The sequence below is a fragment of the Chanodichthys erythropterus genome, chromosome 2 (assembly GCF_024489055.1).
Source record: "Chanodichthys erythropterus isolate Z2021 chromosome 2, ASM2448905v1, whole genome shotgun sequence".
In the NCBI taxonomy this organism is placed as follows: domain Eukaryota; kingdom Metazoa; phylum Chordata; class Actinopteri; order Cypriniformes; family Xenocyprididae; genus Chanodichthys; species Chanodichthys erythropterus.
This window is the reverse complement of record NC_090222.1, coordinates 36,069,938-36,214,116: the sequence shown is the minus strand read 5'-3', so window position 1 is coordinate 36,214,116 and position 144,179 is coordinate 36,069,938. Positions and strand designations below refer to the sequence as shown.

General features: G+C 35.8%; 7 protein-coding genes across 10 annotated transcripts in view; 6 read left to right on the top strand and 1 right to left on the bottom strand.

The window, feature by feature from the left end:
* LOC137028414 (sialic acid-binding Ig-like lectin 13) overlaps window positions 1–5,176 on the top strand; it is a 9,159-nt gene extending 3,983 nt beyond the window's left edge. The window contains exons 5-8 of the mRNA XM_067397172.1: window positions 1,414–1,683; window positions 2,281–2,383; window positions 2,479–2,650; window positions 4,243–5,176. Coding sequence (XP_067253273.1) covers window positions 1,414–1,683; window positions 2,281–2,383; window positions 2,479–2,650; window positions 4,243–4,350 — 653 coding nt within the window. The 3' untranslated portion in view covers window positions 4,351–5,176. The remainder of the gene's footprint in view (window positions 1–1,413; window positions 1,684–2,280; window positions 2,384–2,478; window positions 2,651–4,242) is intronic.
* Window positions 5,177–8,220: 3,044 nt separating this feature from the next.
* Window positions 8,221–32,278, top strand: xrcc1 (X-ray repair complementing defective repair in Chinese hamster cells 1). Of its 2 annotated transcripts, none has more exons than XM_067411123.1 (18): window positions 8,221–8,344; window positions 9,283–9,363; window positions 9,607–9,699; window positions 9,892–9,999; window positions 12,296–12,454; window positions 12,559–12,636; window positions 12,725–12,848; window positions 14,565–14,662; window positions 16,005–16,161; window positions 18,341–18,569; window positions 18,676–18,792; window positions 23,007–23,085; window positions 23,344–23,437; window positions 26,029–26,071; window positions 28,544–28,683; window positions 28,776–28,866; window positions 29,023–29,098; window positions 31,285–32,278. In XM_067411123.1, the coding sequence occupies exons 2-18, from the start codon at window positions 9,313–9,315 to the stop codon at window positions 31,390–31,392; spliced, it is 1,845 nt and encodes a 614-aa protein (XP_067267224.1). In that variant the 5' UTR covers window positions 8,221–8,344; window positions 9,283–9,312; the 3' UTR covers window positions 31,393–32,278. The 2 variants fall into 2 exon arrangements, with proteins under 2 accessions (XP_067267224.1, XP_067267215.1); XM_067411114.1 differs by having other exon boundaries at window positions 8,280–8,383.
* An 11,638-nt stretch (window positions 32,279–43,916) lies between these two features.
* On the top strand, window positions 43,917–63,391 carry drd2l (dopamine receptor D2 like). The gene is made up of 7 exons (XM_067399305.1): window positions 43,917–44,267; window positions 47,932–48,041; window positions 50,204–50,340; window positions 57,973–58,178; window positions 58,308–58,391; window positions 58,494–58,821; window positions 63,195–63,391. The coding sequence occupies exons 1-7, from the start codon at window positions 43,917–43,919 to the stop codon at window positions 63,389–63,391; spliced, it is 1,413 nt and encodes a 470-aa protein (XP_067255406.1).
* Window positions 63,392–81,971: 18,580 nt separating this feature from the next.
* ethe1 (ETHE1 persulfide dioxygenase) lies at window positions 81,972–89,003 on the top strand. The gene is made up of 7 exons (XM_067397164.1): window positions 81,972–82,435; window positions 83,892–84,036; window positions 84,960–85,108; window positions 85,499–85,628; window positions 86,391–86,480; window positions 86,722–86,838; window positions 88,540–89,003. The coding sequence occupies exons 1-7, from the start codon at window positions 82,262–82,264 to the stop codon at window positions 88,584–88,586; spliced, it is 852 nt and encodes a 283-aa protein (XP_067253265.1). The 5' UTR covers window positions 81,972–82,261; the 3' UTR covers window positions 88,587–89,003.
* A 4,135-nt stretch (window positions 89,004–93,138) lies between these two features.
* Window positions 93,139–121,980, top strand: LOC137037248 (pleckstrin homology-like domain family B member 3). Of its 3 annotated transcripts, none has more exons than XM_067411094.1 (16): window positions 93,139–93,330; window positions 97,850–97,915; window positions 101,366–101,514; window positions 102,162–102,272; window positions 102,350–102,487; window positions 102,577–102,705; window positions 103,422–103,589; window positions 106,042–106,152; window positions 109,778–109,879; window positions 109,983–110,064; window positions 112,376–112,547; window positions 115,526–115,610; window positions 116,707–116,847; window positions 118,449–118,656; window positions 121,215–121,300; window positions 121,491–121,980. In XM_067411094.1, exons 3-16 carry the CDS (start codon window positions 101,368–101,370, stop codon window positions 121,623–121,625), a joined length of 1,815 nt encoding a protein of 604 aa, XP_067267195.1. In that variant the 5' UTR covers window positions 93,139–93,330; window positions 97,850–97,915; window positions 101,366–101,367; the 3' UTR covers window positions 121,626–121,980. The 3 variants fall into 3 exon arrangements, with proteins under 3 accessions (XP_067267195.1, XP_067267204.1, XP_067267187.1); XM_067411103.1 differs by having other exon boundaries at window positions 93,139–93,339; window positions 118,452–118,656; XM_067411086.1 differs by having other exon boundaries at window positions 93,139–93,339.
* A 1,524-nt stretch (window positions 121,981–123,504) lies between these two features.
* On the top strand, window positions 123,505–133,841 carry LOC137029647 (polyadenylate-binding protein 1A-like). Its single transcript, XM_067399294.1, has 14 exons — window positions 123,505–123,661; window positions 125,843–126,036; window positions 126,115–126,230; window positions 126,303–126,442; window positions 126,529–126,623; window positions 127,496–127,633; window positions 128,710–128,805; window positions 128,923–129,198; window positions 129,282–129,360; window positions 130,732–130,815; window positions 132,050–132,180; window positions 133,405–133,465; window positions 133,555–133,685; window positions 133,764–133,841. The coding sequence occupies exons 1-14, from the start codon at window positions 123,544–123,546 to the stop codon at window positions 133,839–133,841; spliced, it is 1,737 nt and encodes a 578-aa protein (XP_067255395.1). The 5' UTR covers window positions 123,505–123,543.
* A 3,410-nt stretch (window positions 133,842–137,251) lies between these two features.
* Window positions 137,252–138,485, bottom strand: LOC137029640 (transcriptional regulator ATRX homolog). Its single transcript, XM_067399283.1, has 2 exons — window positions 137,732–138,485; window positions 137,252–137,682 (listed from the first exon to the last, which is right to left on the bottom strand). Exons 1-2 carry the CDS (start codon window positions 138,483–138,485, stop codon window positions 137,252–137,254), a joined length of 1,185 nt encoding a protein of 394 aa, XP_067255384.1.
* Window positions 138,486–144,179: the final 5,694 nt, after the last annotated feature.

Genomic DNA, 144,179 nt, shown 5'->3' with positions numbered 1-144,179 from the left:
TAATTGTAATGATGGGTCGGAAGATGCGCCGGAGAAGCTGTATTCGTGACAGTAATATTGAACATCAAACTGGTTTCTTAGCATTTTCTTTACACAAAGCACAAATGCAGTGCATTTTCCTGCCTTCTTTTGATTGACAGGATATATCGGCCCTGACAGTCGCTGTTTTTAAACTATCGGCCGATAGCCAATAGTGTGAAAATTTGCTTTTATCGGCTGATACCGATTATTGACCGATATATCGGTGCATCTCTAATTTTGATGTTGTTTTTATTTTTTATATCTTCTGTTATTGTTTTAATTTAAATTTTATTTAAAGTTTTAGTAAGTTTGTTGTGTTTTTGTTATTTATTTGGGTTTTTTATTTTAAAAATGTCTATATAGTATTTTAATTTTTTGCAGTTTTATTTAAATTAAATTAAATCAAATTTATTTAATTAATTAAAAGTTGAAATAAAAAAAGTTTTTTTTTATTCTATTCCAGTATATTTTTATTTAAAGGGTTAGTTCACCCAAAAATGAAAATAACGTCATTTATTACTCACCCTCATGCCGTTCCACACCCGTAAGACCTTTGTTAATCTTTGGAACACAAATATAAGATATTTTAGTTGAAATTCGATGGCTCCGTGAGGCCTGCATAGGGAGCTATGACATTTCCTCTCTCAAGATCCACTAATGTACTAAAAACAGTTCATGTGAGTACAGTGGTTCAATATTAATATTATAAGGTGACGAGAATATTTTTGGTGCGCCAAAAAAAACCAAAATAACGACTTATTTAGTGATGGCCAATTTCAAAACACTGCTTCAGGAAGCATCGGAGCACAAATGAATCAGTGTGTCGAATCATGATTCAGATCGCGTTTCAAACTGCCAACGGTTGAAATCACGTGACTTTGGCGCTCCGAACAGCAGATTCGATACACCGATTCATTTATGCTCCGATGCTTCCTAAAGCAATGTTTTGAAATCGGCCATCACTAAATAAGTCTTTATTTTGTTTGTTTTTTTGGCGCTCCAAAAATATTCTCGTCGCTTTATAATATTAATATTGAACCACTGTACTCACATGAACCAATTTAAATATGTTTTTAGTACTTTTATGGATCTTGAGAGTGGAAATGTCATTGCTCCCTATGGAGGCCTCACGGAGCCATCGGATTTCAACAAAAATAAGGTCTTACGGGTGTGGAACGGCATGAGGGTAAGTAATAAATGACAGAATTTTTTTGGGTGAACTAACCCTTTAAAGTAACGAAAAGGTTTTTTATGATTCTAGTTTTGATTTAAATTTTTTGTTAACTATAATAACCCTGCTTTAGAAACCTGTGAAACATGATACAAAATTAATTTGCATTCTGCTTCTGCATTCTGTCCTTTTTTGCTTGTCCATTATTCTCGTGTCTGTAGATACTCCTGTGATTCTGTCCAACTCGTCCTGTGACTGGGACGGGACGCTGCTGTCCTGCTTCTGTGCTGTGGACTCAAACCCTCGTCCCGCTGTCACCTGGAGCGTGAACGGGACTCATCTGCCGGAAGGATATAACACTTCTTTTTCTTATTTCAACCACATACTGGTGGCAACTCTCAGCGGGATCGCAGACGCTCCTCTGCCAGTGGAATGTTACGCAATCAACTCACTGGGAAACGACTCTCAGATACTGTTTGAGGCTCATGATGGTACGCTTCTGCTGAACAATGACATTTAGAAGATTATAGTTTGTCATTATTTACTCATGTTGTTTTTAAACCCATATTCTGTTATATTTTCAATGATTCTGTAACTGATCCATAAATCCGGCAGATTCGCACAGAATGGGAACACTTACAAAGTTCTGCACATCCCTCTGTTTTAAACTATTAAATATAATAGTTAATAATATAATGATGTTTTTATCTACCTATAATAGTGTAGTAAAAAAACAACGCTGTTTAACACAATTTTAGTGTCTCTATCCATTCTGCAAATTTTTCCCAAAATCAGAAAGGACATTAAAAATAAATAAATAAATAAATAAAAAATAGCCAAATGGCTAGAAAAGTCATGTAAATTAAACATTTAGTTATCATTTTATTATATTATTTAATTAATTATTAATTAAATTAATATTAATTCAATATTAATTTATATATACATATATAAATAAATATAATTTAACATATTTACATAAATGTTTAAATATTTAATTACTCATTTAAAAAAAAAGTTTGCATATTCTATCTGATATTACGATACTTTGAGATGCACTATAACGAGGAAATTATTTTTTTTCACAGGTCATCTGATATGGACTCTAATACCGACAGCATGTGCTGTGCTTTTCCTTCTGCTGCTGAGTCTTCTTCTAATATGTTACTGCTGTTGCTGGACAAACAGACAGTAAGATCCTTGTCACTAATGTTTTATCATGTGCTTATATCTAGTGCAATCTGACTAAGTGTTAATAACATCTGAACTATTTTCTTGTTGAAAAGGAGACGTGTCATGACCTACAGACCTCCTACAATACACCCAGAGAGTCTCGGCATCTATCAGGAGCGCATGCCGCTCTACATTAACTGCAGTGAGGTCACGCACATCTACACCAATGGCAGTTACCAGCTCATCTATCAGAACTGCACTCCACTTTTTGTACGAAGCAAACAGGTAAAAGCGATGACGTGCTCATGAAGATTGGTAGGGTTTGTGTTGAGCCATTCATTAGTCTGGTTGCTTGATGAGAAAGAGATGAAATGTTGTTGCCACACAACTGCAGCGGATGACTTTTATTCTGTTGCACGGAACTGAGGAACAACTGATGACGGCACGGTTTGATGTTTCGTTGACCGGTCAGCAGAAAGGGACGTTTCATTAGAAATGTAGAGATTGGGTGCATCTCAAACACAAGCCTTCATCCTATAGTAAGGCTGCATATCTCGGCTGTCTCAATTTGAAGGATCCTTGGAAGGCAGCCTTTGTTACGCATCCTTTATTCAGCTCATTTTTAAGGACACAAAGGATACACTTGATGCGGCCTTCAAAATGAGCTGAATGAAGGTATTTTGAAGAATATGAGTAACCAAACAGATGATGGTCCCCATTGACTTCCATAGTATGGAGAAAAAAAAATACAATGGAAGTCAATGGAGCCCATCAACTGTTTGGTTACTGACATTCTTTACAATATCTTCTTTTGTGTTCAGCAGAAAACAGAAATTCATACAGGTTTGGAACAAATTGAGGATAGATGACATGAAATGATGACAGAATTTTCATTTTGGGGTAAACTATCCCTTTAATATTGAACGCAGAAATATCATTTTAAAAAAGTGCCTTTTTTGTTTTTTCAAAAAAAAAAAGAAAAACAAGAATTTGGCTTGATTATTCTTTTTACATTCAATGATAGAAAATTGTTTGAATATTTGATTTCCACATGTAGGCAAGCACCATCATCAGTTGTTCCTCAGTTCCATGCAACAGAATAATGGGCTGCATCTAAAAAACAAATACTTCCCTACTATATAGTATATGAAAGACAGTACACCAATAGAGTAGTATGTCTGAATACAGAGTATTCGAAAAAGTTCGAAAAAAGTCCCCGGATGGCCTACTTCCACCAAGATTCTGTAGTGCACATTCGATGGACACTTTACTATCCCATGAGTCCACAGGAGGGGATTTATCAATGTAAGTGAAGCAAGGCAACTGACGCTGGTAGGTCACGTGGCAGTAACAACATGGCGGATGTAGTACGCCCCAGTTTCATTCATAGTATCCATATTCATACTATATAGAGCGTACTTTTTTAATAGTTGCGAAGTATTCAAATGTAGTACATACTCAGATGCAGTGATAGTCATCCGCTACTAAATTTGTATGAATTGATGACATTTTACTCGATCTTTTGAATGTAGAATTTTTAAATTTAGAATTTAGATTTTTTTAATGAATATTCGAATGTTGAATTTTTGAATTTTGAGAACATATTCCTGTAAAGTCGAAAAGAGCATTTATGGAAGCTCTAAATTATAAAAGAATGTTGTTATTTTTGGGGTTTTTTTTAAATTAACATTATTAGTGGAAGTCATGGTGGTGGTGGTGGTGGGGGGGGTCAACTTTTAAACAACAGCTGAAAATATGGCAACAATCTGAGCGGTATCACAACAGCCAAATGCCATCTGTATTTATAAAAGGCATGTGAAATAATGATGACAACTAGTTGCATTCAATGTTGAAATGCAGCCATCTGTGTGTTGCAGATGCATAAGAGACAAAGACGAGGGGCCAGACGACAGCGAGTGCAGCCGGAGAGACCGACCCCCATCGCAATAGACTCTGACACGGCCATCTATGTGGAGGTCATATGATCACAACATTAAAGGGTTAGTTCACCCAAAAATGAAAATAATGTAATTTATTACTTACCCTCATGTCGTTCCATCCACACCCGTTATACCCGGAACACAAATTAAGATATTGTTGATGAAATCTGATGGCTCAGTGAGGCCTCTATAGAGAGCAAAGCCAACTCACAAGGTCGATAAAGGTACTAAAAACATATTTGAAACAGTGCCAAAAAAAAAACCCAAAATAAAGACTATTCAACAATATCCATATGGGCCGATTTCAAAACACTGATTCTGAACTTTACGAATCAGCAGTTTAGCCATTTGAAAGGAGATCCGAATCACTAATTCGAAACAAAAGATTCATAAAGCTCAGATGCTTCATGAAGCAGTGTATTGAAATCCGCCCATATAGATATTGGTGAAAAGTTGTTATTTTGTTTTTTTGGTGGACAGAAATTATTCTTATCGCTTTATAATATTAAGATAGAAGCACTGACCTCACATGAACTGTTTCAAATATGTTTTTAGTACCTTTATGGACTTTAAGAGTTTGCTCTCTATAGAGGCCTCTCTGAGCCATTGGATTTCATCAACAATATCTTAATTTGTGTTTCTGAAGATGAACGAAGGTCTTACGGCTGTAGAACGACCTGAGGGTGAGTAATTAATGACATTATTTTCATTTTTGAGTGAACTAACCCTTTAACATCTTCATCAATGAATCCTCATATAACAGAAGGAAACTTACCTGAGTGTGTTTATTTTTTTGATTTTGTTGATTTCTCCCTGTGGCGTTTTCACTGATAACTGAGTCTGTGCTGATGTTGTTTCTGTATCAACTAGCCTCCAGAAATAAAGAAATAAATAAAAAAAATGTGCTGGGCATCTCAAAGAATATGAAGAATATGCAGAAATGCATGCGAATGAATACTGTTTGTTAGGCTTTTTTACAAAAGAGAGAGTTTTTAATGTACATTTTAATGCATATTTTTTGAAGGTGAAGTACTAACTACAAAATCTCAGCCACTGCATATATCCGTTTGCTGAGAAAGGTCAAATACCTCAGGCATTACTGAGATAACTCAGATATTATTGTAGAAGATGAGTAAATCATTGAATAGACCAAAAGTGGCTTTAGAAGTAACTATATGCTGTGTGTTTTTATTTCCATTGCAATTCAGTGAGCTATGGAAAGTCACATCTGAGAGTTTATAAAAAAAATCCTTTGATGTGCTTAAAAGGTCATTACTGAGAATTCTTCGCATTTCTATCATTGAAAAGTCATTAAATCAAATGTGGTATTCGTACATTCCAAGGACCATATATTCATAAAATGCTAAAAGACAGAGTCATGAACTGAAATTATTAGTCCTGAGGACAATAAAAGTATAGAGTTTATTAGAAACAAAAACCTGCCCAAGCCTGAGATTGGAACAGGACAATGCAAAAGGTTGTTGAACACTAAGATTGTTATGCAACCGAGAAAAAGGGGAACATTGATAACTACTAGACTAGTCAGATGGCATTTCAAAGAAAACCTTAATGCTGTGCATGTGGAAAATTACACCCCTTTATTTAAACACAAACATCTATGTGAAAGGCTATTGTAGTTTATTATAGGCCCTAATACGGGGCTGCTGAATGCTCAAATCTGATTGGTTAACGAACATTCTAAAGCGTGCAATTATTTTCAGGGAAACGCACAGCTAAAGTAGTTCTAGGCAGGTCTTAAACCCCATTACAGTTTCATATCACTTTGCCAAATGATTTCAGGACCTTCAACAATAGGATGAAAATCACAAATTATTGTCATCGTTTTTGCCACAAAATTGTGTCCTGAAAACACAACATACTCTGTCCCTCTCTTTTTTTCAAATGTACACATGTACTGTATAAGACGGACACACACTCACTCAGAAACATTTTGTCAGCACTGCTCTGATGAATTAATCAGTAAAATAGTTTAGCAACTTAAAAGCTACATGACATTTCTCTCCAGCAAGGTAATAACTGTGTTGTTCTTGAGGTATATAAACTTACAGTTTCGCTAATAGTAGAGACTATTAGTAGAGAGGCACAAACTCAGGTAGCTAATTCACATATGCTTACTCTCTCTCTCTCTCTCTCTCTCTCTCTCTCTCTCTCTCTCTCTCTTTCTCAACTGCTTTAATGACAGTATTAGTCTGCTATCAATGGCTCAAGCCTGCATTACTAGCAAAGTCCCTTTAAGACAAATCATTTCACTCGGCGGCCATCTTTGAAATGCCTCTCAGGCATCCTGGGAATCATGCAGCTCCAAAGCTGCTTGCCATGCTTTCGATTAAATTTCATATTTGAAATCACCAATGAAATCTGACAACTACTGTCTCATAAAAAAACCCCGTATTTTTATGCTGAATCAAGCTAATGCGCATGCGCAGACCTAAATGCGCGTCTCTTGTGCCTCATTTCGGAGGCGGGCGTTTCTGTTTCTATAGAAACCGGTGCTTCTAAAGGCCGCTGCAGTGACGCGATAACTTTACCAGTCGGCGATTGTCTCTTATTTAGAAGGCGGGACTTATTCCGCCATATTGCGCGTTACACTTTCTCCCATTCAAAACAATACGAGTTAAGCATCTTGTGTTATTCTATAGTCTTTGGTTACTAGTTCTGAAATAACGTTTTGGAATTAGAGGCTTGGGATGAGATGCGTAAGAAATTAGTCCCACACACAAGAGTGTTTAAGGACAAAAACCTGACTAAAGTCTTGAAATACAACATTTAAACAGTGTCTTGAGGTGTGAAACTGTAGTAAAAGTGGAATAATAGACTGTGGTCCGTTGAATTGTTAAAATAATGCACACCTGAGGTGTAACCAAAGTCCCTTTAAGACAAGTCTTTTCACTCGGCGGCTATCTTTGAAACACCTCTGGGGGCATTCAAGTGCAGTTCCTACCTCTTTGAATGGGAAAACGTCAATTTCTCCAAAGCTGTTTGCCAAGCTTTCGATTAAATTTCATATTTGAAATCACCAATGAAATCTGACAACAACCGCCTCATGAATTTTGTTTCTAAACACTTGAATCATGACAAAAAACTGTATTTTCCCTAACCTGGGGTAAATTGAGCCAGAGGAAAACTTTTTTAGAACCCTTTGTCATAGATGTATTCTGATCATTTAAAATGATAGAAAACATCCTGAAATTACTTTAAAGGATTTAAAGTTTCTGCATTCTTCAAAAAGCTTACGCTGAATGTTCTACGCCTTTCCTATTCTACTTATGGAACGAACGTGGCGCCAGTTAAATTTTTTTCCGTAAGTAGAAGAATGCGGAAACGGGAAGTACGTTCAAGGTGATATTTTGTGTTTATAAAGCATAAACTGTTGTATTTTTTTGAAAATGACCGATCGTTTCACTAGATAAGACCCTTATTCCTAGTCCGGTATCATTTAAAGCCCTTTGAAGCTACACTGAAACTGTAATTTTGACCTTCAACCTGTTGGTAGCCATTGAAATCCACTATATGGAGAAAAATCCTGGAATGTTTTCCTCAAAAACCTTAATTTCTTTTCGACTGACGAAAGAAAGACATGAACATCCTGGAAGACATTGGGGTGAGTAAATTATCAGGAAAGTTTTATTAAAAAGTGGACTAATCCTTTAAATACTTTCATTGTACTTCTGCCTCATTTTCCCTTATCTTGAGGACAACATAAGTAAAAAGTGGGTCATCTTACCCCACTGTAAGCGTAAACGAATGAATAAAACAAGTAAATTAATGAATAAAATATTCATTTATATATGACAGCTCTCAGTTTGTAAATTAGTATAATTTAAATGTCATTTTGTTTAAGACTCCATTTTTTCCCTCTGAATGTTTAGCAATTAAAACGGCCCTTTATTTTTACTATAGCTACGAGTTCCTGTGAAGCGTCGCTCTGATACGACGGCAGGCGGAAGTGACGTCGCGTGTTGTGAATTGAGAGGGAGTTTGTATGCGTGTTCGTGAAATCGTCTCCACATAAACTACAGTAAGCCACATATCTGAGGTCCGCGGACTTTGGACTTCGGTACAGTGTTCTTAATTTAATTCAATCGAGTGTCTGAATGTTTTCAGCCCTGTTTCTGTCTCTTTAATGACCGCTGTAATGCAGCTCTATTGTTTGCTAATAGCACTGTGAAATGAAGCATGCTAGTTAACTTAACTAGTCTCTTTAATGGTCGAATAATACTACCTAAACTACAGCAGAGACATTGTAGACAATCCTTTGGTCCAGATGCGAGCTGATAATGCACTCCGTCTCGTATTATTACGAATGACAGCTAACGTTAGTCAGATACTCAATGTAAACAAAATATATTAATACGTTGCAAGATATTAACTGTTTTGAAGTCTGTCTCTTTTAGATAATGACCGAGTTGATCTCTTAAATAATTTTGTATTTTTGTGAAGCCAAAACACTCATCATGCGTTTGTCAAATATTTGAGTAGAATATAATTAAATACATCGTAGGTTAGATAACAGCAAAAATGTGAACAAAAATGCCCATATTAAAAATATGAATGTTGTTGTTGTCGTCACTTTTTTGGCATTGTTACTCTGTGCATTAGTTAATATCTGACCCAAGTAACCACAATATTTATATATTACTCTTGTGTATATTAAAAGACATTTGATGTTGATTTATGATAGAATGATTCTTTTGAGTCGATTCACAGATAGAGTGCTTCAGTCTGGACGATATATATATATATATATATATATATATATATATATATATAACTCTTATCCAGTAATCACAAACAATTGGAAAGGTGGTGGAAAAAGTCACGACAATTCATTGCTCAGAATTTATTACAGATCATAGTGTTATGCAGGTCTGCTGCATTTTCATGCTTTCTTTAATATTTATAATTGTCACTATTAATGAATATTATGAAAATAATTTTGTTGCACTGTGTTTTCAGATTTTATGAGACCAGAGACGAGTGTTGAACATGCCTGAAATCAAACTTAAGCATATTGTGTCTTGCAGCAGTGAGGACAATGTAAGTAGCCTTTTATATTTAATCACAATAATATGATTTAATGGCTTTCCAAAAAAAAAAAAAATCAAGGCCACCTTACAATCAACGTACAATAACCTAGAATCAAGAAGACTCTGTATGTGAGGACAGAGAGAAATCTATTGAAATGATGAATCAAACTCTAACTCTGTTTTCAATAGTTTAAATGAGAGTCCAAATAGAAGAGTTGTTTATTTATGAGACTTGTTGAATCCTTCTTCACAGACTCACAAGGCGGACAACCTCTTGAGCTCTGACACGTACAGGAAATGGAAAGCTGCAAGACCTGGAGAGAAGCAAGTTTCGGTCATTCTTCAAGTATGACTTTTATTTCTGTTTATTAATATTTAATTATTTCAAAATAAACAAATAAAAATAATATTTATTTATTAAATAAATGAATAAAAATCTTTTTTATTTCCAAGATAATAACCAAACTTGCATTTATTTTAATAACTTTATTAATGATTCCTTTAAATGACATTTCTTTTGTCTCTGTTGTTTCTCCAGTTGGAAAAGGAAGAGCAAATTCACAGCATAGACATTGGAAATGAAGGCTCTGCTTTCATTGAGGTCCTTGTTGGACACTCCACATCAGTTAAAGATCAAGACTTTGAGGTGTGTCTTAAAGTTACAAGCTTTAGCAGCTTCAAAATGTTTAAACTGTGTTATCTTAGAATACATTCATTTATTTATTATCCTGTTTAGTTAGGATAATACACATTATTTCAAAGCAGCTTTACAGAAAATGATGTTAATGTTTATAATATCTTAATATCGTCATGCCATCTAGCTGCATTTAGCATATTAGAGCTGGATGACAATAGTTTTCATTTTGTGATTATATAAACAATCAAGCAGTTGAGATTTGCTGTATACTGTATATTGCATGACATGAGTGTACTTGTATATCCAACTTTATATAAAGAGCTAGGTGATAATATAGTTACATTTTGTGAAGAAATAAAAAAAAAAAACTTTTCAATAAAAAAAATTTCCATCTCCATTACGAACACCTAACGCTCCACTATAGTAGATCAACTAATGAACACAATATGTATAGTTCATATATATTTATTTGTAACACCCATGCCTACTTATTATTTTTTGCTCTTATAATTTAACACCAACACATTTAACATAATAGCTGCAAAGACAATATATCTCCTATGCATCCATGTAAATAACATCTTGTAGTGGTCAATATTATTCTAGTATCATTGAGATACTATCATATTTTTTATTAATAGAACTGAATACATTTGAATATATTTTTATATTTTCTCATGGTTTTTAGGTTGTTTACAAAAAAAAAACTGAGTGCATATGCTTGCATTCTGCCCTTATATATAGTATACATTTAAAAAGTTTTTAATATTTAATATTAAATGCTAAATTAAATCTGACTAAAATTACATTTTGGTTGAACTATACATGATACATATTGTTGTATTTTTTTTTTTGTGATATAAAGTGACACAATGTATTGTTACACCCCTAAAATATACCAATAATTGGCATTTGCATCACATTAATTCATATAGCACACACTTTATCCGAATAGTTCCTTGACAGTTAGCTGAAATGTTTACGTTTTTTAATGTATTATTTTATTTCAGTTAAAGGGGACCTATTATGCCCCTTCTCACAAGATGTAATATAAGTCTCTTTTGTCCCCAGAATTTGTCTGTGAATTTTCAGCTCAAAATACCCCATAGATCATTTATTATAGCTTGTCAAATTTGCCCCTATTTGGGTGTGAGCAAAAACATGCCATTTTTGTGTGTGTCCCTTTAAATGCAAATGAGCCGCTGCTCCTGGCCCTCTTTCCAGAAGAGGGTGGAGAAACATTTTTTTTATGGTTTTAGTTACCTATAATAGTAAACTGTATTTTTGTATATCTGTTTATTCTTTTCATTCTGTATTGTGTATCCAGGGCTTGACATTAACACTCGCCAACCCGCCAAATGCGGGTAGGTTTCAGCTGTGGCGGGAAAGACAGCCACTCCCACTAGCCACTTTGGCGAGTTGAATATAATTTCAGACTACAGCCTAATCAAAGGTACAATTCTTTATCGATTAACTTGCTGTCGGTGAAGGCGGGATCAGCGGAATCGCTGAATGACAAACAGAAGCGCTCTCTCGCTTGCGCTCTCTCTGTTGCGCACGCGATCAGTTATCCTTGTGCCTGAATAGTCAAATACACGCACACACAGATGTCAAAAATGTCCATCGCGTGGAGTATCTCGTGTGAATACAGTCAGTTATGGCTTAAGTGGACGTAAACAGATGGGTAATAACTGGATATGTGTCAGTATATTATGGCCATGCATTCAGCAGACAAATTAAATACCTGTCTGTCATTAATGTTAATCAAACAACAAAAGATGTTAAATAAATGTATACATGTTTAATAAAAAAATATATTTTTTTAAATTTAGTATTTGTAATTTGCTTATTTGTTCTTTTTATATAGCCTAATAAAAATAACAAAAATTTCTCATATGCTCATATTGCCCACCCCTTTCCCACCTGTACATACCAGCTGATATACAATGTAGTCTTGATTTGGGTGGTCAATCTGCATTTGAAAGTTTGAAAGGGTTTTAAATCTTGTAAGTCAAGTAAATGATTCAAAATCAAGTAATTTAAGCATGCCAAAGTCAACTTTAATCATATAAAATGTAATTTCTCAACAGCTAAATTGTGGCCAGTTACTATGATGAGTGGCTTGTAACTTTGGAAAACCACTAGCCACAGTGGCTGGTGAGCAAACACTGTCAAGCCCTGCATGTATCTATGTAAAGTTGTTTCTTGTTTGCTTGGGCACAATTGAGGTATAAAACTGATTCTGAATAATGTGTCATTTTCAAAGCTGTTAGTGTTAATTTGTCTTTCCTGTGACCCGTTGTAGGTTCTGTTGGTCACGTCGTCCTTCATGTCACCCACAGAGAGCCGTAATGGCACAAACACAAACCGAGTGCGCTTCTTCGGACCCGCCCAGCTGGTGAAGGCCACGGCGCAGGAGAAGTGGGACCGCGTGAAGATTGTGTGCAGTCAGCCTTACAGCAAGGTGAACACTGTCATTATTTTCTCTCATGTCATTAAAAACCCATATGCACCTGACACGACAGTAAGAGTGTGAATTGTGAGCCTTTATTATCTGTTTGTGTGCAGTCAATAGCGTATGGAATCACCTTTATAAAACTGCATTCTCCTCCAGACGGTAATGATGTTCCCATCACGACTCCACCGGTGAGTGCTGTACCTCCACAGCTCGTGTTCAGTGTCCTGCTGTTTGATGGCGTGAGCTCTTGAGATCTGTTGTCTCTCTTCCTTACAGAAACTAACTAAACTGGGTCAGTTCCGTGTTAAAGACGAATCCCCTTCTTCTGGCTCAAATATCCAGCCGGGAAGTCTGTTCTTTAGCAGAGAGAGCACTGCTAAATCCAGCACAGGACTGAAAGGTAATGCATAATACAGTATTAATGTAAACTGTTTATAATGAATCCCATAGGCGCTACATAAATGATTGAACCTTCACCACTGAGCAAGTATTATCAATACAGTACTTTAAACTTAATTTGTATGTCGCTTTGGATAAAAGCGTCTGCTAAATGAATAAATGTAATGGAAATGTAAATTACAAATGCCTTTGCTGGTATAAGGCTTGTCAATCATGAGTTGTGTGCTGATGATACAAATAATTGCGATTAACAATTGAATTCTATTTTGTTCTTCACAGTGCATTCCTAATATGTTATTTTTTATATTTTAATTTGAATTGTATGTAATATAATATAATTAAAGTTATTAAAAGTAGTCCCATATGATTTACTTAAATGCTGTAAAAATGAATGTTTATATAATTATTGTAATGTATAATTAATATGTGACCCTAGACCACAAAACCAGTCTTAAATCGCATGGGTATACTTGTAGCAATAGCCAACAATACAATTTTCCTTTTATGCCAAAAAATCATTCGCATATTAAGTAAAGATCATGTTCCATGATGATATTTTGTAAATTTCCTACTGTAACTATATCAAAAATTTATTTTTGTAAGTTGCTAAGGACTTCATTTGGACAACTTTAAAAGCGATTTTCTCAATTTTTTTTTTTTTTTTTTTTTTTGGGCACCCTCAGATTCCAGATTTTCAAATAGTTGTATCTTGGCCAAATACTGACCTATCCTAACAAACCATATATCAATTGAAAGCTTATTTATTCAATGTTCAGATGATATATAAATGTCAATTTCAAAAAATGTACCCTTATGACTGGTTTTGTGGTCCTGGGTCTAATAATATAATGTAATGTAATGTAATATAATATAATATAATATAATATGATATATCATATCATATCATATCATATAATATGATATGATGCAGTCTGAGACATGATGTATAGACGATAGGAGACATAATATTGCGCATTTTATGCTGTTTCTTTAAATGCTTAAATTTCCCTTATTTAGAAGGCAAAATATGATTTTAAATGAAACTGAAACTGCACAATTATCACAGTTATTTCAAGTAATTGTGATTTGATCAAATAACCATGATCAGACGAATAATCAATAATCATGACAGGCCTAGCTGGCATATTTTAGGGGTGTAACAATATTTCTTGTCAAAACAAAAATACAACAACATGTATCATGTATAGTTCACCCAAAATAAAAGTTTGGACAGATTTAATTTAGCAATTAAATATGGTAATATTTACCCTTAAGTGTCCCATTTTTGAGAATATACATGAAAATGCACTATCCAAATTTAAATGATTATAATTCAAGATGCTTTGGAGTACATAAATAAGTTTGGTCTTGTTTTAAAGAAGACACCCAGAAGTAAGAAAGAAATTAACTAAAAGAAATTGAAGTAATGTTTCCATGGTAACGCAACATCTGATTTTTGGACTAGCTTTGTTAAAGTATCTTGAAGGTATTGTATTGAGATCAGTATCAAATCATGACACTGGTGTATTGTTACATCCCTCGTAAATTTTGTGCAAATAGTCCAATATTCAGTGTGGGGAGGGGGAATTATATTGTATTAAATGTTACTGTTCCTGTAAAGTCCATTTTGTTTTTCTTCCAAGCCAGATTTTATCCAGAAGTACATAGAAGTAAATGTTGTAATAATCATTATTACCTGTTTGTTTCTATCTATCAGTGTCTCCTCAGAATGACAGGTTGAGTTACGCCGCTGCTGCTTTGAAGTCCGACGGTTCGTCCACACATTCATCTCCCAGCAGCACCAGCACACAACAGGTACTGACCCATTTGCGTCTTCCTCTCCAGAACATGTAGATCAGTACTAAAGTTGGTGCGAGTTTTCAGTTCTTTTTTTCCCATTTAGTTGTGCGACTACCGTTCACGGGCTGTAAGAATTTTCTTTTTGAAAGAATACTTTTATTCAGCAAAAACTCATTAAATTGATCAAAACTGACAATAAAGACTTTTATAATGTTAAAAAAACATTCAGTGCTGTTCTTTTGAATCTTCTATTCATCAAAGCATCATGAAAAAAAAAGTATCACAAAGTATCACAGTTTCGACAAAAATATGATGCAGCACAACTTTTTTCAACATTGATAATAATAAATGTTTCTTGAGCAGCAAATCAGGATATTAGAATGATTTCTGAAGGATCATGTGACACTGAAGACTGAAGTAATGATGCTGAAAAATCAGCTTTGATCACAGGAATAAGTTAGATTTTAAAATATATTCAAATAGAAAGCAGTTATTTTAAATTGTAATTATATTTCAGATATTACTGTTATTACTGTATTTTTGATCAAGTAAATTGCTTAGAAGAGACTCCTTTCAAATCTCACCAACCCTAAACCTTTGAACACCTCAGCGTTTCTCTCTTCAGGAGTGGAGCTGTATAATAACAAGCCCCATATAACTGTATTCTTGTCCTCTAACTAATGAGTGCCCCATTTTACTTCCTTATTAAATTAGCTGCAGTGCTTTGGTCACCATAAATCATCTCTCTGATGAGAACACATTTGCTGATGCTATTGTTTTTATGCTGAAGTGGCAAATATTTTGTAGTCACCTGCAATGGATTATTGATATCATTCCCGAATTATATGCTTAAAATAACTTGAACTGGAAAAACTGTGAATCTCAGCACAGCAGGACCTGAGATGATGCTGCACCTGCTGTAGGACATCAGCGGCTACCCATTGAGAATATTAAAGTCACCATGAATCAAAAGGGCGGGGCAGCCTGTCACTCATATGAGATCAACCAATAGCAAACCACAACCATTTAATCAATTCCCCAAAGACAAAATCAAGCCCTGCCCTACATTTTTTTTCTGATTCAAGAAGCTGTTTCACTCGGATATACGTCAAGATAGGGAAGAAAAAACTGTTGCAACTTCCATTTCATGCCGACTTTGTTTAGAAAAAAACTGAGAATTAAAGAAACAGTTAAAAATGTTATTTTTTTCCCTCATGTTGCTTCAGACCTGTATAACTGATGGATGAGAGGATGGTGATTGTACTTGTCAAGCTCCATAGAGCATGTCAGAGTATCATAAAAGAAAGTCTGTACTTTGAACCGCTGCTTGATGTGTTTCCTGTTGTGTTTCTTATAGGCTCCTGTGAAGAGGAAGTTTGAGTTTAGTAAAGAACGTCTGGAAGCTGCAGGTCCGCCGCCCAAAAAGCCCAGTTCATCTGCCTCTGCTGAATCAAACTCTGCCACGCCAAAATCTAAAGCAAAAACTAGTGCAACTGCAAGTCCCATCTCCACCGGTAAATAAAAAGATTATTTCATATTCATTGAACACATGAAGTCAATAGTTCTCAGAAACTTGGAATGTCCAAATTTCTGGATTAAAGAAGTTTTAAAAGCTGAATGTTCTTCAAGGTTTCTACTCTTTTAAACCAATGAATCTCCATGACTCTTAGACTGGGTAAACCCAGCCTGATCTGCCGGCGATTTCATTTCGCCCGGCAACTCAGTCTGGAAACCCATACATTCATTTCTACTGCATCTGTTACACTTTTGCGGGAACCAATCACAGACTGACTTATCCACCTTCCTCGCTATTGGCGGGTATAACACAATGACGATAGAAAAGCGACGGCAAGCACGACCGTCAATCCAATTCCTTTTAACCTCTCGACGATGCTGAATGACTTCTTTAGTTTAGCAAACAAATCGTTCGAGTGGGTGTAAATATCACTCACTTTCATGTTTTTTTTGCACAACCTGCAAAAATCGCTTGATGCCATTGCTGCTTCTGCAAACTGCTGATCAATGCTACAAACCAATACAAACTAAACCTGTCTGGAGTTTTCACGTCGCTCTGCAAAGTACGTCAACCCGATCGTTGATATGATTGGTTGAAGGACTATCCATCTGCAGGAATAATGCTCGTTGATCACTCCTCTTGTGCAGTAGAAAAGTATAGCAAACTCCCTAGACCAATGTTCAATTTTAAATTGAGCTTGGTCTGGTGATAGCCAGAAAACATGACTCTTCCAGTCGTTCCAGATTTTTTATTTTTTTTTTATTTTGTTTACTCCCCATTTTTACCTAAAATTATTTGTAAATATTTTTGAGCTTTGCATAACTAAAAAAAAATCTTATCTTCACTATAAAAATGCAATAAGATTTTATTTATTTCCATGACTTTTTCCAGGTCTAAAAATCACACTTTTAAAATGAGGCTTATTCATATTATCCAGGTTTTCCAAGACTGAGAGAATCCTGGTTATTCAAAGACAAAAAACAGTGTAGAGGAGAGTAGGTGAATTAAAATAAGAATATAATATAATATAATATATATATATATATATATATGTATATGTATATGTATATTATATATATATATATATATATATGAATGAAATCCAGTACTAATTAAGCTAAAAAATAGTACGCCGCACTTTCTCACAAAACATGATATGCATTTGTGAGGTAAAGAAGTCTTGTATTATCTCTTAATCACCAGAAAAAATGCCACAAAGACATGGTTCCTCTGAGCCAGGTTACAACTATTTCACATTCATGACTTTTTAAAAAGGTTTGGCCTTTTTTGCAAAAGCTAATTTTTATTTATTTTTCTTTCTTAAAGATGCAGGGCTGTGTACAATAAGGTTCCATTATTTAACTTTAGTTAATGTATTAACTAACATTAACTAACAATGAGCAATACATTTGATAGTATTTATTAATCTAAACTTTATTTAAACAAATACAACTATTCATTGTTCATCTATTCATGTCAGCACAAGTCCATTAAATAATATTAACAGATTAGGGCTGCAAACATGCAAAATAAAAGTCTGTTTACACGTAATATATATGTGTGTGTTCTGTGTATAATAATATATAAATACATAATAAGTATATAAATACACACACATTCATGTATATATTTAAGAAAAAATTTATATTTATATATAAAATATTTGTTTATATGTAATATAAAATATATATTAAAATATATATATATTTATAATACATGCTTATATTTCTTTATATCTGTATGTGTGTGTATTTATATATACATAATTATTATACACAGAACACACATATATATATATATTACGTAAACACAGACTTTTATTTTGCAAACAATTAATCGCGATTAATCGTTGCAGCCCTAAAACAGATATAACTCTTGACTTTAATAATCTATTAGTAAATGTTGAAATTAACATGAATGAGTTTTAATGTATGCTTTAGAAGTATTTTTCATTGTTAGTTCATGTTTACTAAGGAAGATAACTAATGTTAACATATATAGTACCTTATTGTAAAGTGTTGGCAATGTATAAAATGGATTTTTTGTTTTTTTGTCGTTTTAGTAGTGTATTTAAATTTTACATTTCTTTTATCTACTTTTCAATCATTTTAAGCCATCTTGATGCCTCCTTTTTGAGAACCACTGCACAAACTGAATTCTTGATGGTAAATTTGTAGCTTCTCCAGGCCAGAAGACATCAGATAAGAGAGAGAGTCCTAAATCCAAGCCAAAACCCAAACCTAAGCCCAAGTCTGCAGAATCGGTTGCTTTCAACCACATCATGGAGGGAGTAGTGTTTGTCCTGAGTGGCTTCCAGAACCCCTTCCGTGGAGACCTGCGGGACAAAGCCCTGGCCATGGGAGCCAGATACAGACCCGACTGGACTCCAGACTCCACACACCTCATGTAAGGAGCTTGTCCATCAACGTCCTGAAGCGTTCAGATCCTCATGATGTGTGTCAGCATTCAGAGACGCCTCGTGTTTGTTGAGCTTTTTGTCTCTCTCCTGCAGCTGTGCGTTTGCCAACACGCCCAAGTACAGTCAGGTGAAAGCGGCCGGAGGCATTATCGTCAGGAAGGAGTGGGTGATGGACTGTCACAAAACAAAACAGAAGATTTCCTTCAAACGGTGAGAACAGCAGCATAGAGTCAGAGCTTTTGTTTTTGTTTGTCATTTATTAGTAGCAGTCAACAGATGTGGGAAAATTTGCTGTGGTGAATATTAATTATTTTGATTTTGCACTGCATGTTTAATTGGCTCATTTGTGCTTGTGATAACATCATTCAGACCAGTGTTATTAGCTAAAACTATTAAAAATAGTTTTTTTTTTTTTTTTTAAATAAGTTGAGATAAAATTAAATATGAATATATACAATTTAAATCTAAAACTAAAATTAGAAATGTTGTTTTGGTAACTAACTGAATAAACAAAATATGTTAAAGTACTGAAATCACTCAAACAAAATAAAATAAATTAAAGCTAAATAGAAATATTTAAAACAAAGTGACAAATGCGCATACAGTAGCAAAATTACTAAAACTTAAAGTAAAATGAAAACTGAAAAATAAATATAAAAGTTAATTGAAAACTAAAGTATTTAAAAAAGTAATTTATTAATCAGTTCACAGTGCTGCCAAACTATTAATCGTGATTAATCACATCCAAAATAAAGGTTTGTTTACGTAATGTGTGTGTACTGTGTATATTTATTATGTGTATATATAAATACACACACATGCACAGTATATATTTAAGAAATATTTGTGTATGCATGTGTGTGTGTGTATACATATATATGTAAATATTAGCATTTTAAATATATAATTTATTTAATTATAAACATGCCTGTGTGTATATTTCTTTATATATAGTAAATATACACAGTACACACATTATGTAAACACAAACTTTTATTTGGGATGTGATTAATCATGATCAATTGTTTGACAGCACTCAATAAATACTATACTGTTGTATTAATAATATTAAAATAACACAGATTCAGACATTTCTATATGCAGTTATCACTAACATGAGGTGGACTGAATGTTCATTGTAAGACCATTTTTTTCTGACACTCTGCAATTCTGTGCAAAAGAGTGAGAATAGAAAATCATATTATGACTGTATTGTGCAAGAACCTCCAAAATGAACCATAGAGAATTAGATGACAGTACTACACCGATCGATCTGACCTTGCATTATTATCAGAATGAAATTGAGCTTGTGTGAGATTTGCTATTCGAGTCACACAGATACTGACTCGAGCGAGATGCACAAGCTCTGATGATGTGGTGCTCATGATTTTACAGACGTTGATGGTCTCTGTAATGACCTATCTGATTGTGCGGTCCGTTCAAAGCGTGCGGTGATGTGAAGCGCAGAGTGTCCTGAATAATGAATGACTGTTACTGAAGTTACTTTCTTAGCAAAGGGCAATCGAGGTCCAATGTCCATGTTTTTTAGCCTATCAGATTTGACATATCTTCTTATTCTGCAGTTAGGTTTGTGTTGAAAAAGCTAAAGAAGACAAACTAAGCAGCCATGTTCAGGCAATTTAAAGCGCTAGTTCACCCAAAAATGAAATTTCTGACAAAGTTACTCACCCTCATGTCATTCCAAACCCTTCCCTTACGGGTCTTACGGGTTTGGAACAACATGAGGGTGAGTACTTAATGACAGAAATGTCATTGGGTGAACTATCCCTTTAATAAATTAATGGCTTCATTCATTGGCTAGTCTGTGCAATAGTACTGGGTCCTATTGAATATTCACAATTATTTTACTGTAATGCAACATTATCTATCATTTATTTAATGCAGTTTTTGTTTTTAATGATAGATGGAGATATATGCAAAATATTACTGGTAAATATTGCTGTTTAATATTTATGTATTGTTATACTGGTGTATGTAGAATTTAGTGAAAAACACTCAAACCTATACAAAAAATAAGTTGTAATAATATAAATGTATACAATCTATATATACAATCAAACCAAAAATTATTCAGACATTTTTTGATATATTTTTACTAGTGGGTGCAGGACACTATAGTTCATTTATGTAAGTGAGGATAGCAAAATAAAGTAAACTGGTAACACTTTACAATACGGTTCATTTGTTAAACATTAGTTAATGGATTAACTAACATAAACTAACAATAAGCAATACATTTGTTACTGTATTTACTAATCTTCGTTAGTGTTAGTTAATGAGAATACAGTTGTTCATTCTTTGTTCATGTTAGTTCACAGTGCATTAACTAATGTTAACAAGCTTTTAATAATGTATTAGTAAATGTTGAAATTAACATTAACAAAGATTAATAAATGCCTTATAAGTGCAGTTCATTATTAGTTCATGTTAACTAATGTAGTTAACTAATGTTAACTAATGAACCGTATTGTAAAGTGTTACCAAACTCTGACATGACATATTATAACAAAAAATTCTTCATACACTTCTTCACAATTCTTCAACACAAGTGTTATCTGACATAATCTGATTATTTTATTACCATTTTCAAACTGAATTAATGAATGAAATGTTCAAGGTGTCTGAATAAATTTTGGTTTGACTGTGTGTGTGTGTGTGTGTATATAATATATATATATATATATGACAATAATCCTATAAACAGCTGGAATATATTGATGTTGTTTTAGCTATGTTGCATATTGCCCAGCCCTAGTGATTATCATAAATGCTGCTTGATAAAAGGCTGGCGTTAAGTCCAGAGCTGAGTGTGCTTTGTGTGTGTTTATCTGTTTAGCAGTTGTCTCGTCTGTTATCGTGGATTGGTTTAGCTGAGGCAGCTGTGTTCTTCTGTGCGTGGCTCTCTATTGTGCCCGCTTTGAGTGCCCACCTCAGATTATGTATTCCGTATTTAAAAGCTGCATCTGCCATGGGTAATTAAAGCAGCCACTTCCTTTGAAGATGAGGAGTGTGTATCTGTCCATGCACATGTATCTCATGCTGTCCAACACAGATCAATTCGGTTAGTTGTAGATCAGAACCACTGTACATGTTTTGTTTTGTTTTTGTTTGCTTTTTTCCAGTAGCGATGCAGGAGCAATGGGAAGCGCAGGAAGAAGTATGCCCACTGATGCTTATTCCCAAACCTGAGATAAAAATACTTCCACTTGAGTGCAGACGCTAATTGTTCATGTTTTTAATGTACAGTTTAAAGGAATATTTCACCTAAAACTTAAAAATTGGTTGTTGTTTTTTTTTTCATTTTATCAAATTATTGTATCCTTTTCCATGAAACAAGTTGATGTTGTGTAGAATCCCCAAGCTGCTCTTATCAGTACAATGAAAGTGGAGGGTGATTTATACTGCAGTGGACTCGTGCACTATATTCCATGTCTTTTGAAGTCACATGATGTGACATAACAATAGTCCATATGAATCATATACTCTAATAATTTTATTATGCTTTTTTTTTTGTAGATTGACAGACCAGTTTCCATTATATTGATTGGAGCACTCTAGACATTCTGCTAACGGAGTGTCTATTTACACTAAGTGCAAAAATCCCGGCTTGTTGGCAGAAGCTATTTATACTAACTCCACCCACCGCACATCATTTTCAACAACAACATTTTTTTCCATCATCAACCATTTAAAACTCATAGCTAGAATCAAGTAACAGACACACATTTTCATCATTTACCATGTTGTCCAATTTGAGGTGAATATTGCTTGTTTGCAGCAATTAAGTCGCCCAATTCCTTTCATTCACCTCGCCCGGCGAGAATTCATGTGTATTCGTATCCTTGCATTGACTTTGTATGTAATGTACTTGTGCAAATAATTAAATTCACTTTTGGTGTGCACACACACCATAAGACGCGTTGCAGATACTTTTGAAACGATCGACCAGAGATCGAATCCGCCTTTTGCCAAACTCGTTCTTCTCCCTTTTTTCATCGCATAGCAGATTGGAAAGGCATTTATTTTCAATAAATATGAAGAAAATATGTGAAAAGTGGAATTAAAGCAGTTATTTAATAATAAAATGTTTATCGGGTAGGGTTAGGGATAGGTGTTGTCCCAATAAGGCGGCATTTATTTAATAAATAATGATTTTCACTCAATATGTTATTATTTCTACTGTTTTATAATGTATTAAAAAAAGGTGCACATGTGCAAAATGTAAATGTACAGAATAAATAAATAAAAATACCAGGTCTGATTTGCTCTTGCATCTCTTTCCCTAAATATATTCATCAATGCCTTCACACTTAATTCAGCTTCTGTACTTGATGTTTGGACATCATACATCCCCATCCATTTCCAGCAATACTCAGTCTGCTGTTTCTCATTGTGTTTTTCAGGTATCTCATGGATGGAGCCGAGTCCAGCTCGGAGAGTGAAGCAGAACAGGATGAGAGTGAGGAGGAAACGCAGAAAACAGTAATTGCTTTGTCTGCCATTTATACGTTTTAGGAATCATGTATGAAAAACCATCTTAATGCGGTCTTCCCATTATGGTTTTCATGTGTGAATAAAAAGAGTGACATAACCTTGGTGCAGCGTGCTGTTGCCATAGAGACATCCTCCTCAGATTTGTTGACTTCCCAACATGCATCATCGACTCGCAAGCAGGAAACACATAAGTGACATTAATCCGAAACCAATTGCATAAGCATCGTTTTTCTCATGCTTCCCTAGAAAACACCAGAAAAGAGGCATGTGACCCCAAAAAAGCAGCCGATTAAGGAAGAAGAAGAGGATTATGGTGGTTCAACGGATGCAGAAGGCGCAGGTAAAGACTAGAGATAAATGAAATCAAAAATGACAAATGCAGGGCCTTTTTTTTGTCTCGTGCTTACTTATTTCCTATTGAAAACATGAAGTCTACTGCATTCTAGTCAGATGAGAGGGGAGAGAGTTTTTGATTGGACAAAAATATGTGTAGTGCAGGAGGTCTCTTTGTTATATATCCATATATATACATATCCATGTTTGTCTTGCAGCTTGAGAGATTTCATACAAACTTGTAGAACTCTTCTAAATGGGTAGTTGAAGGATGAAGGTTTTGTGTATGCACTACAAAATGTTGCTAAAAATCAAAGCTCATAAAAAACATTTTTGTGACGGTTTGCACCAGTTATTTTATTATGATTTATATGCTGCTATTGTATTTATTACCAATTTGAATGTTTTATTTTTATATTTATAGTTTTCATTTTAGGTTTTAGTAAATTACTTTGTCATTTTTACTGTTTTGTTTTAAACATATTTCTATTTAGCTTTTAGTCTAATATTTACTCACCCGCATGTCTTTCCAAACCGTAAGATTTCTGTTCATCTTTGGAATACAAATGAAGATATTTTTAATGAAATCTGAGATTTCTGTCCTTCCATTGGCAGTCCATGCAACGACCACTTTGATGCTTCAACATGTTCATAAAGAGATCATAAAAACTAATCCATATGAATTGTGTAGTTTAGTCCAATTTTTTTTCTGAAGAGATTCAATCACTTTATATGATGAACAGATTGAATTCAGGCCTTTATTCACATATAAACTTTGATCAGCGAACTTAAACAGGAGCTCAACCATACTTGCTTGATGCGCGCAAACAAACCTCATTGGTTCTTCCGGAAAAAAAAAATATCATTTGAGTTCCAAAGATGAACAAAAGTCTTATGGGTTTGGAACAACATGAGGGTGAATAATTAATGAAATAATTTTCATTTTTGGGTGAACTAACCCTTTAACAATAACAAAACACACAAGTCAATAAAACGGCACTGTAGCAAAGTTGTTCTCCACTTTTGACATCAAAACCTAAACAGACGTGCACAAGGCATTGAAAAAGCAGACATGACTTCTATAAAGTTGTTTACATTCAAAGCCAGGTCAGGGTAATGGGTGATAATGTAGTTGCTTGGATTTCACTTTGCTTAAATCACTAATGACCTTTCACCCTGATAAATGAGTGGCCTTTCAATGTCTACATGACCTTATGCATTGTCACCTTTTTAATCAGAGTCGGTGTAAGATCATGAAGGTAAAGCTAGACAGTCATGTACAAGATAAAGCGTTTGATTGTTTGTCTATAGCAATGATGTGTCACCGTGCTTCTCCATCAAAAGCAATAATGGTAATTTTGAAAGATTTATTGATTCTGCCGTCTACGTCACCTTCAGAAGCTTAGCTGCCTGAACACAGCAGAACAGGTAAAGCAACTACATGCATGCCTGGGGCTCATGCCCTCGTCAAAAATCGTTAATATGTCAACCTGTTTGCCTTTGGGTCCCGTCACTCCGGGAGGGGGAAAGGCCAGTTTAATGAAGTGCGTGTAAAGCAGCACTCCAATCAATCAGAAAAAATAAAAACTGGAGGGCTAGAAGAGAGCAGTAGGATTGGAGAGGCTGGAAGTGCGTTAGACACTTGCCCGGAGCATTCGCAGAGAGGAGACTTGGGCATGTTTCTCATTTCTATGTAAATTGAGGGGCCGCAAGAGCGGGCGTGAGCAAACCTCCCTCTCCTGGATGTGTTCATGCAACTTGAAACCATTGAGAGAGGAAAATGGTGAATCATTGTCCATGAACGCTGCTTCATGATCATCATTAGGGCTGAGCGGCATACTGTGCAATGGTAGAGATGTTTCGGCAGGTAGAGGTTATGTAGCATTTATACCACAGGTGAATATATTAGCACAGTTGTATTGCGAAAATACAGCTGTGCTAATTGTACAGCGAAAATACAGAGCATCTCAAACAAGTCAATGTAAGGAGATGCTTTTAGCCAAAACAATAGGATGTTTTATAATTGACCATTTTGAGTGTTTTCTTTTAATCTCAAATGTGAATCTGTTTTTAAAACTGATAATCATTTGTTTTTTGCGTTGTCCATCAATTTCCAAAAAAAGAGAGGAAATGGTAACACTTTACAATAATGGCCTATTAGTTACCGTTAGTTAATGTGCTAACAATGAGCAATACATTTGTTAGTGTTTATTTATCTTTGTTAATGTTAGTTAAAAATACAACTGTTCATTGTTAGTTCATGTCAGCTCAGGTCCATTAAATACTATTAATAGATACAACTTTTGATTTTAATAATGTTTTCATAAATGTTGAAATTGACATTTAACTAAAATTAATAAATGCTTAGAAGTATTTTTCATTGTTTGTTCATGTTAATTGATTTAGTTAACCATCATGTTAACAAATAGAGCCTTATTGTAAAGTGTAACAAAGAAAATAATCAAATGAAATGAAGCACTTTTTATTTTCTGGACTGTCCAAAAATAGCTTACTGCATCATATTTAACAATAATATTGGACATAACGTCTACAACTACTACTGATTCATGTTTTTTGATGTTGTACATCCCCTCGCAGAGGATGACGCGTCTGGCATGGACACTGAAGATGAGCTGAACAGGTAAAATATTACATTACAAATACATTGCCCAAATTTTTGAATAACTAAAACCTGTCTCTCGCCATGAATATAGCCATAGATGCCGACTTGACGCTAAAAAGGAAAAAAGAAATGCACATTTCCATCATGTGTTAATCAAAGCTCATAATTGTCCTTGAACGTTCCCTGTTTGTGCTCCTTCTCCAATTGTCTTTTATTGTCTTCAAATTCTCATTATTGAGGCTCTTGAATATTGTTGTCTACATGCATCTGTGCTCCGCGGCGAGCTGAAGGAGAGTTATTGATCACAGCCAAAGAGCAAACCTGCATGATGGTCATTTTCAGATTGCATTAGATACAGATAAAGTGCTCTCATTCTTTGTTTTACATACACCACATGTCAGAAGTTTGGGGTCAGAAAGATTTTTTTAAATGTTTTTGAAAGAAGTCTCTTATGCTCACCAAGTCTGTATTTAATTTATAAAAAATACAGCAAAAACTAATTTTGTGAAAAATTATTACAATTTAAAATAGCTGAATATGTTTTAAAATTAAATGTATTACTATGAGGTAGGCATGTGACGGTATCAAATTTTCATGTTGCGGTTAATTGATGAAGCTTTTATCACGGTTTTTATACGGTATTATCACAATATTAAAATAAATTGCAAAACCATTTTTGTCATAGTTTAACAGGTTTAAGAACTCTTACTCTTTTTGTAATGAAACAAAAACAACTCTGACTGAAATTTTCAAAAGATTTAAAATGTGAAAGAATTAGGCTATAAAGAACAACAGATACCACTTTACTCTATTTAATGCATTAACTAAGATTGAGCAATAGCTACATTTGTTACAGAAAGTGTTATTTTTTGTTGATGTTAGTTTAAAAACACAACTGATCATTGTTAGTTTTATCTCAGGTCCATTAAATAAGTTATTTTGATTTTAGTAATGTTATTAAATAGTAACTAAGAAATTAACATTAATTAATAATAATTAATACTTTATAAGTATTTTTATTGTCAGTTTAGTGATAATGAATTAACATGTTAACTAATGAAGCTGTATGTTTTCAAAGTTTTACTGAACAATAACAAATAATCAGAACATTTCTAATCATTAGGGCATGTTGTAGTCCTGATTAAAATATAAAATGTTTAGGTTTGAAAATAAATATCCTTTTAAGTCTTTTTTAAGTATTCAGTATTTGGTGCTGTGATGAACAACACTATACACAGTGCACAAGTACATAGTGTATAAGTGCATAATGCACTCATCCATGTAGTACGTGAAATGTATAAGGTTATATTGTCATTTAACAACGGTGTCTGATCCTCCCTTCCCCTCCACTACATGATTAAAGCTGCGACAGTTGAGTGCACAAAGTGTCCAACATTCCAAACTTCGTTTTTTCTGTTAATTTAGTGCATCATCCGGGTATTTAAAGTGCACTTTTTCTTTTTGGAATTTTCTGTGTGAATGCACTACTCGCACTATTTATACTTAAAAACGTCATAGAATAGTGCATAAGTACGCGAATTGGGACGCACCTACTGAGATTACAAAACAAATTAATGGCATTTTAAAACTTCACTAGCGCAGTTACTTTGTTTGCGTGGTTTCCGTGGTAACCACTGCACGCTGCTGTTCCATCAGCGCCCTCTGCTGTCAGAGAGTGAACGCGCACTTTCATTCAGCTCGTCTCCTTCACTCGTTCCTCCATGTGCTTCTCGTGCACCTTGGGATTGTTTACGTCTGAGCACGTGTCCTTTTGACGCAGAATACAGCGGTGTTGTGCATTTTATACGATTGATGGGTAAAGTATTCTTGATTGCCTTATAAAAAAATTAATAATTGGTAATAAATTATTATTTACGGTATTCTGAAGTGCCGACGATTACAAGATCGTGCATATTCATTATCGCGATTTATCGCATTACCGAATATCGGTCTACTATGAGACAAAGCTTAATTTTCATTATATTCACATGATCCTTCAGAAATATTTCTAATATGCTGATTTGCCGCTCAAGAAACATTTCTTATTACTATCATTGTTGAAAACAGTTGTAATGCTTCATATTTTTGTAGAAACAGTGATACATTTACAGATTAATTTATTTGATACATTATAAATCTTTATAATGTGACATTATAAATCTTTACTGTCGCCAGATCGATTTAATGCATCATTGCTGAATAAAATAATTATTTAGCAAAAAAGTCATACTGACCATGCCAAAAATTACCTAAATATTTAATAAACACAAATGCATGGGCCCACCGTGCGCATGCTTAGTTGTTAAATATTTTTGCTAGTTTGATAATGCATTATAATTGATAGCAGAATCTCTATTGGGTAAAACATTTCTACTGTTGTGCGGTATCATATTTGCCACCTCTTAGCCCTACCAGACAAAAGACCTCATATTTACAACCTATCAATGTCATCCGATGTATAACACTCCTGCGTTTGTTCGGCTGTTTTAGGGTGGAGATGGAGAGCAGGAGGAAAAAAGCAGCAAAGGAAAGCGCAGGTGTGGTGAAAGACGAAGATCCGTACGGCGGCTCTACAGATGAGAACACAGATGCTGAGGAAGAGGAGGATAAACCCATCCCTGAACTGCCAGGTCTGACGCCTCCCAGTTCACCTCGACAGGGAAGTCTTGAGTATCAACAAGAGCATCTCTTCATTGAATCATCTTTATTTTTACTCCTTCAGACTTCCTAAAAGGGAAGCGCTTCTATCTCTACGGCAAGTTCCCGGACAACCAAAAAAGGCAACTTCAGCGCTACATCATCGCCTTCAACGGGTATGAGACAGTCATGTGTTTAGATGAGTGCAAGAGCGTGAAGCTGCTGTAATCCATTTGAAGCGGTTTAGATGCATGGCGTTAGCGTCGGCAGCATTTCTGAGGCTGTGGGTGGAGTGTGACTGATGAAGTGATCTGATCTATTTGATTCCTCAGAGCTGTTGAAGACTATATGAGCGAGAAGGTCCAGTTTGTCATCACCAGTGAGGGATGGGACGAATCTTTTGAGGATGTGAGTGTTCCTTATTTATTCTTTTTCAACTTTTAGGTTGTCAAGTCACTTTTATTTCTATAGTACTTTATACATGACATGGATGACACGCAAGCCTGTGAAGCGCTCCATATTTTTGATTGGGCCCCCATTCACTACCATTATAAATCTTTGGAGAGCAAGGATATTTTTGAATATATGTCCGATTGTGTTCGTCTGAAAGAAGATAGTCATATGCACCTAGGATGGCTTGAGGGTGAGTAAATCATGGGATAATTTTTATTTTTGGGTGAACTAACCCTTTAAAGTTTCAGACCTTTCAGGTTTGAGTCTCAATACAAGCAGGAAATGACTGAGGTGCCCTTGAGCAAGGCATCTAACCCCCAATCACTCCCCAGCGCCACAGCAAAATGGCTACACACTGCTTCGAGTGTGTCTCCACAGTTTGCTGAACTGTGTATGTTTGTTCACTTCTCACTAGTACTCCTAATTGGTGTTCACTAATTGGATTAGGTTAAATGCAGATGACAAATTCCGAAGATGGGTTACTAGGGATACATGCGGGGTGCATGGCCGTCATGGAGTTAATGAATATCTGAGGACTGTTATGAAAATTAATGTCAAAAATAAAAAATATGACATGAAAACCTGCCTATGAAACCATGAATGTGATTAGAACTGTTAGATTATGATTATGATACAATTTTATTAAAAGCATCTAAAAGGAATAGCTGCCTGAGGTGAAGAGTGACTTTATGCCAATAAACTGAAGCCCGTTCTATGACACATCCTATTATCATAATATTAACATCAATCAACATCCTATTAATCATATAACTTGGATACATAATATAGACGTAACACATTACAACTTGTATCCGCATAAAAGGATGCAAATGCCATTGAACTTTAAGTTACGTGCTATAGAGAGAGAGATCGCCATGATGTGCTTTCATGACAGTGCGCTGAATCAGAATTTACTATAGATTTCTCTAAAGTTCTCATTATAATGCTATGTTTATGGCAGATTTGTGCTTTATTTTCATCTACATTATTAAGTGATTCCATTGCATAAATTACCTGTGTGTTTTTGAAGCTATTCGAATTATACAAATTGGCATATGCCATTGAACAAATATGACAAAAAAAGCACTGCTGCATTATTATAACATCATTTTTTTTTTTTTAAGAAACATCTAGCCTAAAAGCAATCAAATAACTCTATCAGGCATTGTATTTGAACATGAAACTAAACACAGATATGCAGCGCATTCAGCATGTTCATAAATGCTGTTATCATAATGCATCCTATATTAGATTAATCAGATGAAATAGTTTGCGAATGCAAACGTGAGCTTGACCGAAAGTGTAACTCCGATTGCGCTTTAAAAACACAGCCAACGAAACGAAAGCACAACAAATTCACATTCTTTTAGGCTACATTAGTGTCACTATTGTAATTTTTTATTTATTCTAATATTTCATCCAATATATTGGATTCAATTTGCACTTTCTGATCAACCAAAATGTTATTTTACAGTAAGTAAAATCACTGATGAAGGCGCCGATCCATGAGAAAAAGCATGTTGAGATTCGTGACAGGACAAAGTTTGAGCGCCACCCAAAGTGCTGCTATAACATATATATATATATATATATATAATCGATCATTGTTTACATGATCGATTATATATATAATCGATCATTGTTTACATGATCGATCGTCTGTCACGGTTGAGTACTCGAGTACTCGATTGCTGTTGCACATCCCTAATTCAGTTCAGTTCAATAACATAATGGTGTCTTTGGTAGATATTTGAAAGTATTACATACATTAAGTTGTCAAGATTGTTGTTATTTTCTATGCTGTAAGTACATTTTTTCTACTGCAAAGTGCCCTTTTTGACTATAAAATTTTTTTAAGAACCAATATTTATAAAGGACTGGAAACATCCATTGCTTTTTGACTAAATTCATTGGTCTCGTTGTCTTTTTCATATCATCATGCTTTAATAGACCACATTTAAACAGCTTTGAGAGAGTCTAAACCGACAGCACATGCAGATCTGTTTCTGTTCAGCCCGAGTTATTCATGTGATGTTCTTGTAGTAATGAAAACTCTCTGCTCTCTCAACCCTTTCAATTATCTCAAGTCAAGGCTTTTTTCCTTTTCATCCTTTTTTACTGACTGTTCTGTCTTTTTACAGGCCTTGATGGAAAATGGAAATCTGAGTTTTGTGAAGCCTTCGTGGATTTTCGCCATCAATGACAGGCAGAAAATGTTACCGTACCAGCCCTACACTGTAGTCCCTTAAGAGATTTTTAAACGTCTTCTTGCTCTTTGAGAGGATATCCATCAATCCCAGCCTTGACCTGAGCAGACCTTGCTCATCTTAGGGAAATAGTTCAACCCATAAATGTCGTTCTAAACCTATATGACTTTCTCTCAATCCCTGTTGATCTTTTTTGTTTCGCAAAAAGTAGCTCAGACATTCTGTTAAACATATTTTCTGTTCCACGCAAGAAAGTCATACGGGTTTGGAAGGACGTACGAATGAGTAAATTATGAATTTTCATTTTTGGGGTGGAACATTAATAGGCTGTATCTGTCAAGTCTTTGTTCTGATGTTGAAAAAAATGGACTAGATACCAACCTGCCATGCCAGAGATAAAAGACTCTGATCCATATTCATGATCTGTTTTACCAGCGATGCAAAAGCTGTTTATGAAGCTGTTAATTTTTAATTACTAAACTGAACCTGAAGTCCCTTTTGAATCTGACTTATGCAGAACATGCTCATTTAATATGTATGTTCACATATATGGTCAATTATTGATTTGCTGATCCATATTCATATTTGTTGCCCTCGTTGCTTAAGATAGGAGTTTTTCAACATCTGTAGGTGTGGTCTTCAGAATTAATATTACTATAATATTGCTTATGTTTAGAGCTCTTTGATGAATATTCAAACAACCATATTTAAGAGAAAAAAAGCACCTGAAATAAATATTGCTGTAAAAACACTGATTGGTTACATTTATTGGAGAACAGTTTATGATGTGGACTCTTTTAATGTTTGTTTTTGTTTGTTTTTTGAACACTTTTTATTTTGGATTCCCTTTAATGTGTCTCAATTTTTATTTTGTTTTTTAATGTTATTAATATTTTGAAGTTCCTGTTTGAAGCAGTTGCAGAATAAAGTTGGAAAATAGTTGTTTATCTAGGTTTTGTCTGAGTGATTTCATATTTTTCTAGTTCTGCTCTAAAATATTTTGCTAGTTAGATATTATTTTTTTAATAAGCCACTGTAAAACATCAGTTGAGGGTCTAATTGGAAACATTTGTGCACTAATGACTTAATAGACCCTTCGCCGAGAGTTTGATTGACAAGCGATCTAACCAATCATAACGCAGAATCCGCCATTTTGTCCGACAATACAGTCAGGAGTTAGAAGATTAACCTTGGTGTATTTGAACTTGAAAAATGGTGTGTAATTGTGTCTTTCCGCATTTGAAACAACATTCATTCTCATGTTCATTCATGTTTATTTGATGCTATAAATTAACTAGTAGGAAGAGATGATCAGTTCACGAGCCGCTTGAGCTGAGGCGCTATAGTGATCTGTCACAATACATTAAAGAGCCACAAAACAGTTTTTGTTCGAATTTCTTAAAAAATTACATCTTGTCTGTCGAGGTGTTGTCAGTATCCTCAGCTCCACAATGTATTTTTCACTGCGTGTGGTGTGACAGCGCCATGGCTTGTCGGACAAAACAACAGTAACTTAAGGGGGCGGGTCTTTGCGAAGGGTCAATTATTTGCGTCTAATAATTAAAAAGCTTGATATAACTCTTAAAAAGTTTTTTTTTATTGGCCTTGATGGTTCCATGAAGAACCTTTAACATTCATAGAACCTTTCCATTCTACAGAAGTTTCTTTATAGTGGAAAAAGGTTCTTTAGATTATTAAAATGTTCTTTACACTAAGAAAAAAAAATGTTCTTTTAAGAACTGTTCACTGGAAGGTTGTTTGGGCAACCAAAACATGCACCTGAAGAGCAAGTGGTATTTGTTTGCTGCTGATCTTAGCTGGTTTAAAACTATTGAAAAACTTAAAGGGTTAGTTTGCCCAAAAATGAAAATGTCAGTAATCACTCACCCTCATGTTGTTCTACACCCGTAAGACCTTCGTTCATCTTCTGAACACAAATTAAGATATTTTGATGGCTCAGTGAGGCTTGCATAGCCAGCAATCATGTGACCTTGGTACTCTGAATCGCTGATTCTACACAAAAGATTCATAACGCTCTGAATCTTCAAGAAACAGTGTTTTGAAATCGACCATCACTATATAAGTCATTGTATTATTTTTTGGTGCACCAAAAATTTTCTCGTCGCTTTATAATATTAATATTGAACCACTGTACTCACATGAACTGATTTAAATATGTTTTAGTACATTAATGGATCTTGAGAGAGGAAATCTCATTTCTGGCTATGGAGGCGGAGCCATCGGATTTCAACAAAAATATCTTAATTTGTGTTCTGAAGATGAATGAATGTCTTACGGGTGTGGAACGGCATGAGGGTGAGAAATTAATGACATTACTTAAATTTCTGGGTGAACTAACCCTTTAAAACCATCAACAACCAAACTCGTTTGGTTTCTTTCAGAAAACCACCAATTAAGCTGTTTCGGCAGATTCATCAAACAGAATTCTGAATTCATACAGAATGACTTGTTACTGTCCTTGAGTCGTTTGAACCATTTCTTTTCCCCTTTTTTTTAACTGGATGTGTCTCATTTCTGTCCCTCACTGAATAAAGCTGTCTGTCTCCATCTTTCACTATCCTGTCAACGTCTTCTTGGCCAAACGGAAGAACTACTGTCAGCAGGTTAACAGTGGCTTTACTATGTGTCCTTAGTATATTTGTTGACTTTCTTCCTTGTCCTTCACTTAAGTGTTCGTCTTTTCGAGCGCATCTGTTTTGTCCCTGACTTATCAACTCATCCTTGTTCACACTCTTAACTCTTTTTTTTTTTTTTCTCTGATCCCATGTTCTCCACTATGGGTCTCACATGGAAGTTGTACATAAAGTAAAAATACACCTCTTTAAGCTATATCTTTTTATATCTGCCTGCATGTCTCTGCCTATCCGCCATGTTATCTGTCCGTCTTCTTCAACCGCTACTCTGCTTTTGGCGCGTTAATGTGTGGTCACGTGTCCGTTTTTCAACGGCTCTTAACGCAGCTAATCCAATCAAAAAATTAAACAAACAAAATTAAAACGGTTTCTTTTGATTTATACCGACAATAGATGCAAATAAACGCTATTAGTTCATCGTGTTCCCGTCAGGGAGAAATAAACCGCTTGAGTTGGCTTTAACGTGTTGTCACGTGTGCGTCTATCAACGGCTCAGACGATCAAAAATTTAAAACAAAGTTTAAACCGTTTCGTTTGATTTGAATTGACAATCACTGCAAATAAATAAACGCTATTAGTTTATGGCCGCTGTTCCCGTCATGAGGAGAAATAAGCTGCTTGAGTTATATGGCTCTTAACGCGCTTTATTTTAGACACACTTTATTTTATTAACCGTTAAAGTAAATTAATATAAATCGAATGAATAACAAGCAGCAGCGGTTAGCTGGGCGGGAGGAGGCGCGCGCCTGTGAGGAACAGAGAGCGCGAAAATGAGCAGAGATCAGGTGCATCTGCTGCAATGTGCAGGATTACTTCATCTGCTGCTTCTCAATCATATCTTTATTCTCCATTAATATGAAAGCAATTTCTGTTGTTTCCTTGTAGGACTGTTGAGATGCGTGTGAAGCTCCTGCTGAATGACAGTAAGTCACTTTACCTCATACATTCGTCATATTTTGATCCTTCTGCGCGTTTTGAGTGCGGGGCAGGTTGTCACAAGGTATGTATCTCAGTAACTTTGGGTTTTTGAAGTAGGCCTACTTGTTTTCTTTAAAGTTAGGTTTTGTATGTTGGTTAAACTCTTAAATTAGAATGATTTCTGTCCTAAACTAAAAATCTGTATCATATTTTTTGTAAAAGCCTGTCAGTATGAAGTGAACACAATATAAAACACACACATAATCATACAGAAATCATTAAATTTAATGATGGTAGCTATGAACTAAAAGGTTAGGGTATTTTTTCGTCTTTAAAAGGTCGGGGCAAGTTGTCACACGTGTCATATATATGATGTAGGCTAATTTCGGTCAGTAAATTAATTACAATATCATTTAACAATAGTTTGATACATGTTACTTTAACAGGATGTTTCATGAATTGTTTTGTCTTTCGTAGTTGTTTTACTTGCTCAATTTATTTGAAAAGTCTATAATAAGCATTTCTCACTGTGACAACAAGCCCCACTATTGGGGTCAGTGTACAGTAAACTGTATATAAAAAATAAACACCCTAATAGTGTGAAATAAAAAGTGACAACTTGCCCTTCTCTGCACAGGTGTTTGTTTTTCAATTTCACTGATAAAAGCCTCATAAACCTCATAATTAATATTGACACACATAAATTATGTTTTTTTTTTAATGTTTATTGTTTTTTTTTATTTCTTGTTAAAAGAAAATTGATGTTTATACAGAAAAATGATACGGTGGGGTCTAAAAGTCTGAGACCACTAGTGAAAATGCATCTGCTTTAAATGTTTGTGATTTAATACAAAGATTTTCATTAAATATTGTTAGAAAGTTTAATAGAAAATCAAGATGAATGAACAAATCTCTCTCCAAGACTCCTTCAATGGATGTAGAAAATCTATACAAATAGCCATCTGATCAATGAGACTCAATTATGTAAATTTGATTAGTCACATAAAAAATAGTGCAAAACCTAAAACATTGTGACCATCATGTTTATTAAATCCCTGTGTTTTTTTAGTCTTTTGCACCCTACTTTACTGTTACTTATTATTTCCTTTTTCTCCAATGCTCCAATTTGCTCCTTTTTTTCTCTTTTTACAGTTTGTTTTGCATTAATATACATGATTCAAACTTCAATAGCTTTCCTAAGCAAAAAGAAAACACTTCCCGCTTTGGCTTTTGATCACTTGTCTGGTGCTCATAACATTTGTAGAGGTTTGTGTGCATCCCAGCGGCCCTGATCGGATGAGTTGTCACATAACAACAAAACAAAAGCCTGTCGCATTAAATGCAAACAGAGGGAGCGTTGCTTGAAAAGCTGCTCATTTTCAATTCAACAACGGCGCATCTATGGACAATCACTGACTGTCTAATGCTGCCAGGATTTCTATTGCGCACTCACTTCTGTTGTTCATGCATTATCTGGCTACAGATGCAATAATGAGCTCTTTGTATATACATATTTATGTTTTTGTTTGTGGTTCTATAGGAACTATTTCATGCGCATTATGCGTCAAAGTTTATATAGTTACTTTCAACTACACAATTCGTGTTTTCATTCATCTTTTGAACTATATGAAAGATCTTTGTTGTTGAATAACTCCTAGAAGTGCTAAAATATGGATCTAAATTTGAGCTGGTTAATGAAGCCGTCCAGGCATTGAAAGTGAGTGACACATTCCCCTGCAGCAGATGAGAACCCTTATTACTGGCCATCTCTGCACTGTAAAAGATTCATCTGAGCTTCATGGGCCTCGAGCAACGGTACGCTCAAAGATATCGTGAAATCGTGAAATCTTGTGCAACCTGTCAAGAACACGTTCATATTGCAGCCTGTTTTTAGGATCATTATGGTCTACGTGAAATCACTCTGTTTGCTTTCTGCACGTTCCTGATTGTCTTCACATGTTTCATGCAAATGTAATAACTCTGAAATGACTTTTTCCAGCTGACTCCTGTCATATAGAGACACGCTTCAACATCCAATAATCATCAGTTATCCTGGAAAAAATCAAGTCATGACCTACGTTTTCTTTCTCATTGAATATCTCGTTTCACTCTAAAATATGTCAAATTTAGGAAGTGAAATGAGTTGTGAACGCTGTTTCATTGTAAGATGATTTTCATGTCAATTATGCACATTTTCCTCCTAATTGTCATTTTCTCATTACCTATTCATTACCATTTTTGTTCATGTGAACTGAATCAGGCTTTTAATGACAAAAACAGCAGTATGGAGGTTTTTTGTTCATTTTTCGTAATATTTTAGGTGTTTTTCTTTGTATCATTGTTATGCAAAAAAAAATCCCATTACTGTAATGTTGGAAAAATTATATTACAACAACCCAAGTTGGGTTAAAAATGGACAAACCCATCGACTGGGTTGTTTTTAACCCAGCGGTTGGGTTAAATGTTTGCCCAACCTGTTGGGTAGTTTTATTTAACCCAAATATTGTTTATAAAATGACTATACGTCTGGATTAAAATGAACCCAAAATAGGTCGAAAATTAAAAATCAGACACATAATTACTAGAAGCAACAATAATAATCAAAAGGTGAACATTTATTAATAAGCAATTTAATAAATGTTTATTGATTAATTATTTTTCATTAAACTTATTAATACGTTTATTTATTAAACATTAATAAATGTTAATTTCCAACCTATTTTCGGTTCATTTTAAGCAAGCAATACAGTAATCTAAACAATAGTTGAGTTAAATAAAACTAACCAGCATGTTGGGCAAACATTTAACCCAACCGCTGGGTTAAAACAACCCATTTGCTGGGTTAAAACAAACCAATTGCTTGGTTAAAACTACCCATTCGCTGAGTTTGTCCATTTTCAACCCAAATTGAGTTGTTTTTAACTCAGCATTTTATATCGTTAATTTATGTAAATTGTAAAGTATTGTGCTATGATTTCCACTGTAATGCAGTAAAATTTCTATTTTATGAATATACACTCTACAAAATGCTGGGTTAAAAACAACCCAAGTTGGGTTGAAAATGGACAAACGCAGTGATTAGGTTGTTTTAACCCAGCGGTTGGGTTAGATGTTTGCCCAATGTGCTGGGCAGTTTTATTTAACTCAACTATTGTTTAAAAATTGCTATATGGCTAGCTTAAAATGAACCCAAAATAGTTGGGAAATTAAAAACCAGATGCAATTAGAGACAACAATAATAGACAAAAGGTGAATGTTTATTAATAAGCTTTAATATTTTATTAATATAAATTTAATAGTTTAATATTTTATTAATATAAATGTATTAATAAGCAATTTAATAAATGTTTATTGTTTAATAATTATTCATTGAACATTAATAAATGTTCATTTCCAACATACTTTGGGTTAATTTTAATTAAGCAATACAGTAATTTTTAAACAATAGTTGAGTTAAAAAAAACTACCCAGCAGGTTGGGCAAACATTTAACCCTACCGCTGGGTTAAAACAACCCAATTGCTGGGTTTGTCCATTTTCAACCCAACTTGGGTTATTTTTAACCCAGCATTTTTTAGAGTGTAATTACTAGAGGCAACAATAATAATCAAAAGATGAACATTTATTAATAAGCAATTTAATAAATGTTTATTGTTTAGTTATTATTCATTAAACTTATTAATAAATGTTAATTTCGGGTTAATTTTAAGCAAGCAATACAGTAATTTTTAAACAATAGTTGAGTTAAATAAAATTACCCAGCAGGTTGGGCAAACATCTAACCCAACCGCTGGGTTTGTCCATTTTCAACCCAACTTGCGTTGTTTTTAACCCGACACTTTTTAGAGTGTAAAATGAATTTGTAGGGACCCAGGAGAAAGTCTGCTTAAATGTCATGAAAATAATGTCACAATGCAAAAAACATATATGGTCCAATTAAAAAAATATAGATATGCTCCACTTCATAAACTGCAGTGTGGTCTGTATTCATGAGGAGACGGCTGTGAGATTGATATGCAGCAATTAAAACTGATCATCAGGTGCAGACATTTTTAGGAGATGGAGGTGATTATTAGATTAGGAAGCAATTATTAGAATCAAACTGCACGCAGAGCTATTAATTTTTAGAGTGCATACATTCATTAGTTAATACATAATTATCACACAGGCATCATTTTCTCATCAGTGATCAGTGTTTGTGTCTCCGTAATGACAGATTCATCAGCTTTCAGATTAAATACAGATACGAGAGCTCTCATCAGTGTCTATTGTCCTGAGTGATTCCTGATTAACAGGCATGAGGATGAGAACTAAAGCTAGGATAGAGATTCCCTTTTGGAAAGTGTACTGAGTGCCTCTTTCTCTTTAATCAGGGTCGGACTGGTACGCTTCACTGCCGCGCAGCTGCAGCCTCGTTTGCATAATTCGTTTAAAATGAACTGCTGCCCTATGAAACATCGACATCATAATGTTGAGATGATGGTCTCAGTGAACCTGAAAGGAGTTGTTGTGCTATTTAAAGCTGCATAAATAAAACATATTGCTATTACTATTACTACTAATTACTGTTATTATTTATAGCATGATGTAATATGGGGGGCGGGACGTGTTTTGAAGCCAAAAAAAATACATCATAAATATGATCCATACAGCTTCAGGGGGTTAATAAAGATGAAGCAATGGGTTTTTGTAAGAAAAATATACATGTTTAAAACTTATATAACTTATAAACTAATATAACTAGCTTCTGGCAGACAACCTTGCACCAGTTGAGTAAAGCTCAAAGTATACTTTACTTTTTATGCGTACACAACTTAATGCAAGGGTCAGCATACAGTGTGTGATGCGAATTTTGTGTACTTTGTACTTGGTAGTCGCATATGTGCATTTACTTTTTTTTTTATTTTTTTTTTACCGTGCACTGGGGCGTCGATTCAAGGTAGTCAAAGAAAAACTGAATAAACAGAACAGACATCAATGGAGGCTTACATAGATGAGAGATTGTGCGAAGATGTTAAAAAAGTACATTGTAAAAAATAATACCCCATAGCTACTCAAAAAAAAATGGTGGCAACAGATTACAAGCAATATTATTAATTAAAATTTAACAATTAAGAATTGAGTTAAAATTTATCAAATGAGCTCCTTAAAATTGAACCATTAAAAATGAGTAACTGCAAATAGCACACAAAAAAATTAAGTAAAATTTAATAAAAAATATTGGGTTCATGAGACAAAACAAAACTATATTAATGAATACTACTTAATGAAATTATATTGACATTACACAAAATTAATTTAATATTATTAATAATATTAAGTTGATTATTTAAATTAATGTATTTAAATGATTTAAATCAGAATTTAAGTATTAATAACAGACAGACATCAAAGAACTTTTTATTAAGAACACTTTATCAGAAAATTGGGCAATGCAGACAAGGCACTGGTGTTATAGTATGTAATGTAAAAGATTACCATGCATTCTGCTTCATTTTACACCTCCATCTCATTACATTGCACCTGTTAAAAAACACATAAGAGGAAAAAAACCACACATGAGTACATGTAGACGTTTTAACGGTTAACTGCATTTTTTTGCACTTTAATTCCATGAAATCTACAAACCAACAGAATGACTTTTTACAATGTACCATCATTTGTTACAATAGTTGAGTTAAATAAAACTAACCAGCAGGTTGGGCAAACATTTAACCCAACTGCTGGTTTAAAACAACCCATTCGCTGGGTTAAAACAAACCAATAGACCCCTTTGGAGCAGACATCACAATTACGTCACTTGCAGCTGCGCGTGCATAGTGGTTGCAGAAAAATAGCGGTAGCAGTTTTTGTTTTTTTTTTCTCAAAAAAGCCCTACTAGTGTTGTAAATTAGCTTTAAGCTAAAAAAATTATGATACACGCATCAGATGACTGTCAAAGTTTATCTATGTTATTTGTATCTGTCCCTATCTAAATAAACTTACTTACTTACAATTGGAGGAAAATGTGCAAAATCCACAGAATAAGAGAAAAATGTTTTGTTGTGCCTCTGGATGTTGGAATCGGAATGCAAAAAATATAGTCTTCATTTTTAAAGAAAACCATTGTTGAAAACTAAACGAAGCTAAACGGAGACACCTGCAAGGATTAGTCTACTAAGCAGGAATTTGATGAAAACAGTAAGTCTACATAATATTCACATATGCAGTTCAGAGAACATACATACATAGCAGTTACAGCATGAAATAATATTTAAACCTATAACATTTTACATAGATAACTTTTAAACATAGCCTATAAAATTTTTATTTCACAATTCAGACTTTTTTTCTTGCATTTGCGTGTTTATTACTCCGAGTTCTGACTTTATAACTCGCAATTGTGAGTTTATTTCACAATTCTGAGGGGAAAAAGGTCAGAATTGCGGGATAAACTTGCAATTCAGAAAAGACAGAATAACAAGTATATCTCACAATTCTGTTTTCTTTGTAAGAAATGTGAGATATAAACTCAGATTTGCGAGAAATAAAAGTCAGAATTGTGTGATATAAACTCGAAATTAGCTTTTTTATTCTTTTATTTCGTTGCTTCCATAGACTGCTACTGCTCAAATGTCATTTTCTGCAACCAAGTAGCAAAAAACGTCATTGCTGTTTGCAAACACCAAATTGGTCTATTTCTTGGTTAAAACTACCCATTTGCTGAGTTTGTCCATTTTCAACCCAAATTGTGTTGTTTTTAACCCAGCATTTTTATATCGTTAATGACTTTATGTAAACTGTAAAGTTAATTCCATGAAATCCACAAACCCACAGAATGACTTTTTACAGTGTACCCTCATTTATCATGAATAAATACACAGATATTTAAATGGGTTGTAACTCGTGGCGAGAGATTGCTCAAAACTGCACATTCGTCAAACGCCTATGTACGCTCATGATACAAATGAAGTATGCTTTGCAAGGCTGTGTGTTTGACTGTGTGCATAAAAAAAAATAAGTATACCCACTTAACCTCCAAAACGATGTATGACAAAGGATGTAGGAGTATCGTAAGCTTAGGCGCTTCTCACGGTTCAAACAAATATAGCTGGGCAAACAAACTGAAGCTCCTCTTCTCTTATATTAAAATCTTCCAACATTTCTCTTTAAAATTTCTCATTTTAGACTTCTAACTCATGACCATCGAGTCAGGGTTACTCTTCTACCGCAAATCGATGAGTATGCCATCTGCCAGAAGATAGTTATTATAATAAAGCTTTAAATATGGATATTTTTCTTACAAAGACCCATCACTTCGCTTCAGAAGGCCTTTATTAGCCCCCTGGAGCTGTATGGATTATTTTTATGAAGGCTGGATGCATAGCTTAGTGTTGACTTGGTGTTGTGACTGTGTCCATTGATCTACACTGCTTCAAAACCGATCAATGGAGCACAGCTGATCATTACTAATTGCTTTTCCTCTTTTTCATAGATTTTTCTTAACTGTGTTAATTTAATGTGATTGTGAAGCTTAAAATTCAGGCTCGTTTTAGAGCATTGTTGCAGTAGGTTGTACTGTTTTCGAAGCAGATAAGAACTGTTACTTTGAAATTTTCTTACATTTTAGTTTTTACTTTGAGCTGAACGGTGGATGAACAACCTTCAAATGCGATCATGTGCTTTCAAGGCAACTCTGTTTTTGTTCGATAGTTTCAATAGTCTATTAAATTAAAAACCTGCCGTTACGTGACTCATGCGTGACTGTTCTGGATGTAGCTGCAGTCGTGCCTCACTGTAGCTTTACACTTGTTCCCTTGAGCAAAGCCCTTGATGCCACAGAGCAGACCACCGATGCAATTAGTCCCGCGTTGGGCGCCACTTTCACTGAAGTGCTTGCAAAATGACAAGTAATGAGAAGTTACATTTTAATGCGCTGAAGGCCTGATCATGCATGTGTGTGCAGCTGGGAACAGGATTTAGCAGAAATTGCATTCAAAATTCATGCTTTAAATAAACAGTTGCAGCTTTTTTTTGTTTGGTATTGATTCAATGACATGCTATTCAATAGGCATTTAATCACTGATAATAGTAAGCATTTTTTAATGCTGTTGAATACAAATTAACTAGTTCCTTAATATAAAATAAACTAATAATATTGTTCACTCTTAGAAAACTCATTAAAAATAGAGCACAATGTATTGTGATGATAAGTTTATATTGATTTTCATAGGTATTTTGGTATTTTTAATTATGCATTGCATTGTGATGTTTTAGAGTTGAAGCAAATGTCCCTAAACTTTTTGGCAGTACAATTCCAGTGCCTTTTATGTTTTTTTTTCTTAAGGCCCGTTCAAGAAGGATAACTATAAAGATAAAGATATAGTTTTAAAAATCGTTCTAAAAATAAAATAACAGCAGAGTCCACACCACAGCTATAACGATAACGATATAGAGGAACGATATCATTGGGATCACTTTCTGAACAATGTTATTCCAGCTGTTGAATGATAAAACCCTGACAGCCAATCAGAATCCAGCTCGCACATTTAAAATGGCAGACGACATTGCGGAGAAGTTCATCGCTGAGGTCCAGAAACATCCACCACTGTTTGACAAGTCAAACCCCCTTTGCAAGGATATATGGAAAACAATCGGTCATACCCTATGAATAAATGTTGAGAAGTATTATCGATGTGATCATTAATCCAGGCTAGCAAACAGAGTAACACAAAATTACCTCAGGTATCCAGCGCTAGTTTCGACAACATTGTCTTGCTTCCTTTGAAGTTGCAGTGAAAAAGACTAGGTGTTGTTTTTATTCCACTATATTAACTTCGTCAGCTAAATTCCCTGTTAGATTAGATCGATTACACTTGCTAGATTCACTGAAACATAGCATGCTGCAAAATTGTTAATGATTTAATAATGACAGAATTGTAATTTTTGGCTGAACTATTCCTTGAATTATTTTTATGTCATTCATGTCTTTCCAGGTGCCCAGAGAAGCTGCATAATGCCTCTTCTCGACGTAACGGAAGACAACGACTCCATTGCTTCCCCAACCCCGAATTCATCTCCATCTCTTTCCTCCATGGCATTTTCCTCCCTCCCTCCATCCCTATCCTCGTTTCTCCCGCAGTCAAACTGCTCCGTGGCTCCATCTCCCTCCTCACCGCCATATAATTTCTACGCTGTGTTATTGGTGTTGCTGATTTTTTGCGTGGTGTTCGGTAACGTGTTGGTGTGTGTGGCCGTGTCACGAGAGAAAGCGCTGCAGACCACCACCAATTACCTCATTGTGTCTCTGGCCGTGTCGGACTTGCTCTTGGCCACACTGGTGATGCCCTGGGGCGTCTATCTGGAGGTTAGTAGATGTGCTAATCGGTCAGTTTACTTGGTAATTAAATGTACAGTAGTTGCCACCCTGATAAGCACATAAGAAGAGCCCTCTGAAATCTGTTTAAATTTTTCCCAAATTTAGTTTTTCTGGATTCCATTTGTACAGAGACCCATACATGACATGCAGGAAAAAATAGTAGGCTAAATCGTGTGCACAATTTAGTAAATCAAGGGAACAAAATAATAAATAGTGTGCACGATTTAGTAAATTGAGGGAACAAAATAGTAAATTATGCACCTGATTTAGTAAATCGAGGGAATAAGTAAATCTTGCACACACATTAGTCAGTTGAGGGAACAAATAAATAAATTGTGTGCACGATTTAGTAAATCGAGGGAACTAAATAGTAAATCATGCACATAATTTAGTAGATCAGGGGAACAAATAAGTAAATATTGTGCAGGATTTAGTAAATCGAGGGAATGAAATAGTAAATAATGCACATGATTTAGTAAATCGAGGGAACGAATAAGTAAATCGTGCGCACAATTTAGTAAATCGAGGGAACGAAATAGTAAATTGTGCACATGATTTAGTAAATCGAGGGAACGAATAAGTAAATCATACGCATAATTTAGTAAATCGAGGGAATGAAATAGTAAATAATGCACATGATTTAGTAAATCGAGGGAACGAATAAGTAAATCGTGCGCACAATTTAGTAAATCGAGGGAACGAAATAGTAAATTGTGCACATGATTTAGTAAATCGAGGGAACGAATAAGTAAATCATACGCATAATTTAGTAAATCGAGGGAATGAAATAGTAAATAATGCACATGATTTAGTAAATCGAGGGAACGAATAAGTAAATCGTGCGCACAATTTAGTAAATCGAGGGAACGAAATAGTAAATTGTGCACATGATTTAGTAAATCGAGGGAACGAATAAGTAAATCATACGCATAATTTAGTAAATCGAGGGAACGAAATAGTAAATAATGCACATGATTTAGTAAATCGAGGGAACGAATAAGTAAATCATACGCATAATTTAGTAAATCGAGGGAACGAAATAGTAAATCGTGTGTGAGGCTCTATACATTTTAGTTAAAACTTTAACAAAAACTAGATTTTTGGGGCTCTTTGAATTCAATTTTATTTTTTCCAAAATTCATTTTTTTCCATTTAAATATTTCTGGATTCGATTTTAATGGTTTAATTAGATTTTAATAATCAAAAAGCATGTGTAATCAATTTAATTCCTAAAACTATTATTAATTGAACTTAAAAAAAACTAAAAATTTTAATAATGTATTCCTTTTTTTCTTTTTATGATTTAATTTATTATCAAAAATAGTGGTATTCAAATAAAGGCATGATTCGGGGTTGGGGAGGCAATGGGGTCATTTCTGTCTCATACACTGCAGGTCCCCCCTCAAGTCACCATTATGCACCAGCATGTTTCCCCAGTAGCCCTAAATGGACAAACACTCTACAGAGAGCGTCTAGTCCATGCAACGTCAACTGGCGGCCCGCGGGCCAAATCCGGCCTGCCAGAGATTTCCATCCGGCCCCCAGAATAATACTGAATTCAGGAATAGCCTTGTAAGAGGAAAAAGTTTAGGGATGGTCCGAATACCTTTTTTTGATGAACATCGACTATTCAAAGCTTCGGAGAGAGGGGCTGAACATATTTTTCTCTCTAATAAAGGCAGGAATCTGTGTCTGTATGTCCGTTTGCATTTTTATTATTTCAAGAACCGTTCATCCAATCGACTTCACAAGGGAGTGCAGTGTCGCATTTGGTGCAATAGTATAGATGGACACGCGACACATTAAGAATTAATAAACTTTTAGTAAAATACAGTCAGAGCAGCGCGAGCGGGAAGCGGCGCACCTCACGCGGGCAGGGCTTATGCTCCGAGAACGGACACTGCACTAGTGATATTATAAAACGCACACACACACAGGTCTGTTAAATTAAGCAATACTTTTAAGGTAGTCTAACATTTTTCTAACAAATTGGCACAGTAAGGGTAGATTTAAATAAAGAAAAAACGAAATTTAAATAAAGAAAAATGAAATTTAAATAAAGAAAAAAGGAAATTTAAATAAAGAAAAACTAAATTAAGTTAAATTAAAAACGAGATTAATTTAAATTGATAATAACGGGTAAAATGCTAATACATTTTGTTTCTATTATTCTATTTTCCACAACGTCAAAGCAACAAAACACAAGCTCAGACATGCACTTCTGTCCATACAAACTCCGCTGTTCTGCGCTCTAGCCAGAGAACACTCCCGTTGCTGGAACCATAGGGCTGAAAGAACACACGTCGGTTCTATTTCTAGCGTACAAGCGTTTTCTGCGTGGCTCGAGCGCGCATGAGACGCGTGTCTCGGTGTGCAAACTCCAACCTGTTAAATATGGGAGCCGAAATAAAAACGTACACGCTACGCAGCTGAGACGCTCACGCCGGCCTTATTCAAGGGGGAATGAGAACCGTTTTTTATTTTTAAATCTAACGAAACAAAAAGCCTTCTGAAAAGTAGATTGTGCCATAGCCTGCCTTCAGTCAAGAATGACGATGAACGCGTTCTCTCATTGAACATCTTTTATTGTTTCACGTGCTCATTTTTTCACAAATGTCAAAATTTTCCTTGCCTGGCATTTGCGCACAATTGCGTGACAGTGATGGACAGCTTGACAGCCTCACAAATATGAAGCCTAAAATATCGCTATCGCCCCCTGGTGGCTTGCTGCAGTACAGGTAATATGTAAAAAATAACATAAATTTGGAATTAGAATTAGTATATCAAATAATAACATATTAGGATACTATTCGAATTTTATTTTATATTACGAGTATCTGGCCCTTACAGTGTCTGCAGTGAAAAATTCTGGCCCTTGGACAAATATAGTTGATGACCCCTGGTCTAGTCACTATATTGTTGTTCTTCTAAATCGTTTGTGTTTTTAGAGGCAGCTTGCATCGTCACTATGTTGAATACGCACAAAGTAGTAGTAGTAGTTATCTGGTTTATTAGAAGCAGAGACCATTCTTTGTTAGAGATAAGAAGAAACCTCATTGCTTCTCTACTTTCTCAGATGATGACATCTTTGTCTTGTGTGTCGGCCAGACAGCCACCATAGCTTCTCTGAAAGGGAGGGATGCGAGGGGTCTGCGCTGTTAGTTGCAGTTTGCAACCTCAACTCTAGATGGCGCTAAAATTTACACATTGCACCTTTAATTAAAGTTTTAAAATGTAATAAAATTAAAATAATAATAATTAAAAAAAAAATCCTTTTATTTTCTGGCAAACAAAGTGCTGCACAACATGGAGGTTTACTGTTAAAATTAAAACTTGAAGAAAAGAAGTCCTTAAAAAAGTTTTAATATTTTTTATTATCATTACTTTAAGTACATTCTACTGTACAATAGTAATATATATCTGTCACAATTTCTTCAAGTTTAACCAAGCAGTTTTTATAACTGGATTTTATGATTCGTTTGCATTTTCCATATCTCTGATATCATAGGACCCTATATAAGAACAAAACAACATGTGATTGGTCACTTTACACGTTTTATAGATGGTCTCCTTCATTCTAAGTGGCATATGCAGATTTTATGCTGATATTTCAAAAAGCACAAAAGCACTGATGTTTGATGTGTTTGTGTAGGTTGTGGGTGAATGGAGATTCAGTCGGATCCACTGTGACATTCTGCTCACGCTGGACGTCATGATGTGCACCGCCAGCATCCTCAACTTATGTGCCATCAGCATTGATAGGTGACCCATCCATTCATTATCCCATTTTGCATCCCAGTTGAGTTATTGACTATCAGCCAAAGCTATGCATGAATAAATGTTCCGTTTTTTCAGAATAAAAATAAGAATGATTCTGATTAAAATTGTAGCAATTTCCTAATCTGTTTTGCCTCAACGTTTGTTTGGAGCTTTGCTTGACCTGAATTTATCTTTGGTTTAAACGCACTCCAGGCAATTACATGCCGGCGAGGCAGAAGAGATTATGAATTATAAATCCTGCAGTGTGTTAGAGGCACTTTTTCCCCTTGCGGGGAATTTTAGTGAATGCTGCTCCTCATTAAAGCAGCGCTTAAAATGTGCTGGAAAATTGGAAGTACGCATTAAAGTCGACATGCATGAATAACTTATAGGCCTATAGAAACGAGCTGCAGGTAATGTGGTTCACTTCTCAGCATTATGGGTGTTTTTTGGTGTTATATAAGAGTAAATCATAATTGTACCTGAAAACACGGTAAAGAGAAACTGTCTCATCTTATTCAAATTCTAATTATTTTCTCATTTGATCTGAAATTGAGTTTTTATTTATATTGTTTTTGACTAATCACAGTATTTCTACATGAAAAGTTGTAAATAGAGATGACAGTGCTGCTGTTGGTACTCAAAAAGGTATCGCTTTAAATTTGTTTCTGAAAGACTCTTATTCCTGCTACAGTATGCACAACCTTTAGAACTCGTACTTTTCAATAAATGAATCTGATCGTGTTGTTAAAAGACATTTTTCCCTAAAGTGTTCAGCAGACTTTCAGAGATATGCTCTGGTCGTTATCTCTCAAATAACCCCACTTTAAATGAAATGCCTCTCCACTCCGAGATGAATGACCCTTTGTGTGTTATCTTCATTCTGATCAATGTTATTGATGTTTACAGTTTGACAAATGCAATAGAAGCGCTGTCGCTGTGTTGAGAATAACATACTGCCTATTCTTACTATTGCAATATATAGCATGTGTATCATGCATAGGGCTGGATTATATGACCTAAAATCAAAATCTCGATTAATTGAATAATTTACCTCAATTACAATTAATGAACAATTATTTTGTTTTTTGTATTGCTTTGTTTGTTTTCTTTCCCTTATTGTTCACTGACAAGGTTTGTACTGTAAATATGCTTGACTGTTAACCCTTGTGCGGTCTTCATTTGGGGTGTACACTTAGGGTCTTTGGGGTCTCCAGAGACCCCAGGCAACAAAATGTAATTTTGTAACAAAATAATTGTTTTTTTTAAAAACAAATGTAATTTTACTCTGTTTATTAATGTTTTTATTCAACATTTGTGCATTTGGTTTTGGAGGATTTATCATATCTTTTAAATTTATATAAATAAATTGTAAAAATATTTTTTTATACAAAAACAGCTTTTTATGTGAAATTCACTTTATAAAAGACCCACATTTCTAACTTTCATTCATGGGGATAACATGGATAATTTGACATGGTTTAGTGTAAGATTTTTTAGTGTAAGATCTTTTGGAAAATGCAGTGTTAAAAGTAAAAAAAAAAAAAAAAGACCTCTTTTACCAGTAGATGGCTGCAGAGCTCCACTATTTGCTATGTGCTATTTGACAAACTGAAAGACATCTTTTCACAAGTATTTTTCAGTTGGATTCATATCTAAATATTATGAAATCACAATTATATCAATAAAAGTTACTTTTTGTCAAAGTTTTGCATTTTTCTGTACTGAAAAAAATCTGTTTTTTGATATTATTATAATATGATGAGACCCCGCTTAGAAAATGGACAAAATTCATCTTCAAAATCAACATTATTGAAAAATTGAATTTTTTTAATAATGTAAAAAAAAAAATGAAAATTTAATTAGTAAAAACATATTTTTTTCAGTACAAAAAAGTGCTGAACTTTGACAAAAAGTAATTTTTATTGTCATAATTGTGATTTCATAATATACAGATATAAATCCAACTGAAAAATACTTGAAAAGATGTCTGACTGGACGCCACTCACATATGACAGCAATGTAGAATGCTACTGCCTGCATAAAAGGAACTATTGTCATTTTTTTTATTTGGTACACCTGTAGTTTGAAAGCACCTCTGCATTTTACTTCAACAGTAGCATGTGTTGCACATTCATCTAAACATGTCATGTGTTGATGTGCAGGTACACGGCTGTGGCCATGCCGTTACTGTACAACACACGCTACAGCTCCAGAAGACGGGTCGCTCTGATGATCGCTGTCGTCTGGTTCCTGTCATTTGCCATTTCTTGCCCGCTGTTGTTTGGCCTCAACAACACAGGTACAAAACTCTCATCTAGACATCATAACTAGTTTATGAGGAAACATGTTTTCTTTTACACTCAACATCAAAAGAATGTCCTTAAAATCACTCCAAACCCATGTGATCTTCTATGAAACTCAAAAGAAGAATGCAGTTCTTTGACATACAGCAAGAGTTCACTTTGGCTTAAAACATCCCAATTAAAACATCCCACGCTGGTTGTTTTGGGTTAAATATTTGACCTAACATGCTGGGCTGTTTTATTTAACTCAACTTTTGTTAATATAGTTATTACTATAGTTGTAGCTATGGTCCCACTTTATATTTATATACATTATATATACTTTATATTTATATACATTTAAATTAATAATTTGATACAATGCACTTATTGTGTACAAACATGTTTTTACATTGTATTTATAGTTTAAAAACACCTGCATGTAATTATATCTGTAATTAATTTCTGTAATTACATTTAGAATTACAATGTTGACCCATCCCTTACACCTTACCCCTACCCTTAAACCTACCCGTACCAACAAAGCTTTCCTTAACCTTACCCGTATCCCACCTCAATAGCAACAAAAGTGTTTTGCAATTCAATATGAACCCAATAAGTACATTGTACTTATTTTTTGATGTAAGTACATAGTAGTTAAGGCCACTTAATATAAAATGTGACCGTAGCTATTACTATATTGCTGGGTTAAAATTAAAAATCACTCGCAGAAGGATAACTCAGATTGCATATGGTCCCGCTCTATATGGTGTTAAAGTAACACTGAAGCAAAAGTTTAATATTGAATAACTTAAATTTAAGAACAGGTTTGACCAGTTATTTTATTCATTTTTTTCTACCGCCAAGGAACACTAGTAACACTGCGACTATACCATCAGGCTGAGTGACGCCAATTAACACAGAATGAAAGCCTGTAATAAACACTGAAAATCATGAATAAACTATATTATAGCAAATCTACAGGACTTTACTCTCTCTGTTTCAAATTAAAGATTAAACGTTTATCAACCCTAATTGCGTCAAATCAACCAAGCATCTTTACCCAACATTCTCAATCCAGCATTTGCGTTGAAAAAAATGAACCTGTGTTTTAGTGTTCAGTGTCAGTTGTGCTGATTTGATGTAAATGCACCCTGAATGAAGAGCTGAAGTTCTTCTAAAACAGTGAAACAGGACAGAGTCATCGCTGCTCAAAACCTGTCGAGGTTAATATAAAATTTCTCTTCCTCCAGCTCTCTAATTCCGTCCTATGAGCCTGACCTCTATCTGAGTTTTTATGAACTTCATTGGTTGAAACAGCAGAGTGAACTTTTGTGCTGATTTCCATCCAAAGGGACGTGGCTGGATTCATGCACTTGTAATGAGGTTTCCCTCCGTGCATAATTATCATGTCTGCACTCTGGGCACTATGTGTGATTTCCTTTGTGTTAAAGCTCCAAAGATCAGCTATCATGCACAGTCATGTGACTATGTATATGATATGATGTGATAAGGAATTTGGGAATAAGAGCAAATCCCAATATCCCTCCAAAGAACACATCCTCCGGGCAATATTTCTTTTTATCTCAGTGGGAATCATTACGGATAGGTCACAGGAGCTTTGAATTAATTATGCATTTATTGTTAGTCTTTTTTTCTTTTTTTTCTAGATTGCATGGCAAAAGTCTCAGTTTGCTCTAGATTTTGTTTCATTGGTGATATACATTGCACATCACCTCCTTTCTCACAGTGTCTAAAACGGTTCAAACAAGGATCCGGTCTTTCTAAACCCCTCCTTTCCGATAGCCTACTCTTCTCTGATTGGTCAGATGGGCCTAGTCTGTTGTGATTGGTCTACAACTTAGCATGTGTCAGGAACGAAATGCCGATAACCATATATAGATTTCAGCTCTGGAGGCTTCTTCTGCATTTGATACACAGTGATACGAACAGTAGCGATGGCATCTGTTTTACCGTAACAAAGACAAAATTTCTCATTTTCCTTTAGTTTAGAGCTGCAGTCCGTAACTTTTTTTGGTTAAAAATTATCCAGAATAAATTTTTGAGCAAGAACATAACCAGCCAGTGTTCAAAACTATCTCCTTACCTTAGCCTGATTCACAATGGTAAGCTTGTAATAATGTTTTCTAATCACACGGTACTGGTGGGTTTCCGCGTGAAATTTGAGCATGCAGCTGTTTGTCTTTGAATCATTACGTCACGTCTGTTTACATAAAGAAAGAGTCCCAGCTAGTAGGCTATATCGCATGTGAGGATGCTGCAGGCGGCAGATCATTTATAGCCTTTTCTCACAGCATCTGGAATAATCTTATCATTTTCATGGCGGATTGTAATCCATAAAGGTCCAAATGACAATCATCAGACAACTGGAGATTCATCCATAGTCAAAAGCAAAAAACTTCGGACTGCGGAGTGGCTACAGAAATTGAAATCTACAGGTAATACACACTAAATACACATAGTCACGCAATGCTAATGTTGTTAACAATTTGAGAACAAAGTAAAACAATAATAATTTGCATGGTTTGACGTGATCCAGGCTAAGCCATCGTTAGATTTAATCATCATTGGCAGCGCAATTTATTGTAAAGCTTTTTTTTTCTCAGTTGGTCAGAACAAAAGTGGCAGATTTGTTACCTACTTGTTCAGTTGACATTTCCCGGTGAAAATTCCGTGCTGAGGAGCCGTGCCGATGCACAATCCACAACCCACATACAGATGAATAATTTCAAACAGAGATGGTGACAAAGACTTACGGACTGCAGCTTTAAGTAGGCTACTAAAATAACTAAAACCAAAATAAACTAAAACTTAATAAAAACAATAAAGCCATAAAAAACTAATAATAAAGACAAGCACACAACAAAATTATTAAAACTTTAACTAAAATTTAAATATAAAAATGAAATGTAATTCAAAATATTAACAAAAACTATAATATTATACAATGATACTAAAATAACCTTGGTCTACCCTCCAGCTCAACTGTTCAAGGAAATAAAGCAGAACTTTAACTAGTTGAAGTATTCAGTATTGAGAAGCCTCCACTTATCTAGCATTTGTCTTTTTATTTCAATTTTGAAGCTCTCTTGTCTCCAAGCACTCGTGTATATGTATATATATATATGCTTCACGTGTCAGAACCACCTTGACAACAGCATAGGACAGGAGGATGATCGAACACCTCCCTGACTGAATTTCAGTAAGCAAGACCTCTTCAGCTCAAGTGACATTTGTGTTTGCATAGGGTCCTTCAGATTGTGGATGAGGAGCTTAAACAATAAAAACAGTGTTCATCAAGCATGATGTTTCCACAGCGAGCGCTGTGAAATTATGTTTGCAGGAACCATTGAGTCAAGGTTTAAAAGTTTCTTAAAAAAGGACCTATAATGCTTTTTATTTTTTTATTTTTTTTTATTTTTTGTGTGATGTTGCTGTTTGATCATGAAAAAGTTCTGTTCAAAGTTACAAAGCACAAGGTCACTCCAGCGGGAGTTATTCTCTATATCAGTGCGCACTGTTTCTGAACTCCCTAAAGCGCCTCCATTATAGTCTTGAGTTTTAGTTTAGTTTATTTTCTTATAAAGCACATTTAATTACTAAACTTTTTTATGTCAACAGGTTCCACATAACTGGGATATGTTGCATTTAATTAACATTATTTCTCTAAACTTAAGTTTATTATATAATGCCAATTCAATGCCATTTAGTTGAGTCAGGTTAACATTCTTAACTTGTCCAAAACTATTAAGTTCAATTATACTAAAATTAATATCAAACAAAAATTAAAATAAATAATCCAATTTAATTGATCAGTTTATTTAGTGAATGCATTCAAGAACAATATTCACAACTTTCACAAAATCTTTACTCTGTTAAAACTTATATTGTTAGGTGTTAACCAGAAGACAGTTTTGTTACATCCATGGCATGCCCAAAGCAGTTATTTTTTATTATTTAAAGAACTTTTAATTCTTGTTAGCAGGTCCTCAACCCAAGCACAATCTCAACACTTCACCACAATGGTAACCCCAAAACTATTAACATAACAGGAACATTTAAATACCAACATAATAGAAAGTAAACATTAAAAAAGTCTCTTCATTTTCTCATCTTGCTAAAAACAGCTTAAAATAACACTTTATTTCAACATTTACTCTCCCATTTGCAAAGCATGATGGGAAGTGAAATTCCTGTTTGATTGAGTCCTGGTTTAGTTTACTTGATTGAAACGTTAATTTAATAGGACAACATCAAGTTAAGCCAAAAAGTAATCGTTTCAAGTCAATTTAACATGAAGCAATTAAATTTGAACCAGAAACCTAATACAATGGTGTTGAATCAAAATAAGTTGTTTAAATAAAGTGAACAGCATAAAAAAAATCATTTTTATGAGTGACTGCCACGAGTGCAGCCCAAAGTGCTGTACAAAGCAATCAAGATACCTAAACAAAGATAATAAAAACACAAGAACATAAAAAATAATATTTAGTTCTCTCCAGGGTCAGATACAAAAGCCAATATGTAAAAGTGCTTCTTCAAAACCATTTTGAAAGTGTTCAAAGTGCAGTAAATTATTCCATAACCTAGGGTCCAGCTATTGAAAAGGCTCAATCGCCTTTTCGCTTGAGTCAAGACCGGTACCTGAAGCAAAAGTTTATCAAGTTAACAGAACTGATATATTTTAAGTAAACAACTGTTTCATTGTTTTGAGTTTTATGAACTTATTTCTTTTAATTTAGATGAACTTAAGTTTAGCTGAAACGAGGCTGGGATTTCTATTTTCCAGCATGCTTTGCCCATAGCACTCGAAAGGGAGAGTAAACAACTTTTTTTGTGCAAGATTAATGTTAAGTGGGAGATTTAGTAGTGATTAATGTTTTGTTATGCTAATTTAGAAGAGTTTCTGTTTAATGTTTAATGAGAGTTTTCTGTTTCATGGTGACGAGTGGAGCATGCGGCTTGGTTTGAGAGCAAGTATGTTAAATACTTTATATTGCTGTACTCATTTAGCAAGTGCTATGCCATGCTATTGTTAACATGTTAGCAAATTAGCATTTTTTTATTAGCTTGTTATAGCTAGCTAAATTTATATTAATAAAAATGTTTACATTGAGATTATATGATTAAATGTATGAATTAGTGTACTCGAACATTTAAAGTTAAGAACAATTAAGATGTATGAGTACCAAATAAAAATCTGCCAGTTCTGCTTACTCTAACCTTGAATTTCTTAACTTAAAATTTTTAAGGCAACTGATTGTCTCAAATTTTTTGAGTTTTGCCAACTTATTTGGGTTCACAGTGAATAACAAGATCTGACAGATGATAGGGAGAGAGAAATTAAAAAAAAAATATTAATAGGGCCTTGAAATAAATCCAATATCTGATTTTCTTCCGGGAACAAACACGTCACAATATTCCTCATTTAAATAATTGCCACCCAGGCATACGCAAAATAAAGGGACGGGGCCTGGTTGATTTGAGTTAGTAGTGTGTTGAAACTTGCAATTATGGTAAGGGACGGGACATTTCCCAAACACGCTCTAAGCGGTTGACCAGTCATAACACACTGGTCCAGTCAACCAATCAGAGCACACTGAGCTTTTCAGAAGGAGGGGCTTCATAGAGACAGGAACTAAACAGATCATTACTGACAGACTGGGAAGAGAGGAGCTGCACCAATGACAAATATGTGAAAAAGATTTTTTTTTTTGAACATTTCAAGCATAAAAACCTATTATAATAGACCCCAAAAACAAAATCAAGACTTTGTAAAAGAGCATAATATGACTTTGTTGACATTCCTAAAGAAGTTATTAATTCAGAAATAAACATTCTGTCATGTTTACTGGCCTTCATGTGATTCCAAACGTGTGTCACTTTCTTTCTTTATTCTATTAACCCTCTGGAGTCTGAGGCTGATTTGGGGCCTGGAGAAGTTTTGACATGCTCTGACATTTGTGCTTTTTTCAGTTCTTCATAAACATATTAATGGAAAAAGTGTCATTACACTGTATTCAGCACAAACTAGGCTACAATAATATGTGAGGAACATGTATGTACATGTTTGTGTTTTTGAAGGAATAACATTTATGCGTGGTTATTGAAAAAACACAAAACTTAAGTCACTGAAATAAGGCCAAAAAAAGTATAGTAAATCTGTGTTCACAAGACTTTTGAGTATTGGAGGTTGTAGACTAGAATTTTTGCTTCAGAATTATGTAAAAATTATGCTGCCTACTCCTTCATATAAAACAATATATTCATTTAGTTTTTGTAAGACACTTTTTGCCAAGAAACACAGTATGCGAGGAGGCGTGAATCACCACTGAAAATGGGCCATTCTCACATGAGAAGACAAAAGAATTGGATAGTAATGAGCTGAAATGACTTGCATATTAATGAGGCATTTCAGTCAGGTAGGCTGTGAAAAAAAACCTTCTGTGATGTCTCAAGCTCATTATGATATATGAAACATACAGAAAAATATTATTACAATATAAAGTAATGGTTTTATATTATACTTTAAAATATAATGTATTTCTGTGATGCAAAGAGTCTGAATATAGGCTTTTAGTTTAAAAGCATGCACATTTGGAGAAATATTGGATTCTCATATGCTTATGTCAATTTTCTATACAGAGGAGTTATTTTTATTTAATATTCACTGTCATTACTATGAGCGCTGGTGTTTTCAATTCATCCTTGAAGTCGGAGGGCGCTCTGTGCATTTTTAGTCCACAAATTCATCTGAAATAAGAAGAGGCTATTCCATGAATGGAGTTTCCAATTCATACAGCAGCAGGAGGGCGCTAAAGAAGCAAAATCTCATCTAAACTTCATCTATAGAAGAAAAGTAAACAGGAACTAACTGTATGTCTTCTAGAGATCGCTAACTATGACTTTTACATCCAGATAAACACTTTTCAAGACAATAAATACACGATTGAGATGATGAATGCATGTATTGCCTCTGAATTTGCGTCTGAATAGCGCTGGCTCAGTGGGCGTGCCCGCATTAGCGGATAATGAGCTGAATCACAGTCTTCTGACATGGCTCTCTTTTCATACAGATTACATAAACACAGAAGGTTTGTTTTCGATTTGACTTACATGATTTAAAACCTGACATCTTAAAGTTTTTTTAGACATAAGTTTAATTTTTCTGTGATTAGTATTCACTAAGTTACAGTTCATTTTCTGAGAATTATCAGATTGGATTTCGTTCAGAGGGAGAGGAGAGATCACGCATCATGTTAGTTTTTTTTATTTTACAAAAAGCACAACATTTTGTTTTTACTTTGAGTGTATATAAATAAAAGAAGACATTCTATAGTTTCAATTGATATATTACTTATGTCTCTATGACAAAAAATGACGGAGTATTTGAAGTCTGTTTTGCTGCAATGTGAAAAAAAAAACTGCAGAACGCGCCGGCGCGTAAAATAGGACTGTCTAAACAGAATGTTCATTGAAATTGGACAAAGTACAATATTTACTTGATGTTATTGATTAGAATAATTTCAATGTGCAAAATACAATTTCTTATTTGTTTTCTTTCGATTTTGGTGTGAACTGCATGCTTGCATGAGATTTACTCTTCTCCTTTCTGTCTTTAATATCAGCCAGTCAAGAAGGGAGGGACTGCAGCTTTGCCGACCCTGCTTTCGTGGTCTACTCCTCTGTTGCTTCCTTTTACGTGCCCTTCATTGTGACCCTGATGGTGTATGTGCAGATCTGCGTGGTCCTGCGCAGACGGGGCAGACGCACCGCACCTTCACGCAGACACGGTCTCCATCCAGAGCCCAGAGATGGACAGAGATCTCGCAAGGTGTGCTGGGAATCACACATTATCTTATTAATATTCAGATATAACTTGCCATTTGATTATAATTACAATGATGAACTAGTGACAGCAATCTCTCACATTGTTTCAATGTTTTCTCTCTCTTTTTGTCAGAATAAGTGTACTCATCCTGAAGATGTGAAATTGTGTACTTTAATAGTAAAGCCTCCTCCAGCCGCTCCGCAACGCAAGAAAGTGGTAAAGCACTGTTGACTATTCATACTGTCCCTCTCACGTTCAGTCACTTTCCAAGCGTGAATGTCTGTGTGAATCAGCCGTCAATCATGTTCTCTGTGACAGACGCTGGTGAAAGAGGCCGTGGTTCATCCTCTGGACGTGGAACCCATGTGTTTTCTGGGTCAGGACAGAGAGCAGCAATCGCAGCAGCCTGGACATGCTAAAATCTCCCTGTCGGTGTCTGTTGCGCCCAGTCCCGTGCGGCCCGGCTCCACGCTCTCGGCCCCCGGCCTGCGCAGGGTCGCCCTTCAGGAAAGCATGAACGGCCTCCACGGATGGAGGGAGAGAAACGCAGACAGAGAGAAAGGAGCTGCGGCGAAGGAGAGAGTGAGAGGAAGACTGTCGCAGCAGAAGGAAAGAAAGGCGACACAGATGCTCGCCATTGTTTTAGGTAAGAAGATATAATTGCTTGATACAAAGTTGCAATTGCGTGTAATAAAGTCAGAATTGTGAGATATAAACATAAAACACAATTGCGAGTTTATATCGTGAAAATTCTGATTTTTTTTCTCAGAATTGCAATTCTGAATTTATAACACGCCTTAAAGTCAGAAATGTGAGATATAAAGTCAGAATTGTGAGATATAAACTAACAATTCTTCTGAGGGAAAAAAAAGTCAGTCTTCTCCTCAGAATTGGACTTTATAACTTGCAATTGTAAGTCAGAATTGTGAGATATAAATTCGCAATTGTGAGAAAAAAGTAAATTGCGAGCTATAGTCAGAATTGCGAGTTAAAATTTAGCAATTCTTATTTCTTGCAATTGTGACTTTATATCACACAATTGTAAAAAAAAAGTTAAGAAAAAAGTTAATTGTGGTAAAAGTCAGAATTGCGAGATATAAACTAGCAATTGCAAGAACAAAGTCAGAATTGCGAGTTATATCTCTATAATTCTGACTTTATTTCTCGCAATTTACTTTTTTCCTCACAATTGCGAGTTTATATCTCACAATTCTGACTTTGTGTTACATGTTGTGTTTCTGTGACCTCGTTTTCCCCAGTCTGTTTCATCAGTTCATTTGATCCACCTGTGTCTCGTTAATTATCCCATTACTTTGTTTAGCTCCCTTTGTTAGTCTCATGTGTATATATAGCCTGTGTTCTCCTTCACTCCTTGTCCGTTCTCGTTGATGTCTACAAGTGTGTATGTTATCTACCCTGTTGGAATCTCCTGTGTTATATTAAAGTATTGTTATAATCGTCATCTTCATCTGCATCGTGCTTTGCTACTACTAGCACACGTAACATTATGTCTCGCAATTTATTTTTTTCCTCACTATTACGAGTTTATATCTCACAATTCTGACTTTATTTCTCGCAATTGACTTTTTTTTTCTCACGGAGCAAAAAGTCAGAATTGCGAAATGTAAACACAGTTGTGAGAAAAAGTCAGAATTGTGAGATTAAAAAGTCTTAAAATGAAATTATCCTTTAATTTTCTTTTTGTGGCAGAAATAAGCTTCCAGGTAGCAGGACACTTGGCATGTTTTATTTTTTTTATTGCCTTTTATGTCTCATATTTTAGTTTTTATATATTTCTGGGGCCGGATTCACGAACATCTTCTTAAGAAAGAAGTTAAGAAAATTCTTAAGATAAATACTAAGAAGTTCTTAAGAATGTTCCTAAGTGCAATTCTTGAAAAATTCTTAAGAAGATCTCAAATATTTTCTTAAGAACATCTTATTATTTTTTTTCTTACGAATAAAATTAAATTAGCTATGGCTACAAAAAAAATATTATCGCCACATTTTAATTGTATCAATTTATTATAGCCTACTTCTTTAAAGTAGCAATCACATCCCGATCGTGCTTTTGAATGTAAAGCGCGTGCATGTGTAGTTTAACGACATTAACCGTCAAAAGAGAATTTACTCACAGGAAAGCTAACATGGATGACAAGAAACGAAATAAAAACTTCACTAGGCAAGAGCTAGAGGTTCTTGTCGAGGCAATTAGTGCAAGAAAGAAAGTACTCCTTGGGAGACTGGATAACAGTATCTCGATGCACAATAAGCGACGCGCATGGGAACGGGTGGCGGAGGCCGTTTCGGCTGTGGCCAACTCCGTTAGGGATGCGGATGGGGTGAAAAAGAAATGGGCAGACCTAAAGTCGGCTGTTAAAAAAAAAAGGAGCAGAAAGATCAAGGGAGCAAAAAATGACAGGTGGTGGATCACCATCTATTATTCTTGATGCGTTTGAAGAGAAGATTTTGTCACTCATCGGAGATGCAGCGGTGACGGGCGTCAAATCCGGTGTGGATACAGAAGAAGGTAAGCAGTAAGCAGTTATCCCTTTCTCTTAGGTAGAGCGAACATTCAGATAACTATTTTTTTATTAAACCAGTATTTTTTAATGAAACACTGCAACATTTGCTCATTTAAATGTCTGTTAAAACGTCAATATGCCTCTTTATTTACTATTATATTCGGCGACAGAAGAAAGAAACTTTAACGTTGTTTTAACCCAAATATCGAGTCAGCAAGCGCTAACGTTACTGTTTGATTTACTGTGCAGTGACCGTGACTTTGGAGCTCTTGCCAGTTGTTTCACCTTCAACACTGGACCTTGCTGAGGAGAGGGAAGTTGGAGAGGTAGGCTAATCTCTCATGAATTTTATTATTATTATGTATCCTTGTATAACGTTACATGTGTCATGAAAGTTGCATTTATTTTGTTTAAGGCCCTCCTGGAGCCTGAGATGAATTTATCACAGATCCTGTTAGATGGCAACCCTCCCCTGTGCCATACTCCCAAACCAAAGAGGTTCCGCACAGAGGAGATGATTGACATCCAGACCCAGCTGTTGAAAGAAGTTGCTGCACTCCGAAAAGTTCAGGAGGAGTTGCTTCAGGTGGAGAGAGAGAGGCTGGCCATTGAGAGAGAAACACTAGAAATAAAGAAATGCAAACTGTAGTAATTCAAGAAATATTTATGACAGTATCTTTCAAGAAATATATTTTATATCAAAATTCTAATAATTACATAAATATTTTGTGACAGAATAGTAATTGTATTGTATTGCAATATTTTTACTTGCAAATAAAATGTTTTTATTAACCAAAAGTGTCATTGTTTTAATTAACAAATGCAGTGAAGTTTTTAAAGTAACAGTATTAACATTTTCTCAGGTGAATCGTCTGGCTATTAGATTATTGCATGCTTGCAATCTGGAGTTGCTAGGATTTGCTACATCTTTCAGAGGCTCATCAGGCTCGTCAGGTGCCTCTGGAATGTTGGGAAGTGGCACATGGTGCATTTGGCATATGTTATGCAGCACACACACTGCTGCAATAATTTGGCATGCCCTCTCAGGTGTGTACAAGAGCACTCCCCCAGAGTGATCAATACATCGGAATCTAGATTTCAAAACTCCAATGCATCTCTCCACCACTCCCCTCGTTTTCCTTTGTGCCCTGTTGTATCGCTCTTGTGCTTCTGATGCAGGATGAAGGATTGGAGTCATCAGCCAGGGTCTTAAGGGGTAGCCACTGTCCCCTGTAAAGCAGATATTTTCTGCTAACTGGTCACAGACATAATGTAATACCTAAAATAAACTGGTTGAAATTTAAGACACAGACATCTAATTAGCCAAGTATACTAGTGTATATAAGTAAAATATTTTAGTAGTTACACAGTTTAATATAAGTCTTATAATTTTGTAAGGTTTAATATCTGAAAAAAGCATACATTTCATTAAAAATCTTACCTTTTGGGGATTTACGAATAGTATTCAGTTATCCTAACTTTAAGAAGTTATTTAAGATGATTTTTTAAGAACATTCTTTTCAAGAATTTGAAATTTTCTTAAGTTTTGTCTTAAGAACAATCTTAAGAAAAAAGATAAGAACATTCTTAAGAAGATTTTTTGGGAATACAAAATATTCTTATCTTTTTTCTTAAGTTAAAAAATAAGAAGAAATTGGCAGTTAAGAAGAATTTTATTCTTAAGAATGTTTCGTGAATCCGGCCCCTGGTTAGTAATTTTTAAGCTTCAACTCAGGTGAGAAGGCAACATTTCCAAATTTCATTTAGCTTAAGTTTTTCCATCTAATATTTATATTTTATTTCAGCTTTATTTCAATTAACTAAAATAGTTTTAATAGTTTTTATTTTAGTTAATGATAATAACCCTGATTTGAGTCCATTTTCAAGTGCAGGGATGTCTACATTGAAATATCTCATGCTGGCAAAGAACTGGCTTGTTCTTTCTCTCAGATTGAAGCATCTTTCTATGGACTTCATTTGGAGTCAAGAAGTATTTCCAGGTGGTTTGTAGTTGCTGCCCACGTTGGTGAACAGGAGTGCTGCTGTACTACATAATTTTATGTCTCCTTGTTCTTTTAGTCTTGACATTAAAACAGCAGCAGTACATGTGACATTATAAATATTCATTATTCAACAGATAGTTGGAGTCCTCTAATCTGATTGGACGAGCGGCATTCAAAGAGTGCTGATATTCAGTATTTCTTCAACAGCACTTCATCACGTACACCTTTAATATTCATATTTTCAGAGGCGTCATTAGACTTCAGATGAACCATGGTACAATTATTTGTATTTTTTATAGGCACCTTTTCACTCCTACACTGTAAAAAGTTATTTTTCAAAGTCGTAAATCAAACATAAATTATTGGAGTATGTTTTGCAAAAAAAAAAAAAAAATGACTTCAATATTTCACAAAATTGTAAATTAAAAACCATTGTTTGAAGTAGTTTTCAATTGTTTTTCATCTCTCCTTGATGTTTGTGTTTTCTGCAGGTGTCTTCATAATATGCTGGCTTCCTTTCTTCCTGACGCACGTGCTGAAAGCTCACTGCGGCAGCTGCTGCATCTCACCATCGCTCTACAGCGCTGTCACATGGCTGGGTTACCTCAATAGCGCCGTCAACCCCGTCATCTACACCACCTTCAACATCGAGTTCCGCAAAGCCTTCATTAAAATCCTGCACTGCTGACAAGAACCAAAAGCACACGACAACAGGGGAATTTACTGAACAAAAGAAGCTTGTGACAGACAAGGGAAAAATTTGAAGCTCAGTATGTAAAGATAACACAGATCAAGAAACACAGTGACAGCTAAGAAAAGACGAGCCATTTGAAAAGGCGAAGAGTCTTTGTTTGTGGAACTGATTCTCTGAAACTGTTGCAATCGGCAGAAGATGTGTTTTGATAGCAGTATATCATACAAAAGTTAACATTTTGTCATCATTTGCATATTATTTTATTTCAAACAAAGATGTTGTGCTCGATGGGGATACGCTGATATCACGCCGTGATTTTTTTAATTGAATATAATCATATAATCCATGGAGGCAAATTAAATTTGGGTCTGTTCCTCAAACAAAGGATTTCAGAAGACCTGAGAAATAAGACACGATACAGACTCTATTATGATAAATTAATGTTGTTTTGTGTTCTTTTTGGCAGTACATATCACTGTCCACTTCCATTATATCAAAAACAGAAGCTCAAATATTCTCCTAAACATCTCCATTTGTGGAAAGTATTCAAATGGTTCCAGTTTTTCTTTTCCAATAGAAGTTTTTCAGTTAGTTTAGGTGCTCATTCATCCTCGGCGACTCACCTCTTCTGTGGCGTACCCCAGGGATCGATTCTGGTACCACTTCTATTTTCATTATACATAGGATCAATTGTGAGTAGATTTGGTGTGTCCTACCACTGCTACGTGGATGACACCCAACTCTACACACCTATAAAACATAAAGATAACTCTGCGCTCAAGAGATTAGAGGCATGTCTTGATGAACGTAAACTGTGGCTCACAAATAGTTTTATGTTACTGAATGACGATAAAACCCAAATTATGCAATTTTGTCCAAATAAAGTCTCTAACGGAAATTATATCGATTTAGGCACCTTTACCCCACACCTTACCACCAACGTTAAAAATTTAAGACAGTAGTCTTAAACTAGACAAACAAATCAATAGCATAGTTAGCGCCAGCTTTTACCACCTACACCGGTTGGCTAAACTCAAACCACTTAGACAGCTTTGAAACAGTTATTCACGCTTTTATTTCCACACGACTTGACTAGTGTAACTCATTATATATCTGGCTACCTCTCTCCTCAATCTCCAAATCTCTCACCCCAATTCTACATTCTCTACACTGGTTGCCAGTCTGATACTGAATTGATTTGAACATTTTAGTATTTATTTATAAAGCTCTCCACAGTCAATCCCCCAAATACTTCTCTGACTAAATTGTCACTCACAACCCTTCTAGATCACTTAGATCAAGCAAATGATGACAGAATGTTGATTTATGGATGAAATATCCCTTTAAATAATGTTTTTATCCATGGAGTAGGTAAATGATGCTGAAAATGAACACAAAATGCACAATTTAAAGCTACAGTTCATTGGATTTCAAAATGATACTGAGATAATGTCAGTTTGTTTTTAAACTCCAACCAGTTTAATCATTGTTAAATATTTAAACATGTTTTGAAATTAAATATTTCAGTGGAATCTGAGCTGATGCTAATGTAAAATATGCTAATGCTCACTAATGCACCTACACCAGAAGAAATAAACACATTTTGCATTTTGTATCTATGAGAATGTGCGATCTAACATAACATCATGCAGAAGATCTGAATCTGTATTGTATGCTGTAAATAACATGATATAAATATACAATATTGAGTCCACTGAGATTTTTGTCCACTACAACATATGATAATGTGCAAATATTTAAAAACCTACCAATTATACACACATCATCTCTTAAAGGGCTCATTTAATAAAGAATTAAATCTGTTTGGCCAAAAAAAAGCTGTCTTAGAAGGAAGCATGATCATGCCACCTACCTTTTGGTGCAAGCTAGGCAGCTCACTAAGTTTAAACTGAGCCAGAAGGTAGAAAATGGTCATGAAAAACCAAATTATGACTGAAAAATTTCACAGTATATGTAGCAGTTTTATTTTTTCATTGAGATATTATTATAGTAGTTTTAATAATATTTTGAATTTTTTCATTTTTTTAAAAATTTTTTTTAGTAAATTTGTTGTTTTTGTAATATTTAGTAGTGTTTTTTTAATATACTTGTAGTATTTTAGTACATCAAGTTCAACTAGAAGCTAAAGTTTGTAAACAAACTTTGATGTTGGCTTGATAAAGCCTAAATGGGCAGTCAAAAGAGCCAAACGCACATGTCCGTTCGGTGTTCTGGAGCTGGCCCCGCCACAAAATAAATTAAAAAAAATTTCAATTAGAGCTGTAACAAACTAATATTTTGAGGATTGATTAATCTAAAGCTTTTTTTTTTTTTTTTCGATTAAATGATCGATTAAAGTATTGATTATTTTTTGGTCCCACTTTATATTAGGTGTCTTTAAGTACAATGTACTTAAACATTTAAATTAAGCTTTTAATTAATGTGTACATACATGTTTTTACTAAATAAATTTTATTTCAAGTAACAAAAATTTTAAGTTTTAGTTTTATGACATGTAGATCTGCTACGGTCCTTTTAAAGGGTCCTGGGGACGTTTGAATCTCCTGTTTCTTACTTGTTTGCCTTCCCTTGACCTTTAGTGTAATCTGACGTCGTAACTGAGTTAGTTTAATCTTGTTTTCAATCTAACTGCTCCCATTACAGATTGCTGGTCTCCTGTTGACTTCCAGCACCTTACACGGTCGAATCCTGTAATGTGATCGGGCAGGTAAAATCCCTCCTCGGGTGAAACTGGATTCACAGCCTTAAACCGCACGAACACATACACTCATGTGCACACATTTTCCATATGAGGTTGCATCATATGCGTCATGTTTTAAATCTGCATTATGCCTTTGTATACAAATATGCAAAGCCCTAAGATACAACCAATGCATTAAGAGTATAGATGATTGCTAACATGATTTTTTTTTTTTTTTACCCACAGACGTTATGAACAGTAACCTGTGTAGTTATGTGCTGAGTCACTGGCTTTGTTTTGTTTTTGAGACCCATCGGTCACAGTATAATTTACCCTCAGTCGCTCAACTCTGACCCCGTCTAACAATAATCAGCATGCATTTTTCATCAGCCATGGCAACTGCTATCCATTACAGCCGAACCACTCTTCATAAACTTCCTGAGCAGCACCGTTAGACACCAGCTGAAGGTTTAGACTGAATACAAACAGATGCGATGCTATTGAAATAGAGCAAGTGAAGGACAAGAGAACAACACTGAGACACAATGAAACACGGCGAGAATCTCAGAGGAATGAATGGATGGTGGATGCAGCAAGCGGCACCTCTGCTGTTGTTCTTTTGACAGTCCTCCAAGGTTTTTGGACTTTCATTACTGCTTGGGTTTCCAAGTGTCATCTATTGCTGGAGGCACTAGAAGAATGGCCTCATTTCTGTAAATGCATGAGCTGACACTCCTGACACAAATATGGCTTTTGCCCAGGTAAGAACAATTGTCTCTTAGTATTTGTAACAATTCATCAAAACGTCTTCAAGAAACTGGCACTGTGAGTTTCCATTAGCTGAAAAGCAATGACATTTAATGTGGAGCTGGAGTGTGTAATTGTTAAATAGTCTTTCATATCCTGTTTAATATACAGAGGAAACTGACATAGTGACATTTGCTCAGTAGTGACATTTCCTGAAACAGGATCATGATATTTTGTAACAGAGTTATTTCAGTATAATTGACAAACTTTTAAAGTTTAAAGATATTTTAATTAATGCTGGGCAAACGATTAATCGCGATTAATCACATCCAAAATAAAAGTTTGTGTTTACATAATATATATGTGTGTGCTGTGTATAATTATTATGTATAAATAAGTACACACACACGTATGTATATATTTAAGAAAAATGTTATATTTAAATATATATTTATTTATATATAATATAAATTATATAAATATATGTACAGTATATACATGCAAATATTTCTTAGATATATACATGTATGTGTGTGTATTTAAATATACATAAGTATACACAAAACACATATGTTATGTAAACAAAAACTTTTATTTTGGATGCAATTAATCATATGTCCAGCATTAATTTTAATTTTAGTTAAAGTTTTAGTAGTTCTGTTTTGTTTTTTTTAATTTTTATACTTTATATATATATATATATATATATATATATATATATATATATATATATATATATATATATATATATATATATATATATATATATATATATATATATGCCTATATAGTTTTTATAAATTTTTATTTCAGTTTTGGTTATTTTAGTACATAAAGTAAATGAAAATGAGAAATGCTGCCTTGGCAACTAGCTGAAATAATATATATATATATATATAAAGACTTCAGATGCAAAAGTGCCTCTAAGTGCCATCTGAAATTTTCTTTCAGCATTTTTCTCAAGCTTGTATGTTTATGTTCCATTATTTCACTTTAATGGCAATTAATAGGTCCTTTACCTTTTAATTACCATAAAAGTGGAATTACTGTTGAACCTAAACATATGAGCTTGCTAAAAAATTTTCATTTTAGAAGAAAATTTCAGATGGCACTTAGAGGCTTTTGCATCTGAAGTCTTTAAGTATATATACAGTTAATTTTTCTTTTATTTTAAGGAAAGAAAACTGTTTTTATGGTTTTAGTTTCAGTTAACTATAATAGCTATTTTTGTAGCTTTCTGAATTATCTTAAATGGTTAATTGTCTGAAGTAATGTCAAAAGTACTGACTGTGATACCAAGCTGGTACTGAAATTTTAAAAATTACACTTTCTGTTGAGCGGATTCGTAAACACCTCTGATTGGCCACTGTGTTTGCACGCTCATCAGATATGTCTGTGATTGGCTACAATGATCAGCGCTTAAAAACATGTTTTAAATAGACATTAATGGCGCTCTTCACCGAGCTCTTACACAGATACACACGGGAGTGTTTGGAAGCAGACTTCTATCAGTGGACCGGTCCGCTCAAATTTAAACACTTTCATGTGCTTTCAAGTGCTCCCTTGCATTGATTATTGTAGGCAATAACAGACATATCTGTTGAGCGCGTGAACACGATGGCAAATCAGAGGTGTTTACACGCTCGAAACTTCATTTTTTTAAATTTCAGTACCGACTTGGTATCGCGGTCAGTACTTTTGACAACCTTAGGTTAATTTTATGTTGCAGACTTGATTGCATTCTTTTTGCTTTATATTTGATCTTTTTCATTGTCTGGGTAACAAAATTGGCAAAAGTGCTGATAATCAGATGCATGTGGAACCAAAGTGAACATCATGAGCAAATTTCCCCCCATGTATGTCTGTTTATTCAATATTTTGGCTTATTTGATGTTTTAGTTACTAGTAAAAGTCTCTTACTAGTCATTCTAACTAAATTTAGTCTTCTGATAAAATTCTGTCAGCTCAAAAAATATGAAAAAAAGTCTGTAGTCCGTCTGGGCCTAATGATAACTGACATGATTGACCTTTGACATTTTCTTATGCTTAGGGTTTCTACAAAATCAGCCCGGCAAAAGACAACCAGGAGCCTCTGCAGCCCTTCCCAACATGTCCTCATACATCCACTGGGTTTCCTCCAGATCTGCTGTCCACCTGCCCGAAGCTTTTAAACACGGCTCTTCCTCTGCTCACAGTTCCAGTAATGATGGACACGCCGCTCACCTTGATACCTGGAACTACATTGAAAGGCCCGGTTCCCCAGAATCCCACAGATGTGGCTCCTCAGCCGGCAGACCTCCCTCTATATGGAACAGGAAGCGCCTCTATACCATTTCCTCTCCATCCTGTGACACTGTACAGGTCCACACATCCACAGATCTCTCCTGGTTGTGTCCAGCTGCTGGGAGTCTCTGAATTGGCTCCCTACACACTATCAACACTCATGCCACATCTGCCCCGATTATCACCTCCTGAGAGCGACTCCTCTCCCCTCACAGACACTAAATCCACCTCGAAAGAAGAAGAGATCACCTTACAAGAGGGAGGCATTGACATTAGTGTTTCTAAGAACTCCTCTACAGATGAGGCAGGTGAGTGGATGGGTGGATGGATGGATGGATGGATGGATGGTGATAAATAGATAGATAGATAGATAGATAGACAGATAGATAGATAGATAGACTGATGGATCGATAGATAGACTGATGGATAGATTGAGATAAACAGACCGATTGATTTGATTGATTGATTGATTGATTGATTGACATACATAGACAGATGCATAGACAGAGAGATGGATAGACAGATAAACAGATCAATGGCTTGATAGATAGATAGACAGACAGATGGCTTGATTGATTGATTGATTGATTGATTGATTGATTGATTGATTGATTGATTGATTGATTGATTGATTGATTGATTGATTGATTGATTGATTGATTGATTGATTGACGGATAGACAGACGGAGAGATGGATAGACAGATAAACAGATTGATGGCTTGATAGATAGATAGATAGATAGATAGATAGATAGATAGATAGATAGATAGATAGATAGATAGATAGATAGATAGATAGATAGATAGATAGATAGATAGATAGATAGATAGATAGATAGATGGCTTGATTGATTGCTTGATTGATTGACAGACATACGGATAGACAGATGGATAGACAGAGATAAACAGATCAATGGCTTGATATATATATAGATAGATAGATGGCTTGATTGATTGATTGATTGACATACGGATAGACAGACAGAGAGATGGAGAGACAAACAGATAGATGGCTTGATAGATAGATAGATAGATAGATAGATAGATAGATAGATAGATAGATAGATAGATAGATAGATAGATAGATAGATAGATAGATAGATAGATAGATAGATAGATAGATAGATATGTTTAGCAAATGTTTTATTCCCTTCTTTTATCACAGATGTCTCTGGGTTCAGACTCTGTCCATCATGCCCATCACGTCTGGCGTTAATTACAACTCTCATCCCCACCTTCATCATCCTCACCGTCTGCATTGCCATTATAGGTACATGTGCTCTCAGTAAAGACTGTGATCTGAAAATGAATCTTTTTACATTGACAACATGAAAACAGTCAGATAACGCAATGTTTTTCCTCTTTAGTGAAGTTTGTGTGCTTCCCAACCAAACTACGAGACCCTGCTGGCAGCTTGCAGAACTGCACCATCACACCAACGCCCTTCTATTCGGTCAAATATCCAGCCAACTCAACCATCAGCATTCCCTCAAGTACAATCAGAGGCATATTAAGAGAGTTGCTGTCAGATCTGATTTTATTATGATGTCTCATGCTGATGAATTGAACTTTGTTTTTGTTGCTTAGATTGCTCCACCACAATGAATGCTGGGTCTCGTGGTATGCGTATTGTCGGGGGTACGGAGGCTGCGAAGGACCAGTGGGGGTGGCAGACCAGTTTACGCTGGCGGGGCAGACACGTGTGTGGAGGAGCCATCATTACCCCTCACTGGGTTGTCACTGCCGCACACTGCTTTATACAGTAAGTATGAGACAACAGAGTGAATGCAGTGAATTCTCAGAGAGGTGATATGTATTCTATACAGTAAATCTCAGCTGCTTAATTTTTTCCGGTGCAAAATGTAAACTTCATTATCTTCTAGCTGTAATCTGCTAAATGCGACTATAAGGTATTAAGATGATATAAACATTAAAGGTAGCCTAGAACGAGATGTAATATAAGTCTAAGGTGTCCCCTGAATGTGTCTGTGAAGTTTCAGCTCAAAATACCCCATAGATTTTTTAATTAATTTTTTTAACTGCCTATTTTGGGGCATCATTAACTATGCACCAATTCAGGCTGCGGCCCCTCTAAATCTCGTGCTCCCTGCCCCCCGAGCTCTCGACTATAATACAGTGCATTTACAAAGTTCACACAGCCAATATAACCCTCAAAATGGATCTTTACAAGATGTTTGTCATGCATGCTGCATGCATGCTTTGGATCATGTGAGTATAGTATTTATTTGGATGTTTACATTTGATTCTGAATGAGTTTGATAGTGCTCCGTTGAAAATGAAGTTGTGTTTATGCATTATACAGACTGCAAGTGTTTAAAAATTAAAATAGCGACAGTCTTGTCTCCGCCAATACAGTAATAAACGATGGTAACTTTAACCACATTTAACAGTACATTAGCAACATGTTAACGAAACATTTAGAAAGACAATTTACAAATATCACTAAAAATATTGTGTAATCATGGATCATGTCAGTTATTATTGCTCCATCTGCCATTTTTCGCTATTGTTCTTGCTTTCTTACCTAGTCTGATGATTCAGCTGTGCACAGATCCAGACGTTAATACTGGCTGCCCTTGTGTAATGCCTTGAACATGAGCTGGCATATGCAAATATTGGGGTCATACATATTAATGATCCCGACTGTTACGTAACAGTCGGTGTTATGTTGAGATTCGCCTGTTCTTTGGAGGTCTTTTAAACAAATGAGATTTACATAAGAAGGAGGAAGCAATGGAGTTTGAAACTCAATGTATGTTTTTTCCATGTACTGAACTCTTGTTATTCAACTATGCCGAGGTAAATTCAATTTTTGATTCTAGGGCACCTTTAACATCATGATTTTCTGTAAACCATGTGTATTGTGAAAAGCACTATACAAATGCATTTTACTTTTTTCACTGCTGTGTTTGTGTTGTTTGTCAGATATGACATGATGCTGGAGTCTGATTGGATCGTGGTGGTGGATACTTTAAGTGTCTCAGATTCGTCTCAGGGCAAACGCTACAACACACTGCAAATACACCCACACCCACAATTCTCAGAGAGCAACAACGACTACGACCTGTGTCTGCTGCGCACGCAGACTGAGATGGAGATGGGAGGTATGTTCGCTCGGGCATGTGTGCAAATTCAGTTGCAAAAATAATGTGCAAGTTTCCATGTAAATTGACTCGACTTTTTTTAGTACACATTTCTGGTTCAAACAGGACACGTTTTTTGCATTTGAAATGTATGCAGGTCAATGAAATTTAAAAATGGTAACACCTTACAATAGGGTTTCATTTGTTAACATTAGTTTATTACATTAGTTAACAAACTAAGAATGATAAATTTTATTATTCTTAGTAAATTTATTAACCTTAGTTAATGTTAAGGTCAACATTTACTAATGCATTATTAAAATCAGAAGTTGTACCTGTTAATATTATTTAATGGACTTTAACATGAACTAAAAATGATTAATACATTCTGTAAAAAATGTATTGCTCATTAGTTAATGATAGTTAATGCATTAACTAATGTTAACTAATTGACTTTATTGCAAAGTGTTGCCAAAATGTCTTTTAACTTAAGCATGCTGCAAAGAAAAAATGCAAGGCGCAGTGTTCAAACATGTCCGTCTAGTGCATGTTAGCAGGAAAACAATGCAAAAGCAGTGCAGTAGAATGCAAAAAAAAAAAAAAAGATGCAAATGACACTTTGACACTTTGAAAAGTTCATAAAGAGATCAAAAAATAATCCATATGAATTAAGCAGTTTAATCAAAATGTTCTGAAAAGATGAACAGATTGAATTCAAGCTTTTATTCACAACAGGTGAACTTACCCTTTAACATTTCAGAGCAAACATTAATTTCTTTTCTTTTCTCTTTTTTTATCTCTGTAGTTGAAAAGTATCAATAAAAAAGAGTTAAACTAAAATTTATTAAAAAACAAATAAGAATAAGGTGCAAAAGTCATGTTAACTAATATTAATGCAGATGGTTTCTCCTCTGTAATTCAGAACAGATGTGTTGACTGTTGTTTAGATGGAGTGAGACCCGTGTGTTTACCGCGTCTGAGTGAGTCTTTTCCTCCTGATTCTCCCTGCTGGGTAACAGGTTGGGGTTACACTCATGAAGGAGGTGAGATCATGTTTCTGAAGCATTTACAGGCCTCCCGAACTCTTGTGAAGGTGTCTTTCACTCTCTCATACAGGGTCGGTGTCTTCACACTTGAGACAGGCTTTAGTTCAGGTGATCGATCAGTCCATATGCTTACGGCCCTACGTGTACGGCTCCCAACTCACTCCCAGAATGCTTTGTGCTGGCGTAATGGAGGGAGGAGTGGACTCCTGTCAGGTATACACATTCATTAACAGGAGAGATTGCTCAAAAATGACAATTCTGCCATCATTTACTCAACCTTTATGTCATTCCAAAGCTGTATGACATTCTTTTTTTCTTCTGTGGCACAAAAAAAGGCTTAAAAAAGACTATAAAATCCTCATGCACATTATTATTTCAAGTCTTCTCAAGTCCTATAATAGTGAGAAAGAGATTCACTAAAAGTCAAATCAGATTCATATTGACCTGCAATAGTTGAGCTCATGAAGGAAAATGACATGAAACCTCATGAGTGAGTAAATGATGACAGAATTGTAATTTTTCTGTGAAATATTTTGATACACTGACTGAACAGTAAACACTTTACCATAAAGTCCCATTCGTTAACATTAGTTAATGCATTACCATTAACTAACAATGAGCAATACACAGTATTTTCTTAATCATTGTCAGGGTTATTATTATCCTTAACTAAAACTAGATTAAAAAAACATTGCAATTGCTTGAAATAAATTAAACATTAACTGAAATAAAACTTAACCTTTTTTTTTTTGCAACATTTCTCATTTTAGTTTTAAGATGAAGCACTAAAATAACTAAAACTAAAACTAAATAAAATTTAAATTAGAACATAATAAAAACAATATAGTCATTAAAAAAACAAAAACAAAACTTGAACTAAAATTCAAATGAAAGCAGAAAATATCTAATTCAATCAACAAAAACTGATCAATGATACTAAAACAACACTGATTTTTGTTAACAATTAATAAAAATACAACTGTTTATTGTTAGTGTCACAATTCTTGTCCTGTTTCCCTTGATTTTGTTTTTGTTTAAAAAGTGTATTTTCTGTTCCCATTGTTCATGTTTCATTTTCTGTGTTTGCCTCATTTCCTTAGCTCCATTGTTTGTTTCCATAGTTTACCCATGTTTGTTGCTAGAGTGATTAATCACCCTCACCTGTTCCTTGTTATCTTGTGCATATACCCCTGTGTTTCAGTAGCAGAGTTGCCAAGTGTTTTGTCTGTGAAACTGGGCTACTTTTACACTGTTGCCATGGGTTGTTTTTTTAGTACCCCGGAAAGCGAATTTTACTGGGGAACCCCCTGGAACTTTTTGGCCGTGATTGGCTGGATTTTGAATAGCAATTGGGCTGGCAGCCCTATTCAGTAGTTGGTTGCTGTCTTCATTCTCTTGTAATGCTGTTGTGTTTTTCATCATTATCCCTGTTTGGTTTAAAGGGATAGTTCACCCAAAAATGAAAATGTGATGTTTATCTGCTTACCCCCAGTGCATCCAAGATGTAGGTGACATTTTTTCTTCAGTCGATCACAAATGATGATTTTTAACTGCAACCGCTGCCCTCTGTCATTCAAATAATTGCAGTAGATGGGAACTTCATCTATAAGAGTGAATAAACCTTGCTTAGACAAATCCAAATGAAACCCTGCGGCTCGTGACGACACATTAATGTCCTAAGACACGAAACGATCGCTTTGTGCGAGAAACCGAACATTATTTATATAATTTTTACCTCTAATACACCACTATGTCCAACTTCATTCAGCTTCCTGTTAGTGAGGTCAAAAAACGCGTTGTGATGACAGAAGTGATGTCTCGCCCATATACTTCAATGAGCGCGAGACATCACTTCCATTGTCAGAGCGCGATCAGACCTCACTAGCCGGAAGCTGAACGGAGTTGGACATAGTGGTGTATTAGAGGTAAAAAATGATATAAATACTGTTCGGTTTCTCACACAAACCGATCGTTTCGTGTCTTAGGACATTAATGTGTCGTCACGAGCCGCAGGGTTTCATTTGGATTTGTCTAAGCAAGGTTTATTCACTCTTATAGATGAAGTTCCCATCTACTGCAATTATTTGAATGACAGAGGGCAGCGGTTGCAGTTAAAAATCATCATTTGTGATCGCCTGAAGAAAAAATGTCACCTACATCTTGGATGCACTGGGGGTAAGCAGATAAACATCAAATTTTCATTTTTGGGTGAACTATCCCTTTAATGTAGTGAAACGAAGCTTTTCAAAGCTTTGAATTAACTGAACCAGTTGCTACACAAAATAATTCACTGTTTCAAAGCATTCAAAACGCCACACGCTGGTGACCCCTGCTGGTCAGAATAGTGTAAATGCAACAAAAAATGCCTAAAAACACCTTTTACAAACCCATTACAAATGATTTATTGAAAGTAAAATCTTTCAAATGCAATTACCTGCTCATCTAATAAGATTAATTATCAAGTGACTGTATAATACTTGTTCTTTTATCAATTTTCAGGTCTTGTTTTGTTTGTTCTATGGATGGCTCAGCTAAACAGGCCGATAAGAGACTTACTAATGTCTAATGAAGACATCTACAAATGTATAAAACTGATCAGTGATCAAGGAAAACCCAAACCCTTGTTCAATGGTTTGCTGCTGGAGGGCAATGAACCAGCAGTGAAGACATTTCAAAATGTTTAGAAACAGTTATGACGTAATGAAGCCTCGTTTATAGAAATCATGTGACTTTGGCAGTTTGATACACACTCTGAACCACTGGTTCGAAATAAAAGATTTGTAAAGTTTTCAAAGCTTTGTGAAGCAGTGTTTCAAAATCACCCATCACTCACTAGTTTTGTGTTTCTTGCTTGGATTTCGTCATCTTCACCTCAGTCATTTTTTATCTTTTTGGTGTGTTTTCTTCAATAAAACTACTGCACTTAGATTTTCATCTCTCCTCTTTCATTGCCCTTGCGTAATATGGTTCATGTCAGCTCAGATCCATTAAATAGTTACATACAACTTTTGATTTCAACAATGTAAATGTTGAATTTAACTATAAATGCTTTAGAAGTATTTATCTTGTTATTACATGTTAACTAATGTAGTTAACTAATGTTAACAAATGGAGCCTTATTGTAAAGTGTTAGCAATATTTCCTTAAAGAAGCCTGTGTGTGTGTTTCTTATATGGGGTCTTGTGTAATTGTTCACCAGGGTGACAGCGGAGGTCCTCTAGTGTGTCAAACGGAAGCAGGTGATTGGAGGTTGGCTGGCGTGGTGAGCTGGGGAGATGGATGTGGAAGACGCAATAAACCAGGCGTCTACACTAGAATCACTCAGCTTCTGCAGTGGTTGGATCAACACATCAGTGTAAATGCAAGCAACACCGACGGTATCATCATTCTTTTCGAGGAATGTTACGGGTTCAAGTTAAACCCTATTCACCATATCCACAGGTTGATTTACCACAGTAAAATCATTTTGTGTCAAAACAAATGGAAGTCTATGGGGCAAAACATTGCATAATTCACAAAAGTAAAACCACAGGACTTTATGCATACAAAGAGCTGCTTTGATTAACTTTGTAACACTGACACTAAATTAAATCAATACTGAGCAATTTGTACTGTATAAAGCACAATAGAAAGAAAGGTGACATGACATTGGTAATACTTTACAAGAGTGCAACAGTGCCTGTCCACTTTTTCAGTGGTGTTGGTTCTGGTGTTGTGCTGAATTTCCACCCAAAGTATTTGAAAATCTGACAAAAATAGAAAGGTACAAGACTGTGTACTTAATGGGTTTAGTGAGGGAAAGAACTACAATCTTATGAATATAAACAATATAATTTAAGTTTATTGTAAAATATGAATATATATTGAAATATTTTGAGAGTGTAGAGAAATTGACTTGATTCAACATTCGCAGTGCTAAAGCTAAAGAGATCTTTTTCGTGTTTAACTTGTTTCGACTTTCTGATTGGTGGATTTTTCTTTACAGCATCATGGGTAATGTAGTTTTTCACCACGATTATTTTAAAAGTAAGTTGAAAAAATGTGGACTGATGGCTTCAATAGAAGCAAAAACCATTGATTAAAAACCTTGTAGCTCACAGTAGGTCTGTCTTTAAAAGTTTATAAATTATCCTTAAAAATTGAGTTTTTACTTCTGGAACCCGAATGTTGCACTTCATACAATAAGGTTCCAATACACTGTAAAACTCAAGAAGTTCAGAATACTCAAAACATTTGAGGAAACATTTAAGTAAAGTAACTCTTTTTCTTTTTTTTTAAAGTTAGTAGAACTTAAAATTTTTGTGAAAAAGGGGGGTGGGGCCGAGAGCCGTGGAGGCGGAGCAAGGCCAGTGTGGTGCACAGGTGTCTTTCATTAACAATCACGTCACCGGCATCCCTTCGCTCCCACAGTTCTCAGCCTCACCCAACTCATCGTAATGTTAATTACATACAGTTAATTTGCATAAACATCACATTCAGATCTTCATGGTTAAATGATAGATATCAAATAACACATGCTATTATACCTATCAAAGAGAATATCATTATATACTTGCATGTATATAATCAACAACAAGATATATATGGTCTTCAAATTTTGCATCCCATCCTAAATCTAAGCACAGGCTCTACTCCTCACAAACTTTAAAACTAACATAACAGAACCCCTGTAAATCCCAACATAACACAATATTAAACACTAGCTATGTTAATCTATGTTAACCCTATGTTAATCTTGTGCAAAAACACACAAAATAACACTTAATTTCAGCATTTATTTATACAGTCTGATGCTAAGCATACTGGAAATTAGAAATCTGCTGCAACTCAACTCATTTATATTAAGTTCAGCTTACTACAGTGACGTTTTGAGTTCACACAACTTTTTTTCTATTAAGTACAGTGAACTTTTGTTATTATTTGAGTGAAACAAACTTAAATGTAATTATTTTCACTGTTCAGTTTTAAAGTGTAGTTCCAATTGTTATCTGCATTTGTAACATGAACTAACAATGGAAAATACTTAGTTAATGTTAATTTCAGCATTTAGTACATGATTAAAATCAAAAGATGTATCTGTTAACATTATTTCATGGATGAGCTGACATGAACTAACACTACTTTTATTAACTAATGTTAAAGGTGATAAATACTGTAAATGCTGTAAATATGATAAATACTGTAACTATTGCTTATTTTATGTTAATAATAGTTTAATGCATTAACTAACATTGACTAATGGGCCCTTATTATGAAGTGCTGCCTTATACATTGCATGTATTAACATGAAACTTGCGTCCATTACTGATGACCTTGACTGTAAAGTAAATCATATCCAATAAACCAAACTCCTGACATGACTATAAAACCAGTAACTTTCAGCTGATATGTGTAACAAAACCAAAACAGACTGTTTACACAGACTTTCACTAATTTGAACCTGGAACATTCCTTTAAGTCAGTATGCATGTGTATAAAGTCCAAAAACCATTAACATTTATTTCATTTTATTTCAGGACAAAAATGAAGAGGCATTCTCGATGGCCACCACAAAGGATAATAACTTTTAAAAAAAATTAAGCATTTTTCCTATGCAATGTCTTAATCTTACAACACATAATTGAAACATTGGCTTAAAGCGGATATCATCTGTAATATAGGCTGCAATAAAAGATGATTACATCCAGACCGGCTCATGTTGATTTAATATGACTGTGACTGGAGTCACGCAAGCTCAGAAAGGGGCGTGTGAGGACAATACATACACAATAATGAGGTTGGGAGATATGATTGGAATGTGATATGTTTTTCATTCAGCTGACTCACTCTGACAGTTTTCTCTCTTCATGATGATGATGTTGTTTCTGTAGTTTAAATCTGAATCTGATCACGTACCTGCTGATTCACCCATACTGGAAACTGTAGACAGAAACCTGAAGCTCATTAATGAACTGGAACTTACACTCATAGTGGCTGGTAAACATCTCATTTTTCTCATCTCATATTTTAAACAGCTCATGAATATTAATTAGGGTGTGCTGTTGTTGCTAGGTATCCCACTGGAAGCATCTTGTAATTGACCCTCAGAGATTCATTTATATTTTTGAGCCTACGTGACTCCAGACACTCAGTGTTTCATGATCATTGAATATTGTTGTACATCGCCAACATCTCTACAAAGACCTTGAAAGTGCAGGTTTAGAGGCTGACGGCTTTGACCTTTACAACATCTTTTCTGGTAAGTTCAAAGCCATTCTCTGACTCTTATAGTCTATAAAGTTTTATTAGGCTACTTCATAAACCACTGTTAATATATGTCTGTGGTTCATTCACTCAGTGGTTATGTGAATTACATTCATTTTAGTCTACTATAATTGTAAATGTTTTGTCAAATGTTGCTTTGATGCCTTTCAGAGTGTGAGCTGCTTCTGTTGTATTTTTAACTCCTAGTTATTAGAACATATATGCTAATATAATTGATTGAAACATGTTACAATTTTGCTACGGCAGCAAACTCGAAACATTACCTTAACGTTCGCACTTGGTTCCTGATTGGATATTTTTGGGAATCAGTTCATAAAATTCTAGGAAAATTCTTTTAAAGGGATAGTCCACCCAAAAATATAATTTCCGTCATTATTTACACAAAAGATATTTTGAAGAATGCTGGTAACTAAACAGTTTTGGTAACACAGAAATACATAAGCAATAAGGTACGAGAGGTTGTGCTAAAACAGTTACAACACAATACAAATATTAAAGCCAAAATATGTAACAATGCTACTTTCATGAAGTAAACTCCTTACTAAACTCCTCCTTCCGCCGGAAAAAAATAATCCCTGACCGTGAACAGCAACGGAAGTGACATTATTACGCCATTAGATGGCGGTAAAGACTGTCTTTATGAGTGTGTCAGTCAGTAGAGAAGACTTTTATATTGAAAAGACTGAATTGTTGTGAACACGGAACAAGATGCAACTGACCAATGCTTTGACTAGCGCTGTCAGTCACAGGAAAACCCCTTAACTGTTAAAAGGACAAGATAATACATTGGACATTTAAACAGATTTTTTATTATGAACATATTACTGACCTGAAGGAAAATGCAAGTAATCTGAATGCAGGTAATAAACTCTCTTTCTCACAGTACTTTTCTACATAATACAGTAAGCTTCAATGAACAATTGAGAACATACAGTTTACGCTGCTAAGGGTGTTGTGTAGTGAGAACTGTTGGGTGAACCTGTAAATAAAACACAGCTATTGACCAATCAGAATCAAGGACAGGAACTAACAGTTTTATAAAGACTCTTAAAGTCTCACAATATTTGACCAAAAAAGTCGTTAAACAGTCGATCTGCAATAGATGTTAATAGTTAATTTTATTCTCTACACAAAAGAAGATATTTATGAAGAATGCCCTGTTGAAAAAAACTGCATATGCTGGTAAGGTAGGTTTTGAAGCTGGGATGCTGGTTTGAGCTGGTTTATGATGGCCCTGTGCTGGTCCATGCTGGTCAAGTGCTAGTCCTAAGCTGGTCCAGGACCAGCATGGACCAGAATAGAACCATCACAGGACCAGCATGGACCAGAATAGGACCAGCATAGAACCATCATAGGACCAGCATGGGACTATCATAGGACTAGAACAGGACCATCATTGGACCAGAATAGGACCAGCATGGACCAGAATAGGACTATCATAGGACCAGCATAGGACTAGAACAGGACCATCATTGGACCAGCATGGACCAGCATAGGACTATCATAGGACCAGCATAGACCAGCATAGGACCAGCATAGGACTAGAACAGGACCATCATTGGACCAGCATGGACCAGAATAGGACCATCATAGGACCAGCATGGACCATCATAGGACCAGCATAGGACCAGCATGGACCAGCATGGACCAGCATAGGACTATCATAGGACCAGCATAGACCAGCATAGGACCAGCATAGGACTAGAACAGGACCATCATTGGACCAGCATAGACCAGCATAGGACCAGCATAGGACTAGAACAGGACCATCATTGGACCAGCATAGGACCATCATAGGACCATCATAGGACCAGCATGGACCAGCATAGGACCAGCATAGGACCAGCATGGACCAGCATAGGACTATCATAGGACCAGCATAGACCAGCATAGGACCAGCATAGGACTAGAACAGGACCATCATTGAACCAGAATAGGACCAGCATAGAACCATCACAGGACCAGCACTTGACCAGCATAAACCAGCTCAAACCAGCATCAAAATGCCTTTACCAGTATATGCATTTTTTTTTCAACAGGGTATTGTTAACAAAACTCAGTACCTATACCTTTGACTTCCATTGTATGGACTAAATATACAGTATAAGTCAATGGGACCCGAAACTGTCAGGTTATCTTATCAACATTCCTCAAAATATCTTCTTTTGTGTTCCACATAAGAAAGAAATGAATACATGTTTGGAAAGGCATGAGGGCGAGTAAATGAAAACAGAATTTCCATTTTTGGGTGAGCTAGCTTCAATTCTCTGTCAGAAAGCTGCAGGGAGGTTTTTGTGACAACCATTAGAGAACGTTCTGTTTTACTTATTTCTCAGCAGGAATCTTGAGTTCACTCGCCATCCCACCGCCAAGTGGCAGCGCCGCGCACACGAGCTTGCTGCGCATGCGCGGACAAGTAAAAGTTCCTTGTCAGTTCTCGCTTTAGAATGTCATAAACATTGCGTGTGGACACTACTATCTATTTTGAATATTAACACATTTATAAAGCGTTTCCATGCACGAGCAAGTCACGTCTCAGGCGCAATAATACGTGTTTAGCGCGTCCTCACTATCCCGGAAGGAGGCGTGCACTCGCTCATTAACTGTTACAGTTTGACGTGACTACCCTAAATTCATGAGTTCATTCAGTGATAAGATCTGATCTGAGACTCGTCATACCGGTTTAAGGTGGGGACTCCGACGTGCACACAGAAGTAAAATGAGTGCAGCTCTTTTAAACAGACTGAACCCTGCAGTTAGCTCTGCGATCCGGCTGTGGAGCTGCAGGGCACCGCTGATCGATCACAGAAGCGCCGCACTCAGTCACCGCCGCCCGCCGTCAGTGAGACTCTACAGCGGACTGATGGAGTCCGGAGCGCCGCTCTTCAGACAGGTGAGAGCGCGCGGTGCTTTTGTGCCTTTAATGGTCTGTAAAATAGTATAAGTTGTTCATTCATGTGACATGAGACGAAACAAGCGGATGTTTTTGTATTTAATAGTGTTGAGCTCACTGTGGATACTGAACTGCTATAAACGACAAGGGAAAGTTCATTTTTTAGGACATCATCTCATGCACAATGGTCAGAGTGATTTACACAGGTATAATAAAGACAACTTGAGATACAGACTCATAAAAGGCTTGTTAAAGTATGCAAAAGAAGCTTATCTCGCAGCATTGGCCTAAAAGTTTACTAAAACAATAAATATGCAATAGATGTTGATAGTTAATATGATTCTCTACACCTGTGTGAGCTTGAGCAGAACTGACATACATTCACTAAAATAAGCGTGAAAAACATATTTATGACTACTATATGTTAAGCATGACAAGTGGACATTGAAACGACTTTGAAGCAAACTCCCTAGAAACTTATTAACAATTTAGCATCTTTACATGACAGTTTATAGTTGATGCATAACAAATTGCAACATTCATTCTCCACAGTAACCTTACAGTTACACCTACAGTTACTGTTACATAGGTAATACTGTACAATAAAGGGTTAGTTCACCCCAAAATTAAATTTCTGTCATTAATTACTCACCCTCATGTCGTTCCTAACCCGTAAGACCTTTGTTCATCTTCAGAACGCAAATTAAGATATTTTTGATGAAATCCGATTGCTCAGTGATGCCTGTATTGACAGCAAGATAGTTTACACTTTCAATGCCCAGAAAGCTACTAAAAACATATTTAAATCCGTTCATGTGACTACAGTGGTTCAACATTAATGTTATGAAGTGACGAGAATACTTTTTGTGAGTAATTAATGACAGAATTTTCATTTTTGGGTGAACTAATCCTACAAGTTTCTATTTGTTAACATGAGTTAACTACATGAAAAATACTTCTAAAGCATGCATTACTCTCAGTTAATGTTGATTTCATCATTTACTAATACATTATTAAAACCCCAAACTGTATTTTAATATTATTTAATGGACCTGAGCTCACATAAACTAACAATGAACAGTTGTATTTTTATAAACTAATGGTAACAAAGATAGATGAATACTGTAACAAATATATTGCTCATTGTTAGACAATATTAATTATTGCATTAACTAATGGACCTTGTTGTAAAGTGTTACTGCTACTTCTGTAAAATCTCTATCTCTTTCTGTTGCTTCCGGTTATTCTATAAAGAATTTTAATTGTTTTATATGGAATTTGTCAGAAATAATGGTTACCCTGGTGATTTTTGTGTGAGTGGCGTGCAGCGAGTGAACTCATACAGTGAACAGATGAAGGCAGATATGAATGGAATGTTACTGTACACACATTCAGCTGACTCACTCTGACTGTCCTGCTAATGATGTTGTCGTTGTTGTTGTCGTTGTTTCTGTAGTTGTTTGAATCAGAGAGCAGCACCTACACATACCTGCTGGCCGACACAGACACCAGAGAGGCCGTGCTGATCGACCCCGTGCTGGAAACAGTGGACAGAGACCTGAAGCTCATCAATGAACTGGGACTTAAACTCATAGTGGCCTGTGAATATCTATCTATCTATCTATCTATCTATCTATCTATCTATCTATCTATCTATCTATCTATCTATCTATCTATCTATCTATCTATCTATCGTTCTATCTATCGTTCTATCGATCGTTCTATCGATCGTTCTGTTCTATCTATCGATCGTTCTATTCTATCTATCGATCGTTCTATTCTATCTATCGATCGTTCTATTCTATCTATCGATCGTTCTATTCTATCTATCGATCGTTCTATCTATCGATCGTTCTATCTATCGATCTATCTATCATTCAGTCATTCTATTCTATATATCTATCGATCATTCTATCTATCTATCTATCTGTCTATCTATCTGTCTATCTATCTATCTGTCTATCTATCTATCTGTCTATCTATCTATCTGTCTATCTATCTGTCTGTCTATCTATCTATCTATCGTTCTATCTATCTGTCTATCTATCTATCTATCTATCTATCTATCTATCTATCTATCTATCTATCTATCTATCTATCTATCGTTCTATCTATCGTTCTATCGATCGTTCTATCGATCGTTCTGTTCTATCTATCGATCGTTCTATTCTATCTATCGATCGTTCTATTCTATCTATCGATCGTTCTATTCTATCTATCGATCGTTCTATTCTATCTATCGATCGTTCTATCTATCGATCGTTCTATCTATCGATCTATCTATCATTCAGTCATTCTATTCTATATATCTATCGATCATTCTATCTATCTATCTATCTGTCTATCTATCTGTCTATCTATCTATCTGTCTATCTATCTATCTGTCTATCTATCTGTCTGTCTATCTATCTATCTATCGTTCTATCTATCTGTCTGTCTATCTATCTATCTATCTATCTATCTATCTATCGTTCTATCATTTATGAAAGTCTCATGATGTCTGTCTGTGCATGTTCTCCACCAGTGAACACTCACTGTCACGCGGACCACATCACTGGCACTGGACTGCTGAAGAAGAAGGTGTTTGGACTGAAGAGTTGCATCTCCAAACACAGCGGAGCCGCTGCGGACATACAGCTCTCAGAGGGAGACCGGATCACTTTCGGAAAACATGTATGATTGACCAGGGCAATTCAGTGCATTTTAAAAACAAATTCATGACTGGGTCATTTACAGTAGGTTTATTTATATTAAATAATATATAATATAATCACCTGAATAATATAAATATAAAATTTAATATCGCAAGTGATCAGGCCAATGCAATAAACCTTACAGTCCACTCAGATTCAAAAGCAAGATCATGAAATGGTCACTTACAGTTAGTTTATTTATTTAATCTATTTTAATGATAGCGTAAGGAATAAAAAAGGCTATTTTGATGATTTACAGTGTTGTTATTGTGCTTATCATACTCAGTGAGAGTTTAGCAGGTTTTATAATCAATAAAGTGCTGATGGGATTATTACTCTTATCAGAACCTGGGCTTTTGGTCCGTTTCAGTGTCTAATGGTGCGAGAGACCCCGGGACACACGGATGGATGTGTGACATACATCACTGGAGATCAGAGTATGGCTTTTACTGGTGACGCCCTCCTCATCCGGGGCTGTGGACGGACAGACTTTCAGCAAGGTGACTGAAGTGTTTGTTTTTGGGCTTTACTAGAATAGGTTTTCATGCTTAAATGTTCAAAAACACATTATTTTTCACATATTTGACATTGGTGCAGCTCCTCTCTTCCCATTCTGTCAGTTATGCTCTGTTTAGTTCCTCTCTATGAAGCCCCTCCTTCTGAAAAGCACAATGTGCTCTGATTGGTTGGCTGGAGCAGTGTGTTGTGATTGGGCAACCACTTTGAGCATGTTTGGGAAATGTCACGCCCCTTACCATAACTGCTAATTTCAACACACTACTAATTAACTCAACAGGCCCCGCCCCTTTATTTGCATATGCCTTGGGCAGAAATTATTTAAATGAGGAATATTGTGATGTGTTTTTTCCCCAGAATAGGACATAACAATAGGTTCATACTGTTTTTCACTAAATGAACACAAGGAAGAGTAATCTTTTACATTTATATGCACCAGTATAACAACCCATAGCCATGAACTGCAACATTTACCTACATTTATTGTGGTCAGATGACATGCTGTTTAGAGAATGTTAATACTCCAATAATAGAAAATCAATGAATATCATGATGCTGCAAAAAAAAAAAAAAATTCTTAGAGCAATATCATGGTAAATATTTAGTGAATATTCACAATATCATCTCTAACCCTAATAGTTGTTTGTAGATTTTTTTCCATGTGCTCATTTTGCCTTTGTTTTTGTAGTACTTCAAATGGCCACATGATGGCGAGACAGTAAAGCTCTTCATCTGTCTTCACTCAGGTTGTCCTAAGAGATTGTACGAGTCCGTCCACAAGAAGATTTTCACCCTGCCTGGACATTGTTTCATCTACCCCGCACACGACTATAAGGGTACGTGATTTACAGCATTAAACTGAGACGCTGTGTGTTAAAGTCATTTTACCACAGGAAACTAAAGTCTAAAACCACACTGCTTTTTGAATCCATTGAGCAATCTGGTAAAACACACTAAAAACACAACTATTTACTAAGGTTAGTAGTAGTAGTTGTAGTAGTAGTAGGGATGATTTAATTTCTCTTTGTTGATTTATGCATTATTTATTGTCTTGTTTGCTGTGATCTAATGCTGAAGGTCAGACCGTGTCCACTGTGGATGAGGAAAAGAAGTTTAATCCACGGCTGACAAAGACACTGGACGAGTTCGTAAACATCATGAACAACCTCAACCTCCCCAAACCTAAAAAAATAGGTAGAGTATCAGTTTATTTATACTGCATGTACAGTTACAATACACTGCTAGTACCGTTGTACCGTTTTATGTATAGTTTTATATATAGTATACTATTTATTAAATGTATTATAGTATACAGTACCAGTCAAAAGTTTGAAAACATTACTGTTTTTAATGTTTTTGAAAGAAGTCTCTTATGCTCAGCAAGGCTGCATTTATTTTGTCAAAAATACAGAAAAAAATGAATAGTGTGAAATATTATTACAACTTAAAATTATGGTTTTCTACTTTAATATACTTTAAAATAGAATTTATTCCTGTGATCAAAGCTGAATTTTCATCAGCCATTACTCCAGTCTTCAGTGTCACATGATCCTTCAGAAATAATGCAGATTTGTTATCAATGTTGGAAACAGTTGTGCTGTTTAATATTTTTTATAACCCGTGGTATTTTTCAGGATTCTTTGATGAATAAAAAAGTTAAAAAAAGAACATGTTTTATTTAAAACAGAAATCAATATACAATACCGTTCAAAAGTTTGGGGTCAGTATTCTTTCTTTCTTTCTTACTTTCTTAAAAAAAAAAAGGAAATTAATACTTTTATTCTGCAAGGTTGTGTTAAATTGATAAAAAGTGATAGTAAAGACTTAAATTGTTAGAAAAGATTTATATTTTAAACAAATGCTGTTCTTTTTATTCATCAGTGAATCCTAAAAAAATATCGTGTGTTCCAAAAAATATTAAGCAGCACAACTGTTTCCAACATTGATAATAACTGAGTATCAAATCATCATATTAGAATGATTTCTGAAGGATCATGTGACACTGAAGACTAAGAGTAATGATGCTGAACATTCAGCTTTGATCACAGGAATAAATTACATTTTTAATTACTGTATATTACAATACACAACAGTTATTTTACATTGTAATAATGTTTCACAACATTACTGTTTTTACTGTTTTTTTTTTTTCAAACAAATGCAGCTTTTTTGAGCATAAAAGACTTCTTTTAAAAACATTTAAAAAATCCTAATTATTCCAAACTTTTCAAACATTTCAGAGAAATAGTTCAGCAGAAAACAATTCACCCTCATGTCATTCCACACCTGTATGATGTTATTATTCTGTGTTACACGAAATGAAATCTTTTAATAAATCTTCATGCAGCTCTTTTTCATTAAACAGCCGTGACCACTACTGTCACTATATTTAAATTCACATGGTGCCGTGTGATGAACAGACCCAGATTTAAGTGCTCATTCACACTTTCACATACTCAAAGTCGCATGTTGTTTTTGGCTACGACACGTGAGAACAAATTATATTTGCTCTCTTGATGCAAATCTCAATTCTTCTTTTGTCTTTTATGGAAATAAATACAGATTTAAATGACATGCAGATGTGTAAATGATAACTGAATTTATTTTCTGGGTGAACTATCCCTTTAAAGGTGTCGTAGGGTTCTGCTATAATTGCAGGATGAGTGATAACATGTCGTATCTATCAGTTATTAAAGTTATTATGACTAAGGAGGTTCAGTCAGGTTTGACAGGGTGTGTCGTTTTGCTCATATTGTGTGTGTTTGAAGCTTTATTTGATGGGTAATGAGGACTAAAACTGTGTTCTTTTAACATTATTATAACATACCTTCTGTTGTTTGGCACCTTTTAGACCTAAATGTCTCATGTTTTCACTTTTTGTTTTTGAACCCACAGATATATCGGTGCCTGCGAACTTGGTGTGTGGACTTCATGATATTTGAATGTGAAAGCTGACATTAACATTTTAGGTGTATGATTTTAATTTTATGGTGCCTATAGATAAAAACGACATACAGTGAGATGATATTTGCATTAAATCATTCCTGTGATTCAGGGTAAGTAGACAGAGGTGAAACAGTACAATGATATCAAACTGACATTTTCATTCTGGTCAGTGTTTGTTCTTGTCAGTTTTTTATGGATTTCAAAAAATTCTTTGACCTAACTTGTGTGCTGTATCATTTAATATATTCAGAGAAATCATGGTCTGCTTCTTCCAGCGTACTTAAATGCTTTAAATAATCAAGTGCTGCAGCTCTCATTTGTAATGAGAAATTTAATGATAAAAATCATATTTTGTAAGAGAACTTGTTAAAAAAAATAATATATATCTGTTCTGTTTTAATAAATATTTGGTGAAACCACAGCTGCATCAGTTTTTTTTTTTTTTTTTTTGGCTCTTTTGGGGGTTTTGTAGCTCATACAAATGTCCTGAATGTTGTATTTCCACAAATGCCTTTACCGTCAGGACAGACGAGAAAAACGACGTGATTTGCAAGTGAAATGGGCTGAAAGTTCATGCACAGCCTGAAACTCTCATCTTCAAAACACAAAGTCATTTGCATTAGTATATCAGTGCTGATGAGTCTTCGCACTCAGATTCCATTGATGCTGTTAGTTTGATCCTCTGACTTTCAGTCTTTTTAGAGTGCTCAGGTGTAGGACATTCAGACTGGTGATGTTTCTGGTCACCCACTAGGCGTCATTGACATGTAAATGTGTTGTTCTGAGTCAGAATTGTGAGATGTAAACTCAGAATTCTGAGCTCAAAACTTGTGTTTGTGAGATTTTAACTTGCAATTGTGAGGAAAAAGTCTTAATTGCGATTTTAAAAAGTCGCAGTTACCTCATTTTATATATTTATTTTGTGGTAAAAGCAACCTTTCTTTGGAAAGAAAAGAAAATTCTGAAGGAAAAAAGTCAGAATTCAAGATGTAAACTCAATTATGAGAAAAAAAAGTTAGAATTATGAGATGTAAAGTGAGAATTCTGAGGAAAAAAGTCAGAATTACTAGAAGTAAACTTGGAATTCTGAGGAAAAAGTCTCAATAGCAAGATATAAATTTGGTATTCTGAGGAAAAAAGTCAGAATTACGAGATGTAAACTCGCAATTATGAGTTCATAACTGGCATTTATGAGATAGAAACTCAAAATTGTGAGACGTAAATTCAGAATTGCGCAATGTATGGAATTCTGAGTCAATTGTGAGATGTAAATTTAAGAATTCTGAGGGGAAAAAAGTCAGAATTGCAAGATATAAATGGAATTCTGAGAAAAAAAAAGACTGAATTGTTAAATGTAAACTCAAAATTCTGAGGAAAAAAGTAAGAATGGCGAGACGTAAACACGTAATTATTAGTTCATAACATTCTTTGTGCTATTAAAAATGTCGCAATTACCTTTTTTTATTTTTATTTTTATTTTTTTTATTTCACGGTGTAAACAAGCTTCCATAGAATTGAGATCTGTTTGTTTCAGTGTTCTGGGTGGGCGTGGCATAACACTGGCTCAACCAATACTGTACATTTGGGGTGGGGCTATATGTGTGTGAGTATGTGAGTGTTTTGCAGTTACCTGCATTAAATTACAGCACTCAACACTCTCAGTGCCCTTTATGCAGAAGCAGCTCAATGCCAGGAAGCCAACAGATGTGCTTCGGCAGGAAAATAACAAGCCTTTTATTGTGTGACAGTGGCGAGTGTGAATAGTGTGTGAGTGCACTAAACAAAAGCCAGTCACTAAAGTCTTGACAGACTCGCCTGCGTTTGCCAAATGAGGTTATTTTACGGCAAGCAGGTAGAAGATTTGAATGTCTCAGACAGTGTGTTGTGTGCAGGAGGAAGACAAATTAGTGCACAAAACACCATTCAGTGTGAGTGACTTACTGCCCTCCATCTGTTCAGTGTTTTGTCTCGGGACTCTCGGCTACCCGTCTCATTTATCTGTCTTTCTGTCTGTGCGGCACTGAGACTAATATCATGCACACTTACGGCTTGAGATTTATGACCCCAGCAGTCCCTCAGAAGTGAACTGAGCAACAATTAGGGATCATTGCTCATACCTTTGGAACAACTCGGACACATCATCCGTATGAATTAACTTCATTACCTCAACTTCATTTTCATATTTTTAGGCCAGTAAAACCATTTAGTTTAATCTACTGCAAAAACACCTTGCATTTGCATAAGGATTGGAGTGTGGAAGATCGGAGCTGTGATAAGTAAAAAATTAACAATATAGCATTGGATGGTGTCAGATATGTTTGTAGAAGACAACTGGAGTGTTTTAATACCAAATGCATGTGTGGCGCCTCTAGGCACGGCATTGGAAACATAAAAGTATTGGGGATGCGTGTCTGCAGCAGGTGTTGAAAAGATGTACAATGTTGCTGGTACTTTGAAAATGGACCAATTCATGGGGATCCTGTTGAATACATTGTAGCCGAGTATGGAGGATCTGTTTGGAGATCAAATAAGTATTTTTTTTAACATGATAGCAATCGCAAACACACCACACATGCAACAAAGTTGTTCATGCTCAGCATTTTGATGTCTTCAAGTGGCCTCCTCAGTTCCCTAAACTTTTGAGAAATTATAAACCGGAATTGTGATAAGTCATGCAGGACAGGTCTTCCAAGGAAGCTCAACTTTGAGAAGAACTTTAGGAGGATTGAAAAGAAGATAACCATGTTTAGTGAGCCAACACCCAGGATAATGGCTACTGAAAACAAGGGAGAACCAACAAAACATTAATAACTGATTACAATGACATTTCCTCTCTCAAGATCCATTAATGTGCTAAAAACATATTTAAATCAGTACATGTGAGTACAGTGGTTCAATATTAAAGGAACACCCCACTTTTTTTGAAAATAGGCTCATTTTCCAACTCCCCTAGAGTTAAACAGTTGAGTTTTACCGTTTTCGAATCCATTCAGCCGATCTCCGGTTCTGGCGGTACCACTTTTAGCATAGCTTAGCATAGTTCATTGAATCTGATTAGACCGTTAGCATTGCGCTTAAAAATGACCAAAGAGTTTTGATATTTTTCCTATTTAAAACTTGACTCTTCTGTAGTTAAATCGTGTACTAAGACCGACAGAAAATGAAAAGTTGCGATTTTCTAGGCTGATATGGCTAGGAACTATACTCTCATTCAGGCGTAATAATCAAGGAACTTTGCTGCCGTATCATGGCTGCAGCAGTGCAATGATATTACGCAGCGTCTCTCACATACGTCTCCATGGTTGCAAGGCACATTCCCTGTGCAAGCAGGGGCTCACGGGCGCTGCGTAATATCATTGCACTACTGCAGCCATGGAACGGCAGCAAAGTTCCTTGATTATTACGCCTGAATGAGAGTATAGTTCCTAGCCATATCAGCCTAGAAAATCACAACTTTTTATTTTCCGTCGGTCTTAGTAAACGATTTAACTACAGAAGAGTCACGTTTTAAATAGGAAAAATATCAAAACTCTTTGGTCATTTTTAAGCGCGATGCTAACGGTCTAATCAGATTCAATGAACTATGCTAAGCTATGCTAAAAGTGGTACCGCCAGAACCGGAGATCGGCTGAATGGATTCGAAAACGGTAAAACTCAACTGTTTAACTCTAGGGGAGTTGGAAAATTAGCCTATTTTCAAAAAAAGTGGAGTGTTCCTTTAATATTATAAAGCAACAAGAATATTTTTTGCACACCAAAAAAATAAACAAAATAACGTATATAGTGATGGCTGATTTCAAAACACTGCTTCAGGCAGATTCGGAGTGTTATGAACCTTTTGTGTTGAATCAGCTGTTCGGACGCCAAAGTCACGTGATTTCAGCAGTTTGGCGGTTTGACATGCGATCCGAATCATGATTCGATACACCGATTCATAACCCTCCGATGCTTCATGAAGCAGTGTTTTGAAATCGGCCATCACTAATTAAATCGTTTTTTGGGGGGTTTTTTTTGGTGCACCAAAAATATTCTCAACGCTTTATAATATTAATACTGAACCACTGTACTGGCATGAACTGATTTAAATATGTTTTTAGTACATTAATGGATCTTGAAAGAGGAAATGTAATTGCTGGCTATGCAGGCAGGAGGCAGCCGTCGGATTTCATCAAAAATATCTTAATTTCTGTTCATTTTTGGCTGAACTAACCCTTTAATCATATGCTCGATTTTGCCCTATATACATACAAGTTTGTTTGCCTTATATGTATATAAATAATTCTGTCATTTTAATACCTTAACCAAGTTTAGTGTATTCTTCCCATTCCAATATAACTCATGTTTCCAATATAACACTGTTGCTTCACCTGTTGACGGTCACATTCAGCTGACATTATGGGGTGTGCTTCAAACCCTAGTGAGGCGACTATATAGACAGCGGGACTGAGCGTGACGTGCGCGTGCAGCCAGAGAACTCCAGCGCGCCGCCCACACGCTGTTTACGTAGGCGTCACATTATTGAAACGCGGCCAGTGACTCGCTGAAACTAACTCTCTCTCTCGCTCTTCAACGGCTGAGTGAAAGTTGGAAATCCCGCTGGCATTATCGTTTCTTGTCGCTTCACATGTTACGGGAAAAGCCTGTTTAAATCCCCAGCACGGGTTTATTCATCACTGTTATCTCGGTATTTTTTTTATAAACAAGGACCGTTGAAGGATTTGAAGCGGAAGTTCTGGACAGGTATGATCGGTACGTATATATCTGAATTTATCGATAAAATTGATGCGATTTACTTTCTCTCTCGAGATTATGTAGTAAGTTATACTTAAGATACAAAGATTTCACTTCTTGAGAGAAGGATTCTTGACAGGGATCTCCTGTGAGTGGTTTAACTTGGGTCAAGTAGGCAGTGTGGGTTTGTAATATAGTGGAGAACCTGAATTACAGTTTTAGGAGAGGCTTCAAATATGAAATATGGTACTAACATGAAATAAAATGAAATATGTCACTACTATGGTAGTCTCTGAAATATCTAGAAGTAAATAAAAATAATATGTTATACTAATCATTCAACAGATTTGTATGAAAATACCATAGCATCATCTTCTGATTCCATCTACAGTATATTAGTTAATAAGACTAGTTTACATAAAATATGCAACTTACAGGAAATGTATTGAAAACCATAATGTATTATATTGTGTGTACTAGTTTATTGAAAATATGAATATGTATGTTTACTGTGCCTTATGTTTTCACATTGTAGTGAATTTAGAGCATATTATGCAACATAAGTGTTATTTATACATCTCATTTGCTGTCATTATTATATATAAACCAGGATTATATCACAGCTGAGGATTTTAAACTGGATCACAGGAAAAAGTTTAGAGAAAAGCAGTGTAAAAAATGTAAAATAAATAAATAATAAATGATTTCATTAAAACAAATAACAGTACAGGGTAACATTTTAGTTTAGGGTCCAATTCTCACTATTATCTAGTTGCTTATTAGCATGCATATTACTATATTGGCTGTTATTAGTTCTTGTAAAGCACATATTAATGCCTTATTCTGCATGACCATATTCTGCAACCCTTAATCCAATACTTAAACTTAACAACTACCTTACAAACTATTAATAAGCAGTAATTTCAAGAGTTTATTGAGGCTGCAAGTCATAGTTAATAATGAGAATTGGACCCTAATATGTCACAATAGTGCTATAGTGAACAGGAAAAAAAACTTGTAATGTAATATAATAGAAACTAAATAATTTCCAAATAATATTTTAGTTATTTATTAAATTATCATTATATTAATATTTCACAGTATAAGTTAGGACTTTACACATGAAAATATAGAGCTGCCTTTTAAAATAAATATAATCATGAGCATGATCATATTTTAGGGTCCATGGATAGGCCTGTCACGATAAATACTTTTTGTTGTGCGATATATTGTTTCAGAAATAATTGCACTAAACAATATTATTTGTGCCACTGAATATATAATCATAATATAACAGCGTAATAATGCAAGTAGGCTACACACTTTTAAATGACAACAACCGTTTAATTATTTCGATCATGGAAATGAAGGATCAAAAAAATGTAATATCCTAAATAAAAAACTTGAATAAATGGTAAATATTCTCAGTAAAGTAAGGGTGCACTACTGCTGAAAACACAAACCCTACTTAGCAGTCAAATGTTCATATGAACAAACACATTTATATTTGCACTGGAACAGTGGATTGCGGATTTGAAATCGAGAGCATTCGGACTTGTTCTTCCAAACTATCTGTAGTTGTCAGGAAGTCTTTACACTATAATGCCTCAAATAATGCCTTTTTTTCACCTGTTGATGACTGCTCTGTGTAGGAATTGCAGATTACAGCGTGATTGCAAAATGTTGGTGACATTCATTATCATGTAAACATAATGGGCAATATATTGAGTCACCAAAAATTGAGGTCAGATACATATATTGCGCGATAAGTCGATATATTGATTATTGCGACAGGCCTATCCATGGCATCTAAAGATTGAAAACCCCTGGTCAAGAATAAACCAGTATCACTAACTCTCCAAATCAGTCTATCACTTCTTTTTCTTTGAATATCTAAATTAAAGGTAGGGTAGGCAATTTTGGAGAGGCTAGCAATAGCAAGCTAGCTTTGAAAGCGTGAGATCCTACCCTCTCTTCAGAGCGTCTCCAAAGCCACGCCTCCTTTAAAACACATGAATGCCCACCGCAGAGTCTGACAAGTTTCACGAGAGACCTCATGTCTCAAAGGACATAACTTTACAATAATAATGAACATAACTTACAGAGCTCTTACTTGTACCACCTGACTGCTGCAGATTAATTTCCGCGTTGATAGTTTTGACATAGAAATGCATAAATCCGAGTCTGAGGACGTGAACAGCTCCGGGTAGAACATCACGGGTTGCCATTAGGGTTGTGATGGTGAGGAAATTTTCCCACTGGCTAATCGAGGTTTGACAATAACAGTAATACCGGTATCACCAGAAGGGGGGTATTCCCCTCTTTTGCAATTTGAGATAAAGCGAAAGTTAAATTCCACATGGCTGCACAGGCATACATAACGAGCGTTTTCAGTTAAGTTGAGCTTCCATAGGAGTGTACTGAAATCTCCCCACGCTAATAGACTATGAATGCTGCGGATTTTACATTCGCTTTCAAATTAGCGCCAGTTCGGGGGTGGCAATTGCTTGAATGGTGGGTTATTATTCTTAATGAAAAACACAACAATTAAACACAACTAATCCTTTGAATGTTCCCTACTAGTAGGGCTGGGTATTGACACAATTTTCACAATTCGGTTCGATTACTATTCACATGTTTTCGATTAGATTTCAATTCGATTCGATATCGGTTATTTTGGATGTAGTATTTCAGTTACAGTACATGGCAAAAATGAAAAATAATCTCTCAACTAATGCTGTAAACTACACATGGGAGCCAGTTGGTACTACTATAATAATATTGAAGGTTAAATTAACTTATTTATATACAAACACTTAAATTACACTCAATGATGTTTTTATTATAAATAAAATTTAGAATTACATAATCATATTTCTACTCCAATTCATTTTTTTTTTAAATATAAACATTTAAATTGCGCCTGATTTATTCAAACATGCATTAAATGTTGAAGAACATTACAAAAAATTATAATGAATATGTAACGGTGCATAGCTATATTTATCACAATGCTGCTTTCTAGAGTTCACTTTTCTAGCTGACTAATGAGTTTATGGTCACTGAAAATGTTTTTCTGAGGTAAATGTGACGTTACGTGACATTGTTTACAAGCTGTTTTATTGACGTCTTTACGAGGTTGAAACACTGATTGAGTGTTTACACGAGACATGATATGGATTTCAGTAAGTTGTACTGTATATTTTAATATACATTCAGATGTTTATTCATGTTTATTTAGCGCTGTAACTGTTATTAAAGTGGAGGAAAAGATGTTCAGATGCACTCGTGCTGCCGCTTCTCTTTAACCGAGGCGCTAAAGCGATCTGTCACGCCACATCAAACAGCGCCAAAACGCTTTTTTGAATCTCATAATGAGATGGACGTCATTTGAAATCTGAGACTTTGCTTCATATCAAAAGTAACAAAGCACAAAGATTATTGCGGGAGGCACTACATATTCTGCTCATTCATCAACTGAAAACAGACTAGACTAATCGATTTTTGGGATTAAAGAATCAATGTCGGTTCGTAAAAATGAGAATCGATTAAAATCGAGAAATCTAGATTTTTTACCCAGCCCTACCTATTAGCACTGGGTTTAAATCCAAAATATTGCAAAAAATCTTCCGCAATCATCTTGTTAGTTAGCTCCTCACTCTCGTAATAAAAGAAATCACCTGCTGCTGATCTGTGCTGCGACTCGCATTTGGCGCAAGCAGACACGTTCAGATTTAATTGTAGTGTCTGTTTTCTAACTGAACTAAATTACTTTTATTACTGTAAAAAATCTAAACGACAGTGGGGGCGGTGCCATGGTGGGCAAATGATGTAGCTAACTGGTGTTGTGGCTGAACACTGGTAACATCGGCAACACCGACTATCGCAGCAAGCCTAGTTGCCATCTTGTAATTATGGTTACGACATGGCGTGAACGCAGCATAAGCTTTCTGTCTACAACTCTGCATAACCTTACGGAACGTGCTGATGACATGTGATGTCTACACTAGCAGGTGTGTGGAGGTATGGAAATACATATGTTGACAGGCACCAAATGCAATGATTGGACAAACTTTTTTTGGTCCTGATACTTCCACAGAATATATATGTACATGTTTTAATATTTAGACACTTGTATTTTTGATAGCTATCAGGATGTGAAGAAAGTTTCAACAAATATAACAAAAAGTGTTTATAAAAAAAATACCTTTAACTAATCTCTTCATGCATGTTCAGTGAGTCAGGGTGCCTGTGAGGTTAATCTCAATGAACACTGACCTCATCGGATCTCATCTATGCTCACTCAGATATCTCATTGTTTATTTTATGATAAACCACAGAAAACCAGTTTGTTACGCTCAGACTAAAGTAATGACAACCTATGCAGGGAAGACTGCTCACTTCTGAGAAAACATCTGGGCGTCCTGCACCGTTCAACTGTATTTCATGAGCGTTTCACTGAAGAATGTTGTGTTGCAGCTGTAATTATAATGAGGTGTGTTAAACGTGTGTTGCATTTGTTGTTTAGTTTGAGCAGTCGGCGTGAAGAATGCTGTCCTGAGAAGAGCTTTACGCCAGAAACGGCTTTGTACAGGTAAGATATACCAAATACATATGCATCTATAATAATGATGAAGGTTTACAGCATTCCAGTTACACTGTTAAATTGATTTTGTAAAAATTAAGTAAATAAAACAAAGATTATTGAAGTATGCTTTACAAGAAAATACTATTTCAGTCTTTCGACTTCAGAATTTCACATTTTATTCAATGCGGTACTTGTTTCTTTGTAATTATCTATATTTACTAGCAGTTTTCAGAGTGAAAATGGTTTTGAAGTAAATCCTACACCAATTTTCTTTGCGTAACTGCAGAAAACGAATTTGTATTATCAGATTTTTTTTGGCATATATTTTAGGTATCTCGGAATTCATTGTAAATTATCATTTGGGCATGGTCATGCCATGTTATTTGGGCATTTACCATGGTAGTATTTGGGGTAAAAAAAATTTTTGGATAAAAAACATGGTAATACCTTAATATTTGGACATAAGCCATTTTAATGCCACGATAGTCTTAAAGTACCAAGTAAAAAGATGTAGAATTTCCATTTAAAAGGAGTAATTCAGTATTACACTCTTAGAAAACAAGGTTTGTTGAGGTTCTATATAGAGTTCTTGACTCAATTCTTATGCCAAAAAGGTTCTATATAAGGAGAAATGTCTTAAATGGTTGCATAATACTTTCATGTTTAATGGCTTATTTCAGTGTTTTACTAGTTATAAAGTTTGTTTATGAGCTGTTTAATTCATAAAATAATCTAAATAAAATTAATTAATTAATTAATTAAAACTAAATCCATAAAATGAACCCATGATGGAATCCCTGAAAGGTTCTATATATGAAGCACCTGAAAGAAGTCTTTAAGGTTCTATATAGCAGCTTTTCTTACAGCACAGTAAGGGTTTTTCTTCTAGGTTTTATCTAAACTGGTTTTACAAGAAGATTTGGTGGGGTGAAACCAAGTCTTGCTGAATGAATAGTGGGTTTTGTGGCAGGATGTAGAAGATATTTTTGTTGACATACAGATTCTTCTGTCCGATGCCAAACACAATACGGACGGCGCAAACACAACACTGTTCCTATTTGCTGTATGGTTGAGAATCATGGAAGGAATGCTCATGGGTTAGTGGCGGGTTACTGCCGAGTCAAGGAGAAATGATTAGTAAGTCAGTGCGAACAGAGTCGGACTCGTCAGTCAGAGCCAGCAGTGGTTAGTAATGACCAGGAGGGGTGCGTTATATAACAGGATGTTTATGCCACATTTTATCTCTACTGCCACTCCTCTGCAATTACAAATGATTATTCACTTATTACACCCATTTGTTTCACCCATGCTAATGTACCTGTAGCTTTTTTCTCTTACTTTCACTCTTGGGTTTCTTTTTGTTTCTTTTATTAGCGACTCAGAACTTTCACATCTGCATTTTCACTTTATCGTTTCTGGACTTCAGACCTTCCTCTGAAACACAGTATGTGAGCTGGATTTTAGATAAAGAGCAGATAAGATTGTGTTGTTTAGGCTTGTTGGCGTCACATGTGGCCTAGTCTTAGTTAATCAAACTAGTCTTAACACATAGGACAGATCTGGAACAACATCCTGGTTTTTATAACACCTAGTGAGCTGTCTACTTGAAATAAAATGCCTTCTTTTAGCCCAAGGGCAGATAAGATTTTATATTTTTATGTATGTATATTATGAATATATATATATGAATATTATTGAATATTGTACATACAATATGTATATTGTTCTGCCTAATAGCAAAAACGCAGATACAACTATTATATTATTTATATATTATTATTAGCAGTAATAGAATTGACATTATTTTATTATTTATGTATTATTTTATTTCTATATTTCTTCCTTCTAATATGCCTTCAAGTCAAAGAGTAGATAAGATTTTATATTATTTTTTATATTTGTATTTTATATTATGCTGACTTCTAAAACACCTTTTAGCCAACTTCAAAAACTTATGTAAAACTTTATATATTATTTTTAATATATAATTATTTTATATGTCTATTTTATAATATCTATTTCTAAGATTTATATTTAATATAATATAATTAATCATATAATTTGTAATATTATATATATTTTATAATTTATTAAATCGTATAATTATATATTTATATTTTATTTACTCTATTATCATTTTATTATTTATATATTATTTTATATTTATATGTTATATTATGCTGCCTTCTAAGATGCCTTCTTTTAGCTAAATTATATTTTTATATTATTTATATTTAATTATTTTCTATATTATTATTTTAGTATTTATGTATTATTTTATATTTATATTTTATATTATGCTGCCTTCTAAGATGTCTCCTTTTAGCTAAATTATATTTTTATATTACTTACATTTTATATTATTTTTTTATATTTATATTTTATATTAGGCTGCCTTTTACGATGCTTCTTTTAGTCAAAGTGCAGATAAGGCTTTATATATATATAATTTTGTATTTTTATTTTATTATTTTATTTTGCTGCCTTCTAACACACCTACTTTTAGTCAGATTGTGAGGCCGCATTGCAGAGAAGGCAGTCCTATAATGCATTGCAGCAAGTCTGTGTATTTATCATCGTCTAGTTTTGATCAACATGTAGTAAATATACATACTAAAACACCTGCTTTTGTCATGAAGGGCTAAGCTAAATTCCTGTTTAAACAAGCTATTGTGTGTGTCTGTTCAGTGGGGCTGTGGTTATTCTAGGACTCCAGTCTCTCTCTCTGTGGAAATATGAAACCAGCCTGTGACATTTTAGAGGCCACTTCCTCCTCCAGAACTCTCTGTGTGCCACTCTGTGTTTGGAACTCCTCATATCGGAGTTTTATATTTATCCGTGTGGCTCCAGCACTCCGAATCCTAATAAGGCTTCGGCATAGGCAGGACTGATGGACAGGGCAGAGGGAGGGTGGGAAAGGGTTTGGACAATGGCGTACCGAGAGTCTGTTCCCACACTCAGCTTTGTCAGATGTGCCGTTAAGAGCGTAGGAGGGCGATACGGGGTGGAGAGAACTGAAGCTCACAGACGGCAAATACAAAAGCTTCAATGAACACATAGAGTCCATTTACAGTGAACTGTGGCCTTGATGTACGGTATTGTGTAAAAAAACACCTGAACAAGCTACAGAAAAACCTGCTGTCGCTGTAATGTCTTTCATTTGTGCTTTCATCTTCACAGACTTTTCTGTGGTTTGTTGAAACGCATCTCACCTGAGAATTAAGACCTGTTATGTCAAAAGTTTTGCAGATGAATCTAATTAAGAAACATCCAGAAGACTGGTTACCAGTCATGTCTGAGGACAGGATTTCACTTTTACCATGTTCAATGCATGTCAGCTCGAGCATCTGTCATTTGACCCTTGTTTGCAGCCTCCCATGAGCCGGGCTGAATTACTGTAATGTGTAAATGTCCCATACCTCCATACTTAACTAGTCTCCACTCCTGTTTAATTAGACATGCCCAGACACAATATGGATACACAGAGGAGCCAGTGGGAGCCTGTCCGAAGATCCCCGTGGATCATGCGAGTGGCTGTGGAGCAAAGCCCCGCCTCTTCGGGGGCGGAGTCAGACACAGAGGGCAGCAGCACAGAGAGCGAACAGGTAAATGTTATGTTGCCTTCTAAGATGCGTTCTTATAGCCAAAAACCAGATTTAACTTTATATTATATTATTTATTAGTATTATTTCAAATGTATATTTTGTATTATGCTGCCTCTTAAGATGCCTTCTTTTAGCCAAAGAGCAGATAAAACATTACATTATCTTATTTTTATATATATATAATTTTATTATTTCTATATTATATTTATATTTTATATTATCCTGACTTCTAAGATGCCTTCTTTTAGCCAAAGAGCATATAAAACTTTATATAAATATATTTATAAATCTTTATGTACATATTTATTTTATATATTGTTTTTTATATTTTTATTTTTAATGCTGCTTTCTAAGATGCTTTCTTTTAGCCAAAGTTGATAAGATTTTACATTATTTTTATATATGTATTTTATATTATGCTGCCTTCTTTTAGCCTTAAGATTTTATATTATTTTATATATTATTTTTTATATATGTATTTTATTTTATGCTGCCTTCTTTTACCCAAAAAGCATATAATATTTTATTTCACATTTTATATAATATCATTATTCAGCATTGTTCAAACAGACATTTCCATGTTATAATCAGTCCCGAAACTTACTTTACGTTTCAACCGCATCGTCTTTCATTCTTCATTTTACCAGTATCGGGTCAAACAAGCAGACGGACACTCAGCAAAGCACCTGACGTCACCTTCGCTGCTGCAGCAGCGCATCACAGAGCTCGACCAGCAGAGGGAGGAGCTGAAAATAGAGGTGAGCAGAAAACAGGTGTGTTCTCACCAACAACTCGCCATGCAGCGAAATTGACCCGTGTGTTTGCTCTTCTGCAGCTGCAGCTGGAGGTCGCCCTGCTGCGAGGGGAACTGCAAGCAGAGCAGGAGCGACTGTGCAGATACACAGATCAGCTGCAGGTGTTGCAAGAGAAGGACAGGCAAAGAAAGAGTCAGCGCTTGGCCAACAGACAGAAGGTCTATATTTACGGTGTTCACAGCTTGATTTACACATGATGCATAAAAAGCCTCATTTGTGTTTGAGCTGAAAACGTGCGTTCCATCAGGAGCGTGTTAAGCTGGAGGAGCAGCGTCTGAAGGTGGAGAAGATGAAGAGGAATTGTGAGGAGATGGAGAAACAGATTCCTTCACAGCCAGAAGACCAGCGGGAGCAGATGCTGCTTCGGCTGCAACAGGTGATGACAAACTAAGGGTGGCTGATACCGCAGCCAGAATTTTCAGCTCAGTTGTTGTTAATTATTATTGTTGCTCAATTATTAAAGGTTTGGTAAGCAATTTTTTTTCATAAACACTTTTTGTAATACTGGTTGAACCTCTCTTCACATCCTGATAGCAATCTATAATAGAAGTAGTCTAAATATTAAAACATGTACATATATCTTCTGTGGAAGTCTCAGGACCAAAAAATGTCCAATTATTGCATTCTGTCCGAGTGCAATGATACAATGTCCTATCCACCTGTCAACATATGTGTTTCCATACGCAGACATCACGCAATACTCATCAGTAGGGCTGGTTATTGACACAAATTTCATGATTCAATTTGATTTTGATTCACAAGTTTGCGATTCAATTCCGATTTGATTCGATTCAATATTGATTATTCGCTTTCGCGGTACTTTGGTGTCATACACCGATCGGTCTGCCCCACTTCAAGTCGAATACACCTCAAGATTTCGGAAGGATCCTGTGACACTGACTTCTGACTCAACCAATCCCTTGAGTTTGGAGTCAGGAGTTGGGACTGACTGACCAATGACAGAGGGAAAGAGTGTTGTTTTGAAGCTACAAGTCATTATTTTTGCAATTTTGGTGCAGAGAAACAAAAGCTTGACTGCATACTACCTTATATTTTTATGAGAATTTTTGTCTGCATGTGTTTTGTTTTCAGGACAAAGATGTGCTGGAAGCCACAGTGCGAACTTTTGAAGACATGGAGTTTCACATTCTTGAGCTGGAAAGTGGAGTAGAAGATGAGCGAGAAGGAGAGAACGGAGAGAGCGAAACGGTCATAGAACGAGAGATAACCAGAGTACAGCACACACGTAACACATCTCAGGTCAGCTAAACAACTTTGTTTTAGGAAATGCAGTTTATCTAACTGAAGTTTCAGGCTTCAAGTTCATGTTTATTACTATACAAGCACATCACCCTTAGTGGTGCAAAGTTCATGCCAAATCAGAGTTGTGAGTCTGACTTCAAGTTGCAGTTTTCCAATTAGAATGCAAGACTTCCTGTTGAATGGAACATAGTGTATCTTCAATACACATCAATGTTTTCCAAATTGGACACTCTGTTTAGCTGTTATGTCATCAGTAGAGGCAGACGCCACACTGAGCATGAGCATAAATATTGCTCATGCTGACAGAGCAAACACAGTCACATGATGAAGTACACAAGGTAATTTCGTCAGGGGCCAAAAAAGAGAGAGACTGGACTGACTGAGAGAGAGTCGGGTTACATGGAGCTCTATGGCGACTGTTTGCAGTGATGCTCATATAAGCTGCTTTAATTCATATTAAAATTATAGACTCACAAAAATGTGTGTATATTTATAAAAATATAAAAATGAATAATATAAATGTAAATTAATATTTTAATATATTGTTAATGTGCATTATGTATAATTATATCACATTATATTATAATATTGTTTGCCTTTTAAATTGTAATAATGCAATTAAAATTTATATTTTAATATTTTAAACCCACTTTTATTTGTTTATATATGTATTTATTTATTTCACACACATACATCACATACATGTTTCTTATGTTTTATATATATGGTGATGTGTGTGTATATATAAAACATTTATGATATTAATACATAAAATATTATTAATAATAGGTTTTTAATTAAATAATTTAGTGTCTGTAATTATTTAATAAACAAATAAAATTAATAGAACTACAATTTATAAATAATTTTAGTGCTGTTCATTTTATTTGTATATATATTAGGGGTGTGATGAGACGAGTAGCTCACGAGACGAGACACGAGATTGAGTTCACGAGAACGAGACGAGACAAGATTTTTACACAGTATTTTTTAAGAAATCCTCAATGATGAAATACATGACTAAAAAATAGTCTGCAGGTGCATTTGAAATGTTTTACTAATCATCTTGTAATGAATGTCATTTCAGTTCTACTTTCTGAGTATGAATTATCATATGCAGTAAAAGACAACAATAGTTGGGAGCATGAAATTGTCCAAAATGTCTTGGTTTGCTGAAGCATTAAGAGTTCCTTTCACTGGAACTAAGAGGCCAAGACCAACCCCTGAAAATCAACCCCACACCATAATCCCCCTCCACCAAATTTTACACTTGGCACAATGCAGTATGCAGTCAGGCAAGTACCATTCTCCTGGCAACCACCAAATCCAGACTCGTCCATCGGATTGCCTGACAGAGAAGCGTGATTCGTCACTCCAGAGAACACATCTCCACTGCTCTAGAGTCCAGTGGCGGCGTGCTTTACACCACTGCATCCGACGCTTTGCATTGCACTTGGTGATGTAAGGCTTGGATGCAGCTGCTCGGCCATGGAAACCCATTCCATGAAGCTCTCTGCGCACTGTTCTTGAGCTAATCTGAAGACCACACGAAGTTTGGAGGTCTGTAGCTATTGACTCTGCAAAAAGTTGTCGACTTCTGCGCACTGTGAGCCTCAGCATGCACTGACCCCACTTTGTGATTTTACGTGGCCTACCACTTTGTGGCTGAGTTGCTGTTGTTCCCAGTTGCTTCCACTTTATTATGTTACCACTAACAGTTGACCCTGGAATATTTAGCGGTGAGGAAATTTCATGAATGGACTTATTGCACAGGTGGCAACCTATCACGGTACCACGCTTGAATTCACTGCGCTCCTGAGAGTGACCCATTCTTTCACAAATTCTTGATTTTATACACCATTGGCCATGGAAGTGATTGGAACATCACATTCAATAATTTGGAGGGGGTGTCCCAGCACCTGTGTGTATGTATATATATATATATATATATATATATATATATATATATATATATATATATATATATGTGTATGTATATAAAAATATTACTTTTAATTGCATTTGATCAACAGTGTTGTAAAAACAGTAAAATTGTAAACTATTATATTTAAAAATATGAATTTTAATTGCATTTATTTTACTATATATATCTAGATGCCTCTATTGAGAATAATAGTAGTGATCTAGTTTTGTCACATTATCCCACCGCTGAAGGGGAGAGCGTCAGAGCAGTCCATAGGTGCTCATTGACTCCCTATGACAGATCTCTGACCCTGACCTGTCAGCTCAGTTTGCCGGGTGGGCGGCACCACGCTGGCTATCCTCTCTCTCTTTGAGCAGATTATTCCATCAGTGCCACACAAACCAAACCAAGAATTTAATGACTCCTTAACGCACCAGGCTGAAGCTTATTGCTGAATGTGTAGTTTTCATATGAGGTTTCTGTTCATGCTGAAAACGTTTTAATGATCACGTCGCTGTCTTGCAGGAACGAGTCCAGCAACTAGAAAACCAACTGAAGGAAATGGAACAAGAAAAGGATAAATCTTTGAATTCCCTCAGGCAAGAGAGAAAAGAGCTGCTCCATAAGTCTCAGAGGGTAAGACGTCCTATACGCTTCTTCTTTAGTAAAGGTAGAAAAGTAGGTTTTCACATTTTCTGAAAATGTGTGTGAAAACTCGTATCTCTGTGATCTTCTGGTCTGTCTCGGGTTCCTCCTTCAATGTGCTTCTGTGGGTGTTTTCACCTGTTATATTTTGCAGCAGGTGAAAAATGTGACTCTGATCAAGTTAGTTAGTTACAATAAATCAAATGAAAGAAAATAGAATATAACAAAACATTTTATTTTAGTTGCAAAGGAAATTGTAATTTAGTTTAAGTTGTGAAGTATTAAAATTGCTAAAGCTTAAACAGAATAAAAAAAATAAATATTAGTTTTTCATTTAATATTAACATTTAATAAAAAAACAGTAACACTTTACAATAAGGTCTCATTTGTTAACATTAGTTAATGCATTAACTTGCATGAACTAACAATGAGCAATATATTTATCACAGTATTTAATAACCTTTGTTAATGTTAGTTAATAAAACATTTCATGTTAGTTCATGGTAGTGCCCCGACTTTTATTCATTTATGTCATTAGTCGACTAATTGCACATTTATATTAATTGAATTACTTAATTTCTTACCAACATACTGTAATTACCACAAGGACCGGCCAGACTGCATGATTTCCCCACTACCTGTGGAGTTTTTGTTTTTTCTGCGACTGACCAACTAATACATTTTAATCGACTAAATCAACAATATTTTATAGTCAAGTCACCTTTATTTATAAAGCACTTTATACAGTACAGACTGTTTCAAAGCAGCTTTACAGTGAAAACAGGAACAGCGTTGTTCAGTGTTGATTCAGTTCTGTTGCAAAGATCATCAATTATTAAATGAGTTCATTTCATTTATAAAGCAGCTGTTATAATGATTATAGATACCCTAAAGTCAGGGAAAAAGTAGGTGGAGGAATGAATTACTGATAGGGAAGAGAGAGTCAGAGAGGGCAGGATTCCCAGAAAAGGGCAGGACCAGAGGAACTGTGAGAGAGGAGAGAGCAAAAGAGAGCAGATGTCCTACAAAACTCAGCACACGTCTGGTGAGTGTTTCTGTGTGTACTTCAGGAGATGTATATCTGCTCTGTTACATCAAATTCTGGCACGTAGATGCAACAGATCAGGAAAGACAGAGGGATTGTGGAGAAGGATTTTCACACGACAGGATTGAGAATAAAGCAGCTGTTAACTGGTAACATGACGGACTGTCTAACTGAATTATGACTGATTTGTCTGCATGTATGGTCTGTAGGAAATAAAGACAGGAATGTGTTCCTCGCAGTCGCTCATGTGTCTGTGAGTCAGAGGGAGGGATGCTTAACTTAAAGCTGCAGTACTGTTTAACTTCTGAACTACTCTGATTAGTGCCAAGTCAGTAATTACTAGTACAAGTACTTAAAAGTTAAGCCTGTAGTGTTTGTGCTCCATGATTCCTCAAATCATGTGTCTTATTGAGGACAGTGTTATTTTTGTATCATTACTATATTTTCTATCTTAATGTTTATTAATATTTTGCATTGGTTTTTATTGTTATATTTTCCATTTTAATTTTAGTTAAAGGGGACCTATTATGCCCCATTTCACAAGATGTAATATAAGTTTTTGGTGTCCCCAGAATGTGTCTGTGAAGTTTCAGCTCAAAATACCCCACAGATTATTTATTATATCTTGTCTAATTTGCCCCATTTGGGTGTGAGCAAAAACACACCGTTTTTGTGTGTGTCCCTTTAAATGCAAATGAGCTGATGCTCCCGGCCTGCTTTCCAGAAGAGGGCGGAGCTTTAACAGCTCGCGCTTCGGTTGCTCAACAACAACAAAGCTGGAGAATCTCACGCAGCCAAAATGAGGATTGTCAGTAACGGTGTTCAGCCTTACATTGTTCAAACCGGAGTCGACACTGATGGAGAGACTCAGGAAGAAGTTTCAACTTTTAAAATGAAACTGGACGTTTCTGAATGGTTAGTGGATAAATTGATGTAGTTGCTGTGGAGTTGATTCAACTCATCCACTAGCATGTGCCGTCATGTTCATCTTTTGTTCAAATCCAGCGTTGAATTGACCCTCGTTTGTGAAGCAGTCCGGTGTAAAATGACGGTATGACAGCAACACTCTACTACAACAACTCTTCCTCTTCTCTAAAGCAGCCCAACATGGCCTCGCCCCCTTTGTTATGTGTTCTGGGGGTGGGGTTTATATAAATTTTAGGATTAGTGATGTCACCAACCCAGGAAGAAGCTCGTTGTAGTCCCTACCAGCTGTTTGTTGTAGTCCTTAAAAAGTGATTTCTGTAAAAGAAAATATCTCCCTTTGCATTGAACTTTGAGCGTCGTAACTTTGCAGATGTTGTTTATGCTCAAACAGCAACATTACACACTAACTAAAGTTTTAGTAATTTTGTTAGTTTTTTTAATATCCTTTTAATTCATTTTTAGTAAATTAATTAATTTTAGTAAAAAATAAGTTTGCTTTTTTATTGTATTTCATTTCTGTTAACTTATTTTAATGAAAGTAGATGTTTTTTTAGTTTTTTTAGTTTTAACACTGACAGCACTGGTTGATAAGAGGTGTCTTGGTTCCTTACTAAGTGATCAGACGTACCATTTTCACCTGCTGCACCATTAAACAGGTGAAAAAAGACAGTATGCACATTGAAGGAGGGATTTTCACACAAGACGGGAGGAAAACACCGGAAATCACCCAGAATGCCCTGACAACCATCCTGAACACCCCAGTATTGTGGCACAATTTATATAGCAACTTGTTAGCAATGTTTTTTCTTTTTACTTATAAATAAAAAACACTATTTTAATGAGACAAAGAAAGTTCCCAAAATGCATAATTCTGAGTTTTATGATTACAAACTGAACAACTGCCTTCTAAGATGCCTTCTTTGCATCCATTATGGGGAAAGGACGTCCTATAATGCAGAGGTTCACAAACGTTTTTGTCAGCCAAACTCCTTTGACCTAAAATAATTTCTTGAAGCAACCTCTGAAATTTTAAGTTGATATTTTAATAATTTAACAACACATTTGCATGTTATCTGGTGGAGGTTAGGACATGCAGGTTAATAAATACAATATTTAATATATTTTTTTAAATAAGTGTTTTTGTTTTTATTTTTTAATTATTTATTCTAAGTTTACATTTTTATTATTTAATGTATTTTGTTTAGACGATGAAAAGCTAAAAATAATAAAGTACCTAAAAAGTATCAATAAAAGTTATTCAGTATAATTGAAATGCTTGTGTTACACAGTATTTGTGTGTGCTGTGTATTTTTATGCTCATCACATTTACAATAGCAACATTTTAATGCCAAACTCTATTGAAATCAGTTGCGAATGGTCTATTTCTATGGCACACAATTATTGCCTATGTAAACAGCATGGCAGTGCACTATGTTTTACAACAGAGCCACTTTCCTGTATGAATGTATTTTAATGTGATCATTTATGTTTTGGTTATTTATTGTCTTAATAATTGCTATTATTATTCTTGTAGCCTTAGGTTCTTCTGTAATATTTTACGTCTTTATGTAACTAATATTACAGCATCGGTCAGGATGTGTCTCTCACTCACATGCTAAACATCAAGGACATTTGCCTCTGTAGATTTTGAAAGAGAAGAAGCCGCTGACTGATTGGTCCAACATCACTGGATCCACCCCCTGCATGATGTCACTCAGCCCTCTGACCATTCACAAAGCAGCACAGGTACGCTGTGAGTGTGCATTTGATGGTTTGACATCTAGACCTTTAGTGATTCATGAGTTTGCTGCGGTCAGCACATTGACTGTGTTTGAAACCATGTTCCTAGGAATCATTGAAGGAGACGTCCAGTTTACCCCGCAGACGGAGCTCGCATAGGAAAGTCTCAGATAGACCTCTCTCTGCGCAAGGTGAGCAAGCCAGCAAGCTTTATTGCAATGATGCGTGTACACAAATATCTGGTGTGATGACATGCGGTTTAACTGGCGCTCAGACAATAAGTAGGTCAAATAGCAACACAATTGTGCAAAACGATAAATGCACAGACAACAGGCAACATGCAAAACAACTAAACAGAAAGTACAACAGCCACACGGCATGACAGTCATGCATGTCGTGGCTTATTAGTTGTAAAAAGCTTTTGTCAGTGTTTTCATTAAGGTGTGTCCGTGTTGCTGCAACATACTGGAAAAGCGAGTGGAGCCACTGCAATTGCACACAGTTGTGCTTTTGTTTGTCTCTAATAATCCTGGCAGTCTTGTATCTCATGAAGGAATCGATCAAACAAAGATAATCTTTGGAACAGTATCTGTGTGTGAAGGTGCATATGCTTCTTTACAGTAAGGATTCATTAGTTAACATTAGTTAACTAGTTTAGTTAACATGATCTAAGAATGAACAATACTTATACAGCATTTATTAATCTTAGTTAATGTTAATTTCAGCATTTACTAATACAATATTAAATTTAAAAGTTGTTAACATTAGTTAATGCACTGTGAACTAACTTGAGCAAACAACTAAGGACTGTATTTTTATTAACATTAGCAGAGATTAATAAGTACTTTAACAAATGTATTGCTCGTTGTTATTTCATGTCAGTTAATACATTAACTGATGTTAAAAAATGATACCTTATTGTAAAGTGTTACCAATTCGTCTATAAGAAATCTTATGAGTTAATGATTGAATTATGGGACGTGACTTCATTTTATTGAACTTCCTGTTTGATACCACCTTTTATATGATGGAAAAGGGATGGGAAAATACTTCCAGGATTATAAATGATGTTATCGAAAATATATTTTGAAATGTTGCAGTTGCCAAAGTTAACAGTGTGTGTGTGTGTGTGTGTGTGTGTGTGTGTGTGTGTGTGTGTGTGTGTGTGTGTGTGTGTGTGTGTGTGTGTGTGTGTGTGTGTGTGTGTGTGTGTGTTGCATACAAGTTGAGACACAGATTTGTGTTAGGGTTAGGGTTAAAACTAATTTGTTACACAAAAAACACGTCAACCTATTAAGAGTGACTGAACCTCATTTCATAACTCATCCTGCTAATATTGTTGCTTCTGTTTGATATATTGCTTGTGTTTCTCCTCTCATTAAATCATGTGACCTCAAAAAAAAATAAAAAAAATTTGAATATAGAAAACTTTTTTTAGGATTTTAAAAGATGGGTAAAATCTCATTGTCATTACTGTAAAGGCAACATTTTTTGGTTATATAATAGACCACAATATTTATTTTATATATATACATTTTTCTGATAAGGGGTAGACTGCAAACATGAGGTCCAAAAATGAAAACAACAGTGCGGTACATTTTAAATATATAGAAATAATCAAAATAATGTAAAAGATCCCTGATATGTAAAATACAAGAAAGTTAGTTAAAATGGACCTATAATACTCTTTTTCACAAGATATAAGTCTCTGGTGTCCCCAGGATTTGTGTCTGTGAAGTTTCAGCTCAAAATACCCCACAGATTATTTATTATAGCTTGTCAAATTTGCCCTTATTTGGGTGTGAGCAAAACGCACACACCGTTTTTGTGTGTGTCCCTTTAAATGCAAATGAGCTGCTGCTCCTGGCCCCCTTTCCAGAAGAGGGCGGAGCTTTAACAGCTCGTGCTTCGGTTGCTCAGCAACAACAAAGCTGGAGAATCTCACGCAGCCAAACACTGTTCAAACCGGAGTTTTTGTTGTAGTCCTTAAACAGCAAATTCTGTTTAATATCTCCCTTTGCATTGAACTTTGAGCGTTGTAACTTTGCAGATGTTGTTTATGCTCAAACAGCAACATTACACACTAACTAAAGTTAAAAAATCAACCACCCCTTTAGGTCAAAAGATCACAGTGGTTACAACATGAAGACGTAAAGATAAATAGATAAACGAAATAAAAATAATAATAATAAATAAATACATTAAAAATGAAAAATTTACAGAAATATGATACAGTGCATTCATGCAGACCAGTATAAAGTGATCATGTTCCCAAATCTCAAATCCAAGTGATCTAATACATTTTTCTATATTTTTCAAAATAAATCTAACTTGTCATTATTGGTAAATCATAATCTTTTAATGTATAATGTTCACCAGCTCACTTAACCACACATCAAATGTTGGAACCACGTCCATTTTCCACCATCTCATTGCAACAACCCCATAGTACATAAATGATTGAATATAAATGTAATGTGTCCCGTTGCTTTCATTTGTCAGTGTTGGTGCGAATGACTCCAGACAGACAAACCTCAGAGGCTCTGTCACCTCGCCTTCCTCATCCCACCCACAGGCTGAGTAATGGACATTGTAATGGGCTGAGATCAGCGCAGAGCGATGGGAACGGCTCTTACGCGCCATGCAACAGTGCCAACACCTCCCGCGCGCCCAGGTGAGTGGCACCAAACGGCAGCCAGGCTTTGTTTTTGAATTATAATACTAAATCATCTGTATGGGTTCTTGTAACAGGTGTGTGTTTACATGGGTGTGTGAAACCTTTAATTTGAGGTGTATGAATCTGAGGTGTTTGTGAGTAAACTTATTAAACTGATTGCATGTGGGTGAATTATGTGAAATCATTCTTTTAACACTTTTCAGTCATTATTTCATTCAAACCCGTATGCTGTCATTGTTACCCTGGAACATAATAGGGGAATTTACACTATTTTTGCACCATACAGCAACAATTTCTAAGACTGTCGATTTTCAAAGGATAAAATACACCATAACAGTACTGTAAAAATAGTCCATATGACTCGTGTCTTCTAGTCTTCTGTTCTGAGTCAAAGGATTTGTGTGAGAAATAGACCTAAACTAAGTAAATCACATACTAGTGAGTCATGTTCGGTTATGATGCATGTACACCAATAAATCACATCAAACCTGGCACAAAATTTCATTGCTTGGCCAGAAGAGAAGATGTTTAGACAATAATGGCTTTAATTTAATTAAAGTTTCTCCATCTCTATATTATAATGTAGTATTATATATTGAAGTTGTATATTTAAGTATATCCAACTTTTCGGATACATACAGTACACTCACATAATATATATATATATATATGAAGAGTTTGGTTCCAAAACACGATAAACGCCATTTTAAAAAAAAATGAGTTTCCGCCAAAATCAGTATTGTATCTGGTCAGTATTGAAAAGTCATTTATTAATTTTGCACAAAATGCGATACCCATCGTGTTATTCTGTAATGTTTTCTCCCTTTCTTTCCAAAACGCGACAAACGCCAGTCTCCTTTTTCTGCAGAACGCGATATATCCGCTCTCAACCAATCACAGCGCACCATTCCATGCACTGTAAACATTGAAGGCTTTGTAAAAAGACATTTTTAATACCAATGTACTCGGCAAATGTGTTTATTTAACCGTGAGGTTAACCGACGGCTGAATGTATTTTTAGTTAAATGTCTGTATATAAGATAAATATTGGCAAAGTTTAGACTCAACTTACTTTGTTGTGTATTTTCAATTTGAAAAATAACTTTTATATTCATGGATTAATTGCATTTTGAAAAAAAAAAGAGTCATGGATTTATTGCATTTTGGGAAAAAAATAATACGTTTTTATAATAAACTTTTTAAAATCAAAATATAGCTTTGATTTTTTTAATGTTTTTATAACCAAAAGATGCTATGTGAAAGTCTGAAACAGAAAATAGTGGTTTTCATCTTGCCACTTTCTTGGTAAAGAAAATGCCTTTTTACTCAAATTAATCAAAATGGAGTTATTGCGTTTTGGAACCAAACTCTTCATATATATATTAGTACAGACCAAAAGTTTGGAAACACTAAGATTTTTAATGTTTTTAAAAGAAGTTTCGTCTGCTCACCAAGGCTACATTTATTTAATTAAAAATACAGTAAAAACAGTAATATTGTGAAATATTATTACAATTTAAAATAACTGTGTACTATTTAAATATATTTGACAAAGTAATTTATTCCTGTGATGCAAAGCTGAATTTTCAGCATCGTTACTCCAGTCTTCAGTGTCACATGATCCTTCAGAAATCATTCTAATATGCTGATTTGCTGCTCAATAAACATTTATGATTATTTTCAATGTTGAAAACAGTTGTGTTCTTTTTTTTTCAGGATTCCTTGATGAATAGAAAGTTCAAAAGAACAGCATTTATCTGAAATACAAAGCTTCTGTAGCATTATACACTACCGTTCAAATGTTTGGGGTCAGTAAGAATTTTTATTTTTTTGAAAAGAAATTAAAGAAATTAATACTTTTATTCAGCAAGGATGCATTAAATCAATCAAAAGTGGCAGTAAAGACATTTATAATGTTACAAAAGATTAGATTTCAGATAAACACTGTTCTTTTGAACTTTCTATTCATCAAATAATCCTGAAAAAAAATATTGCACACAAATATTTTGTACAATTGTACACATTAAATGTTTCTTGAGCAGCAAATCAGCATATCAGAAATGATTTCTGAAGGATCATGTGACACTGAAGACTGGAGTAATTATGCTGAAAATTCAGCTTTGATCACAGGAATAAATTACTTTGTGAAATATATTCAAATAAAAAACAGTTATTTTAAATTGTAATAATATTTCACAATATTACTGTTTTTACTGTATTTTTAATTAAATAAAGTAGCCTTGGTGAGCAGACAAAACTTGAAAATCTTAGTGGTTCCAAACTTTTGGACTGTACTATATATATATATATATATATATATATATATATATATATATATATATATATATATATATATATATATATATATATATATATATATATATAAATCTCAACTGCTTGATTGTTTCGTATCATCACAAAATGTTACTACACTGAAACAATGGTAACCTAAAAATGCTTACATCTAAATTAACTAGTTCTATTCAAGTCAAAAATATTATTTAACATCTCTGAATCAAAAACTATATTATTATCCAGCTCTAATCTACTAAATGAAACTATAAGTCATGAAAATATTAAAATATAAACATCAACACCATGATTTTCTGTAAAGCTGCTTTGAAACGATGTGTATTGCGACTCTTTTTGATCCACTGAATGACAGCATATGGTTTTGGTACGACATAATTACCATTTTCATTGTTAGTTCATGTTATGGAACCTTATTGTAAAGTGTTCTGTAAGTAATGATTGTGTTTGTTGATGTAATTATGAATGAGAGCTCTGGCTGGTTCTGCTGTGGGAACATTTTATTTTTGTATTAAAATCCACTTATTAACAAACAGAAATAAATATCAGAACCACCTCGAACTAGAGTGAAAAAGATCAATTAAATAATTAAAACAAAATGAAAGTAAAATACAACAATAATAATAATATTGCAAAAAAAAATCTGATCCCTTTCGTCTTTACAGCCCTCAGAGCCTCTTGGATTTGGTTGAGATCGAACGGAAACTCAGAGAGGCCAAAGCAGAGCGGGAACGTCTGCTGAAAGAGAGAGTGAGTTACTGACCCGACAGAACCACAACAATACTGATCATAGTATCACTGAAAACATACAAAACCGTGAAATACATGAAGAATTGACCCTTGGAAATCATCATCAGTGTTAAAGAGCTCACAAGAGACTTGTGTTTGTTTGTTCTTATAATATCATTTCAACAAAATCACACTCACTTTCATGCCGACTCTTGTCTTCAGCTGTGATTCGGGTGCATATGATCACGTCTTATTTTTAGACCATGCAGCAGTCCCATAAATAACATTTACCTTTGCATTTACTCATTTAACAGATACTTTCATCCAAAGTCGCATAGAAAGATCGTATGATCAAGGTTCAGACGATTCGATCTAATTGTAATTATTTGAGATATTAGAAATAATTGTGCAGTTTAAAATTCTATCCCATTTTGCCAAAGAATATAAAAAACACAAAGATAGTCAAAGGTCTTACTTCATGCGAAATGAAGGTTTGAGGGTTTAATCAGACTGCATTATATTATATTATATTATAAACAAATTTGTATTTAGATTTTATTTACATATTTCTAATTCATTTAATAATCACTTTCTTTCATTTTTCTTCGTTTTTCATTTTTGTTTTGTAACTGCAATTTTGACTGTTTATGTTGCTTTTAATTAATAATATATATTATTTTCACAACATTAAGGGCCTATTTTTCATAGTTTTGTTATAGATTTTTTTTATTTTATAGTTTTTATTATTATATATGATTCCAAGTACAAAAATAACATATTAGGCTTAAACTTTAAGTGACATAAAATGGAATTAAATCATTAATTGCAATTATTTGTATGAAAATTAATCATCTACACAAAATTCATGATCGACACAGGCCTACTTTGAAATAAGGAGCATTGCAAGCAGTTTGCCATAAGAGTCAGCAGTTTCCTTAGACACAATCCCATGTTTCACATTAAATTAGGACACAAGCTAGAGATTTTTGTTATTGAGTGCTGCTGACTAAATTTGGCCTGTTCATATGTTGTTTTTCCACCAATGAAAATATTTCCTAACGGATCCAATCTAACGCAGTCTGACGGCAGTTTCACATCTCTGTTTGTCTCGATGCAGGAGGAGCGTCAGCGGCTGTTGGCAGAGCAACACAGACAGAAGGAGCTGCAATCTTTAAAAATACAGATGGATGCATCAAAACTAGAGCCGCCACATGCTGAGGAGCGGCTGCAAACGAACTCACCGCACAGGACACTGGAGGTACGTCTGAGACTACTAAAATAAACTACACATTCTGACATCATTTAATCACCCATATTTATTATTTTTTCACTTTCGTGAAACACAAATGAAGACATAAGGCAGAATGTCCGAGCTTCCGTTTTACATCAAATGAAAGTGGATGGTGATATATACCATCAAACTCAAAGTCCATATGACTCATACTTTATATTCCAACTCTTCTAAAGTCATATGATGCTTTGTCAAGTTAAGTCACATTTATTTATATCGCACAGATTGTTTCAAAGCAGCTTCACAGTAATAAACAGAAGATAACAGTGTTAATGTTGCAAAATTAATTATGAAGCAAATTCAATTTCAGTAAAGCAGATCTACAGAATTAGCTCAAGTCGGATTTAGTGTTAATTCAGTTCAGTTCAATAATAGTGTCAATGTTGCAAAGTCAATTTCAGTTTTGCTGCAGTCAATTTTAATTTCAACTTTGCAACAAATTCAATTCAGCTATAAAGCAGCTCTACAGCAGAAAATAGTTTCATCATTCAGCTCAGTTCAGATTTAAGTCCTGTTTCCACCTTGCATTAAAATGCATTTTCGTCAATCCGATCACAAGTGGACGACACGAAATACAGGTGTAAATGGGGTCTAAAATGCTTTGAGCTTTTGATGACTTCCAGAGGTAGTTGAAAACACATCTGATTGCTTTCGTAGAGGAAACGCCACTAAAGACCACCTACTCTCCGCCTACTGACTTCATGCGTAAACATTATGGGAAGTGCGCTAGACTTTAAACTTTGTCTGCTGAAGCCCCAAGTTTGATTTGAAGACGAAATACATACCAAGCACAATGTTCTCTCACCATTCCTGATTTCTAACACACACTCACAGCGTTCAGCCGGTCTTGTGGATATCAGAGCAGAAACTAAAGCTGCTGCTTTCCGTATGTTTTTACGTCATCTCCAGGTGCGTTCATATGTAAACTGTGTGAGCTTATTTCGATTAGATCTAAATATCTGAAAAAGCTCATATATTTACCCGCCCATAAACCCTCCCCTCGAAGAAATCAGGACAGAAATGGTTGAAATTTGACAAAAGAGAAGGATTAAAACAACAGGTGTTAACGGGAATGCATCTTCCTCATCTACTTGTGATCCAATCAGCCAAAACGCATCTTAATACCAGGTGTAAACGGGGCCTGAATGTCAATTCAGTTCAGTAACAGTGTCAATGTTGCAAAGGTCATCCATTTAAAAAAATTGATTCAGCTATAAAGCAGCTGTACATAAAGACAATAGTGTTCATCTCAATTCAGTTCAAGTTTTGTTCTCATCTGATTGTGGCAGTGCAGTCAATTTGATAATATTACTGAATATGAAGTGTCTTTTGTGTGACCTGAAAATCATTCCTTCTGCTATGGATCTCAAATCTAATTCATGTCTGTGTTTATTCAGATTTTTATGAATAAATTAAATGTCATATATTTGACTATTTTTAACTCCATTCTGTAGAATCTGTTTGTCCGAGCAAAATCAGCACATAAAATGCTGTGTGTTTCCACCTAAACATTTGTGTTTTCATTTTGATTGTGCATTAATCGTGTTTATTTCCGCTTGCTCGTGCAGCAGGGTGTCCCGCTTTCTCTGACGGCGAACTTTGACCTGCGCGCTCACGTGGAGTCTCTGGGTCACAACGTGACGGGGTGCATGGGAGTTAATTTGTCTCCCCGACGGTGTGGCGGCTTTCTAACCAAGCGTGGAGGTCGAGTGAAGACGTGGAGGAGGAGGTGGTTTATCTTTGATCTGGACCACCAAAGACTGGCATACTACACCGGTGAGGAAAAGAGCGGCACGTCACGCAGAAATAGAGCAAGAGAACATATTAGAACACATCCATTAACACAGAGGTCATGAATAGCATAATTATTAAATTAAACGTAACATTGTAATAACACATAGGGCTGCACAATTAATCAAAAGAAAACTCAAATAGCGATTATCAATTCAAAGGCTGAGATTTAATAATTCATTCTTTCCCCGCCATTGACGAGTTATCTCGTCTTTTACGAGACAGCGCTTCCCCGCCAAAGACAAGATTTCATGTCTTTCCGTGTTTTTGCTGTTATACACTAGGGGGCGCCATGACACATCCTCTGAAAGAGTACTGAATCTCCTGATCAAAACACAGGCGAAGAAGGTGCAGAAACAAGTGATACCCTGCGTTCCAATGTCCATACTATCCATCCTAAATAGTATGTGAGATTAAAATAAGTGTGTCCCAAAGCATAGTATGTTGAAAAGAGTATGCCAAAAGTCCCCGGATGGTCTACTATATCCGGTAGATTTTCGAAGTGTGGATCCGTGGACACTATAGAGGCTAATATTGCCCACAACCCATTGCGCATTGGACGAGGATTCAGTTCAGAACTACAAACACGAGTAAAAAGTGTTAAAAAACTACAAAACATGGCGGATATAAGCGATCGACACTGAGAGATTTGAGTGACTAATAATCAGTTTAACCTGATAGAAAATATATATTTAATGTTATCCGTGTTATTTTTCATCTGCAAATACCAATGTGGACTTTTATAAAGATCTGATTGGCCATTAAGTTTTAAATGCATCTTTATGCATTAATATGAGGAGAGTTCTCCACATGAAAGACTCGCGACTGCAGATCAACGTGCTGCATTTCTCTCCGATACGGTAGGAAATTAGCTAAATGAAATGTGGAGGATGTAAGATGATTGACAGGGCAGTTTACTGAGACAGGATGCTACAGAGAGAAAAGTCGCAATTGTATGAGCAGCATTGTTCATTTACATACCCGCTGCTTTTTCAGAGCGACTCTAAACTAAATGCTGCTTCTGACGAACTGCATTCCTGCAGACCCTGTGAGGTTAACCGTTTGGAAACACAATGTGCCTTAGGTTTACTTTATTTACATTCACATCTGCACCATTTCCAACAGAAGTTCAGAATTTCACCAATATTTTGCCAAAATAAAAGCTCAAGGATTTGACATGTTAGAAAAAAGAATTTAAAACATTAATATTAGTAACCTGTAGGTGTTTGTTGGTTCTGGTAGCCAAACAGCAGCAATATGAGACATTTTCATATGTAATGTAATATCACAGTTCAAATTGCAATATATGACATCTTTTAGTCATATACTGTATATGTATATTGTATATATACTGACATAAATATATATATATATATATATATATATATATATATATATATATATATATATATATATATACTGCCCTCCAAAAGTTTGGAAACACCCCTAACAAAGTGTGGTTTTGGATGATATCAGCATAAATCCTTATCATTTTTTGGTGCAAATACATGAAAGTAACTTGACATTATCATTGAAAACCAGCAATAATCATTTCATTTTGATTACATAATAATGTCAATATATACATGTCAAAGTCAGACATGCCCCTTTGCCAGATGTGATGCCTGGTTACTGGTTTAAACTTGGCCCAGGTTTGTAAAAGATTTTTGGATCAACACACCTTTATAGCTTCAACAATTGATTGAAAATTAAGTATAGAATACAATGAACCAATCAGAACCCAGTTTAGGTCAGATAGCTGCTAATGCTGGATATTTTGATGAATTGAAAATTTAAGTTTTTTCTATGTATTAACTGTTAAAGTAATAAAATATGTTTTCATAGTTTGTGTTGTCCCTTATCAGTGCAAAATTATCACAAATTAAAAAGGATTCATGCCAATATTGTCCAAAACCCCACTTTTCTAGGGCTTCTCCAAACTTTTGGAGTGCAATGTATATATATATACACACAGAGTAAAATCATAATAAATAATAAAGAAATATATATTTTATCTGTTTACCTGCATGTCAAACAGTGTTATAATATTATTGAGATACTATAGTTTTTGAATTTTTTATTATTTTTTATACAAATTTTTGTTAATGTTTTATTACTATTATTATTAATGTTGTTGTTTTTTTGCAATTTTATTAGTTGTCTTTTTTATTTTATAAAATGAGAAAGTTTAATTGTATGTTTTATTTTATTTCAGTAAATGTTTATTTTATTACAAGTAACAATTGTTTATTATATTTTTAGTTTTAGTTAACTATCATAACCCTGAATGTGACCATTAACTGACACCAGAGAACCGTGAACATGCAAATTTGTACTTATTATTACTTATTATGTATTGAAATATTAACTAATCTTTCTGCAATATGGGGGACTGCAAGAATATATATGACATCTACGGGTTTGGCTGAAAAAAAAGGGTTTGGATTAACAAGTATTTACAGTGTATAGTACACTTCAGCTGAAATCTGATGAATATCTGCTGCTTTCACATTGAAATCTCAATGTTCTTGTTGTTTTCTCAGAGCTAGATGAGAAGAAACTCAAAGGAGTAATTTACTTTCAGGCCATCGAGGAGGTTTATTACGATCATCTACGAACAGCTACAACAGTGAGTTCGTACTCCTCCTCATATGGAGTAAAAACTGACCACGACAGACACAAAACTGTAACTTTAACCCTAAAATCACATAGTCATTATATAGCAGTATAAATAGTTTAGCAGGATTTCTGACACATTTCTGTATTTCCCACGCTGACTGTGTTTGTTGCAGTAACGTTTCTCTTTTTGTCATTCTCAGTCTCCGCGGCCCAGTCTCACCTTCTGTGTGAAAACATACGAGCGGCTCTTTTTCCTCGTGGCCCACAGCGCTGAAGCCATGAGAATCTGGATGGACGTTATTGTGACTGCGACAGATGAACACAGCAGATACTGATGAACACATCCTGACACATGATGAGACCTGTAGATGAGATCGCTCAGGGACTTTAATGGATGCCACAACACAAGATGAAAGCAAAAGTCAGTGGAGTGGACCGTAGGAGCAAAGGACACTGGGATACGGTGTATAAACACTCATAAACAGATGGTCAGTGCTGAAATTGACCTTCAGTAGGTTTGTGTTCTGCTGCCATCTGCTGTTACACTAACAGAGCACATCACACACCTCACTCATGGAGGGTGACTTTGTGTTATGTTTCTTACACATTATTTATTATTGTTATATATTCATTTTTGTCATGTCTTTTGAAATTTTGGGGTAAAAATCCTGCAAAGTGTTAATAAACATTTACATTCCAAACAATGTGTCAGAAGTACCTCATGTGACCTTATACAACGGTTTCATCAACTACTAAGCCATCAGCTCAGTTATTCTGTGTACAAGCAGCATCTAAAAATAAATACATACATAAATTACATTAAATTAAACTTAAACCTAAAGGAAAATGCATCTTCTAATAAGACTCAAATATTTAATTCACTTAAAATTAAGATGCGTCAGGATTTTTATGCTGATATACTGATGTTTATCAGAAAGAAGAAAGTCATATACACCTAGGATGGCTTGAGGGTGAGTAAAGCTTGGGCTGATTTTCATTTCAAAGTGAACTAATCCTTTAAATAAAGTACAAATATCAAAAAGTTTTTCAATCAAGGCAATATCAGCGATGGTTCTGGCACTGGAGAAGCTCGTCAGGTGGTCGTGAAGCAGCATCTGAGTGTCACTGTCATCATGGACATTTAAAGATAAATTAGTGTCCTCCCCAAATGAGCTCATCCAGACTCTGAGCGCCCCCTTTAAAAAGCCCTGTTTTATGTGTCTTCCTCCACAGTTGTCCTCATCACTTTTAATCCACGGCAACATACTTCCTGCATACTTCTTATAAAGTTGCTCTAATACATGTTTTCTTCTCTACTTTCAGCATAAATAAGTCATCTGTAGAGTGATATGTAGAGCGGTCTCATCTTTATCTCTTTGACCTCTGTATAGCCGTTTCTGCATTTGCACACAATTATAACTCTGCAACACTCTCCAGCCCAACACACAGTACTACAGGGTGAATACTAGAAGACATATAAATCATATAAATATTATATTCACTGTATTATAAATAAAATACCTATGTAACAGTTACATCATTGCCCATATAAGGCTTTTCCAGGAGATAAAATAATAAAGCATTAGACATAATATTAGCTAAATGCATCAAATTATGAGGTCGGGTAATTGTATTCTTATGCATATTACACAACACACACACACACATATTATAAAAATGCAAAATGCATCTTTTAATAAGACTATGGTGGGGCTTATAAAATGTTTCTACCTATTAAAATGAACCCCCCTAATAAATAGTTGACTAAAAATGAAACTTTTTTCATGATTTACTTTTTTGTGGAACACAAAAAAGTTGTTATAATCAACTCGAGATCTTTTCCATGCAAAAAAAAAAATAAAAAAATAGTGACCGTGAGAAAAATAACACACTAAAAGTTTCATAGAGGAGTCAATAAAGCATGTGCACTACAAACACTGAATCTTATCGTGCGCTGTAATATTAAATATATACAATCATGCTATGAGTGCATATTAAAGCACGACGATTATGATAAACGGGATGTTTTTTTATGATTGCAGAATAAAGCACGATGATGATAAAAGGAATGTTTATTTATGATCTGACTGAATCTTTTAAATCCGATTCGTTGATCGTTAAGCGTTTGGTAGATTGAATCTCGGCTGCTTTGAGTTCTGCATCGATCATTTATAGATATTTGTCTATCTGATGAAGATGAGGGTGAGCAGCTCTCTGTATGTGGGCGATCTGGAGCCGGACGTGACTGAAGCCATGCTGTTCGAGCGCTTCAAATCGGTCGGTTCGATTCAGTCCGTCCGAGTCTGTCGAGACAAACTCACAAGCCGCTCGCTCGGATATGCGTATGTGAATTTCGAGCGACCCGCTGATGGTAAGATGATTGATATAGCTAACTATATTTATAACACTGAATTATCTTTGTTAAGGTTATTTAAAAAAAAAAATACAATTGTTTATGTTAGCTCAGTGCATTAACTGATGTTAATACAATTTTTAATTTTAAAAATGTATACATGTTTAAATCACACACACACACACACACACACACACACATATATATATAAAATTGCTGTACATCATGGTTAATTCATGTTTAAAGCTGCAGTCCGTAACATTTTTTGGTTAAAAATGATCCAAAATCAATTTTTGAGCAAGTACATAACCAGCCAGTGTTCAAAACTATCTCCTTACCTTAGCTCGATTCACAATGGTAAGCTTGTAATAATGTTTTATAATAAGAGCAACATGGTAGATTTCCGTGGGAAAAGTTCCTCTGTGCGTCATTACGCCACGTCCGTAAACAGAAAGGAAGGAGTCCAGGCTAGTCGGTTTTATCACGTGAGGATGCTGCTGGTAGCGGCACATTTATAGCCTTTTCTCACAGCAGCTGAAATAATTAAACTTATCATTTTGATGGCGGATTGTAATCCAGAAAGATCCAAATAACAATCATCAGTGACAACTGGAGATTCAGCCGTAGCTAAAAAGCAAAAGAATTCAGACTGTGAAATCTACAGGTAACGCTAATACACACTAAATACACAGTCACGCAGTGCTGATGTTGTTAACAATTTGAGAACAATATAACAGTAATAATAATTTGCACGGTTTGGCGTGATCTGAGCTAATTGTTGTAGGCCTAATGCTTTTTTCCTCAGTTGGTCAGAACAAAAGTGGCAGACATGTTACTTGTTCAGATGATATTTTCCAGTGAAAATTCTTATATTGGTCATACTTTCAAGACGTAGAATCTGTAATTCTGAAGTTCAGTATTCACACCGTTGCGGTGACTGACAGCAAGCATTAGATTCATCCGCGTTGACGAGCTGTGCCGACGCACAACGCACGTACAGATAACTGTTCCGCATATGACTGCAATCGCAGGTTTCAAACAAAGAGGAAAAATTGCGGACTGCAGCTTTAAGTAAATGTTAACAAATGCAACCTTATTGTAAAGTGTTACCCAAATATCTAAACATACTTAAGTCATGATAAATTTAGCAAAATGACTTGGTTTATCTTGTTTTCTGGGGGAAAAGGGTATCATGATGTGAGTTTATTTTTGAAACAAGAGCAAATATCTCCCATTGGGGACAGAAAAATAAACTCAATTCAAAGGGAAAACATGATTATTTGTCTGATTTCATTGGCAGATATTTAAGCATAAACTCGCTTCATTTTGATATAAAAATATCTAAACATTTTAAATTAAGATGAAATGAAAAATGGCATAAGATAAGTCTTGTTTAAAAACAAATATTGCGTCTGCTAATGGGGTCAGAAAAATAAGAGAAAATGAGATCATTTTTCTCAAGCCTGGACTGGCAGATTTTTTAAGCAACATTAAGTAAACATTACTGTATAATTTTATACATTAAGATTTCATCTTATGTCATTGTTTTTCACAAGTAAATATGTGACACTGGACCACAAAACCAGTCATAAGGGTTAATTGTTTTATACATCATCTAAAAGCTGAATAAATAAACTTTCCATGTTTGTTTGGACAGGACAATATTTGGCCGAGATACAACTATTTAAAAATCTGCAATCTGAGGGTGCAAAAAAATCAAAATATTGAGAAAATCACCTTTAAAGTTGTCCAAACAAAGTTCTTAGCAATGCACATCCACTCACAAAAATACATTTTTGATATATTTACGGTAGGAAATTTACAAAATATCTTCATGGAACATGATCTTTACTTAATATCCTAATGATTTTTGGCATAAAAGAAAAATAATAGATCATTTTGACCCATACAATGTATTGTTGTCTATCGCTACAAATATACCCATGTGACTTATGACTGGTTTTGTGGTCCAGGGTCACATATATCTTTATTTAAGAATGTTTACTTTAGATATTTATATATTTTTAGCAATGTATCTGGGACAACTTCTGCACATTTCTGATTGATACTTGTTTATTGATTTGGGGGGAATCAATAAACAAAAAGCATTTAAAAATCTGCACTTAGATGATCCAATTAGTCAAGAAATTCCTAATCACATTTGCTTCATTGTAACATGGGTTCTCCTTCACATCCTAGCCGAACGAGCCTTGGATACCATGAACTTTGACCTCATGCAGGGTAAGCCGATGCGTTTAATGTGGTGTCAGCGAAACCCTTCACTGAGGAAGAGCGGCGTGGGAAACATCTTCATTAAGAACCTGCAGAAATCCATTAACAGCGAGGGCCTGTTTGACATCTTCTCATCATTTGGAAACATCTTGTCCTGTAAAGTAAGTATCGTTCTCCACCTTCTCCAGCTCTGTTATACAAGATGCAGGAGACTCTGAAGCACGTTTCTTGTTATTAAGGTGGCTTGCGATGAAAACGGATCGAAAGGCTTTGGATTTGTGCACTTTGAGACGCATGAAGCTGCTGAGAAAGCCATCAAGAAATTAAACGGCATGTTGATCAACGAGCTGAAAGTGTAAGTCGTGACTAAACGCATCATGTTGAACTCGTGTTGAGTCTTGTAAGTTTCATATGTTGCACCTTTAAGGTTCGTTGGCCACTTCAAAACGCAAAAAGAGCGTGAAGCTGAAATGCAGATGAGAGCAAAAGAGTTTACAAACATTTACATCAAGAACTTTGGCACAGATGTGGATGCCAAGATGCTCACTGAGATATTCAGCAAATTCGGTGAGTATTTGTTATGTGGAAGTATAGATGAAACGTTTTTCTCTTGTTCTTTTGCATCTTTGACACTTTTCTTCCTTTGATTTTAGGCCCCACCCTGAGCGTTCGGGTCATGACGGATGAGAGCGGAAACTCTAGAGGATTTGGTTTTGTCAGCTTTGAGAGTCACAGTGATGCGAAGCGGGTGAGTGATGAAACAGAGGCTCTGTGCAGTGAACTAAACGAGTGAAAAGACTGATCTGTATGTTTGAGTGTTTGCTGATTTAAAGGGTTAGTTCACCCAAAAATGAAAATTCTGTCATTAATTACTCACCCTCATGCCGTTCCACACCCATAAGACCTTAGTTCATCTTCAGAACACAAATTAAGATATTTTAGTTGAAATCTGATGGCACCGTGAGGCCTGCATAGGGAGCAATGACATTTCCTCTCTCAAGATCCATTAATGTACTAAAAACATATTTAAATCAGTTCATGTGAGTACAGTGGTTTAATATTAATATTATAAAGCGACAAGAATATTTTTGGTGCGGCAAAAACAACAAAATAATGACTTATATAATGATGGCCGATTTCAAAACACTGCTTCAGGAAGCTTCGGAGTGTTATGAATCAGCTTATTGAATCAGCAGTTCGGCTGTTTGACACGCGATCCAAATCATGATTCATGATCCTGCAAAGGATCCTATAGGCAGCATTTGTCTGATTCTGTGTTTTAAACTTCAATATCATTATATTATATTATATTATATTATATTATATTATATTATATTATATTATATTATATTATATTATATTATATTATATTGTATTATATTATATTATATTATATTATATTATATTATATTATATTATATTATATTATATTATATTATATTATATTATATTATATTATATTATAGCACTTCTTCTTGTTGGAATTTTCATTGTGAATTGAAGAGAGAGAGTGAAAATGATGATTAAAAACTAATTTACGGCACCAAAAACATTACCATTATTATAAGTTGACCTCAAGGACAAAAATAAAATAAGACAATTATGTGATATAACCCCAAGGCGGTGGACGAATTGAACAGGACGGAGCTGAACGGCAGGCAGGTGTTCGTGGGCCGTGCTCAGAAGAGACGAGAACGTCAGGTGGAGTTGAAGCGGCGCTTCGAGCTGATAAATCAGGAGCGCATGATGCGCTATCAGGTACCAGTGACGGCTCTGAAACCCCCTGCTTTCATTACGCTGGTTAAAGGGCCATGCACACACACCAAGGATGATTTATAACGACAACTTTACAGTTTTAACAATCGTTCTAATTTTAAGAGATAAGGGAAATCCACACCATGACTCTAACGATAATGACACAGAGCAACAAAATTGTTCAAATCACTTTCAGAACAATTTTTTTTTTCAGTTGATAAATGATAAAAAACTTTGATAGCCAATCAGCTCAGGCATTTAAAGCAGCAGACAACAAAAACTGCAGTGCGTGTGTGTTAGCAACCCCTTCAGCCATGACTTATTCACGATACAGCACTAGCCTCGAGTACCTTATTGCTTTTATAAAACGGAGAGCACACAATACAAATATTAAAGCCAAAAATATGTAACAATGCAACTTTCATGAAGTAAACTCTTACTAAAAGCCTTCCTTCCGCCGGAAAAAAATTGTCCCTGACCGTGAACAGCAACAGAAGTTACATTATTACGCCATTAGATGGCGGCAAAGACTGTCTTTATGAGTCTGTCAGTCAGTAGCGAAGACTTTTACATTGAAAAGACTGAATTGTTGTGAACACAGAACAAGACGCAACTGACAAATGCTTTGACTATCGCTGTCAGTCACGGGAAAACCCCTTAACTGTTAAAAGGACAAGATAATGCATAGGACATTTAAACTGATTTTTTATTATGAACATATTACTGACCTGAAGGAAAATGATAAATCTGAATCTCTTTCTCACAACACTCTTCTACATAATAAGAAAGCTTCAATGAACAATATCAATTGAGAACATACAGTTTACGTTGCTAAGGGTGTTGTGTAGTGATACACAGAACCGTTGGGTAAAGCGATCATAGCCGTGTTTTATCGTGAATTAAACACAGCTATTGACCAATCAGAATCAAGGACAGGAACTAACCGTTTGATAAATAGCGTTATAGTTATCGCTGTAGTTATTGTTGTAATTATCATTATAGTTAACATCACAGTTCTTATTATACTGTAGTTATCGGTCCTGTGAATGGGTCTTAATGTGCTTTGATCATCCTGACAGGGAGTGAATCTGTACGTCAAGAATCTGAGCGACAGCGTGGACAACGAACTTCTCCTCAAAGAGTTCTCGCCATATGGGAAGATCACCAGCGCTAAGGTAGAAATTCATTTTTTTTTTTATTCATGAAGGAATAGTTGTGTCTTTATTTGATTGTAACCCAGTAAAGGCAAATGAAACACCTGCCAAAGATCCAGGAGTGTTTTTTCCGTTCAGGTAATGACAGACGGCGGCCGCAGCCAAGGCTTTGGATTCGTTTGCTTCTCCTCTGCTGAAGAGGCCACCAGAGCCATTACTGAGATGAACTGCCGCATCATCGACTCCAAGCCCATATACGTCTCTCTCGCCCAGAGGAAGAAGGAGCGTCAGGCCCACCTCATCCATCAATACATGATGAGAAGGGCAAGCTTCCAAAGGCAGCAGCTGATGCTAAACCCGCTGGTGGAGCCATTCCACCCGAAACCACACGCTGAGCACTTCATACCTCCACAGGTCGAGATTCACATCACCCACAGAGTGTGGAGAATACCACATGTGACGGGCTTTATTACATGCTTGATCTGTATATTTCACAGGTTCAGAATCACTCTTCATACCACATCACCCAACCTCAACCCAGAACTCAATGGGACGCACAGAGCATCAGCCCTCAGTGTGAGCAGACCTTCTTAAATAATACACAACAAATTTTATTTAGATTAGGGTTCATGAGCTGATCGTGCAAATGTAAAATAAAAAAATAAAATAAAATAAAAACAATCAAAATAAAACACAAAAATGTATTATATCATAAAATAAAAAATAAAAATAAACCATTCAAAATAAAACACTTATTAAAATAAAAAAGGACACTATGTAACTTTTTTGTTCAAAATTAACAAAATTTAAATAATTATGAAAAAAAATTAAACCAGTCAAAATAAACACTTACTAAAATTAAATCATAAAAAAATGTAAAATGAAAAGTAACATTATTTGAAATAAAAACAATCAAAATAAAACACGAAAATGTATTATATCATAAAATAAAAAATACAAATAAATTAAATCATTCAAAATAAAACACTTATTAAAATAAAAAAAGACACTGTGTAACTTATGTATCAAAATATCAAAAATTTTTATTTACCTGCATGTCATGTCAGCATTATGCAAAATCAGAGAACTGTAAACATGAGCGTGTTGCTAAATTATTGAAATAGTAATTTAAAATTAAGGAGGGTTAAAATATATACTTTAGCTCAAAGGGGTTCAGCTGATAAAGTTTGGGAATCCCTTATTTAGATAATGCTAGAACACATGCTAGAAAATACATGGTAGTATTTGTAGTAAACGCAAATATGGTGCAGCATGTGTTGAGGCCAGTTTGACATCAGTCTTTGTAACTGATTCATTGCATGAAACTGATCAGGAAGATTATTTATAAAGCAATCTTTAGTGGTAGAAGTGATAGTTCTACCATATTTGTAACAGGGAGTCGGTTCTGCAGCCTTGGCTAAATGTAGTATACACAAGACTAGATAATGATTTGAGATGTCGTCGCTCTGCTGCAGAATTTTAGTGTGACATTATTAGATGTAAAGTATGATTACGACAATAAGTGGGTCCTGACATGTGTTGTCTAACTCCAATAGAGTTTAGAATGCCTGTAAATGTCAATTCCAATGCGTCTTTTTCATTATCTACATGGATATGAAAATAATCGCCAACAATTAGGACTTTATCCGCAGGCGGTACTAACAGGCGGTAGTTAGCGGTACTAAATAAAGTCTGTATGGTGCCCTGGTGGCCTGTATACAGTAGCCAGCACAAATGTCAAATGAGATTTATCACGTACACTACATAAAGTTACATAAAGCACCATCACTTTGAAGGAATTATATTTGAAACTAGACTTAATAATAATATTACTATAAATTACAGCAACATCACCCCCTTTGCCTTTCAGATGAGGCTTGTGTTTATAATATTATAGTCTCATAACAGACTGAAGGCTCACTTTGTTTTTTTGTCTTGCAACTGCAGATGCCCAAAACACCCCAAGAGCCGTTCAGTCCACAGTGAGTGACATCAGACCCAAAACATCCACGATGAGCTTTCAGAGTGCAGGTGAGAGCTGAAACCAACCCTGGGTCCTAGAGTACCACAACACTGCACATTTCTGATGTCTCTGGGCCTGTTTACACCTGGTCCCTTCATGCATTTTTACTGATCAGATAGCTATCCAATTTGTTAAAACTGTTCCTTTTGGCCACATAATTTGGTCTCCACAAAACAAATATAAATCCGATCTTTAATTCCCTCCAACGTTATGTGCAAATTTAACAGAATTCAAGTCAACGAAAGCAAAAGATATGAGCTGCATTTTATTTATCATCAGGTAATTTCAAGATCAAATACCTCAATAGGAGAGAGAGCGGCATAATTTAGAATCAGAGAATCAGCATAATTTAATTAAAAGATAAAAGATAATTTAGTAGTGTGTAAGTTATAACTTAGTGTCCATTTACGTCAAACCTGAGCTAATTTGTAGCTTACACAAAGCTGGTGCAATCAGCCCCTGGTGTAAACAGGCCCTCTCTTATCTGACACTCATATTTAAGTTCTTGGGGCCCTATTTTAACGATCTAAGGTGCATGGTGTGAAGTGCATGGCACAGGTGCACTTAGGGCATGTCCGAATCCACTTTTGAAAAAATGGTCGGGCGCCAGGCACATGGTCCAAAAGGGTTGTACCTAGTCTCTTAATGAGTCATGGGTGTCTTTTGGGCATAACGTCCAATAAAACAATCAGAGTGTCATCTCCCATTCCCTTTAAAAGCCAAGTGTGCCTGCACCATGCCGGATTGCTATTTACATGGCAGAATACAGACACCTTCAACCTGACGAGTCAGTTTAAATACGTGTGTATTGCAACAACTGGTCAAATAATCAGCAAATTGTATTCGTCATTACTGCAAATGGGTAATTCTGATACATGCAATGACTATCCATTATGACATGTAGGTATTTTTATCTTTATGTACACAATAATAATCTTTTACATTGTAAAAGCCAACAATGCGTCAGAACACACCTTGTTTACGTCAAACCTGGATGTGAAAATGATAACTGCGTCGGGCTGAAACTAGCAAAAAACACTTGCGTTGCATCTGGCATCACATTGCGCCGGGTGTATGATAGGGCCCTTGGAGTCTTTACAAATGAGCTGATGACTTGAATCAGGTGTGTTTGATTTGGGAGACATGTAAAATGTGCAGTGCTAGGGGTCATTTGTGATCAGGATTGGGAACCACTGAGCTAGAGCTTCTGATGGATTTCTTTACCATCTGTCTTCCTCACAGCCAGTCACACTCACTGGACGCCCGGCACAGCTGCACCAGTGAACGGAGCACTGCAACACGCGTTCACACCTGAAGATCACAACTATCACAGGTTCACAAGCGCACCGCAGGAGCAATGTGCTGTGCAGCAGGTGAACATCACATCTCACTAAATGAGTCACTTACTGTCGTTTTATAAAAAAAACATTGTTTTACCGGTAAAAAAGTAAATGAAAACCATACTTGAGTAAAAATACAGATACCTTACTGTGAAAATGACTCCAGTACAAGTAACCAATTCCAATACGACTTGAGTAAAAGTCTTAAATTATCTGATTTTAACAGTACTGAAGTATTTTACTCATGCTGAATGTAGGCTCGGATATGCACTAGTCCTGAGAGACATGCCAGTGAAAATAAGAAACAATTGATTTGTAAGATGAGAAATCAAGTTTATTTTCTAAAATCAAAATCAAACTGAACACCTCAATGTTGCAATAAATCAAGGTCGACACAACAACCTTTTAAACATCTACAAACTCTCAAGTCTCAGTTAAGCTCAAGTGCACAAAAAGGTCATAAGTAAACCAGTATGCTTCAAAACGTTCTTGTCAGTAAAGTGGATAAATAAAATAATGTTAGGTAAAATTAAATAGTCAAAGTCTACTGTATGTGCTGGTTTGAGCCTCGTCACCAGCTGCAGTCATTTCCTCATCTAATAAATCAAACACCTGCGAATTCACTCGCATTCACGTAAAGTATCCTTGTTGACAAGTTTTGGGGGAGTGAAGGCAAAATGCACAAGAAATTGTACCTTCATTGACCTTAGATGGGGATATTGCTTCTTTATTTTAGAAACAAACTGCTGCAGAAAAAGTTTGCTGCCATGAAAAATGTCATTTGTAATTGCATTATTAATCACAAAAGTAGTGGAGTAAAAAGTACATTTACCTGCTCAAAAATGTAGTCAAGTAGAAAGTAAAAGTTGCCAAAATCTTTGATACTCAATACAACTACAAAGTAGCCAAAAAGATACTTAAGTACAGTAACTAATTACATTTACTCAAGTACTTTACACCTCTGGCGGTACATGAGTGGAGCATTCGAGAGGGATTGAGCGGAGCGCACTGTCATACAGTGGAAGGGCACTGTGGCTCTGCTTTGCTCACTAAATTTGTGGTAGTTGTCAGTCACGTAAATTACTGAACTCTGTGTGTAGAGAACAGGATTAAGCTCTGAAATGTGAATTGACAACCGAATTTAGCCATCAATAAAAGCCACCAAAATTAAATACTTTCCAAAAACTAAGTCATACAAACATAATATTAAAACTTTTTTTTTTTTTTTAACTTGTACATGTTCTTGTCCACATTAAGGTCCAGGAGTCTCTGACCGCATCCATGTCCAGCTCACCAGAAAACCTCAAACAGATGCTGAGCAAGTTTATTTCTGTATTATTGTGGCTTGTCGATATTTTAAAACTCTTTGTTTCCATTTTTTGAGCACATTTCTCCATACTTCAACAGGTCACAGCCTCTTCCCACTCGTCCAGGACATGGTAGGGCCCTTGGCGAATAAGATCACTGAAATGCTGTTAGAGATTGATGAATCTGAACTGCTTCAGTTGCTGCATTGTCATGAAGCATTGTTCAGGAAGGTTCGTTCCCGTTAGTTCAGCTTTGTTTGTTTTAATGTATGCTTTGTTTCTGTACTGTGTCATTTTGTGTGTGTTCAGGTGAATGAAGCTCTTGCTGTTTATCAGTCTTATCAGCCAGTGGAAGCGACACAGATATCATTCCCCAGCCCTGTCTGAGACAATGTCCAAGACCACAGCATAGTTTTTCATTTTAAAAAAATTAATATGCATTTGATTTTGTATTTCTTTTAATTTATTTAACAATTTAATGTCAATTTCAAAAATTATTCTGCATAAATATATTTGCATTTTTCAATGTCAATTAAGAAAATTGTTAATCAACAATAGCCTATAAATAAATATATTTTGCAGTTTTTGCTGGTTTGTTTTTTCCAGTGCATTTTTATTTTAAATGTTTTCTATTTTTTAAGTTTTAAATAGCAATGCCACATTTAATTTTACACATTAGAGTCAAAGAAGAGTTGAGGTACACCTGAAAGCAAAAATGATTGGCCACTCTTTTATTTGTTTAACAATATTATTATTGCATTTTAACTGCATTGTAATTCATGAGACAATCTTAGATAATAATATTAGATAATATTGTTCATAAAAATACATAATATGAACACACGATAAGCATGTTTTGCGCACTCTTGTTGTTTTACTCATTATTGTCATGATTTAATGAAAAAATAATATAGTAATTTATAGTAAATTCTATAGTGTTTTTGAATCATACTATAGTAAAGTACTTGAATTAATTTGTTGTGGTAATTCTATAGTTGCTATGGTAATATAACAACTAGTAATAAAAACAAATGACCCAATACTGTACTAAGTTTTCTACATCTATAAGGTATATTATACTACAAATTCACTACAGTTTAAACTAAAGTATACAACAGTATTATTTATTACAGTTTATTTTTTCGTGTGGGATAATGCATGCAGCTTTCTTATTGAAACACATGGGTTAGGCTATGCTGCCTTCACGTGCTATCGGAATTATCGTAAATATGAGTTTCCTATAGGTAAAAATTGCACATGATCGCGTTTTTTAATATCGTGTTTACCACTGGGAAGTTTGGAAATAACTTTGAAAGAGATGGGCGTGCCATAAACTTTACACATGGTGGAGGGGAGAACTACTGCTGTGAGAGGTTTGATTTATTCGCATTAATGACAAGCTAAATCGGTCGTGTCATTGATATAGTGCATATTTACGTATATGAATAATCATTTGAAGCGCGTTGTATGTTTTATACACAGCGAAAACGCATCGTGAATGTTTATATAGTTGTCAGTGCATAGGACATTAAATATCATTTTGTTTTTAATAAGATTTTTCCAATAAATAGGCAATAATATACCTGGTGTCTTCTATGATTCCTGTTTATTTCGACGACAAGGCACTTGAATGCAACAAACTAGCCAGCCAACAGCTGCAAGGTTCCTTCTGCGCGCGACTGTGACGTCACAGTCAGTCTGACGTCACAGAGTTGTCTGTGGAGCTCGGCGGGGCTAGGCTATATAAGGGGGATTTCTGCTCTGCTGTGAATTGTTCTGCGGTGATTTCTTCTGCTCTGCCGTGTTTTTTTTTTTTTTTTTTTTTTTTTTTGCTTTGCCATTATTTTGTTTGCTGCTTTGCCGTGATTTCTTTTCTTTTCTGTTCTGATTTCTTCTGCTCTCATTTCTTTTCTGCTCTCATTTTTTTCTTTTCTGTTCTGATTTCTTTTCTGTTCTGATTTCTTCTGCTCTCATTTCTTTTCTGCTCTCTTTTCTGTTCTGATTTCTTCTGCTTTCATTTCTTTTCTGCTCTCTTTTCTGTTCTGATTTCTTCTGCTCTCATTTCTTTTCTGCTCTCTTTTCTGTTCTGATTTCTTCTGCTCTCATTTCTTTTCTGCTCTCTTTTCTGCTCTCATTTCTTTTCTTTTCTGCTCTCATTTCTTTTGAATTGTTCTGAATTGTTCAGCCTCTTAGGTTTAGACCTTGACTTTCCATTGGAGTGGCTGATATGAAGACTGTTACCAGAGGTGACCAAGGAACTCATTACCAGGAACCTTGGAACTGCAATAGAGAAGGCTGTGATGTGCACATGATGTGCTCAGCACCATGAAGGCCATGATGTGGGGCAGTTGTGGCCAAAGATTGCAAGATCAAGTCTCTGTACCGTCAGGAAATGTAAGCTTTCTTCCACCCTCGTTATCCACAATTGAGGTGCCACCCAACCCTGATTGCTCCCCAGGCACCACACAACTGGCAGGAAATGTAGGTGGAGGGGGGTGAATAAACACCACTCTCTTCCACCTTCGTTATCCACAATTGTGGTGCCACCCAACCCTGATTGCTCCCCGGGCACCACACAACTGGCAGGAAATGTAGGTGGAGGGGGGTGAATAAACACCACTCTCTTCCACCTTCGTGATCCACAATTGAGGTGCCACCCAACCCTAATTGCTCCCCAGGCACCACACAACTGGCAGGAAATGTAGGTGGAGGGGGGTGAATAAACACCACTCTCTTCCACCTTCGTTATCCACAATTGAGGTGCCACCTAACCCTGATTGCTCCCCGGGCACCACACAACTGGCAGGAAATGTAGGTGGAGGGGGGTGAATAAACACCACTCTCTTCCACCTTCGTTATCCACAATTGAGGTGCCACCCAACCCTGATTGCTCCCCGGGCACCACACAACTGGCAGGAAATGTAGGTGGAGGGGGGTGAATAAACACCACTCTCTTCCACCTTCGTGATCCACAATTGAGGTGCCACCCAACCCTAATTGCTCCCCAGGCACCACACAACTGGCAGGAAATGTAGGTGGAGGGGGGTGAATAAACACCACTCTCTTCCACCTTCGTGATCCACAATTGTGGTGCCACCCAACCCTAATTGCTCCCCGGGCACCACCCAACCCTAATTACCAACCCTAATAACCCTCGAACAAGGTACAGAGACTCAAACTTGCAATCTTTGGCCACAACTGCCCCACATCATGGCCGGAATGGTGCTGAGCACATCATGTGCACATCACAGCCTTCTCTATTGCAGTTTCAAGGTTCTCCTGGTCACGAGGTCCTTCGGCTCCTCTGGTAAGTCTTCTTATCGGCCACTCTGTTGGTATGTCAAAGTCTAAACTCAGAGGTTGAACAATTCAGAACAATTCAATGCTCTGCTGTGATTTCTTTTGCTCTGCTTTCTTTTGCTCTGCTTTCTTTTGTTTTGCGGTGATTTGTTCTGCGGTGATTTGTTCTACGGTGATTTGTTCTGCGGTGATTTGTTCTGCGTTGATTTCTTCTACGGTGATTTGTTCTGCGGTGATTTGTTCTGCGTTGATTTCTTCTACGGTGATTTGTTCTGCGGTGATTTGTTCTGCGGTGATTTGTTCTGCGTTGATTTCTTCTACGGTGATTTGTTCTGCGGTGATTTGTTCTGCGTTGATTTCTTCTACGGTGATTTGTTCTGCGGTGATTTGTTCTGCGGTGATTTGTTCTGCGTTGATTTCTTCTACGGTGATTTGTTCTGCGGTGATTTGTTCTGCGGTGATTTCTTCTGCGGTGATTTGTTCTGCGGTGATTTGTTCTACGGTGATTTCTTCTGCTCATCTGTTGTGAGTTGTTCTGCGTTGATTTCTTCTACGGTGATTTGTTCTGCGGTGATTTCTTCTACTCCGCTGTGAATTGTTCTGCCGTGATTTCTTCTGCTGTGATTTCTTCTGCTCATCTGCGGTGATTTCTTCTGCTCATCTGCTGTGATTTCTTCTGCGGTGATTTCTTCTGCTGTGATTTCTTCTGCGGTGATTTCTTCTGCTCCGTTGTGATTTCTTCTGCTCATCTGCTGTGAGTTGTTCTGCGGTGATTTCTTCTGCTCATCTGCAGTGATTTCCTCTGCTCCGCTGTGATTTCTTCTGCTCCTCTGAAGTGATTTCTTCTGCGGTGATTTCTTCTGCTGTGATTTCTTCTGCTGTGATTTCTTCTGCTCATCTGTTGTGAGTTGTTCTGCGTTGATTTCTTCTACGGTGATTTGTTCTGCGGTGATTTGTTCTGCGTTGATTTCTTCTACTCCGCTGTGATTTCTTCTGCTGTGATTTCTTCTGCTGTGATTTCTTCTGCTGTGATTTCTTCTGCTGTGATTTCTTCTGCTCATCTGAAGTGATTTCTTCTGCGGTGATTTCTTCTGTGGTGATTTCTTCTGCTCCGCTGTGATTTCTTCTGTGGTGATTTCTTCTGCTCCGCTGTGATTTCTTCTGTGGTGATTTCTTCTGCTCCGCTGTGATTTCTTCTGCTGTGATTTCTTCTGCTCCGTTGTGATTTCTTCTGCTCATCTGCTGTGAGTTGTTCTGCGGTGATTTCTTCTGCTCATCTGCAGTGATTTCCTCTGCTCCGCTGTGATTTCTTCTGCTCCTCTGAAGTGATTTCTTCTGCTCATCTGAAGTGATTTCTTCTGCGGTGATTTCTTCTGTGGTGATTTCTTCTGCTCCGCTGTGATTTCTTCTGCTCCTCTGAAGTGATTTCTTCTGCTCATCTGAAGTGATTTCTTCTGCTGTGATTTCTTCTGCGGTGATTTCTTCTGCTGTGATTTCTTCTGCGGTGATTTCTTCTGCTCCGTTGTGATTTCTTCTGCTCATCTGCTGTGAGTTGTTCTGCGGTGATTTCTTCTGCTCATCTGCAGTGATTTCCTCTGCTCCGCTGTGATTTCTTCTGCTCCTCTGAAGTGATTTCTTCTGCGGTGATTTCTTCTGCTCCGCTGTGATTTCTTCTGCGGTGATTTCTTCTGCTGTGATTTCTTCTGCTCCGTTGTGATTTCTTCTGCTCATCTGCTGTGATTTGTTCTGCGGTGATTTGTTCTGCGGTGATTTGTTCTACGGTGATTTCTTCTGCTCATCTGTTGTGAGTTGTTCTGCGTTGATTTCTTCTACGGTGATTTGTTCTGCGGTGATTTGTTCTGCGTTGATTTCTTCTACTCCGCTGTGATTTCTTCTGCTGTGATTTCTTCTGCTGTGATTTCTTCTGCTCATCTGAAGTGATTTCTTCTGCGGTGATTTCTTCTGTGGTGATTTCTTCTGCTCCGCTGTGATTTCTTCTGTGGTGATTTCTTCTGCTCCGCTGTGATTTCTTCTGTGGTGATTTCTTCTGCTCCGCTGTGATTTCTTCTGCTGTGATTTCTTCTGCTCCGTTGTGATTTCTTCTGCTCATCTGCTGTGAGTTGTTCTGCGGTGATTTCTTCTGCTCATCTGCAGTGATTTCCTCTGCTCCGCTGTGATTTCTTCTGCTCCTCTGAAGTGATTTCTTCTGCTCATCTGAAGTGATTTCTTCTGCGGTGATTTCTTCTGTGGTGATTTCTTCTGCTCCGCTGTGATTTCTTCTGCGGTGATTTCTTCTGCTGTGATTTCTTCTGCTCTGTTGTGATTTCTTCTGCTCATCTGCTGTGATTTCCTCTGCTCCGCTGTGATTTCTTCTGCTCCTCTGAAGTGATTTCTTCTGCTCCGCTGTGAATTGTTCTGCTGTGATTTCTTCTGCTGTGATTTCTTCTGCTCATCTGCGGTGATTTCTTCTGCTCATCTGAAGTGATTTCTTCTGCGGTGATTTCTTCTGCTCCGCTGTGATTTCTTCTGCTGTGATTTCTTCTGCTCCGCTGTGATTTCTTCTGCTCATCTGCGGTGATTTGTTCTGCGTTGATTTCTTCTACTCCGCTGTGATTTCTTCTGCTGTGATTTCTTCTGCTGTGATTTCTTCTGCTGTGATTTCTTCTGCTCCGCTGTGATTTCTTCTGCGGTGATTTCTTCTGCTGTGATTTCTTCTGCTCCGCTGTGATTTCTTCTGCTGTGATTTCTTCTGCTCCGCTGTGATTTCTTCTGCGGTGATTTCTTCTGCTGTGATTTCTTCTGCTCCGCTGTGATTTCTTCTGCGGTGATTTCTTCTGCTCCGCTGTGATTTCTTCTGCGGTGATTTCTTCTGCTGTGATTTCTTCTGCTCCGCTGTGATTTCTTCTGCTCCGCTGTGATTTCTTCTGCGGTGATTTCTTCTGCTCCGCTGTGATTTCTTCTGCTGTGATTTCTTCTGCTGTGATTTCTTCTGCTCCGCTGTGATTTCTTCTGCTGTGATTTCTTCTGCTCATCTGCTGTGGTTCTGCGGTGATTTCTTCTGCGGTGATTTCTTCTGCTCCGCTGTGAATTGTTCTGCGGTGATTTCTTCTGCTCATCTGAAGTGATTTCTTCTGCGGTGATTTCTTCTGCTCATCTGCTGTGGTTCTGCGGTGATTTCTTCTGCAGTGATTTCTTCTGCTCCGCTGTGATTTCTTCTGCGGTGATTTCTTCTGCGGTGATTTCTTCTGCTCATCTGAAGTGATTTCTTCTGCGGTGATTTCTTCTGCTCCGCTGTGATTTCTTCTGCGGTGATTTCTTCTGCTCCGCTGTGAGTTGTTCTGAGGTGATTTCTTCTGCTCCGCTGTGATTTCTTCTGCCCATCTGCTGTGATTTCTTCTGCGGTGATTTCTTCTGCTGTGATTTCTTCTGCGCATCTGCTGTGAATTGTTCTGTGGTGATTTCTTCTGCTGTGATTTCTTCTGCTCCGCTGTGATTTCTTCTGCGGTGATTTCTTCTGCGGTGATTTCTTCTGCTCATCTGCTGTGAATTGTTCTGCTGTGATTTCTTTCTGCGGTGATTTCTTCTGCAGGGATTTCTTCTGCCCATCTACTGTGAATTGTTCTGCGGTGAATTGTTCTGCTGTGATTTTTTCTGTGGTGATTTCTTCTGTGGTGAATTCTTCTGCCCATCTGCTGTGAATTGTTCTGCTGTGATTTTTTCTGTGGTGATTTCTTCTGTGGTGAATTCTTCTGCCCATCTGCTGTGAATTGTTCTGCTGTGATTTTTTTCTGTGGTGATTTCTTCTGCGGTGATTTCTTCTGCCCATCTACTGTGATTTCTTCTGCTCCATTTTGAATTGTTCTGCTGTGAATTCTTCTGTGGTGATTTCTTTTGCGGTGAATTCTTCTTCTGTGGTGATTTGTTCTGTGGTGATTTGTTCTGTGGTGATTTGTTCTGTGGTGATTTCTTCTGTGGTGATTTCTTCTGCGGTGATTTCTTCTGCCACATAAACCACATAATTCCTTAATATGGAATAAGAAGTATATTCTACATAGAAATAAATCACTCTTTTATGAAGATTGGTTTTGTAGAAATATTTGGTTAATAAAGGATCTCTTTGACGATGATGACTATAATGCTTTTTCTATTAAACATGGTTTCGCATGCCATCCAAAACAGTTTTTCACAGTTATTTCAGCCATTCCTTCTGGACTTAAAATTATTATGAATGGTTATTTATCATTATCAATTTTAACACCAAACACTAAACTACCATCACTATACATTGGACCAACTGAGTTTAAATTAAGAAATGTACAAACGTTTATATTAGACAAATATTAAACAATGTCATGTTTCCTTATGTCACAGATCCCTTGTCTCCTGGACTCCAATTCCCATAATCCTCCTGTTCTCCACACCTGCACTCACTTCCCTCATCATCTCCCCATCATCACTCATCATCTACACCTGGACTTAATCATCAACACTCCCTATATATATGGACTCACTCCCTTCACTCCTTGTCTGTTCTTAAATGTTAAATTTGATGTTTGGTTCTGTTGATCACCTTCGTCATATTAATAAATACCTATCTATTGTGGATTTCTGTTGATGCCTCATCTCTGCAACACCAAACCGTAACAGAAGAACAGACCGATACAGCTGGATCTCCACAACTCAAGATGGGAATTTTACTGTCTCCCTTGCACCCCGAATCTCGCCGGGCGGACGAGAGGCTTTGCCGTTTGTGGCAGAGTGGCAGGCCGTTGGAGAGGTATATGGAGGAGTTTTTGAGGTATATTATCTGGTGAGCTGGCCTGACGCCTGTCTTAATGCTGTGTTTCTGATGGGACTGGACAAGGATGTAATTCGTTATAACGAACCAGCCAGTAATTTCTCCTTAGTCGATTCTCTAAATATAATTCTCCTTTTAAATGGTTCTAATTATGAAGTAGACAAACTTCTGGACAACCATTGTAGTCCTTGTCCAGCCCCATCAGCAACTTATCGGGCCTCGCCAGCTCACCTCACCCCAGAATCCTGCACACACCGCTTCAACGGTCCTGCCTACTCCAGGCTGCCAGTCGTCGCAGCCGAGCCCTCTGCTCCAGCCTCCGCCAGGCCATCTGCTCCGGCCTCCGCCGCCGAGCCAGTATCAGCCAGTATCCCCAGTCTCCGCCGCCGAGCCAGATGCTCCAGCCTGTCACGAGCCTGCTCCTGCCCACAAATCCACTCCTCTCCGTGGTCTCCCCAAGACTTCCCTAATTCTCCCAAAGTATTTTTTTTGGGGGGGGGGGCAGGTACCTGTGGGTGGGGTACATGTGGGTGGGCTTCCTACACGTCTCCTGACCCGCCGTGGCAGCCCACGTCTCCTGACCCGCCGTGGCAGCCCACGTCTCCTGACCCGCCGTGGCAGCCCACGTCTCCTGACCCGCCGTGGCAGCCCACGTCTCCTGACCCGCCGTGGCAGCCCACGTCTCCTGACCCGCCGTGGCAGCCCACGTCTCCTGACCCGCCGTGGCAGCCCACGTCTCCTGACCCGCCGTGGCAGCCCACGTCTCCTGACCCGCCGTGGCAGCCCACGTCTCCTGACCCGCCGTGGCAGCCCACGTCTCCTGACCCGCCGTGGCAGCCCACGTCTCCTGACCCGCCGTGGCAGCCCACGTCTCCTGACCCGCCGTGGCAGCCCACGTCTCCTGACCCGCCGTGGCAGCCCACGTCTCCTGACCCGCCGTGGCAGCCCACGTCTCCTGACCCGCCGTGGCAGCCCACGTCTCCTGACCCGCCGTGGCAGCCCACGTCTCCTGGACTCCAATTCCAATAATCCTCCTGTTCTCCACACCTGCACTCACTTCCCTCATCTACACCTGGACTTAATCATCAGCACTCCCTATATATACAGGGAGTGCAGAATTATTAGGCAAGTTGATTTTCTGATCATATTTTTTTTTCCAAGCACATTTTACCAATTCCAATCCACATCAATCTTAATTACTATTAATATTGTTTTTAATCATTTATAATTGATATATAATTGTTCATGAAGGCTGGAAATGAATAATGCCCTATATTCAGGTGTGCAGAATTATTAGGCAGGTTTTCTTTTACAGATAAAATGAGCCAAAAAAGAGATTTAACTCAGACTGAAAAGTCAAAAATTATTAAATACTCATGAGAAGGATGTAATACTAGAAATTGCAAAGTTAAAGCATGACCATTGGACAGTGAAATGCTCATTGGGTCAGCGGGGTCATACAAAAACGGCTGGAGAAGAAAAGACACGTTAACTGCAAAATTATTAAGAATTAAGGTGAAGAATTAAGTGTGAAACCATCAGGAACCCTTTAGTCTCCAGCGCCACCATTTCCCAGTACTGAAACCTACCTGGAGTCTTCAGAAGTGTGAGGTGTCAGGATCTCAGAGACTTAGGTTAGGTGAAGAATCCTAAAAAATGACCCGCTCTTAATAAGAATCACAAGCTGAAGTGTTATAAAATACATGAAGACTGGGTTTTTATAGGCCTTATAGACAGACAGCTTGAGAGTGACTCCTGAAGGACCAGCACCACATCCTCTTGTACCACTGTTTGAAGAGTTTATCTTCCAGAATCTGGCAGTAAGGTGTGGGAGTTCACTTTTAGTCCATCTCTTATCCTGAAATGTCCATCTTGCAGAGATGGACTAAATGATCTTCCAAAACTTACTGCCAGATTCTGGAAGATAAATTCTTCAAACAGTGGTACAAGAGGATGTGGTGCTGGTCCTTCAGGAGTCACTCTCAAGCTGTCCATCTATAAGGCCTATAAAAACCCAGTTTTCATGTATTTTATAACACTTCAGCTTGTGATTCTTATTAAGAGCAGGTCGCTTTTTAGGATTCTTCACCTAACCTAAGTCTCTGAGATCCTGACACCTCACACTTCTGAAGACTCCAGGTAGGTTTCAGTACTGGGAAATGGTGGCGCTGGAGACTAAAGGGTTCCTGATGGTTTCACACTTAATTCTTCACCTTAATTCTTAATAATTTTGCAGTTAACGTGTCTTTTCTTCTCCAGCTGTTTTTGTATGACCCCGCTGACCCAATGAGCATTTCACTGTCCAATGGTCATGCTTTAACTTTGCAATTTCTAGTATTACATTAATATTGCGTCCTTCTCATGAGTATTTAATCATTTGACTCTTCAGTCTGAGTTAAATCTCTTTTTTGGCTCATTTTATCTGTAAAAGAGAACCTGCCTAATAATTCTGCACACCTGAATATAGGGCATTTTTCATTTCCAGCCTTCATGAACTATTATATATCACTTATAAATGATTAAAAACAATATTAATAGTAGTTAAGATTGATGTGGGCTGGAATTGGTAAAATGTGCTTGGAAAAAAAATATGATCAGAAAATCAACTTGCCTAATAATTCTGCACT

What these genes read in the sequence shown, in the direction of transcription:
- xrcc1 (XM_067411123.1), top strand. Translation starts at nt 9,313, where the DNA reads ATGCCTGAAATCAAACTTAAGCATATTGTGTCTTGCAGCAGTGAGGAC. An exon ending in CTTGCAGCAGTGAGGACAAT is followed by an intron (nt 9,364 to 9,606) that starts GTAAGTAGCCTT and finishes CCTTCTTCACAG; the next exon opens with ACTCACAAGGCGGACAACCT. An exon ending in TGCAAGTCCCATCTCCACCG is followed by an intron (nt 16,162 to 18,340) that starts GTAAATAAAAAG and finishes GTAAATTTGTAG; the next exon opens with CTTCTCCAGGCCAGAAGACA.
- drd2l (XM_067399305.1), top strand. Translation starts at nt 43,917, where the DNA reads ATGCCTCTTCTCGACGTAACGGAAGACAACGACTCCATTGCTTCCCCA. An exon ending in ATGGACAGAGATCTCGCAAG is followed by an intron (nt 58,179 to 58,307) that starts GTGTGCTGGGAA and finishes TCTTTTTGTCAG; the next exon opens with AATAAGTGTACTCATCCTGA. An exon ending in CTCCGCAACGCAAGAAAGTG is followed by an intron (nt 58,392 to 58,493) that starts GTAAAGCACTGT and finishes TCTCTGTGACAG; the next exon opens with ACGCTGGTGAAAGAGGCCGT.
- ethe1 (XM_067397164.1), top strand. Translation starts at nt 82,262, where the DNA reads ATGAGTGCAGCTCTTTTAAACAGACTGAACCCTGCAGTTAGCTCTGCG. An exon ending in GAGCGCCGCTCTTCAGACAG is followed by an intron (nt 82,436 to 83,891) that starts GTGAGAGCGCGC and finishes TTGTTTCTGTAG; the next exon opens with TTGTTTGAATCAGAGAGCAG. An exon ending in CCCCAAACCTAAAAAAATAG is followed by an intron (nt 86,839 to 88,539) that starts GTAGAGTATCAG and finishes TTGAACCCACAG; the next exon opens with ATATATCGGTGCCTGCGAAC.
- LOC137037248 (XM_067411094.1), top strand. Translation starts at nt 101,368, where the DNA reads ATGCCCAGACACAATATGGATACACAGAGGAGCCAGTGGGAGCCTGTC. An exon ending in TAGACCTCTCTCTGCGCAAG is followed by an intron (nt 110,065 to 112,375) that starts GTGAGCAAGCCA and finishes TTCATTTGTCAG; the next exon opens with TGTTGGTGCGAATGACTCCA. An exon ending in CACCGCACAGGACACTGGAG is followed by an intron (nt 116,848 to 118,448) that starts GTACGTCTGAGA and finishes TTGCTCGTGCAG; the next exon opens with CAGGGTGTCCCGCTTTCTCT.
- LOC137029647 (XM_067399294.1), top strand. Translation starts at nt 123,544, where the DNA reads ATGCTGTTCGAGCGCTTCAAATCGGTCGGTTCGATTCAGTCCGTCCGA. An exon ending in AGCACTTCATACCTCCACAG is followed by an intron (nt 129,199 to 129,281) that starts GTCGAGATTCAC and finishes TATATTTCACAG; the next exon opens with GTTCAGAATCACTCTTCATA. An exon ending in AGCAATGTGCTGTGCAGCAG is followed by an intron (nt 132,181 to 133,404) that starts GTGAACATCACA and finishes GTCCACATTAAG; the next exon opens with GTCCAGGAGTCTCTGACCGC.
- LOC137029640 (XM_067399283.1), bottom strand. Translation starts at nt 138,485, where the DNA reads ATGAGCAGAAGAAATCACAACGGAGCAGAAGAAATCACAGCAGAAGAA. An exon ending in GCAGAAGAAATCACAGCGGA is followed by an intron (nt 137,683 to 137,731) that starts GTAGAAGAAATC and finishes AAATCACCGTAG; the next exon opens with AAGAAATCAACGCAGAACAA.